At 36.2% G+C, this 134,679-nt stretch overlaps 4 protein-coding genes across 4 annotated transcripts; 2 read left to right on the forward strand and 2 right to left on the reverse strand.

Annotated features, from left to right (window-relative positions):
• The first annotated feature begins 3,056 nt into the window (after positions 1–3,056).
• Positions 3,057–19,925, forward strand: LOC142984442 (DAZ-associated protein 2-like). Its single transcript, XM_076132037.1, has 6 exons — positions 3,057–3,193; positions 9,658–9,750; positions 10,306–10,436; positions 11,022–11,165; positions 11,633–11,751; positions 12,251–19,925. The coding sequence occupies exons 1-6, from the start codon at positions 3,178–3,180 to the stop codon at positions 12,258–12,260; spliced, it is 513 nt and encodes a 170-aa protein (XP_075988152.1). The 5' UTR covers positions 3,057–3,177; the 3' UTR covers positions 12,261–19,925.
• A 500-nt stretch (positions 19,926–20,425) lies between these two features.
• mri (BTB/POZ domain-containing protein mrityu) lies at positions 20,426–33,286 on the reverse strand. The gene is made up of 4 exons (XM_076132176.1): positions 32,763–33,286; positions 25,258–25,454; positions 24,492–24,745; positions 20,426–23,764 (listed from the first exon to the last, which is right to left on the reverse strand). The coding sequence occupies exons 1-4, from the start codon at positions 33,121–33,123 to the stop codon at positions 23,431–23,433; spliced, it is 1,146 nt and encodes a 381-aa protein (XP_075988291.1). The 5' UTR covers positions 33,124–33,286; the 3' UTR covers positions 20,426–23,430.
• Positions 33,287–33,539: 253 nt separating this feature from the next.
• D12 (YEATS domain containing 2 homolog D12) lies at positions 33,540–42,175 on the forward strand. Its single transcript, XM_076132425.1, has 10 exons — positions 33,540–34,106; positions 34,913–35,054; positions 35,590–35,724; positions 36,170–36,392; positions 37,728–37,896; positions 38,458–38,606; positions 38,997–39,901; positions 40,329–40,822; positions 41,375–41,488; positions 42,033–42,175. Exons 1-10 carry the CDS (start codon positions 33,928–33,930, stop codon positions 42,151–42,153), a joined length of 2,631 nt encoding a protein of 876 aa, XP_075988540.1. The 5' UTR covers positions 33,540–33,927; the 3' UTR covers positions 42,154–42,175.
• A 1,450-nt stretch (positions 42,176–43,625) lies between these two features.
• YME1L (ATP-dependent zinc metalloprotease YME1L) lies at positions 43,626–69,029 on the reverse strand. The gene is made up of 17 exons (XM_076132426.1): positions 68,871–69,029; positions 68,591–68,772; positions 64,114–64,290; positions 62,693–62,832; positions 62,023–62,172; positions 60,539–60,671; positions 59,859–59,961; positions 59,179–59,389; positions 58,581–58,681; positions 57,852–57,980; positions 52,239–52,402; positions 50,682–50,847; positions 50,061–50,143; positions 49,454–49,554; positions 48,292–48,437; positions 47,521–47,627; positions 43,626–46,526 (listed from the first exon to the last, which is right to left on the reverse strand). The coding sequence occupies exons 1-17, from the start codon at positions 68,904–68,906 to the stop codon at positions 46,376–46,378; spliced, it is 2,280 nt and encodes a 759-aa protein (XP_075988541.1). The 5' UTR covers positions 68,907–69,029; the 3' UTR covers positions 43,626–46,375.
• Positions 69,030–134,679: the final 65,650 nt, after the last annotated feature.

Raw genomic sequence — 134,679 nt, forward strand, 5'->3', positions numbered from 1 at the left:
TTTCTGAGTTATTAATTGATCTATATAAGTATGTATTAAGAAGTATATAAGTATGTTTTTTTTCCTTTCAGATCAACAATGTCGCTACCAAATCATTTCACGAACCCAGAAGACTACTTTAATGAAAGTCTTCAATTCTTTAAAGAATACCAATATCTATTCAACACATCTAATGTAGAAATTCTTATACATAATGTTTTAAACAAAATTAACGTTGACGCTACAAACATTAGAATATTTGAGGAAAAAATCAACTTAACGGAAATAAATGATGAGTTTTTAATCAATTTCTTTGATAAATTAAAGAGGTTACAAGTTTTTAATAAAGATTTTTTAGATGATGGCTTGGATTATGATATAGATGTCCCTGTAAGTCCGAAGAAAAAACATGAAATAATGTATTTGGCGAAAGAAATAAAGGAAACTTGTGATGATGTAGGCTGCGAGGTCGTGGTGGATTTTGGGTCTGGCTTGGTAAGAGAATATTTCCACAATTCTACGTTTGTTGTAGTTAATGCTACTAGTATTATAAATGCGAAAGTTTGTGAGTATGTATGTATGTTTGTTACGCTTTCACGCAAATACTACTGAACCAATTACGATGCAATTTGGTATGTCGGCAGCTGAAGACTTTTTCGATCGGATCGGATCGGGATTTACAAGGGAAGGGATGTAAGTTTCAGAATTTTTCAGATAGGCTTGTTAGTTCCGCAGTATGCCCCTAGATGGCGTTGTCCTTTAAATAAATACACCTACTTCGTCGAAATTAAAAACTATGGGCGTATTATGTAATAACCTATTTACTTATAACTCTTACCTTTATCTAATTCCAGGGCTACTTGGACCAGCTAATATTCCAAACAACAAACTTCAAAGTACTTGGAATCGAGTGCAATGAAAGCCATTACGTTGGCGCCAAAAAACGACAAAGAAAATATCACGAAGACTCTCTAGAACACGTTAAATATATCAAGCATACAATTAAACCTAATTCTTACGAGAGTATCCAAATATTTTTACAAGAAAAGTTTCAAAATTGTAATAAATTTTGTATCACTGGACTCCATGCTTGCGCCGATTTGACCATAGACGCGATTGATATATTTTTGAAAATGGATACCGCAAAGGCAATTGCTATTATGCCTTGTTGTTATCATAAAATGGCTGAAGAAGATAGTCGGTTTAAAAATTTCCCGCTTAGTAAATGTCTGAGAGATATTTCTGTTAAATACAGAGGAGATGAGTTTATGAGGATTCCTTTCTTGCGGTTGGCAGCTCAACCACCGAATGTGGATGAAAAATTAAAGGACCTAGTATTTAATCTGTTGTCGAGAGCTGTTTTGCAATTGTACGCGCATAAACGTAAGTTATCTTAATCTATCTATACTAATATTATAAAGCTGAAGAGTTTGTTTGTTTGTTTGTTTGTTTGTTTGTTTGAACGCGCTAATCTCAGGAACTACTGGTCCGATTTGAAAAATTCTTTCGGTGTTAGATAGCCCATTTATCGAGGAAGGCTATAGGCTATATAACATCACGCTAAGGTCATTAGGAGCGGAGTAGTAACGAAAAATGTTACAAAAACGGGGAAAATTTTGACACATTCTCTTAGGTGACGCATACGAAGTTGCGCGGGTCAGCTAGTCATAGATATTTTAAGTTCGAGCTTAATGTACCCGAAGGAGTAAGCCGTTAAAAACGTCATCTACTAAATCCCGCGAAATTAGCCAAACTTCATGCTGATTGTTCAACACTCCAATAGCACTTTATCCGACCCGAGAATCAAACCCAAATCTTGTGATAGTTGCAGTCCCTCTCAGACATCAGGCAGGAGCAGTTGAAACTAATTACCTACATTTGATTTTTACAGACAACTGCAAGCTGAAAAGAAACAAACGAAAACCAGTGAAAACGAAAAACATGGACAATAATTTTGATACTTACATCCAAGATGCAGCAACTACAGGCTTTTCCTTAACCAAACTGGAACTTTTCGGCAGTATGAATACGATTGATAATACAGAATTTGATATCGGAGAACTTAAGACCTTATGGAATGAAATAGACGAAGAAAAATTCAAATTGGCGGGAATTTATATTCTGTTACAAAATAATTTACAGCCAGTCATAGAGAATTTTGTATTGTATGATAGATTACTTTATTTAAAGGAAAATGGGGTAAAACATTGTAGCTTTAAGAAAATATTGAATGAAAAGACTTCGCCGAGATGCTTAGCTTTAGTTGCGCATAAAGATTAATAAAAAATATCACACGCAAAGCCCAGTTTTATTTTCAATACCTATTAAACTTAACAAAGCATTTCACAGATCGCAGATTTTTTACTGAATATTAGGTATTGAATAAATATTCGAAATACCTTCTTCGTTGTTAACTTAGATTGAGTAACTGCAATCGTATGATACCGGGTTCAATTCTCACATCAGACAATGCTGTTAGATTTTGTTTTATCTATTTCCGTAACGATAAAGTGAGAAAAAAAGGATCGCCAAAGACAAAGAGCATGTAGGTATACACTAACTAAAATAAGGTAGGTAGGTAATATATTGCATACCTAGTAGGTATTACAGTAAAAAGTTATCGAACCCTTTAAACAAAGACATTAGCATCAACTGATCATTTGTTAAGATAATTTCCTCATTATAATTGCCGTGGGAAGTCGTCATTAGATTATAACAAGCCTACAGCTTCATTCTATTCCTAACGTATTCATTCATTGGTTAATTTTTGTTGTTTTTGTCAAATTCGCTGAATTCGCTGTATTGATTGACTAGTGTAGCACCAAGTGCAGTAAGAAAAGGCGAAAATAGTAAGTTTTGGATCACTTTATGTTGTAATGTCGGTATTACTGAAAAAAAAAATGGTTCTTCTTAGTTATTATAGTCATTTTAGTCTCTTCTTTCTAGATCAGGACTATATGCATCGTAATAACTTCGAAATAATTATGTAACAATCGACTAAAATAAATTTAGACGGATACTAAGTGAAACATTTCCTTCCAATAGTAAGTTGGTCGTCCATCACTAGTTGTCGTTGTGAGAATCGTTGCGAAGCGTTTGCTGCGACTGCGTTAAATTTTGATCGCGAATTTCCTGTTACATTCGTGACCACACAATATTTATTAACGTTTTTACTAATAAACACATAGTTTTTATTAAATGGCAGACAAGAAAGGTATTTATGCATTTCAATTATTATTTTCTTTGTTCTTTTCTTATTATGCGTTTTGACATGTGTAACGTCATGAAAGGGCCTTGAGATACAAGTTTTAGCTAGAAAAACAATTATTTAGCCCTTCAGCGCACGATTGGAGCGTTGGGGGCAGTCTATTTAGTGAAAATTGGGTTGAAATAATGGAATAAAAGTGAGGCGCGGTAGATCGATAATTACAATAATCCAAGATGGTTGACCACCCCTAACTCAAGGCGGGATATAATTCTGTTCTAATTTTAGGTCCATTCATCGCTGTAACTCATTCAGAAGTCCATATTTCAGTCCTCAATGGCATTTTTCGGCGTTAAAATCGCCCTAAATCTTACAATAAGCGAAAAAATGAACAGTGTTCTAGCTTTTGAGAAAATTCATCATGGTGGTTAAAATCTCTTAGTTTATTGACCTAAAACGTTTTGATGCGAACCCATTCATCCTCGTAACGATCTAGCGTAAATAGGTCAAGGACTTGTACCAACCTCTTTGCTCAATATGCCTCTGAAATATTCATGGCTGACAAATATCTGCATCAAATTAACTCTTAATGTATTCTTTAATTTAAATACATTCTAATTGATCTAATTTAAATTCAGATGGAAATATGGTTATGTGCTCACTGTTATGCAGTTGGGCATAGACTTACCCTCAGTTTTTTTTAAAACATCAGTCTTTTGCACATGTAACTATTTTATCAGGCTGGCTCCCTAGTTAGCAGAGCTCTAATCCGAAACTTTACCTTATTCAATCAATGGCTATAACTTCTGAACAGACAAGCCACACCCACAATGATTTCATTGCAATCTTCTAATATCAATAAAATGATTATTAGGTTCCATTATCCCCTGCTGCAATGAAAATGAAATCATTTATCAAATTAGGCCAAATATTGATGCTTCCCAATTTGTATTCTGCTAGCTCAGCTGTTTAGTCATTGAGTGGTTTGAACAAATGACAATAGATTGAGCAATAACCATGCAAAAAAATTATATGTCTAAATTCCAAATAAACTGGATGACTATCAAGAAAAAAGCACATTTGAATTTTCAATCTAGTATACTTACTTACTAATATTATAAAAGGGAGCTCCATCAGCTTTAGTAAGGAAACAATTATCATACATACACAATGTCATGCCGTAGGGTAGGTTAGCATGATTAATGTCCCACTGCTGGGCAAGTGTCTCCTCCCAGAATGAGGGAGGGGCTAAGCCTAGAGTCCACCATGCTGCCCAAATGCATGTGGGGGATAAATATAGCCTTTGAAAAAGATCTGTACTATATTTGTGAGAAACAGAGCTACAACTTTAGAGCTAATATACTATGTTAGCATATGGTGTTGATTGCTTAAACACTTCTCAACTATGAAGTAAAATATTATAATTTATTCTCATTGTATCTCAACACAGTTCTATTTCATAATCTATGGCTGACCCCATCTCATTAGTAAAGCAAATTAGAATAAACCGTTTGTTGTCTCTGGTCAGTCTTAGTATTCATAAATTAGTATACAACCTTCATGATGTTACATATGTTAAAGCAGACTCCATATTAAAAAGCTTTGTAGTAGCATTTTCTAAATGAAATACACTGGCTGTATGGAGTTTACCAGTGTTTAATAAAAAGTTTAATGCCCATAGATTTATAAGGATGGTTCCACATTGAATTGACTGTCTGAAAAGAATATAAGCCTTATAATCGGTGAACAATCAAAGTTTTTAGAAAACTCTCTTACATCTAGGTTACAACTTTATAAATATTGATTGCGAAACATATTAAAATGCTGATTTTTTAAAAGTTTCTATAGTTATGTGACCGTTTTGTAAGAGAGTTTTCTAAAGGGGTGCGTAAGACAGTTCCGATTGTTGCGCGCTACATGAGACATGATGATAATACAAGTTACCTACACCCTCCCCACTCCCAGTCGCCGCCCCCCCTCTACAGGAGCCGCGAGTGCGCCGGCGCAGTCCCCGCGCGGCAGTCGACTAATCGCTATCATGTAATGAAATCACATAGAATTTTTCTTTCTTTATTTTTCTTTTTTTTTGGAAACATAGTTAGAGATCAAGAGACAAATATGATATGTGCGTATCGGCGTGTGGACGATCGTATGTGTTATTTATTCGATTGTAACCCGTTCATTTTGGCTAGACTGCCATAATAATAAATAAATAAAATTATTCATTTGACGGAGTTGGTATGCACATTTTATAAATTAGTTTACGTTTCAAAATATCGATGTTAACACGCTTTGAAGTCCAAAATTATAGCAGTCAAGTCTTTATTATGTTTTTCTATATGAATCTAATAAGTAATTACGTACAAAAAAGTACACATTTGTTTAAATATTTTCATATAAATTTAATACGTTTTTTTACACAAATCTTTCGAGACTGGTTGACATGAAGCTAAATGGTTGGCTGTACAGTAGATGTCTTTTGCTTGATACTATTTGTATAGTTGGTACGGTCTCAGATTTGTGACTCAATGAAGTACGTAATTGCTTGTCCGATTTCTTAGTTAACCATGTCTTACTTAAAAAATAAGTTGTTCTAAGTCTTCAGGCCCTGTTTGTAGTAATATTTTGAAAATTAACATGAAATACAGACAGGGCTTGCTTTAAATATGTGTCTTAGCTAATTATTAATTATTTCTTTCAACATTTTTTATTTCAAACGAATTTAGTTCACAGCTTATTTTTTATTGTTTTAACACTTAATTTTTTAAGTTCTAATAATTACTGGTGATAAATACTTTTTGGAACAACAAGTTTAAAATTTGAATTTCTAAACCGGTAGTTATTAATATGTTGCTAGTTCATGCACCTTTACTAACTATGACGCAGTATTGCCTGTTGAGAAAAATGAATTATTAAAATATTGCCTGATAGTTGAGCTTCCCTATTGTGATTTAAATTTAATAAATAGGGTTGCCTTGTGTTTGTTTTATTTTCGTTTTCCTACTATAGAATAAGCTAACTTTTTAGTAATAATGTTATCCAAAATAAATGACAAGAAATTTACACAATTTTAATCATTTTTAGTCGAGCAGTTTTCTAAGTATTGTCGTTTATTTTTTCGTGTTGAACCTGAAACTTTTATTCAGTGATTCTGAATTGAGTTTCAGTGACGATCGCACAAAAAAGCTAGCTACTTTTTGTTACTGACTATGAGACGTGATTTTTGCAATTTTTGCATAAAAATAATATTAACCTTTTTGCAAAATTCGCGTCAATTATTACATAAGATCGTGTGTCTACTAATACTAACTTAAATAAATAGAAAATAGTGAAATATGCCTTAAATACAAAATATAATTATTTCCAGTAAATATTTATCACTATTTTGTATTTATTTCACAGTCTACAAATGTATTTTTGTAGACATTTTTATGTAAGGTGATGGTAAAATTGGCACTGACAAATACAAATACAAAAATACAATTGTTATTGCCAATTTTTCTAGTTGTATGTTTAATTTACACAAATGTTTAACAAATTAATTTTAGTTAATGTATTTTTTAAATACATTCTCTAAAATGAGACTTTGAATCCTTTACATCGGTAACTTAGAATATGGTACTTAGAATAAAGTTTAAGATGACAGGATTTTAGGTCGAAATAAGTCAATATGTTAACGGGAATGACACAATTGTTAGTGCGTGTGTGATTAGATATAAGATTGCAAATACACATCACTATTTTGAATAAAAAACCGTCACAAAAAATATTTTTTCAGAGTATGTATTGACGTGAAAAATGATGTGTCTTTGCTTCATTGTTTTCAGTACTTATTCAGTGCTGAAAACAATACTGCATGCAAATATAAGCTTAATCGAAGGACAGGAAAGTATGCCAGTTGTGACCCTCTCATAAAACTGGACATTTTACTACTAACACTTGAACACGGACATAAATATTCTGACACCATATTATTATAGGATCCGCATTGTTTTATAATACAATTTTAGTTTATATTTACATTTTCTCAACTTCCTTTTGGTCTTTTTTGGTCGGTTTCAGTCTTTTACAGGGATTCCGGATGTTGAAATTAATATTTTTTAAACTAAATTTATTCACAGCAGTCATAAATATGCGTTTTCTTGTAGTTTGTTGTTATATTTGTACGATATAGCAATAAACTCCCCTGCTTGTTGCAATCAAATAATAAAATTAAGCTTTTACAGAAAGTATTTTGTGTCTGCCGTGCTGAAAAGTTTGCTATTCTGAATAGATAATGGCAATATTTTCAGTAATGGTTATAATTTAGTATTTAATGTTTAGGTGAGGGATGTTACCAGGTTTTTTGTGGTTTGACAACATCCGTTGATATGAGAATTTTGCTGTTGTTAGCAGCTTATCCATTTAATTTTGTGACGAGCATGACTTTTGACGTTTAATTTCAACGAGCTTCTACTAGTAGTGTTATTTGTTTGATGTTCTAGTGATAGATGTTAATTAGTAATTAGGTGATTTTTATAATTATTTCGTGTTTGTTGTTGCATGATTTAGTTAAATGTTTTTATTAGATAATTTGTGTTGTTCACTCTTGCATGTTTCTGTGTCCTTCAACGCACAAATATCATAGATTTGTTTTTTTTTTGCTTTTCCTTGCATCTGAGCTTTTTTTAGTATTGAACAGCAAAATATCGTATTTAAAATGAAAAGAGACAACAAAAAATCTTGGTACACTTGTTCAATAGTTAGATATTAAATAGAATATGAATATATTTTTTTATTTCGAGGAATGTTCACATGTATACACGTTTCGCCAGTTCTTGGCTGTCGTTTTGTGACCATGAACTTGACATATGAAAGAAAAAACTTAAAAAAACATGAGTCAGTTTTTAGCCTAACAAAAAATGGCGGATTTAAAACTTTGTTGTGAGTTCACGGTCATAATTATAAATAAATATTGTATTTTTTAAAAGGTTCCTTATCGTGTGATGATTGTTTTGTTATTTAAGATTTATTAATGAAAATACATTTGGATGGTCACACTAGTGTTTTTTGCACAGAGCTTGAGTTAATATACTGATTATATGGCAACATTTATATACCTGTATTAAAAAAAGTTTACGAGAAATCAAGATTTATGGGTGATTTTCTATATATTATTGTTTTTTGTCTATGGTTCATATAGTCAGTTGAAGCTAGGGTGACCATGAAAAGGAATGCATTGTAAATAACTAATTTGGTAGGCGTCAGCACTCACAGTCGTGTTGATAATACATGAACCTACCAAATTTACTGTATTTTATAAACTCCGGACCGATGGCTTTAAATATTTTTTTACTATAATAAAAAATATTTTTTGCCCTTCGGTACGGGGTGATGTGAGACACGGAGTTTTTCAAATTAATTGTATTTAAATTAAATGTTTAGTTTTTTGAAAAACTCTTGTGGTAACGCGTTGTATGGGCATCGCTTATCGTTTAACACTGGCGTATGTGAAAAAGCGTAGATCAAACGAGAAAAAAAACAAAATTTTCTTTATAAAATTCGAAATTTGGAACAATCGTTTAATCTATGTCCAAACGTCACATTAAAAGAACTTTACTACAGATACTTGTCTCTTTCTTGCATATAAAATACGAATGTAAGAACGAGATGGCAGTATTTCTCAGTGTTTTAATCAGCTGTAGTGAAAAAACTACTACAGCATATACCCGTCTCTTTCTTGCACTAAAATACGTGTGTAAGAGCGAGATGGCAGTTTTTGTATGTTGTAATCAGCTGTAGTGAGGTGGTATGTTTAGTGTGACGTCATCACTGCGTCAAGCGTGAATGCTCGGGCTTGGGTTGCGGCGCGCAATGCGCGGAAAAACGCGCCCTGCACGATATCTCATGTGCTACATCACTTGTATGAAAAATAAAGATTATTTGGGATTTTTTTTTGCGAAAAATAATGCGGTAATATTTTTAAATGTTGAACACTTTAAGTCAGGAAATTTTGGTCTTTACCCCGAACAAACAAAAAAAAAACAAAAAGTAGTAATTTCTACACCAAAACAGCAGCAGGGGGAGCAAAGCTACCTAGTTATTATTCTAGGAGATACTTAATGCCTAGCAGTGGGACGAATTTCGGCCTTTAGCCTTTTGATGCCGAAAGATAATCTTTCACTCGGGATATAGAACAGTACCTCAAATTATGACTGTATTGGACTCAATATTCGTTTACTTGTTTGTTTGATATATAATTTTCGAAATAAAGAAATGGGTTAGCTGCATTTTAATTAAAAAACTTTTACTTCTAATTCCTATCTAAAGCCAGAAAAGTTATTTACTACTAATACTCATTTTACTAAAAAAAGTTAGTTCAACATTTAAAACCAAACCGCTTGTTAACTCAAAATCCCGCCCACTAGTGATGTGTACATGCGATAGTGTTGTGCGCGGGTCTAGAACGCGCGTGAACAGTGGAGTTGTTGCAGTGACGCCGCCGCTGGGCGCGTACCCGCAGCCGCAGCCGCCGCAGGGACCCTTCCTGCCGGCGCCCCCGCACCAGGCCGCGCCGCAGTATGGAGGTTAGTTTAATAACTATTCTGATAGATTTTTGTGATGATTTTCACCTTAGGTGATAATGTTTTAAGTTGTTTGTTAAATTGATTCGTTTTCGAGTAAATCGTATAGGAGTTTTTTACAGCTCAATAAGGCAGGAAGGAAAGAAGGGATTCTTGAAGGCATGTTAAGTCCCCAACCCGCACTTTGTTAACGTGATAGACTCAAAAGACTCCATTTTTCAAGAGATTCTAGTTCAGTTTAAGGAGTTAAAAACGTGGGTTTTAACGAATCTCATCTGGGCATAAAATTTCACCAGACGAACTTGCATCGAAGCTACTACAGTTTGCCGGAAGAGGTGGCTTAATACCAATATAGAACAAAGAATGCGTGGCTAGGGACATGTGTAGTTGATGTAACCAATCAATAGCAGAGTGTAGTTTAGCATTTTTACCTGTAAAATACACAAAAGCAAACTCTTGACGTCCTATTTCTCCCTCAAGTCTCGAACATCATCCTGGAACTTACCTACAATCATTTACCCCCTCTACAACCTTATAAATAAGTTCTTCCCCCCACAGTGGCGGGCGGATCCCCGTACGGCGTGACGTTCGGCGGAGCGGGCGCGGGCGCGGGCGGAGTGTACGCGCCGCCCCCCTACGAACAGCTGCAGCACCACCAGGCCATACCCGCGCTTAGTCAGCAGCTACCGGTATGTAGATAATAAACTATAGCAGGATCATTGATTGAGCCAATTGCAATTTAATACTTATCATCAGCCTAGCCTTTGTACCAACTACGTTGGAGCCGGCTTCCAGTCTCATCAGATGCAGCTGAATACCAGTGTTTTACATGAAACGACTGACTGTCGGACCACCACAACCCAGTTACCTGGGTTATAACAGGATACCCTTCGGTAAGACTGCTTGTCAGACTTTCAAGCTTCTGACTACTGTTAACGACTGTCAAAGATTTTCGAAAATGGCAGCCGGGAGGTCGGGACCCACAATTTAATGTGCCTTCCGAAACACAGATGAGCTCGATATGTATAAGATGGACACCCTTCCACGGAACAACCTCGGCTCTAGCTTAACCTCAGAGATCGATCCGCGCGGCTCTTGTCCACTAAGCCACGAGCTCCTCTCCTCTTCTCATGATAGGAGCATCTGCTTACATGACATTAGTATTGAATTCTTAGGATACATTTCAAGAGCATACTGTGGTACTTACTTATGGTTACATATACTGTAAAAAATATCCACAAACTTCAATATTTATCCCGGTAATTCTCTTCCAGCAAATGTACAGTCCAGCAGCGGCGATGTACGCGGCGGCGGCGGGCTACCCGGGCTACATCGGCTACCCGGTGCAGTACTACCCGTACTACCCCACCGCGGTCCAGCCCTCCATACAACCACTGCGGCCTACTATCATGATCCCTGTGAGTTGACGATGAAAATTAAAGACTTTTGTGGTGTTGGGGTGGTGAATAAAGTGATTGGAATTTTCGGCGTAGTACTGGGACATAAATGGGTTCAAAAAAAGGATAGAAATATGGGGTTTGCGGCTATTGAAACTTTAAAATCGTAGGTTGGCTCAATATTATGAAATTGTGTTTGGTTTGGCTGACAGGCAATTTGCTACAGAATAAGTCGCAGATCTTCGTACTTTAAAGACTACGTAATGCTATTGTTGTTCTAAATATATTTTGGTTTTCCAGCCGTGACCTTGCACTTCTAGCCTCTTTTTCAAGATTTTTGGCCTATAAGTTATACACATATTAAAGATTCAAAGTCTGGGAGACCTTCTTTGTCCTTCGATCTTAATACCTAATAGTATTTTGTAAAGTGACTTATTCAGTGTCCAGTGAGAGTCTGTTAATAACTGTAACTGTATGCTTGTGTACAGAACGGTTTCGAGGCGGGCGGCCGATTCGAAGGCCTGGCACAGACGCTGCTGCCGCCGGCGCCGCCCGGCGTGCCGCCCTCCCCCGCACACCTGGCCGCGCTGCAGCCGCACCAAGTGCTGTGAGTATATCATATACACATACTATATAACTCTAAAATATATAACTCAAAGGTGACTGACATAGTGACCTATTTACGCAAAACTTGAATCCAAAAATACATGCAAAAATAGCGAGTGAGTAATGAATGAGTAATTGAGTGAGTGAACAAATGAAGGATTGAGTGAGTGAGTTAACGAATGAGTGAGCGAATGAATGAATGAGTGAGTGATTGAAGAAATGAGAGTGAATGAATGATTGAGTGAATGAGCGAATGAATGATTGAGTGAATGAACAAATGAATGAGAAATTGAGTGAGTGAATGAACGAATGAATGGGAAATTGAGTGAGTGAGTGAACGTATGAATGATTAATTGAGTGAGTGAGCGAACGATTAAATAAGAAATTGAGTGAGTGGTTGAAGGGCTTAAAGTATGCCATACCTTCAAGACTTGAAAAGAGACCTAAAATTCCTTTATTTTTTTTCCTAAATTACTAATGATTTTATTTATCACCCACAGTTGGCGTTAAACTCGTGTCCGCTACACCGACGTGGTCCCCGCACCGACATCAAACCTGCACTCGATTAGCCATACAGTCCGGTGAGAGCCGAACATACCAACATACATCACATCTATGCGAGTATCTGTACCATTACCCCTAAGAACCTGGGACTTTTCACGATAACTCAGTGGTTAATTATAAATCTGGGACTTAACAACTATAGCTCAGTGGGTAAAGTGATTGCCAAGCTGTTAACATCACACTGGTGAACGTAGGTTCATTTCCCAGAGTAAATATTTATGATTTAAAAATAATAGTCCCTTTTGAAAAATACTGTAATTTTCTATCTACTGTCGTAATTGTAATAATTTATTGTCATGACAATTAATGTATTTTAAAAGACAGATACTTGCATAGATTTTTAATTTCCATATATTTATCAAATTCAGTTAAAATAATATTAGTATCAGAAATTAAGATAATCTTGAAATAATATAAGTAAGTACTTGTTATTCTAAACTGGGTGACTATAGTCAATATTATATATTTTCTAATTGTAGAAAATTTTATAATTTTGATCTGAAAATACGAAAAAATCGTAATTTCCAGAAAAAATATTTTTCAAAAGGCTAAAGTTGCTCAGTTGAAATAACTTGCTACTAATTATCAATAATTAAATAAAATCATAATTATAATATCTAGAACTTAGTAATAGTAATATATTAATATCAACATAGTGGTTAATATGGTCTTTTCATTGCGGTTTGATTCCCACCACAGAAAGAACCGAGATTTGTATGTTAGCAACATAAAAAAAAACATCTTAATGGTAGATGACCATATTTATGACCAATATTACTATTTCTAATGTCTAAAAGACCGTATTTTTAAAGCGTATAAACTCATTTCGTACGTATATATTACACACTCGCACTTACGTACGCACGTTAACCGCAGCGGTAACGCCACGCAACCGCGGCGTGGTCGTTGCGTTTACACTGAACATACAACGTTAGTGTGAAGAGCTCCTTTTTTTTACATTCTGCTAATGTGCCGAAAAATCTAATAAATAAAGGAAAAAATTCACAATTTTTTCGGTCGTACGAGTTTATACGCCTGTAAAATACGTTATTTTCCTGTAAAATATAGCCTGAAACATAACTAAAGTTAATATCGATGTGAGGTGCGGCCCGCGTTTGTGTTAACCGAATCAAATGACTGTGATGGCACGCGCTGTGTACGCTATTGTACCACTGGTTATTGACCCTAGGTTATAGGGTCTGAAATATTGGTAAATACACTGTTTTATGGTAAAAAAAACTATCTGGTATAGTAAAAAAAATTAGTTCCAAGTCTCATTTTACTGATATTTTGAGATATACATAAGAAAATGTGATTTAAGATTACTTTTGTTTAAGATTCGTATGAAAATATGAATTATTATGTATGTCTTAGAAAGGTTTTGATTAATCTACTTCATTTATCTATATAAATAATCGCCGAAAATGTATGTACGCTCAAACTTTTGAATAACTGAACTAAATTGAATCATTCTTTTTTTAGTATGTTACTATCGCGACAAGTTTTGTTTGGGATTAATGGGATCATAATTCCCACAGGGGAAATCAAAGAGATTTATTATATATCCGGACTACTGTGTGGGATTTATGGGATCAAAAATCCCACGGGAGATAACAACGGGATAAAAATTGGTATATCCGGATTAGTATTTTATGGAATCAATGGGATCAAAAATCCCCCGGGAGAAATCAACGGGATAATATTGTCCTATACCCGGATGAAATCCAAAGTCCGTTAGTTTGAAATAAATAGTTAAAATTTGATGAAAAGCCAGTGGTATATAAGTGCACGCGCATGCAAGCAGCCGCTCCCGCGGTAAAGTATTAGTGTTGGTCGCTACGTACGGTTCAATGTGGCCGGAGACACGTGTAAGACTAGTATAGACGCGGTGACACTCGTTCATTTGTTGTTATTATGATAGAGCAAAAAATGAATGAAGAACAAATTCTGATTGTATATGAAGTGAAGAAGAAATAGTTAAAAAATATAGGCCCTATGAAATTAAATTTGACCATATTTTATGGTTTAAATGAAGTTTTTTTATGATAGGGTAATAATCATGTTTGTAAATTAAGTTCCATATAGCGTTGGGCAATGTTTGTGATCGCCATTTTCGTAAAAAATACACTCAAGAATTGAAACATTAACAATCATATCAACATAAATATAATCAAAATAAATTTACTACCAATTTTGGTAAATAAGGTCCATATAAAAGATCTTTTCGACTCCAAAAATATCAAAAATAATCAAAAATTTCAATGTTTTCGCACAAAATTGATCTTTTCAAAGCGAGTGTTCACCGCGTTAGTTATATAAATAAATAAAAAATATAAACAGGTTGTGCGTGGCGTGTGAATGTAACAGCGTGCGAGAGAGATAGCAATATTGTTTTTGTGTTATGTTGGATGTAGGGGCTGTGGGAACGAAGTAGTATAAGATTAATAAAAATATGTTCTGTACCCACTGCTGGGCAAGAGTCTCCTCCCGTAATGAGGGAGGGGTTAGGCCTTGAGTCCACCACGCTGGCTAAGTAGGGGACTTTGTATACCTACAAGAACTGTTTTCTCAGGCATGCAAGGTTTCATCACGATGTTTTCCTTCACCGTTGGAACAAGTGATAATTATTTCTAAAACACATTACGAGTTGGGACTTTACAAAGTTAAAATCTAATACACCAATGACTTTTCTAAGTTATGTTCGTGGTGCAATGGTTTAGGTCGCCGAAACCATCGTGTCGGGAGGTCGTGGGTTCGATTCCCACACGGAGGAATTATTTGTGCGATCCACAAATAATTGTTTCTGGTCTGGTTGTGCTTTGTGTCAGTTGTTTGTATGTTTGTAAAAGTCCCCGCGACACAAGAGCAATTCTTAATGCGGGAGTGTCTTTTTCAGAAAAAGAAATGTGCATGAAATAATGATCACTTGTTATAACGGTGAAGGAAAACATCGTGATGAATGACATGTCTTAGAGTTGTTCAGTTTTTGAAATGCAAAGTCTAAGTTAACCCCTCTCTCATTATGGGAGGAGACCCTTGCCCAGCAGTGGGACAGTAATGTAATTAGGAACTTATGATTTTGAAATGTGTGCCTATCTCTACGGAGTATTGGCGTGATGTTATTAGTAGTTTGAAATTAAACGTCCTTTTCTAACTAGTTGCGAAGGAAAGAGACAAAAAATGAGTATTAATGATTTTGATGTCCGAAATGTGACAAAAATGGTTGATAAATATATCATACTCGTAGTTCGGAAAGTATTTTTTACTATAAAAATACGGGAAACCATTGATTTTAATATAAAAGTAAAGAAACAAAGATTAAATGTGATTTAACCCTTGCTGGCCCCTACATAACAACCCTTAAATAGTAAAAAAGGCAATTTTAACCAATCATTTTTATCCTCCCTGATTGGTTGTTTGTTGTGGCAACACTGATTCAATGTTGCCAACCTATGCGCTTAGTGTGGCCGCTTTTTATTGAACATATTTTTTAGGTATAGGAATTTTGTGGGATTCGAATTTTAGTAAAGTTAAAGATATTATATTCATAAACATGTTTTAGGGTCCAAACATCGTAACAAGGACCTCCTAGTCTAATCATTTGAGTTAAATAATAATGTATGTAAAATTCGCAGGTTCGAATTCCGATTAAAATCCCCACGGTGGGAGTAGTCTTTCAAAAAAATGCAAAAATAAATAAATAAAGTTTGAATCTCATAATATTGTAATAATGGTAATATAAGTATCAAAGAGCTATCTATCAAATATTACCTTAAAACTGGCAACACATCGACTCAGTGTTGCCACAAACAAAAAATAATAATAAGTTGTATTTTCAAGTGCATGTGATTCTAAGGAGTAAGAGTGAAAGAATCTCAGTTTAAGTTTAGGATTGTCTATGCCTAAAGTCTGTCTCTTAAATTAGTACAAATTGAATTATTTCTACTGATTTAATTACTATATTTATATTAATATATTATATAGAATCTATACTTAATATCTATAAATGAGAAAAAACATGACAACTTAAAAATCATCGTAACTTTTTTGTTATAAAATAAATTTATCCAACTTCGAAAATACAGCTGATATACAAATAGCCGATTTCAATAACCTACCTTGGATTACAGTTAGGTAAACTACAGTTGGCATAACAACATCTACGGTTTGATATAGAGCAAAGATAGTTAGACAACTAAAACTGACTTATTTATATAAATCGTTGAAAGCAATTATCAAAATAAAGTGAAAATGTCTAAGATATTATCATATTAGTACGAAATTTATCATCAAAATGTCTTCAGTAATATGTGTTTTAAGTACAGCTTCTATATAATTTATTAATGTATATAAATAACAATTTATAATAAACATACATAACCCAATAAATACTACCTATGTATCTACGTGGCAGTGTGTATCTGACACACTTATATACAGAATTATTATTACATATAAGAGACGCCTATAGCAGCGCTCACCGATCGGTAAACGATCTGTGAGTTAAGCAACACTTGGCGCGGTCATTACATAGATGGGTGACCGCATAGTGGTATTTTAACTGAGCGTCTCCGTGTTGAAAAGGCACGGTTGTTGTCTATTAAGATATCAGTCGTTAAGCCATGTCAAAGGCCTTCGGGCGGCTTGAACAACTTTGACACTAGGTTGACCACTAACCTTATAAAAAATGAATCTCGAGTTATGTATGTCTTATTATATAATTGTGAAAAACTACTCGAATATAATGAATATCATGTAAATGCGTAAGTTAACTTTGAACCAGTGTCGTTGAAATGGCTATAAGAAGACGATTTTCTTAAATGCAGCTAAAATGTATTTATTTTGAAATAACTGTCAGATTGTACGATATCTGAGAGAATATCAGTAGGAAAAGGGCTTAAGTCTAAGGTTACATAACTTCCAGATAAGTATTGGATAACTTAACTAAAGGAATTGTGACAGCTGTTCAACTGTTAACGTTAACTTGCAGATAGGTTAACTGGTACTAATTTGTAAGTTACTGATACTTAGTATAGTCTTAAACCCTTTTTCGATTGTCGTAAAAATCTCTTACAATGAAACTAACCAGTTAAAAGAATTCAGTGTATTATTTTCTCGAAAATAATGTATTGAACTTCAAAAAATATTTAAAGCATATTTTATGCTATTTTTAATATAAAAAACACAGATTTTTACTGTTGGTAACACTGCCTTGAATACTGGCAACACTCGAATTCTCTTTGGTTTGTGATCACGTATGTCTATGCTATTCTTGCCTTTGTTGTCTGTGGTTTTAGGGTTTTATGCCCTAAGCTCTCTAAAATGATATTTTAAAATGATTTATCTGTTCCTAAAAGTTTGTTACTGCAGACAACTTAATTCCGATAAGGAAGACCTTTTCTAAAAAAAATCTTGTTGAAAGACTAGACTGGATTTTACCGAATATATGGTGAATATGAGTATTTAAATCTCGCGTATTCAGTCCAACAAACTTAAGTGTGGTGAATCTCAAAAGAATATTATTCTTTGAAATATTTGCTGATTGAAAAATCAGTACTTAAGTAACCAATTTGAAAAATCGTGCTATTCTTTTGATATACGTGATCATATTCCAAAACAAACTATTGTGTAACCTTTAGTCGATAATTTAATCGTTACCCTATTATTAAACTAATCACTTCTGGATAAGTGGTAGTTAGCTTATCAGCTGGAATATTGACGAATGTCACTTTATCCACTAGGTAAGTTATCTAACAGTTGCCCAAAGGTGTGAAACTGACAGTCAGTATGAAATTTTGACTAAATTTTCGATAATTGTGATGAAATTGTTATAAGTTATTTTCTATGGGGTATAGATTGGCTATCGACTATCTATTTTATTCGGTTTATAAAAGGACGGTGAAGCGACAATTATGAATAAGAAATTCTTTATACGAACTTAAATAAAGCTGAAAACACAGCATAATTGAATAATTTACGTTAATAAGTAAATAGTGGTTTACTTATCAGATGGAATATTGACAAATATGAACAAAAAATTACTGTCATCTCTAAGTTAGGTTATCCTATTTATCAATAAGCTAAACCTACAAAATTTTTATAAAGCAGAATTGTCGACATGAAATGCTTGCTATTAACAAATAAATAAGATATTTAAATGTATCAAGACCACACAAAACATACCTTTGTACTTCTAGTAAACACAAAAATACTTGAATTATGGGATATTGCGAATTCTATCCTATGGCTAAGCAAATAAAGATGAATTTTATTTATTTTGTCGCTTCATCGTCCATTTTTTCCCGATATTTAAGGACTCAAGTCCTTCACACATTGTTTCCACATTAAGTGGTAAGAAAATCTATTTGTACTAGTTTATAAAAATAAGGCATTTTTTGATTATATTGCATTTTTTTGTTGATCAAATCATGTTGTTGAGATTTAGTTTGGAGATTGAAGTCTTTGAGGTAGCGAGCGATGTGTGTTGCGAATTATTTCATGAAGAAATGTATTGAAAAAAGCATTTTTTGATGCAGCTAAGGTAACTAGGCTGATTGAAATATGTTTGTAATGAAAATAAATGTATTTAAAGGTCTATTGTAAAGGATTTACAATAAGTTAAAATGTACTATTTCTAAATAAATATGATCTAGTTTTTTATGTGTGGCCATATTATTATTTTTAAATTACACTTAAAATTTTGTAAGAAAACTTGAGATTGTGTTAGGAAACCTTAGAATTCGAAGTAATTATAGATCTGTTCTTTTTGAATCCCAGTTTTTAGCTTTAATTTTCGAACTTAAAATGTAAGTCAACTATCTACGTTTTTACCCGATTGCGCGACGCAAAGGAAAGTAATAAAAATGAAATAATTCGCAACACACCACAAAAAATTGTACCCACGATAACTAGTTCCCAATATCAATGGGACCATTTGTATGTAAAACCCAAAATACTGCATTTTTATTTCGAAAAAGCATCTGTAAAATACAACAAAAAATATCGACGAAATTATGTTACATGAACTTTTTCACATGGCAACATTTTTTGCCGATGTTTTTTGTGTGAGCAACACTTTAATATCATTTTCATCTGTGATTTAAATATGTATTTATTTATGTAGTGACAAAAATATAGCACAATTTGACTTAAAAAATAACTGCTAATGCAGTTTTCAGGAAAAATATTTAATTGTTACTATTTTTCATCCTAAATCTATATACAGATGCTTGATTTCTAACTTTTACTAGAAAATACAACATCAAAAATTGTAAAAAGTTGGCTATGAAATAATGTACATTTTTGTTTTATTAATTTTTAATACATATTTCATAGCTAACTAAACTTCTAGTAAAAATACGAAACTTTATGGTCAATATTACATTTCTATAGGCAACTATTTAGTCGAATAATCGATATACAAAATAAATATTCGCCTTAAAGTTTCTGTTCAAAATTTACTGCGTTTGAATCGCATAAACGACTTGGTATAAGTCGGGTCATATGTAAGTGAAAGTGGGTTTTGCTCAAAGTGTGTATCTAGACTTGCGAGTCACGTGCAATATATAGCATAATTATTATTTTGTTTCCAATAAAACTATTAAAAATCGATTTTTCTTGTTTTCTTTGACATACCATATACGCAAAATTATCTCTACGATGCCTCTATTGTCTTATGCTGAGGCTAGAGGCTTTACAGAAGCAATTTGCAATGTATAACTAGCAGACTAGCAGCAACTAGAAAATCTAGCATCTACGATGGCCCAGCGACGATGGGACGCAGCGAAGACTTATAAAAAAGGAACTTCCGCACTAAGAATTGGTCTTGTGTCGCGGGTACTTTTACAAACAACGGACACAAAGAACATCCAGACCCGAAACAATGGTTCGTACAAATATTTGTTCCGTATGGAAATCGAACCCACAACCTCCTGACGCAATGATAGCTCTTTTGTCTTAAGTGTAAAGCAGAGAACTAGTATGCATATTGTAGAGAAAATACCAGTATTTTTAATTACAACACGAGTCATAAAGGTTTATGTTAATAATTTTAAAGTGAAGAAAAGTTTAAAATACAATCAGTTCACGAGTAAATAAAACATCAATTATTTAGATATGTTTAATTTAAATACAAAATCTAACATATATGTTTGGTACAAATTATGTCTAAGTAATTTATATAAAAAATCTAATTCATAGGCTTACGAATAGTTATCAATTCGTGAACAATAGCATTGTAGGCAGAATGAACGACAGTTCGATTCTGGGTTGAACACAGTACTACACGTATATGAGAATCAGTCACATGGAATAACTAGCTAGAAATGTCGAACTAAAAAAATTACAGGCAGCAGCGAATTGTAATAGCCAGTTTCAGCACTTATGAATAAGTATCGATTACTTTTTCAGGTGACTTTTTACAGCTGTTTGTTAGTTCATACATTTGCTGTCACTTTTATCTATGAGATATGCTATCAGGCGCTTATACTAAAGTCCTGAAACTTGTCATAAACTAAAAACATGTAATAAAAACTTTAAAGTATTTATTTTATAATTACATAAATTTAAAGTTAGTAATGCAAGATTTCGAATGCCAATGCCTGGTTTCTGAAGCACATTTAGCGGTAGTTTATCTATTCAAACTGTTTTTTTTTTAATGAGTTTAAACGCTAATGAATAGATAAACTACCGCTAAATGTATCTCAGAAACCGGGGGATAGTTGACTAAGGCCCGTACGAACCACCATTTTGGAAGATGTATACAGTAACTGTTTCTCATAGACGCGTTTATAAGCATATTTATACATAGTTGGAGGGGTAATAGAAATATTTGGGATGTTTCATCAATTCCTTTAACTTATTCATGCCTTTGCAGTCTGGGGAATAATATCATGTTATAAGCCAGATAACTGGGCTTTGAAGGTCCGATAGACAGTCGCTTCATATTATAATCCTTTCCAGTCTTACCGAGAGGTATCGTGTTATAAGATAACCCAGGTAAACTGTGTTGTGGAGGTCAGATAGACAGTCGCTCCATGTAAAACACTGGTATTCAGCTGCATCCTGTGAGACTGGAAGCCGACTCCAACATAGTTGGAAGAAAGGCTAAACTGATATTTTAGCTCAATATAACAGCCATAGATGGGCAAATACAAAGATAGATATTTTGATAGAATTACAAATAATTTGTCCCATACAATTATTTAGCCTGAACTATTATAAAACAAACAATTTGTAATAAAAATTGATGAAACACCCTAAACAAACATTTTCAATATTCTAGTGAACTAGAAAGCTTAATAATTCAAACCAGTCTAATGTAATTACACTGCCGAGCAAATTATCAGCCCACATCGTCTAAGGAATGTTTAGTTTCGTTTTCATTTACAATTTTAAAGCACGCGACCAATAATTTTGCTCGGCACTGTATCTCTTTGAAAAGATGTAATTTTATTTTTCAAAATCATTTATTGAAAGATTTACGTAATTTTAAAGTAATTTTATTATTTACTAAAATTACGTAAATCTTTTTTCAAAGTAAAAATCATTGAATAAAAACAATATACGAAATAAAAATTGTCTCCTAAAAAAGTTGGTAGTACGTGTAATATGAATGCTTCGAGAAAAGGATGTTACGGCCGTGCCGCTTTTTTTTTGCTCGACTTGCGGGGGCACTTCCGTGCCCCCAGATTACACTGTCGTGAAAGAAAATTGACCCAACAATTTTTTTTTACAAATTCGTGTCAAAATTGTACACGATTTTTTTTACATAATTTTTATAACATCACGCCTGTTATATATTAAAGGGGGTAAGTACAATAAGCAGAGGTGTTGTATACACACATATTTAGTTAAATTTAAATACCTCATGACAAAGTGAGATTTTGATAAAATTTTACTAGCCCAGGAGTTGAACCCGGATTCATTACATCCCTTTTCACTACACCATTCAATAAGTAGATCAACAACATTTGAGTCAGCCGAAAGTGATTCTTTCTTTTGACCAAATTGAGAATAGAACCCCATACACAGTCGTATTAACCACAAAACCATCGAGCTTTCCAAAACACTTATATACCCGACACGAGACTCAAACCCGTAACAATCTTAATATACCTTTACAAAAATACCCTCATTTTTCGAAATATTACACATTTTCTCTCACGACAATGTCCAAAATTTGTATGTATGTATGTATGTTTATAATAAGTACAAAAGTCTTTCTGGCACTCCTTAATCATTTCACACCACAGGGTTTATTTACCCCAAAAACACTCACTTCGAAAAACCGCTTTTTTATGTTAAAATTTAAGATTTTTTTACAATATGGTTAACATGGTCACCTCGCCGCAATAACCGTAGCGCCGCGTGTGGTTCCAATACCACCCGGGACTAATATTTGTGTGATGAGCACGAGTATTTGTTCTGAGCTTGTTAATTCTATATAAGTATGTATTTACAAGTATATAAGTATGTTTATCAGTTATCTGGTTACAGTACAAGCTCTGCTTAGTTTGGAATCAAATGACCGTGTGTGAGTTGTCCAAAAATATTCATAAATATTTTATACACATTTTAATGTGACACGGTTTAAACTTCAAATCGTTGCTATGGAGAATTTTTCATTGGAAAAAATACTCAATAACATTATAACTCAATTCACCAAAAAGGAATGAAACTCACTTTTACTGACTGACAACTTTTGCAAATGTCAAAAAGACGATTATTCCTCTCGTCTCATTACAAACGTGCGAACTACAGTTTGAAACCCCTAAATTGAAGAATGAAAACGCTTAGGTACAGCCAATTGCGCCCACAGGTCGGCAAACGATCTGTGGGTTAAGTTAAGCAACCTTAGCGCGGACATTAAATAGATGGGTGACCGTTCATATTTAAACTAAGCATCTCCGTGCTTTCGTGCATGTAAAATGTCCCGGTTGTTGTCAATTAAAATAACAGTCGTTAAGCCACGTTAAAGGCCTTTCGAGCTAGAACAATACAAACACTAGGCTGACCACGAACCATACGATAAACCACTTAAATTTCAACCGTCTTACAGCCAACAAAACAACGCCATTAATAACCTTCCGACCGCTCGATTCGAGCGGCGTGGATATCACTGACCCTCCTCGACCTCCGGCTCGGGAGGGACCTCCGGAACCTCTTCATCCCTCACCCTATTAGCATCCAACTCTATCACAGGATCCGCAGTCGCCTCTGCTAAATTCGTGACAGATTTTGACTTAAAACATTGGAAATCAACATGGCGGCTCTTTGCTTCTTCTTTTTCCCATGACATGTGAATAAAAGGTCGTTGTACGTAGTTGTATATGACCTCTGCGCGACCTCCAGGACGTTTGCGGACCTTTTCCTTGTATGTGGGGTATCCCTCCACCCCTAGTCTGATTTTCTTCAGGCCACGTTCTTTCATCACTTGTTTTGCTACGTCTCTGTAAAATAAAAGAATATTGGTTGGTTATTTTGGTCAGGAAAGTGGGTGAAGTGAAACGTTTTGGGCAAGTTTGTTTGTTGTGTTTAGTAGTTAAAACATGACGCTTGTTATATTTGAAGTTGTAGGCAGAGTAATGTAGATTGACTTGAATGAAATACACCAAGTCCCACGTAATAAGGGGCCTACTATTTTTTTATAATAATATTAGAAAAAGACTAAAAGCCCGGCCCACACAGACAGTTCTCTGAATCAATTTAGTCCGTGCTTCGGAGGGTACGTAAAAAGTCGGTCCCGGTTGTTGTCACGTAAGATAACAGTCGCTAATCCATGTCATAGGCCTTCGGGTGACTTGAACAACTTAGACACTAGGTTGACTACTAACCATACGATAAGAAGGCAATATACTGCTTCAGGAACAACTGGAACTAACTGCAGGCTCCCTTGTTTAAAATATACGAGTGTTGCACAAGCACTAGCTTTCGCCCGCGACTTCGTCCGCATGTTTTGTGAGTTGGGACAACATTTTCATACAAACTTTCATCCCCTATTTTATCCCTTTGGAGGTAGAATTGATCAAAATCGTTTCTTAGCGGATGCTTGCATCATAACATCTACCTGCATGCCAAATTTCAGCTCAATCCGTCCAGTGGTTTGTGCTGTGCGTTGATAGATCAATATGTCAGTCAGTCACATTTGAATTATATATATTTTGATGTAAAACTGACCTGTTCTCAATATACTTGAAGAACCTGTACAGCGGCGTGGACAGCACGGTCTGGGAGTACTCGTCCCCCATCTGTGGAGGGTACTGCTCGTCCCAGTCCACCGAGTCGTCGTCCAGCAGCACTACCACGTGGCACTCGCGGTCTCCTCGCTCCGCTGACTCCACCATGAGGGGCAGGATCAGCCGCTCCAGGAACGACTCGAACTGGCGGCGCGCTCCCTCGTTTGATAGCTCGTGGAGTAGCCCGCGGAGGTTCTGAGGAGAAAATATTGTGGTAAAAAATGAAGAAATATGGTTTTATTATTATGGTACAGCAAGGGTTTTAAAATGACAGATGTTAGGCCAAGGCACCAGGAGAGACTGTCCTATATTTAACTCATTATTGTGCCACTGCTGGGCAAAGGTCTCCTTGCAGAGTGAGAGGTTGGGGACTTTGCATTCCCTCAAGAATTGTGTTAAAGAACTCTCAGACATGCGATGTATGCATGGTTTTATAACGATGTTTTACTTCACCGTTATAACAGGAGGTCATTATTTCTAATACACACATAACTTTAAAAAGTCATTTGTGCTGTTTCAGGTATAAACCATAAAAAATTTGTGTGATGGGTATTGAATAAAAACACTCAACTACTTTGGAAAATAAGCTCATTAAGGACAAAAAATCCACACTTTACCTATATTTTCTAGACATATCAGCACTAGCAGAACTTAAACCACAAATAAACTATCAGTTTATCACTAATAAATTCTTGTAATATCCTCACCTGACACCTAACAGTATTCGCATCAAACGGCACCAGCAGATAGTCGCAAGCCTCGCGCAGCTCCTGCACGGAGACAGTGGGCGGGCACCTGATGCTGCCCAGCCGGTAGTACTCCAAGATGGCGCGGAACACCGTCGCTGATATACCTTCAGCTACCTCGTATTCACCGCGCTCGTTTGGGTGCGTGAATTCTAGACCTGGAAAGATATTTTATTTTTACAAGCTGAGTCGCGCAACTTCGCTTGCGTCACATAAGAGAGAATGCGTCAAAGTTTCCCCCGTTTTTGTAACATTTTTTACTGGTACTCTGCTCCTATTGGTCGTAGCGTGATGATATAGCCTATAACCTTCCTCGATAAATGGGCTATCTAACACTGAAATATTTTTCCAAATCGGACCAGTAGTTCCCGAGATTAGCGCGTTCAAACAAACAAACTCTTCAGCTTTATAATATTAGTATAGATTAACAGATATTGACAGGAGCATTTTTCAAACCCAAAAATCAATATATAAAACTCTTATGTTACTGCCTGACTGACTGACTGATAGACAACGCACAGCCAAAACTACTGAGCGTAGAAAGTTTAGGTATGTAGATTTCTTAAGAAGTGTAGAAGAGCACTAAGAGAGGATTTCTGGGAAATTTTCCACCGAAGGAAGTAAATTCCACGCGGGCAAAGCTGCGAGCGGAATGCTGGTATTAATATAAACCATAATCTTAAACAACGACTTCTAACTATTATCTAAGAAAGTAAAAAATAGCAGATTGTTGTTGGGTCGTAGCAATAAAATTGTTTCTTTCGAGTAAAATGCAAAGTAAGAATTTCGTAATTAATAGAATACATTAAAGAACTAAACCAATAAGAAATACACTCCTATCCACAACTACTACCTACCTACTTTATCACACATCACTCCATTAAAGAAAATCAAAAACACGCTCTCTAAATTCATTGCATTCTCTCGACAGACGTACTTTACAAAGGACATCTTACATACAGTGGGTCGAGTGTCGACCTGTCTGGCTTAAGTCAACGGCCGACTTACACCGGCTGCAATGACCTCGCACGAGTTAAATGTTTATAGAAATTATATGTGTCTAGGGAATTAATGTAGCAGGGAAAGTTTGTAAGGATCGTAGCAAGTGGTGATCTTTGGTGTCAACCTACCCCTACAGAAAAAAGGACAGATTTTATGTATGTTTGTATGCGTGTGCCTTAGAATTTAACACTGCAATTTATTTTTTATGATTCTTATAGAAATACATCTAACTACTGATCATGAGGACCGAATTTCAGGTCGGACAAAGTTCTATTACTTAGCCTTGTTTAGTTTAGTAACGTGAACGGTATAGCAATAGGCTCGCCCTCTATTACATGAGACTAACACAGTTAGTATATAGTTAATATTACTGTGTTTTTAACAGTACATAGTAAATCATCAACATAAAAATGTGATAATTATACCGAGATTAAAGAGCAAGCCGTGAGTTTCTTGCATTTTCTTCTCACGAGCAACCAGCTTTCCCGAAACGGACAAAAATACAATATATCACAGTCAAATACCTTGTACGAAGTTTACGAAATAAAGGATATTTTGATTTTGAATTCATAGCGAAACGTGGGTGAATTTCATATGTCTTGAAAGTTAATTTCAAAGCAAAATATCACAATATTAGCACCACGAAACAAAAATGCTTATATCATTAATGTAAAAGTTACGTATTTTTAAATATATTTCTAAAACAACGCGTCAAAGATGCATTAAATTGAGTTTGTTACCCTCTTCCAGGGCTACTGGGAGATTCAGTAATTGTAAAAATCATTTGATCTAAATCTATAAATGATTTTGATTTTTAAAACAAACTTTCTAATTAAACAATAATTACTTAATCGGCTCACTCCGTAGACAGTTTCGAGATATTGACATAAGTTAAAGTAACAAAAATATACAGACGAATTGAGAACCTTATTTTTCTTAAAGTAGACTTCTGAACATACTTATTTGAAACCCGGGCAAAGCCAGGGCGCTAACCTCAAAGGTTCAGACACACCCTTTAACTTACACAACTATGACGCAACACGTCTGGATGCACTAGAGGTCTTTCTAGTCTAGACTGAAACCTGGAGTTCATCCCTCAGGTCAGCACCGCGGGCAACGGCCTAGGGCGTCTGGGGCAACACCGCTAAATTAGAGGTCTGACTACAATTTTATATGACTTTGATGTTGCAGTTTTCTGAAAATTCATATTTTGTTTGCTTTTGCGAATGAAATAGTCTGCGTGGAAAGTATCTGCTGTTAAGACCATCCTACGTTATACATAGAGAAATCATAACTTTTAAACTCTCGCGTTGCATGTTTAATGTGTAATAGGATACGGGAATTAACGCGAACACGCATTTTACCTTAAAATGCCTAACGTTTCGGCGCAAGTTGCACTCGACGTGATCGCAGGCTGACAGCGTTTTATGGTAAAATACGTGTTCGCGTTTATTCCCGTATCCTATTATATATTAAACATAGTGAAATGTTCTAGAAAGACATACGCAGCTTATTTCGGTGATGATCTACAAAAAAGTGAGTGCTGCTGACTAGCTGAGCTGACTTATAACGTAATAGCTGACCAGCGCAAATTTTCCTCGTTTTAATATTTTTCGTTGCTACCCACTCCTAATGGCCGCAGCGTGATGTTATATAGCCTAAAGCCTTCCTCGATAAATGGTCTATTCAACACAAAAAGAATTGACAGCTTCAAACAAACAAACAAACTCTTCAACTTAATAATATTAGTAAGTATACATAAAACGTCGATACTCAATTTTTATTTGTTTTCCATTGTAATATATTAAACCTATTATATCACTTTACATCCTAAAAAGCCCAACAAACATTAACTTTCACTCATACCTATATACTGACCAGCTGCTATCAAATCGTCATCATCACGACACCGCCACGTCTGTCCACGTGCGAGAGTAAAGATCATCTACGTATGTGAACACTATTTATAGCATGTCTTATCTTATCAACACGTGTGATAAGACTGACCGGAACATCCCGGCTAAGGTTTAAGATGATATAAATTATTGCAGCAAAAGAACCCGAGGCAAGACATCAATGACCTTTCGAAATTATTTGTGTATTAGAGAGGTTACACTGGCTGCAATAATTTATATAAAAAAAAATAACCCATTAATGTCCCACTGCTGGGCAAGGGTCGCCTCCCGTAATGAGAAAGGGGTTAGGCCATGAGTCCACCACTATAGCCAGGATGGGTACTTTGCATACTTAAGAACTGTTCTAAAGAACTCTTAGGCATGCAAGGTTGCATCACAAATCACACTGTTTTCCTTCACCTTTGGAACAAGTGATAAAGGATTTCTAGTATACACATAACTTGGAAAAGTCATTGGTGTGTTGCCTGGAGTTCGAACCTGCGACCACTTGCGTAGGAGGTACTAACTTTTACTTTTCAGCTATTTGTTACAATTTTCAATTATTACCTAGAGTATTGCTCGTTTCAGAAACCTGTCTAACTTTACGCGAATAAGCCCTTATTAAAAAGCCGAAATATAACAGCTTTTCGGGCAAAAAGGCGAACTAAATAGCTTTAAAAGCCCGTTGAAATATGGAGAAAACAATTACAAATTGTTTATTTGTCATTGAAATAGTGTACGTGCGTAAATGCATGTGCCACACACGGCCGGTGCATGCACAATACAATATAGTATTATTTGTATGTCCCAATAACTATGAATAATCATATCTTAGTAATATTATATTGACGTTAATATTGTTCGTTTGTTTTGGTCCTTTTTTATCAAGCACAAAATATAACTACTGCAGGGGCTTGTTTAGTGTATTTTTAGATACTTATACAGGCAATGGACAAAAAAAAAACGCCCTCCTGGCCGATATTTGGCTACGGCGGCCAGTATCATAGAAACTAGACGACGCGGCGACGGCGCTAGACTACATATGTTCATAGTGTGCATAATAGAGGCGCTCACCGGTCGGTAAACGATCTGTGGGTTAAGCAACCCTTGGCGCGGTCACTCTATAGATGGGTGACCGCATAGTGGTATTTGAACTGGGCGTCTCCGTGCTTCGGAGGGCACGTAAAAAGTCGGTCCCGGCTGTTGTCTGCTAAGATAACAGTCGTTAAGGCCTTCGCGCGGCTTGAACAACTTTGACACTAGGTTGACCACTAACCATATGATAAGAAGAAGAAGTGTGCATAATACACAGGTACACTCTCTATTCTATCACTCTCATATCCCGGTGGGACAGATAACCGACACGACCGGTAAGAGGTCAGCCGCAGGACAGCTTTACATGCTTTACGAAGCATGGAAGTCCACAACCTCAACTTTCTATCTCCAAGCAATTTACTAAACATTTCTTGGCATAAAAAAAGAAGAAGTGTGCATAATACACAGGTACACTCTCTATTCTATCACTCTCATATCCCGGTGGGACAGATAACCGACACGACCGGTAAGAGGTCAGCCGCAGGACAGCTTTACATGCTTTACGAAGCATGGAAGTCTACAACCTCAACTTTCTAACTCCAAGCAATTTACTAAACATTTCTTGGCATAAAAACTATAACATTTATTTGCCGTGACCGCAGATTTACTTCATAACTAATGGTAAATTAACAAAGCATTTCGTGACATAAAAACTCAGAGATATATTTTTTGGATTGACTGGATTTTAACTGGTGGGGCAGTCGCATACACACTTAAAAAATCAGTAATATTTTTTTGCCCCCACCAAGGATTTGAACCGAAGACCTCTACACGGCAATCTGACTACCGACCGCGCCAATTAGGCAGTCAATTACCATCTTAAACAAACTATGTCAGACAGTGTAAACAAACATATTTGCAAACAACATGAATCATTAGTCATTACTCACTGATGATGGTGAAATTAAGGAGAAATTCTATGGCATAGGTGTATCACTATGGTGTGAGGGTATTTCACAGAATACTGTATTTATAGTTTACTAATGGTATTAACTTCTGTGAAAGAGAGTGGAGTCACCCTTAATAGAAGTAAATTGCATTAACTAAAAGTAAAATGGATATGATTAGTCATTTATAATCAGGGAACATATAGGATTTTAAGACTATTATTTTGTCCTTTTATAATCTTTGTCTAAGAATAAAGTTCAGTACTATTAAGTTGCTAAGCCACCACAAATGCTTTTTGTGTCTCAGGTTTGATTCTTACATGGGACAGTTATTTGTCTGAACCACAGTCCTATGGATGAGTTTTTCATGTCTATTGCAAAGAACAACATTATTAGATTAAGTTAACAATTAATCAAATTAAAATCCTCTGAGAATTTACACAAACACTTTACCTAATATCCTTTAAAAAATAGGAAATTAATTCTTTTTTATGGTTTACTTATTATTAAAATAATTTAGTTAGCAAGTACCATAATTTTATCCATTAAAAGATTTTTTCTAGCTCAGGCCAGGCATATTCCAGCCAGTGTAAGTCTTCTTTATTTTTCATATTTTAGTATCACACTCATGTCAAACATGATGGAGTATAAATAACTCCCATATAAAATAATTTAAGTGCTACTAACATTCAACACAAATAATTTGATTAGTAGTTAATTTTGTGCTAATGTTGTACTAAATATAGACATGTTGTATTTGCTTTAGTTATAATTGCTAATTATCATCTTTAATAAGACTGGCATATTTAAGTTTAGATCATCACTATCACTACATCCATAATATCATGCTTGTTATACCTGAAGATGCAGGCAAATGTATACAACTCCCGCATAAAGAGTTGCTCTTGTGTCGCAGACAATTTTACAAAAATACAAACAACGGACACAAAGTACAATCGGACCCGAAACAATTATTTGTGGATCGCACAAATAGTTGCTCCATGTGGCAATCGAAACCACAACCTCCAGAAGCAATGATAGTGGAGTGGTGACCAAAATCATAGCATCACAGAGGTAGTTATTAATGTGTTTCACATTAAATCCCATGAAATAGAGGGTGAACCTTTTGTCATATAGCAGTCATATTACCAAACTAGCTGACCCATGCAAGTTCACTTGCGTCCAATAAAAGAGAATCGGTGAAATTTTTCCCCGTTTTTATAACATTAATTACTGGTACTCTGCTCCTTTTGGTCGTAGCGTGATGATATATAGTGTTTGTCCTTTCTCGGGTATCAAAATATCTCCTTACCAAATTTCATGCTAATTGGTTCAGTAGTTTAGGCGTGATTGAGTAGCAGACAGACAGACAGACAGAGTTACTTTCGCATTTATAATATTAGTATGGATTTAGAACTACTATAGATAATAATCAATGTGGTGTTTACAGATATATTCACTGAAGGAAATTCCCAAAACATACTGAGGAGAGCAATAATATTGAGTGAATGACCTGACACAAGGTTTGCCCTTGCATCTTTCAGACACTATCCTGCTAATATTATAAATGCTAATGTTTGAGAGGGTGGATAGAAGTATGTTTGTAATTCCTTAACAAAGAAACTACTATACTAGATAGTTTATAATCTAGATTAACACATAGGATTCTTTTTACCACAGGAAATGTTTTCAATTGTACAAAGTTGCACCAATGTAGTAAGTGTTATATTTTACTTTAAAATTGATATTTTCTATAAAAAATTGCTTTTCTAAGCATTCATAAATACTATGAGATCTTTAAAATTCTTATCTATTACATATTCTAATATTATTATGCGTATTTTACCTTATTTATTAACATGGAATATATAATTTAAATTTCAATATCAATGCTCTTTGTCTAATAACTACAGCTTTTAAATATTTTTTTTAATAATATAGATAATTATACTCCTGTCTATAACATGAAATATGTGCAGCTTAAGAAATAGTGCTATAATCAAATTCATCTTTGTACTAATTATTCAGTAATTACATTCAGTGTTGCAATAATGTGCATTTTTACAACATCATTATAAAGTTAACTGCTCAACACATACATTAATAAGTTTTAAAAAGTAGTGTTTTGAGTTTTGAAAAGTTAAAAAAGTTTAAATTTTTTTTGAAGTTTAGTTAAACTTATAGGTTGATTTAGCTATAATTTAGTTTCAAAGACATTAATTTTATTTTATCTCTATAACAAAAGTCTGCAAAACTATGTCATAGTTATTATAACTGGAACTAATATAGTTAAATTTAGATAATTGTTATTCATGTGTTTCAATGGTATTAGAAATATCTAGAAAGTAATCAGGCCTTTTTAAAATGTTGACAAAGAAAGATATCATTTCATAATATTACTCAAAATTATTTATCTATAATCTACTTTAGTGAAACTGGAACACAACCTATACTGTAGACAACAAATTCTTAAAAGTTGAAAGTGAAATTACACTTAAATACTTATTACTCATAATTCATAAAGCTTGCAATAATCACAGACCTGTTTTATTAAACTTCTAGGAAATTTAAAAAAAAAAACACTCACCAGAACTGAACATTCTGCCTAGCATAGTGTTGGGATGTGCAGTAAACTGTGCTGGGTCGACCACAAAGCGCGTGTTGTCCACCACTAGCGTTATACGGTCTTCACAAAGCTGAAGCTGACCCTTCTGGCCATTCCGAGGAGCATCCTGAGCCGTGGAAGTCGAAGGCGTCGGAGTATTCCCACTTAAATTCTTCGGTGGCATGTTTGGACGTGTTCTAATATTCGGACCCGTACGTTTCGACAACCGCTTGCGACGCTCTTCGTCTCTAATGTATTCCTCTGTATCGCTGCTGCTGTCCGGGTAGCAGAACTGTCGTCTTTCTGACATGGCCTCAGGCCCATTCGTCTGAGAGTCTGACATAGGCGCGCGCTCGTCCCCGCGAGCCCTCACATCACGGTCGACGCTCTTTTGTCCCCCCGACGGCGAGCCGTTACTAGAGGCCGTTTTTAATGTTATGAAAATGTAAAGAAAGGATTTTTACAAAAATGTCAACGTAACGACGTCAACTGTGACAGCTTCTGGAATGTTGGCACATGGAAAAATTGTTGCGTTATTAGTGTTGCAATCTTTTGTTTAGATTACAATATCTATCGCGCTTGATGAATTTAAATAATTAAATGCAATTTGTTTTATTGTTTTTACAAGTACTTAATTTTTCATGTGTTTAATAATGACTCACCATATGTTGCTTATTGTGTATTATTCAAAATAAACACTCGGCACGTGTAAGAGACATGTGCCAGCTCGTGTTGAGTAATGGAATATTTTTACTTTGAAATGGTCAACGGAAACTTTCTTTATGTACATTAATAAATGAAAAATGAATTAGTAAATAATAAAAGAAGGGTAAGCAGATAGTGAATTTATTATGTTAAAAATTCGAAATTATCTCAAAATTGGTGAATGCGTTCAAAAAATGAAAAACTTGAATGAATCGGCTGTTGACCTTTCCACTGTCAAACGCGGAAATTGGTTATTACTACTAATTGTTTTTTATAGTAATTAACGTTATTGTAAACATCCCACCTATATGTGCTGTGAATTAATGTGATATACAACCAAAACCCTAAGTGCCGTGACTCATTTAATTGTAAATATCTTAGTGTATATTAAGGTAACGCTCATAGGGCGTCACTCGTATTTAACTGTAAAAATTACAAAAAAATGGATAATAAAGAGGAATATCATGATCCTGACTACCCTGAGGCTGCCGTTGTGGTTAAAGAGGAGCCCCCGAGCCTCGACGAGGAGGAGAAAGTTGATAAAATCAAAGAAATTATCCGGCGGGAATTTTTGAATGAACTTGAAATCAGAGAAAACGAAGTTATGCTAATAGATCAACGGTAAGTTGAGGTTTTTATTGTTAAATAAAGTCATTTATCCCGTTTTAAGACATTTTTAAATACTATAGAGCTTAGTAAATTTATGTTACAGTACCATGTGGTCATTTGTTGTGACTTTTACCTGTAATTTAAATAAACAAGTGACATGTGTGGTTTAACCTTGTTTTCGAAAACTATTCCATTATTATTATTGTTATTTTCTTATTATGAGTAATACTCAAGTATCTTTTATTTATAAATGTGATTTATTAGTCATTAATGTATAACCAAAGTCTTTTATGTGCCTTAGTAAGTAAAAGAATAACATGTTTTTCAAAACAGGTTTTCAGAAATAGTTAAGCTGTACTAAGCCATTCTACAGGGTACATACAAGATAATATGAAATACAACTATATAATAATATGAACATTTAAAATTGTTTCATGGCTGTTCAATTTGCAATTTCAGAAATATAACATAGTTACAAAATAGACATGTTGTTATGATGTTTTTAGCTAATATTATTATATTTCTATTTTATATAATAAGGACTGTTTATTTAGAGATAATACAAACATTAATTCAATTTAACCTTGTCTCACTGGGTATAGGTCTGTTCACATGAGTGAGAAGTTTAGAATTTTTATTTCTTGCAAGATTAGGGCCTTCACATTACTTTATGTACTGTAAAAAGAGCTTTCAGGTTTGCCTTCTCATGATATTTACCTCTATCCCTTATTAAAGCAGTTGAACTGTAGGTAAATGTTGCTACAACTTGATTAACACTGCTAAAAAGTGTAAAAGCAATGTTTTCTCTTTATTTCTAGTATGACAACATCCCGTCGGCTTCTCCATCGTCTCCGGTACGCACTGGTGAGCAGCTACTACAAGGACCAGAAGTTAAAACTGACTAATGGACAGATACAGGATGAGATTGCTGCACAGCATGAGCCAAGGGCCAGAGCTGAGGTAAGGATATTGGCGTGGCTACCCAGTGTATATCTCTCAGTGTATATACCTTACCTTATTATATTATAGGCAGGTTGCCATGTGGCAGGCCTAGTAATATATATGTATAAGTAATAAGCCCTATTAATAATAAGTATGTATAAGTAAAAGTATATTTTCAATGTTCATTTAACGAAATAAGTACTAAGTAATTAAAAATACTATATTAAAAATATCGTTTTAATGTATAGATATATTTTAAAATCTTCTTCATTCATTGATACTAAATACGGGCATTACTGAAAACACGCCGTGAGTTTCTTCTCAAGAGCAACAGCTTTTCCGAAACGATGGTAGATAAAAAATATGACGTTTTGATTTGATTGAAATAGTTGTTTAAGTTTATGAAATAAAGCATTTAGACTTTAACACATTATACCTTTAAATGGACACTTATGTAACACATGAGAGCAATACAAATTTGAATGCCTGATGACTCGGCGTAGTTGCGACAGCATTACTTTACTAGCGATTTCATATATGTTGTGTTCACCAGGTATCTACAATACTCCGCGACGGTCAGCGGCGGCTGCACCCCTCAGTGCGTAAGCTGCTCGGCAAACAGTCAGTGGACCTGGACGAGATATTCAAGATCAGGGAGCCCAGGAACAAGACCAGGAAGGATTATTCTGTAAGTGTTACTTTCTGCTCGTGTATGACATAGATGTATGGACGTGAATGAGGCAAGAGAAGTGTGTAAGGATCGTACCAAGTGGCGTGCTTTGGTCTCTTTCTAAAGTACTTACCTATATGGGAAAGATGCGTGATTTTATGTATGTATGTTATGTTTTATTAATACATTCAGCTATGTCTACACTTTGGACTTTGCATACCTTCAAGATCTGTCCTAAAGAACTTTCAAACATGCAAGATTGCATCACAATGTTTTCTTTCACCGGTAGAACACGTAATAATTATTTCTAATACACACTTAACTTCGAAAAGTCATTGATTAGTTGCCTCGGGTACGAACCTTCGACCACTTGCTTTAAAGGCGTAGCTTAAACCACTCATCTATCACTACAATATAAATAAAGTTAGCAAATCTGATTTCTAACATCCATTTCCTCCCTCAGGCAATGCTCCAAAAACGCAACTACACAATATCGGCCGACACGACAAAAACCCTCCGTCCGGACCGCAAGCCTGAGGACCTGGAGTTACCAGAGGTGTGCGAAGACCCCGGGACCAGCAGGCCCAAGAAGATACCTCGACAGATAGACCCTAAGGCCACCAATGTGGTCACATTAGATGAGGTCACTAGGAATAAGATGAAGTATAGATATAGGATTGTTATAGGTAAGTTTCTATTGCTAGTGATTTTATGGTAGTGTTATTAAATTTATATAAGTATTAGTCTGCTATAGCCAAATAGACTAACCTATACTAAAATTAGAAAATTGTAGAGGTTTTTTGAATGCGCTTATCTCAGGAACTACTGGTACGAATTGAAAAATTCTTTCAGTGTTAGATAGCCCATTTATCGAGGAAGGCTATAGGCTATATATCATCACGCTACGACCAATAGGAGCAGAGTACCAGTAAAAAATGATATAAAAACGGGGAAAATTATGACCCATTTTCTGTTATGTGACGCAAGCGAAGTAGCGCGAGTTAGCTAGCATTTTATATTTCTTGTTTAGCTCATAAAGAGCCTTTGGCCCAGCAATCTATCTATAGTATGGTTAGTGGTCAACCTAGTGTCAAAGTTGTTCAAGCCGTCCGAAAGGCCTTTGTCATGGTTTAACGACTGTTATCTTAGTAGACAACAATCGGGACCGACATTTTACGTGTCCTCCGAAGCACGGAGATGCTCAGTTCAAATACCACTACGGTATATACGGTCACCCATCTATAGATTGACCGCGCTAAGATCGCTTAACACACATATCGTTTACCGACTGGTGAGTGCAACTGGCTATGGGCGCCTCTAATTTTTCATTTTCCGTAATTGACGTTTAGTCTATATCGTTGATTGTTGGTAACTCTTCGCATGATCAATTATTGTATCAACACATTGTAAAATTTTTGGCGATTGAAAAGAGTGGCCGCGAGTTTGTTGCTAGCTCTTCTTATAAGGTACCCACTTTTCGAGCTAGTGGTAGATTCAGTAATTGTAACGACTATTATAAGTGTCAATATTTGACCTACAACTTGGGTAACATTGGACGTGGGAATTTGAAATAGTTTCGAATATTTTTTCATATGAAACCAACACAATTGATAAAGATTAAATAAATAAATAAATAAATATCATTGGACAACTCACACACGGTCATTTGATTCCAAACTAAGCAGAGCTTGTACTATGGTAACCAAATAACTGATAAACATACTTATATACTTCTAAATACATACTTATATAGATAAATTGACATCCAGGCTCAGAACAAATACTCGTGCTCATCACACAAAGATTTGTCCCGGGTGGGATTCGAACCCACCACACGCGGCGCTACGGTTGTTGCGGCGAGGTGACCGCTTAAACCACTGCGCCAAACGTGCAGTATTCATTTTTTATTTTTGCAAACCTTTATCAATTGTGTTGGTACCTTTATCAATGTTACCCAAATGATTCAAAGTTACCCAAGTTGACTGTACACGAATAAATGATTAGATTCTGCTCCCCCCCAGGCAACACGTCGAAGTACGCGCCGCCCGCGTCCCGCGCGGACCGCTCCACGCACAAGTGGCTGCTGTACGTGCGCGGGCCGCCCGGAGCCCCGGACCTGGCGCCGCTCGTCACCGCCGTCACCGTGCGCCTGCACCACTCCTACGCGCCGCACCACACCGTGCACATCGAGTGAGTGCACCTTTTAAATATATATGTTACTGTAAAAGCCCGAACTGTGGTAAATCCTAAGATTTTCCGGTAGAACCTAAGATTTACCAACTCTCAATAGTAAAAGTCCAAACAATTCTTTTATTTTGAGCTTTTACCTCTATTCACTTGATGATGACGAGATGTCGCCGGAGCCGGGGCTCCTCCTACTGGGTGGTTTAAAGAAAATTACCGGAAAATCTTAGGATTTACCATAATTCGGGCTATTACAGTAACATATATACTCACAAAAATTAACCTTTTATAGTTTTGAATGGATGCTGAAAACCCAACATGTTATAATAAAAAAAATTCTAGCCAATTTTTATTTCAGCTAATACTGCCTCCGTGGCGCAGTGGTTAAGGTCACCACGCCGCTGCATGGTTCGATTCCCACACAGAACAATTATTTGTGCGATCCACAAATAAATTGTCTCGGGTCTAATTGTGCTTTAAGTCCGTTGTATGTTTGTAAAGGTCCCCGCGACACAAAAGCAATTATTAGTGCGGAAGTTGTCTTTAAAAAAAAGACTAATATTCCAGTAAGCCTCCATACCACGTATCTCGGCGCGGCTGGGGCGAGTTCCCAGCCAAGATCGAGCTGCACTTCGCGCTGCCGCACCGCAACCGCCCCGCAACCGTCGAACACACCATCAAGCTGGACAGAAACTACACTGGCATGCAGATACTAGGTAATATAAACATCATCAACCTTTCTTCTTACTATATTGGAGTCGGCTTCCAGTCTCATCGGATGCAACTGAATACCAGTATTTTACATGGAGCGACAGTCTATCTGACCTCCACAACACAGTTGGATTATCACGATACCCTCTCGGTAAGACTGGTTGTCAGACTTTCAAGCTTCTGACTACTGGTAACGACTGTCAAAGGTCTTTGAAATTGACAGCCAAGGGACCCACAATTTGACGTGCTTTGCGTGGTGGAATCAAAGCCAAACCCCTCCCTCGTTCAGTAGGAGGCCTTGGGACTAATAAGTGTTAAAAATGTCTGAGAAGTCAATATTTGTCTACAGCGGCTATTTAGCTTAAAAAATTAAAAATATTTTTTTCATATTTCAGGCGCTGAAACTCTAGTAGACGTATGGTTATACAGTACGCAAGAAATGCTTCAATACGAATACAAAGACGATGCCGAGGTCGAACCACAACCCGAAGTACCAATCGAGACCCACATTAAAACCGAACCGGAGCCCACAGAGTTCACAGAACAGCCCGACACAGACATACATACAGAAAACTGGATGGACTTCTTTACAAAAGCCCCACAAGAACTAGACGTAGACGAAATGATCATCAAACCTATGAAAAAGACAGAAGAAATCAAACAAGAAAATGTAGAAATACAAGAAAATAACACTTTAGAGAGTCAAGAAATCAGTTACGATGGTGTTGTGAAAACTTGGGACGATAATATTGATATACCTAATGAAATTTTAACACAGCCTACGTCTCCTAAGAAACGTATAGTCAAATACATTGACCCTACTACAGGCAAGATATACTATTTAGAAATGGATCGGACGCTTGACTTGAGTAAAGTTCAAGAAATTGTCATAAATAATCAGACGGCTAAAATAAGTCCTATAAAATCGAATGGTTTGAGGAACTTTAGGAAGAAAAAAGGTGGTATGTCGTTACTGAAACCTGAAGTGAAAAATATGTTGAAAAATTCAGACTGTTTTCAAAGTGCTTGTGTTTCTCATATAGAGAATGATCATTGTTATATAGCGAACCCTAGGAAATTTGCCAGTGATGTGAAGAAAGAAAAGACTTTGTTCGATAGTGTTTGTGTTGGTGTGGTTAGAACGTGTACGGTGCGGGCCGCAGTGAACTATTTGTTGAAGAAGATACCGTTGATCAGTGATCAGGCGAGGGACCCGGATTTTGTGAAGCATTTCCCCTTTGTTGTCGAAACTGAGGAGAGATATTGGAAATTAGATTTTGCGAAGAGAAGAAACATCGAGGTAACTATCAAATACTACCCACGCGACTGGCACGCGATTAAAAAGTACTATTACCCTTAGGCAATGATTTTTTATTATACTGGCATTGCGGTTTGAGCGATGATGAATGCGGCTACTGATGATGAGGTCTCGGGTTCGATTCCCAGGTTAGTCACATTACTATTGAGTTTTTGTAAATTCCTTTTAAAAAAAATCCAAAAGTACGCCAGCTCTGATATATGGCTATTACATGGGACTAACATTTTAATGGCAAAATGTGGGTGTATTTTATACATCTTCTGCCTACATTATATTGGACGATAACATGCGAAACCCTATAAGAATATATACAAATTTTCATACATTTGTTGCCTCTGCATCCATCGCGTAGTTAAACCGACACTTAACTATAAGCCATGAAACTTATTTCTTCATTTTTATCTTTCAGTGGTCCCGAGCAAAACTAATAAACAAACTTATAACAGACCACCTTCCTACCACGGAAACAATATGGCGGACCAAACAAATACTCCTGTACTCACGCCTTCACGGCTACTACCCCATCAGGGGGGAGGCAGTGCCCCAACACATCGACAACAACGACTGGTCATCATGGAACGATCTAGAAAACATAAGAAAAATGGAAACTAGCATCAAAGAACTTTACCCAACAAGCACCGATATAAACTCACTAACTATATTTAAAAATGAATGCGAAAATTTATCGGAAACCATAGATTTGTCGGATGAGGAGGATGTAGATGTGTTGTCTATGGATAGAAGGGTTCAAGTGAAACAGGAAGTGGTTGATAGTAGTCATTTGAGTGTACTTCCGGTGGAGGGAGACGAGGATCGGTTGCGGTTTCTGTTCGTTGAGAAGAAATGCGCTGATATTGGGATTGAGTTGAGAAATGAGGATGTTGGCAATGGATACTCTTATAGGTAAGTTTGTAATGTTATTTATAATTATGTCGCTTTAATAGAGCGATCTTTGGTGTGGTGAAGTAAGTGTGATGGTTGAATAAGGGTCTCGCGTTCGATTTCCGGGTTGGATTTCTTTCCTGAGATCTTTTGTTAAGTACTTAGAGGGAATAATAAATTAAGATTGCTTTGATGTGGTGGAGTATGTGTAACTTCTCAATAAAGCTCTTGGGTTCAATAACAGAGTTGGGAAATTGTTTTCGAGATTTTCTGTCAAAAAATGCTTGGTAATAAGGAAATTTCAAGGCATGAATATATTGCATTTTTAATGTGCGAATGTATATGATAAAATGTTATTTCCTGAACCTAAGACAGTTTCAATATTAGCAAGATTGTCAAAATTAAACATATTATTAAAAGTTAAATATTTTGTTACTTTTTAAAATTATCTTAATTTTAAGTTGTTCAACCTACCATTATAAGGACAGCTAAATACGTTATCTTAATTAAATATGTAGAAGTATATAATTAACTCATATTTGATGTGTTATTAATGTTATTATTTCTCCGCAGTGCTGTGCACGCAGTGATGTTATCAGCGGTGCGCAGTTTCGCGGAGGAGCTGATCCGCGGCGCGCTCGCCGTCAAGCTCACACACGACTCCGGACCTACCACGCTCTGGGCTGGGTATGTACATTACACAATATATCTATGTTGAATAGCACAATTGACTTTGTGTCTGAATGTAGCTGTAAATTGCTGTGGAAGTAGAAATAAACCTTAGAAATTAAGAGATATGCAGATAACGGACGAATTGTTATGAAAAAAAATCTATATTTTATTTAATTAAAAGACCCTTCTCATAATCCCTGGAATGAGGGAGGTAACTTTTGTCCAGAAGTGGACTAGTAATGGATTAAAAATGCCAATTTCGCTCTAAGAATTAGTCTTATTTCATAAATATTATTCAAAAATAGTCGAATAATTTATATAATATTGTACAACTATTAGTGTAATATATAACTATTTGTCTCACATACGACACCGTGATGTCATTAATTATTCAATACCTATTGCTGCAGATAGATGCAGGATTGTGTATTTTATCATAATATAATTTCGAAATAACATCTTGAAACTCGAACCTTTGTTGAAGAGCTGCATCTTTTCAAACTGAAACGGCCTTACTTTCCACACTATAATAATGATATGTTTGTCTGTTCCCCCGCAGTTCTTCCCGCGTGGTGGTGCAGGCAGCACACGTGTACTCTGCCGCACGTGTCCGGCCGCGCCTGCGCCTGCTCACTGCAGCTGACACGGGCGCGCGGCGCGGGGACACGGCGCCGCTCTAATATACACTACATTATATATACCACTTTTATTTATTACTACCTCGCCCAAAATCCAAACAGGGAATGAACTTGTTCAAATGGCGGATTAAATGTTGACAACTACGGTACTGGCTGCTTTCGTGTACCACGAAACACAACGACATCTGTTGTCGCCAATGCAGCGCGTACGAGTGATAAGGACAGAGATAATAATCGCTATCGCAATGTAACTTAGTAACGGTCCGCTTGTTTTCGTTTAATTGGCCTTATATTAGTTATGTAAAAAGCTCCATTCGCGTATTTGTATGGGATGAATGGTACTAACTACGTAATAACAACTACTGATTTCAACTTACTTCATATATTGAACAAAATGGGTATCGGCAGACATATAGCAGTGTTACTCAGATATGAGAATCAGTCACATAACACAGACACATATATTTTTATAGAAATTAGATAACGTCTACCAGTCTATTAATATGGCGTTCCTTGATCTCTGTCTACCCCATGGGGAAAAGCAGTGATATTATGTATGTAAGTATGTATAGGCCTTTTAATTAAGGGTCTCAGCACACATATGGGATCGGAAAGGGATCGTAACCGTAACGCCTTTCGCCTCGCTGTCAACCAGGCGTCAACCTACCGTATGCACGTAACGAAAGCGTATCAGCAGCGCCTGTACGTCAACTCGGCTACGGCTAGGCGACACCGCGCTTACGCCTCGCTTATGGATATTTTCTCACTTCTTCAATAAGTTTCTCCCTTTGCATCGTTATTTTGTGTTTGAATCGAACTTAAAATTTTAAATAAAACATACGCGCAACACGAATGAAATACTCCTTGCGAATGGCGGCGTCTTTAGCAGGCAAGTCGCGGGAGGGGAAAGGGGAAAGGGTGGACGAAGAGATGTGAGCTCGGGTACGGAGAGACGTAAGCGCGGGGACGGAGAAACGTAAGCGCGGTGACGATGAGCCGTAAGCGCGGGAATTCAAGTTCGGAGCCTGTTCCGAGGCGAGGCGATTACGTTATTATTCCGATTAGTGTGCGTTGCAGTAGGGAGTTTAATACAAACCATTCTGAACGGCTCGAGGCGATACGGTGACGATCCCTTTCCGATCCCATATGTGTGCTGAGACCCTAATGAATTAGACTGATTTTCGTAAATTTTTGAACCGCTAAAATATTTGTTTCGTGTGGGAATCGAACCCATGAAACATTACCATGGCCATATAGTCGACAATAGTAATGTAGAGTAGTACTAAGCACTCAATTCTTAGATGGGTGACCGCCTAGTAGTTATAGACCCTAAAACATTTTATAAGTAAACCTCAATTCCGGTTGTTGTCTATTAAGATAACAGTCGTTAAGCCAAGTCAAAAGCCTTCGAGCGGCTTGAAATGTTCTGACACTTAGTTGACCATACTTTTAAATAACTGATTCTCATAACTATATAACGAATACATAATGTATAAGTAAATAAAAACAAAATGTACACCTTTTTAATAGACTTTTATGTTTTTTATACATTTTCATCATAAACTCTCTATTATAACATAAATACTCGAAAGTTACTCAATCGAGACTTGAACCTGTGACCCTAACACTTACAATAAGGCATCGTGGACACTAGTGGGCATATCTGTGTAGTTATCCCACTGCTGGGCAACGGTCTCCTCTAACACCCGGTTTCTGAGTACATTTAGCGGTAGTTTATCTATTCAATAGCGTTTTTAAATGAGTTTAAACGTTATTGAGTAGATAAACTACTGCTAAATGTAACTCAGAAACCGGGAAAGGTAAAGTCACCAATTGTGGACTTTGCATACCTTCAAGAACTGTGTTAAACAACTCTCAGGCATGCAAGGTTTCATCACGATGTTTTCCTTCACCGTTATAACAAGTGACTATTATTTCTAATACACACATCACTTGGAAAAGTCATTGGTGTGTTTTAGACTATAGTTTTATGTTACCTAAAAGAGCCTCTTATTTTATTAAGTGGCGAGTTAGGGATCATATAAACTAAACCGAATTTTCAGTCAAATAATTTTATTTAAAGCTTATTTGAACATTAATGACAAAAGTAATATAGGAAGAATATCAAAAACGTTATTCTTCTTTAAATAAAATTATTTAATGATGGAAAAGTAATCGTTATATGAGGAGACTATTTTTATTTATTTAAAAACAACTCTCGTTCTAAGAATTGCTCTTGTGTCGCGGGTACTTTTACAAACATACAAACAACAGACACAAAGTACAACCTGATCTGAAACAACTATTTATGGATCGCACAAATAAATTTAATTTATGGCATCAAAATTCCTATGGAAATGGAATCAACGGGATAAAATTCTACCCCGAACGAAGTTGGGCCAATCCGCTAGTATTTAAGCAACCCTTGGCGCGGTAATACATAGATGGGTGACCGCATAGTGGTATTTGACCTGAGCGTCTCTGTGCTTCGGGATCGTAAAAAGTCCCGGTTGTTATCAATTAAGATAACAGTCGTTAAGCCACGTCAAAGGCCTTCGGGCTTGAACAACTTTGACACTAGGTTGACCACTAACCATACGATAAATGAAAAATGTATATTTGTTTAAAATGGAAGAACTATTTCATACATAGATATGCCCACTAGATATATATAAATTTGTTTATTGCTTTTTATATAGGAGCAGACTGAATTGAAGGCTAACACCCTTTTTCAAATAAATAAATGAAAATAATTTCTCGTATCCTACCTGTATGGGAAGAAGGCGATATAAAAATTATTTTCATTTATTATTATTTTAAAAAGGGCTTTTTAAATATGAATTCTATTATCCTAAGTAGGAAAATTACTAATTTATCTACATATAATCTTTCATGTCAATTATTTTTTTGTTTATATTAGTTGGTTATATTAAATAATATAATTTTAAGCCCAATTTTACACTAATGAACAAGAAATTAGGTTATCAAATAGATTATTAACCGTAACTTAACTCATAACCGTCACTTTATCCATCGAATACGTTATTAGGCACTTACCCGTAAGATGTAAAATGGGCCTTTTGTATTATTATTTGATACAAAGAGCGAATTTTTGTATGAACGTCATCATAAGTTTAGCCTTTCTTCCAACTATGTTAGAGTCGACTTACAGAATCACCGGATGCAGCTGAATACCAGTATTTTACATGGAGCGACTGTCTATCTGACCTCCACAACACAGTTACCTAGGTTATAACACGATACTCTTTGGTAAGACTGGTTATCAGACTTTCAAGCTTTCTGTTAACGACTATCAAAGATCTTTGGGAAACAATTTGTAAACAACTTAACTTGGGATTCGAATCCTACAATATTTTTAAATGTTCTTTATATTTGTATAAAACTTATTTTTTATATTTAAGACATATTTTCACTCCTATATTTTAGGATAACTTCTATTTTTTTAGAAGTATTATTGAAAATTGCCAATTATTTTGTACTAAATTTATTTATGCACATATTGACAATGTTACCTTATTCAATAAGATTTGAAGTACATATTACAACTGCTCGACTTATTTCGATGAATTTTAGCCAGATGATAGATCTCATGAAACAACAAAGAAATAGAAAAAAACATTTTTTTACAGGCAAAGCCATAGGAATCTGGTTAATTTATTAATTAAATATAACCAACTAATATATAATTAAAACGACTAGCATTACCATTTGCTAGGGTCTACAGAATAACTATACTAACGTTTCAATAACCTAACTATAGTAACGGATAGATCTGTCATTTTTCTATTTACTGACAAACTAATTCGAAATTATCTATTAGTATTTATACAATTTGATGTTTATTCAAGTCTATACCAATGATTTTAATGTATGTATGTATGTTAGTCTTTATTTCATGTCAAAACGGCTTAACCGTATTGGGTAAAGTTAGGCAGGGTAACAAGACCATTCTCGGGCTTAAACGAAAAGCATTTTTTTTGAGAATATAGACATTTAACTAATATGAAAAACGCGGGCGAAGCAGCAAACATGAATAAGTATTTGACACTAAATTTTCCTATAGTCACTGTAGACCCCAAGCTAACTAACAACACAATCAAACAAACCTACCAAAGTTTATAAATTTTACTTATTTTTTATTTTCAAAAACTTTTTTACACTAGGTGCCTGCAAAATTTTCAAATGATTTCTCATCAATGTGAGAGTGGGGGGGTCTTTAGGGGGTGTTTGGGGGTCATCGATGCTATGCGGGGGCGGGGGTGCCGAGCAGGCCGGTGGCGGGGGCGGCGGGGGCGGTGGAGATGGGCTCCTTCGCTGGCTTCGTGTGACGTTCTACTTTGACTTTCTCGCCGTTCATAATGGCTTTAATGTCGTCTGCGTCTAGAGTCTCGTATCTGAAAAATATAGATTATTATTGTAAAAAGTTAACGCTTAATGATTGTTTATATAATTCTATATATAATAATAGGTAAAGTCGGCTCCAAAAGTCTATTATTCCATGGACAAAACATTGGACTATGATTAAAGATTCAAACTTATAATCAGCCTAGCCTTTCTTCCAACTATGTTGGAGTCTTCCAGTCTCACCGAATGCAGCTGAATACCAGTATTTTACATGGAGCGACTGTCTATCTGACCTCCACAACACAGTTACCTAGGTTATAACACGATACTAAGTAAGACTGGTTGTATGACTTTCAAGCTTCTGACTGCTAGTAACATCAAAGATATTAATTAATTTTTCCAAAATACGGAGGAACTCTGTCTGTATAATTTGGTCACCCATCCACTGGCCAACCTCGGTAAGCGTAGCTTAACCTGAGAGATAGATCCACGCAGCTGTTGTTACAGAGTCACGAACTCTCAATTATCCTACTAATATTATAAATGCGAAAGTTTGTGAGAATGTACATATGTCTGTATGGATGTTTTTTACTCTTTCACGCAAATACTACTGAACCGATTACGATGAAATTTGGTATGTAGGTAGCTGAAGACCCAGAATAACACATAGGCTTTTTATCCCGGAGTTCCCGAGGGATCGGGATTTAAACGGAAAGGGTTTCCACGCAGACGGCCTCTAGTTATTGATATTTATTATATAATGTACCTCTGTGGCGCGGTCGGTAGTATATGCGACTGCGGTGCGAGAGGTCTCGGGTTCGAATCCTGGGTCGGGCCAAAAAGTATTTTCTGAGATTTGGTCTGGACTGGTCGTGTCGGTTATCCGTCCCACCAAATTATGAGAGTGATGGAATAAAGAGTGTACCTGTGTATTGTGCACACACTTGGGCACTATAAACAAAGTCCTGCACAGATGGCCAGTTTCAATGAAACTGACCGCCGTAGCCGTATATCGGCTAGGAGGACATTATATATTGTACATACTTGAGCAGCGCCTCTGCCAGCGCCTTATGTTCGCGCGCGTGAGCTCGCAGTATCGCCTTGGCTCGCTCGTAACTGTCTGACAGGATCTTTTTGATTTCACCGTCCACCTGATACATACACATTATAATATTACTATTTAGTATTTTAGAACAAATCAAATTTGTGTAGACATTCGGGAAAAATGCCGCGCTTGAATTTTTAACCTGAATTGTGACGAATGGACCGGAAGGAATACTCGATTGGTTCAAGCCGAACAAGTGGAGTTAGTTTAGTTGTGGGCTAAGAAACGATTTTAGTCAATTTTGCCCCCAAGGGGATAAAATAGGCGACGAAAGCTTGTATGAAAATTCTGTAATAAGTCACAAACCACGCGGTCGTATTCACCGGTAAAAGCTAGTCTTTATTTTCATACTTAATATTATAAATGCGAAAGTAACTCTGTCTGTTTGTCTGTTACTCAATCATGCCTAAACTACTGAACCAATTTGCATGAAATTTGGTATGGAGATATTTTGATACCCGATAAATTCAAATTCTAATTATATTTATTTGCAGAAAATTTGGTACAAAATAAATTAGTTGGTATCACATATTTTGTCATGAAGATGACTTGCAAATATTAAGCACGTATTAAGCGTATCTACATATTTCTAAAACTTATATTAATTCATACTGGAAAGGACATAGGTTACTTTTTACCCTGGGAAAATGACGCATTCTCATGGGAAAATTCAGGTGGCGGAGGGTAAAAGCTAGTATAACACAACTCACCAGCTCGTTGGTGTAGGGTCCCAGCTGCTCGGCCTGCGCCAGCGAGCGCTGCTCCATGGTGCGCAGCCCCACCTTCTCGCTCATGCCCCACTCGCGCACCATGTGGCACGCGATCGACGTCGCCTGCTTCAGGTCCGACGACGCGCCTGCAACCACCAACATATTATATATACACAAAAGAACTCGTAGGTTAGTTAATAACAGTCGATCAGATCTATCTAAGAGGTTCAGCTATGCTTGTCCAGGTTGTTTTGTGGATAGGTGAACTAATACAAATTGAGTTCGTCCGTGTTTCGGATGGCAATTTAAATTGTGGGCTCTGCTGTCATTTTCAAAATTCTCTGCAGCCGTTAACAGTAGTCATAAGCTTGAAAGTCTGACAACCAGTCTTACAGACGGGTATCGTGTTATAACCCATATAACTGGCCTTTCTACCAACTATATTGGAGTCGGATTTAAGGTCGAAGGCCATCATGGTCACCCATCCACAGAACAACCTCGGTAAACGTAACTTAACCACAGATAGTGCGAATGTTGTAACTTAGCCTCGAGCTCCTCAAATCACACGACGAATAACACTTAGAAAGAGTTCCGTTCAACTCTAGCACGGTCGGTCAAATGCCCGCTCCAACCGCGCACGCACTTTTATATATTCGTTATAAGTGAAAGGTGTCAGTGGAGGGGAGTGGAGGGGCGCACCGGTAGAGAATTGCCAGACGAAAGAAATAAATTATTGTTTTTCTCATTTTGAAAATACGCCGTCATTTTTTGATATAATTACGGCTTTTTCCTTAGAATTAGACAGAGAACGCCATTTAGTAAATAATTAATTATGGATAATATTGAATTGAACTGAACTGACTACCTCCGAGGCGCAGTGGTTTAAGTCACCACGCTGTTACTTACGTCGGGAGGTCGTGGGTTCGATTCCCACACGGAACAATTATTTGTGCGATCCACAAATAATTGTTTCGGGTCTAGTTGTACTTTCTGTCCATTGTTTGTATATTTGTAAAAGTCTGACGGAAGCTGTCTTTTTAAAACGAAATATTAAATCATAAATAACAAAATTAAATATTTTTTCATTTAATATTGTCCGACTGGTGAATACCACTTGTCCAGTGGAATTGTTTTATTATCTACTACATAAAGTTATATTTACCGGAGGTGATCTTCTCAGGTCCGAAGATGAGCTCCTCGGCGGCGCGGCCACCCATCATGGTGTCCATCATCGCTAACAGCTGCTGCTTCGTCACGTGGTATCTACATACATACAAACATACATACATATTATCATTTAATTTAACATCGCTGGGTTAGAAGCGTCCGTAGGGTTGCAAATTCGATTCCCATAGTGAGGGACTCTATGAATTTACTTATTATAATATTCATTTAAGACAGACTTAAAATTAAATTACTTTTGCACTGTTTTAAGACAGGGTTACGTTCATGTAATGGACGCTTTTTCTCGGGTCTTAAAAATATTATAACAAAAAAATTAATAATCCTGATTTTACAGACCCTACGATAAATAATGATAGACCCCGAAATGGAACCCGAGACTTTACTACCGCACTGCTTAGACAACAAACTTTTGTGTAACTAAACGATGAACATAAAACCTCTTTCTTTTTAAAGTCGGTTAAAATAAGGTAGAGAAAAAGTTAAGATGTACTCAGTATCCGTTGTTTGTAAAAGTCCCTGCGTCAGTAGTCTTTGTACATAAAAGCTATGTACATATACTATATGTACGTATGTATGTATGTTACCTTTCTTTGGCAGGTATATAGGCGGTGTGTCCGAGCGAGGGGCCGCGCGGGATGATCGTCACCTTGTGCAGCGGGTGCGAGTCCTGACAACAACAAAAAAATAATTAATACATAATATACATATCTATGCTTACAGACCGTAGGGTCCATCAAGGTTAAATTTATGGGCCCACACGATATTATAGATACTCTTACTATCATATCGTATCATACTTTAGTATAGTGTACTTAGTGTGTAAAAAGCTTGGGCCCGAGGGCCCAGATTACCCAAGAGCCCACAGGTCCACATAACTCAAGGGCCCGCGGATCCACATAACTCAAGTGCCCACGGGTCTACATAACTAAAGAGCCCGTGGGCCCAAATTACTCAGGGGCCCAGGGGCCCAAAATGCTAAAGGGTCCACCGGTCTACATAACTAAAAGGCCCATGGGCCCAAATTACACAAGTGCCCACAGGTCCACATAACTCAAGGGCCTATAGGCCCAAAATACTCTAGGGTCCACGTCTCCACATAACTCGAGAGCCCGTGGGTCCAAATAACTCAAGTGCCCATAAGCCCCAAATTGTTTAAGGGCCCACATTCCTCAAGGCCTTCGGGCCTTTATTTAAGTTATCTTTACCTTGGTATAGTAGGCGACGATGGCGTGCCCCCCCTCGTGGTAGGCGGTGATGGCGTTGGCCTCCTCGTCGGGCAGGCGCGAGCGGCGCTCGGGGCCCATCAGCACCTTGTCGCGCGCGTCCTCCAGGTACTTCATCGTCACCGTCTTGGCGCCGTCTATGGCGGCCCTAGGAGAAACAAAATGAGTTTTAAAATCTAATATATAAAATTCTCGCGTCGCAGTTTTCGTTGCCATACTCCTCCGAAACGGCTTGACCGATTCTCATGAAACTTTGTGAGCATATTGAGTAGGTCTGAGAATCGGCCAACATTTATTTTTCATGCCCCTAAATTAACTTTTTTAAAAAAAAATTATGGTATAACAACGTTTGCCGTGTCATCTAGTGTATTTATAACATCGTCTGTTATACCTGAAGGTGAAGACAAAGGTGAAAGGTATTTACAATGTTAGTCTCATGTAATAGGGAGCGAGCTTCTTACCATATACAGGGCACGTTGCTAAACTACAATTGAGAAATATCCTATTGTAAGTCAGAGTCGTCAGCAGCTCGCCAGGTACAGCTCCAGGTACATATACAGTTACAGTCGCAGGTACTAACTTGAGCGCGGCCTGGTTGACCATGTTCTCCAGGTCGGCGCCGGTGAAGCCCGTGGTGCCGCGCGCCAGCACGTCGCAGTCCCGCCAGGTACAGCTCCAGGTACATATACAGGTACAGTTACAGTCGCAGGTACTAACTTGAGCGCGGCCTGGTTGACCATGTTCTCCAGGTCGGCGCCGGTGAAGCCCGTGGTGCCGCGCGCCAGCACGTCGCAGTCCCGCCAGGTACAGCTCCAGGTACATATACAGGTACAGTTACAGTCGCAGGTACTAACTTGAGCGCGGCCTGGTTGACCATGTTCTCCAGGTCGGCGCCGGTGAAGCCCGTGGTGCCGCTCGCCAGCACGTCGCAGTCCCGCCAGGTACAGCTCCAGGTACATATACAGGTACAGTTACAGTCGCAGGTACTAACTTGAGCGCGGCCTGGTTGACCATGTTCTCCAGGTCGGCGCCGGTGAAGCCCGTGGTGCCGCGCGCCAGCACGTCGCAGTCCCGCCAGGTACAGCTCCAGGTACATATACAGGTACAGTTACAGTCGCAGGTACTAACTTGAGCGCGGCCTGGTTGACCATGTTCTCCAGGTCGGCGCCGGTGAAGCCCGTGGTGCCGCGCGCCAGCACGTCGCAGTCCCGCCAGGTACAGCTCCAGGTACATATACAGGTACAGTTACAGTCGCAGGTACTAACTTGAGCGCGGCCTGGTTGACCATGTTCTCCAGGTCGGCGCCGGTGAAGCCCGTGGTGCCGCGCGCCAGCACGTCGCAGTCCCGCCAGGTACAGCTCCAGGTACATATACAGGTACAGTTACAGTCGCAGGTACTAACTTGAGCGCGGCCTGGTTGACCATGTTCTCCAGGTCGGCGCCGGTGAAGCCCGTGGTGCCGCTCGCCAGCACGTCGCAGTCCCGCCAGGTACAGCTCCAGGTACATATACAGGTACAGTTACAGTCGCAGGTACTAACTTGAGCGCGGCCTGGTTGACCATGTTCTCCAGGTCGGCGCCGGTGAAGCCCGTGGTGCCGCGCGCCAGCACGTCGCAGTCCACGTCGCTGTGGGCGCGCACCCGGGCCAGGTACAGCTCCAGGATCTCGCGCCGACCGCCGTAGTCCGGGGTCGGGACATTCACCTGAAATACACAAATACATATATTTCAATATATACATGGAGAGGAGGTCGTGGCTTAATAAACAACCACCGCGCGGATAGATTACTGAAGTCGAGCTACGCTTGCCGAGGTGGTTTTGTGAATGGGCGACCATATTATACACTCAGCGGCAGAAAAAGTGGCCCAAAGCAAAACTACGATAAAACTTTTTAGAATATCAATATAATATGGTTACTATTTTGGCTATAACTATTAGTTAAACAGTTTATACACAAGTTTAGTTACAATTTACACTAAATAATTGAATTTTTAATCAAAAATGGGAAAAATTAAAAAATACAGCTTTTGTCGAAATCGCTTACTGAAAGTTTTTGCAAAAACCTAATTCTGCACCAAAGAAAAAATCTAGTTTATACCGCGTGTTAACTCCTCTAGCATTTATGGTGACCTGCATGCATTCTGGCATGCTTTGGAGGATGTTTTAATTACTTCTTGAAGAACTTTATCCCACACTCTGACTAGAGCGGTTCTTCGCTCGCCAAGTGATTCTTTGGGCAGTGCGCATACACTGTTTTTTAGCATGTGCCAGACATGTTCTATGGGGTTGATGTCTGGACTGTGAGCAGGCTAAGCCAGTTTTTGAATCCCGATATCAGCAAGGTGCGATTCCACAACGCGGGCGCTATGAGCGCGCGCATTAAACTGCATTAGAGTTAATCCTCCCGACCAATGAAATCCATAAGTGGTACAACATGGTCTTGGAAGATTTCTTCAATGTACCCGGCTGCTGTTAGGCGCTGATCTACGATGACAAGCTCCGTACGTGCCTCCGAACATACACCTCTCCATACCATAACAGACCTACCTTTGTAACTGACCGTCTGACGTGTTGTGTTGGGAAAAAACCGTCCTTAATGGCGTCTTTACACTCTCTCACGACCATTTGGTGCTCTTAATGCTACTCAGCACTCATCGGTTAACAAGAACTTGCTCCATTGGTCGATAGCCAATTCACATGTTTACGAGCAAATCGTAATCGCGCAACTCGATGGTGTCTCTCGAGTTCTGGTACTTGGGTTGGTCTTCCTGCCTGTAAATTACGTTCTTTTATCCTTCGCCTCATGTTCCGTTCACTAAGAATGACTCCGCGTGCCGCTTGAAGCCTCTAGTGAATCTCAAACGCTGTCAGAAAGCGGTTTCTCAGCACCTCGAGGTTAACAAATCGGTCATCTCTTGCGGATGTACATCGTGTTCGTCCAATTCCTGGTCGCCGCGTGTAGAGACCAGTCTCACGATACCTCCTAATCGCAGACCTTAAAGTGGTACGCGATACATTGAAAAATGCAGCCACCTCTCAATGGTAATGGCCCTGATCGGACAACAATACCACCTAAGCCACTTGCTCAGCAGTCAGTGGCATCTTCAAATCTTTTCTAAAATCTAAATAGACCAATAATCAATAAAAATCATAAAGAAAATCGTTTCCGTGCAGCAATATTTCAAAATACAGAATTCAACTGACCTCTCGAATCAACACTGAATTCGGTTCTAACACACATTGTTAGAAAAAGTCATCCGTCACTTAAATTAATCTGAAATTCAACACTTCATAACACTAAACAGATCACTTCGCAACTACTAACAACAATATATCTTTCATATATTACTTAATTTGTTTACAAATTCACGATAAGCGCTTGGGCCACTTTTTCTGCCGCTGAGTGTATAAACCTGTTTCAGAAAGGCATAGTAAATTGTGGTTCCGGGCTGTCATTTTTAAAGTTTGTTGTTTGTGTTCGTTACCATTAGGGGAATTTCAAAAAAATGGCACACTACTTGAATTTCTTATTCAAAATTTTGATGCTGCTCTAGGATATTATTTTGGATGAAATTAAAATAATCATAGTATCTAGTTTGTAAAAAAAATAGTTTTTTTTCATGTTCATTAAGATTAAAGGAGAAAAATGCTTAAAATTGGGGGTAGGCAAGTAGAAAGTGTCCGTTTTGATACTAAACTTAAAATTGAATATAAATGAAACAACACCGAATTCCAGCAATTTAATTTTTTTTTCTGGATAGCAAAAATATCTTTTAATTACTGGCGAATTATCAAGGCGAAAATAATGATATTAAAATTAAATGCAATCAATTTTATCTCGATTTTGTTACCATGGGTTCCAAATCGACAATTATTTTTTATGCTATTACCATGAAATGCTCCAGATCCCATCAGAAACTTTAAAAAAAACGTTAAATATCAATAACTTTGGATCCAGAGCCCATATTTTTTCATAGGTTGAAGAGTTTTTCGTAAAATCGATAAAAACCTTAGAAATATTTGAGGGACAGTAGCAAAACCGAAAGTAACAAAATCGTAAGGTTTAGTTTACATGGACCTATGGCATAATATTAAAGCGCAACTAATTGTATTTTTCTACAAATTAAACATACAGGCATTATTTACTTCTTAATACTTACAAATTATTCAACATAATGTATTTTTATTGTTTTTATACTACAATTATTTATTTTATATATATTTTTTATCACAGATTGCTCCAGAAGTTGCAGAATAGTTTAGCTGTAAATAAAAAAAGCATTTATTAATTATAAATATACACATATCTCAAATAAATAATGATTAATCAATTATAAACATACAAATAATTCTAATCTCTAATGTAATTTTAACGTATTTTGTAGTTAACAAGTAAAATATCAATATCGAAACAACAGCATGTAAGACTAGCTTTTTGACGTCGGTTTTGTTACTTTTGCGGTCCGACTATATGTTACCTTACGTATAGTAACAAAACCGAAGTAACATAATCAGCCCATCGCACTTTCAAAAAAATAAATTAGTAATTCTATTTATCTTATGGTTAAATTATCAGCACCAAATTGTTTATTAAAACTAGTTCTTTCACATGAATGCAACCATATAAAACATGTATGGTACAGTTACAAATGAATTAGTCACAAACCTGACAGTAAATTTTGGTTCACTGCGGCTGCGCACACAACTCACTTCCACTGGCGACAAATAACACCGAAAATCTAATTTTAAAAATTGCCGATCCTTTGCACATGAGTCGAAATATTAGAAAAATAAAACAAAGTACGTTTTAATAAGGAATTTCCGCAAGAAATCGTGGTAACAAACCCGACATGTCCGGAAAGATCGAATTTCGGGGACAACAATAAATATTTTTTTATTCAATAAATATAACATTTTATTACAATTGTACTTCATTGGAATGGAAAAAAAGTTAATTTTAACCGAATTCACCAAAATATTTTGAGGTATTCGAGGAAATTTTACTTCAAAATTTAATTTTTAAGTTGCAGATTGCACTGGGGACAGGTCGAAATTGAGGGGTCTGGTGTGATAAAACCTAGTGTAAAAAAAACAGTTTTTACTTTATTCAAATAATTGAAACATAGAAAAGAAGTATAAGAAATGCATTTTCCGTTAAAAATAAAATAAAAATTAATCATATTATACAACTTCGAGAAAAAAATTTGCAAATCGAGGGACATGCCTAAATTATCGATGTGCCATTTTTTTGAAATTCCCCATTAGTCAAAAGCTTAAAAGACTGACAACCAGTTTTACCGAGTAGTATCGTGTTATAACCTATGTAAGTGTGTTGTGGAGGTCAGATAGACAGTCGCTCCATGTAAAACACTGGTATTCAGCTGCAACCGGTGAGACTGGGAGCCGAGTCCAACATAGTTGGAAGAAGGGCTGGACTGATTCAGTCAATTAGAGATATCTCTATGTATGAATCTGTCCCACATTCAAGCATGCGACCCCAACCTACAGGAGTCACTGCAGCCTTCATAAACTCCTTCCCCACAACTGCAGTGTCCCACAGTCCCGCCCCCACCTTTATTTCAGACTAGCTGACCCGCGCAACTTCGCTTGCGTCACATAAGAGAGAATCTATACTAATATTATAAAGCTGAAGAGTTTGTTTGTTTGTTTGTTTGAACGCGCTAATCTCAGGAACTACTGGTTCGATTTGAAAAATGATTTCAGTGTTAGATAGCCCATTTATCGAGGAAGGTTATAGGCTATATATCATCACGCTACTATCAATAGGAGCAGAGTACCAGTAAAAAATGTTTCGGAAACGAGGAAAAATGTCACCCATTCTCTCTAATGTTACGCAAGCGAAGTTGCGCGGGTCAGCTAGTGGTTCATAATTTCCCCCGTTTTTGTAACATTTCTCGTTGCTACTCTGCTCCTATTGGTCGTAGCGTGATGATATATAGCATATAACCTTCCTCACTAAATAGGCTATCTAACACTGAAATATTTTTTCAAATCGGATCAGTAGTTCCTGAGATTAGCGCGTTCAAACAAACTCTTCAGCTTTATAACTTTAGTATAGATTCCTATACCATTAGCCCGCTTCGCCACCACTGCCCACCCCTCCTAATTTCCACAAGAATTTAACATTTCTAAGGGCGCGTTCCCACTTTGTCGTGACGACAGATAATCGTGTAGTTTTAAGTGTCGTGGCTCATGTGTTTAAATGGAGGTGTTCACATATAGAACGACACGACTTACTGTCGTTTACGACATTTTTTGCAGTGACGACAGATTATCGTGACAGTGGGGACGGTTAGATACGACAGTCACTAGATGATATTTTTTTGACGACAATCGTTATAATGGGAACAGCTAGAGACGACAGTCATCCAACGATAAATTAATCGTTACGGCATAGTAGGAATGCGCTAACTACATCCAAATTTCTTTACAGTATGCTTTGATAAAGAAAACATGTAGTACCGACCCTACTCAACGTGGGATAGGACAGTTAGTTTTATAGGAAAAAGGATTTGTATATAACATGGGTGATGCACATAACACAGCGCGTGTGACATGCGACCTTATGTGATAAGTTACTGTCGGCCGCGGTATGACTCACGAGCGACGTATAGCACTGCAAGTGAGCTTCGATCGGGCCAGTATAGCTAAGAAATAATTGAGTAGGATTCATCAAAATCCTTTCTTAGCGGACGCTACGTCATAACATCTACCTGCATGCCAAATTTTAGGCCGATCCGTCCAGTGGTTTGGGCTGTGCAATGATACATCACTATCGCCCGATTTTTGAGTACTTTTAGCGGTAGTTTATCTATTCAATAGCGTTTAAACTCATAGAAAAAAATTAAAAATGTACTTCAGAAACCGGGGGTCAAAATTGTCTATAGTCTTTATGTATATTTTGATTGCCTCCGTGGCGCAGTGGTTTAGGTCGCCCACCACGCCGATAACACTGCGTCGGGGAGGTCGTGGGATCGATTCCCACACGGAGCAATTATTTGTGCGATCCACAAATAATTGTTTCGGGTCTGGTTGTGCTGTGTCCGTTGTTTATATGTTTGTAAAAGTCCCCGCGACACAAGAGCAATTCTTAGTAGGGGAGTTGTATTATAAAAAATAAAAAATCCTCACCTCGACATCGAACCTGCCAGGTCTCAGCAGCGCCTGGTCGAGGTCGTCCCTCCTGTTGGTGGCTCCCAGCACGATCACACCCTCGTTCTGATGGAAGCCGTCCATCTCTGACAGGAGCTGGTTGATAGTCTAAACACAAAATATACATTTTATATGTCTACATACAAACAATACATACATATTTCACACATACATAAAATCACCGTTTTCTCCCCATGGGGGTAAACAGAAACTAAAGAATATACGTTTATTAAGTATTTACATAGATAACACCTCACTTGCAGGTGTAGACAGAACTGTAGAAAATACACTCACGTTTCGACATTTTTCAATGCTAGTTCTATATAATAATAGGGTTCTATATTATTGCCATATAACGGGCACATATCATAACTCCGGGCTACTACTGAGCATTAAAAAACTGTATTGGATAATTTGACACTACAGTTAGAATTTAACGGACCAGGAAATCAAACCTGAGACAACGTTATCAACGATCGCTTACCATTACCACACACTGGCCACAGAATCAAAACATTTTTCCCAAAAAATGATCTATCACTGTACAAAATTTTATCCAAAACGGTACAGCATTTCTCCCATAGCTAGAAGAGAATCAACCATCCTTTTCATTCTCCGCAACACAAATCTATCACTTCACAAAAATCTATCCAAAACGGTTCAGCTATTTCCCCACTATAGTAGGACATACAAGCACACGTAACTCACTTGATTGGCATAAGGATGTAACACACTGTTGGTCCGCTTGGCGCCCACTGAGTCGATCTCGTCGATGAAGATCACGCATGGCGCACGCTCCTTGGCTGCCTCTGTGCAATACATAATATAATAGGTTAATAGGTGTATCAATAAGAGTTAGGCTATGGCACAGTGGTTGAGGTCACCACGCCGCTACCGGGAGGTCGTAGGTTCGATTACCACAAGGAACAATTATTTGTGCGATCCACAAATAATTGTTTCGGGTCTGGTTGTACTTTGTGTCTGTTGTTTGTATGTTTGTAAAAGTCTCCGTCTTTTCAAATAAGAAAAAAAAATCATTCAGGTGGACTTAATAGGTACGGGTCCTATGCACCTTTTATGTATAGTAGACCTATAGGGATCAAGTAGACCCCTGCGGGTCTGGTAGATCCTTTGTGTCTAGTGACCCCATAGAGGTCTTGGTGGACTCCGTACTGGTTAAGTGTCTACCAGACCATAGGGGTCTAATAGAACCTTACTAGTCTAGTAGACCAGAGGTCTTGGTGGACTCCGTACTGGTTTGATAGACCGATATGGGTCTGGTGGACCTTCAATGTCTAGTACTCACTGAACAAGTCCCGCACCCTCCTCGCGCCCTGCCCCACCAGGATCTCGTCGAACTCGGGCCCGGCGGCGTGGAAGAACGGCACCCTGGCCTCGCCCGCCACGGCCCGCGCCAGTAATGTCTTGCCGGTGCCCGGGGGACCCACGAGCAGCACCCCCTTGGGCAGCTTGCCGCCCAGCGTCGAGAACTTCTCCGGGGATTTGAGGAATTCCACCTGGGGAAAGAGAAAATACGTATATCTATACTAATATTGTAAAACTGAAGAGTTTGTTTGTTTGAAAATTTTGAACCATTCTTGCTTATGGGACGCTAGCGAAGTTGCGCGAGTCAACTAGTACGTACATTAAATTACCACTTATTCTCGAGGAGAAAATCTAAAGAAATCTGGTTTTGAAAGATCTATTATTAAGATTTTTGAGTAAAAAGATACTGTGATTTTAGCTATTAATACACCAAGATTGTTTTTTAGGACAGGTAACGAATTCCTCTTGCGAATGGCACTTCGTTAATTTATAAAAGTAATGGAATTCAGTGTACAGTTCACACAAAGTCTCTCAAAGCAAGTCTTAAAAAATATATTAAAGGCAAAACACAACTTCAAACTGGTCCCATTTTTGAAATATCGACAAAAAAATCTCGAGCACTTAGTGTAGGTAGAAAGGAATGTGTTATGTGCTACTCACAACATCTTTGAGTTCCTGCTTGGCTTCGTCAGCGCCCTTGACATCGTCGAACGTCACCGATATATCTTCAGGGTCCACCTCCACCTGGTTACCCAGCTGAATCCTACAGCAAAGATAAATATAATATTAATAATGCAAGCGAAATTGTTTAACATTGTACGGAAATTCAAAATTTAAAAGATCGTTTTCTCCCAAAACTATTTAATTTACTATATAATGTACTTCGGACTCAAAAGTTTATCATATTCGGGGAGACGACTATTGCCCACTCTTTCTAATCTCGAGAAAATACACTTGCCCAACAGTGGGACAGTAATTGTCTAATCATCGACCAACACTTGCCCAGCGTGGTAGACATAAAGCTAATTTCACTCCGAGAGTAAACTCTTGGCCACTCTCTGTTATATCAAGAGACGTTTGCCCAGTAGTGGGACAGTAATTTTCAAAGCCACACTTGCCCAGCGTGGTAGAGTCAAATCTCATCTCATTTTTACAATGAACTGTTGCCCACTCTATTTTTGCCCACGTTTGCCCAGAAGTGGGACAGTAATTGTCAGATCCTCAAGCGACTCTTGCCCACCCTTTCTCATTCAGTTGGTCTCATTCATTTGAACAAAGTGCTGGCTCAGACCATTTCGAGAGGAGGCCCTTGCCCAGCAGTGGGACAGTGGGACAGTTACCTGAACACAGTGCCGCTGACGGAGGCCATGAGGCTGACGAAGATGGCGAGGAACAGCACGATGGTGAGCAGCTGCTGCACCAGCTTCAAGTATTTAGACGCCTTTGTGCCGCGCACGTTGTCCGGGTGTGAACCTGCAACAATACGATAGGGCTTAGAAAATTATTCAGGTCATCATTAGCCTAGCCTTTCTTTCAACTATGTTGGAGACGGCTCCTAGTCTCAGCGGATGCAGCTGAATACCAGTATTTTACATGGAGCGACTGTCTATCTGACCTCCACAACACAGTTACCTTTTGACTACTGGTAACAGCTGGGACCTACAACTTAACGTGCTTTCCGAAACACGGAGGAACTCTATATGTAGGTATAATATGGTCACCCATCCACAGAAAAACCTCGGCAAGCGTAGCTTAACCTCACAGATCAATCTGAACGGCTGTTTTTACTAAGTCAACGAGTTCTATTAACACATCTATCTACATTTTATAAATCCCCCCTCTCTCCCCCTCTCCACGTACCTATCTGATAGCCAACAGCGAACGCAACATGATTGTTTCGTTGTTGCGTGTCGCTCTCTCGCTGTTCTCTCATGTCTGGCGTGTCTCGCATTCTTGCTCGGACAGAGGGCGCAGGCGGGGGGCGGGAGCGCCCTAGTTGTTTAGGGGGAGGTTACTAGGGCTTACCTTAGAGGAGCTATGATGGAAGGGTCGTGGGTTCGAATCCGTAATCGACTAACTTTTGAACATAACTTCGTCCGCGTGGTTTGTGACTTAGGACAGAATCTTTATAGAAATTTTCAGCCGCAATTTTATCCCCTTAGGGGTAGACAGTTGATGAAAATTCTTAACGGATGCCTACATCATAACATCGACCTGCAGACCAAATTTCAGTCCGATCCGTCGATTGTTTGGGCTGTGCGTTGATAGGTCACTATGTCAGTCAGTCACCTTTGAGTTATATACAGGGTGGCCCAAAAGTCAACGTCCAACCGAAAACCTGAGCTAGGCCAAGTTATGTTGGCTCACAAAAAATAATAAAATAAAATCTATCTCATGTAGTTTCTTAATTGCAGTCATTTTTTGTATATATTATAATTGCCACCCTGCGATGAGTTCACGACAACTGTGGCTACAAATGACCTCTTTTCTAGTTCTTTTTTTGTGTGGAGTATTCTTACGTAACGCTCCTACAAATTTCAATTCATTATTTGCACACAACTTTATTGGAATTTCAGAAAATACCCCTTGTATGGCGAACCATGCCTTGAAAATGATTTTATCACTCAACTTTAACTCAGTCTGTCCTGAAAAAGAAACGTACTACGCTTTTCGGCAACTGCCCTTAAAAGCTGGCGCATTTAATAGGCTTTCTAAAATGGTATAACACTTACTAAATCATTTCATAAAAGAGAAAAAAAATCTGTCAGATTTTCGTTTGGACGCTAACTTTTGGGACACTGGTATATTTAGATAGACCCCATACCTGCTAAGTATCCCTCAGCGAAGGCTATCTTGATCTTGTCTTTCTGCTGGTGCGTGAGGTGTGACTCCTCGTTGAGCAGCTTCTCCAGGCGCGGCGCCACGTCGGGGCCGAGGTTCTGCTGCTTCTCTGGGGGCTCGGAGGCACTTAGTCCTGGGGAAAAAGGGGTAACAAAATCAAAAATCAAATAATTTATTCATTTAGTTAGGTCAAATATTGACACAAATGATAGTTATTACAATTACTGAATCTACCACTATATACATATATATAACATGTGTTAAATAAATATAATGTAGGCTGCTTTCTCGTCTTCACAACATTTTTTTATAGTGACTCTACTCTTTTAAGCCATAGCATAGCATGGTGTTTTTCGAAGCAGTAGTTCCTAAAAATTAACATTTTCTTAAAGACAACTCCCGCATTAAGAAATGCTCGTATTACGGGGACTTTTACAAACATACAAACACCGGACACAAAGTACAACCAGATACGAAACAATGGTTTGTTGATAGCACAAATTTTGATAATTGTTCTATGTGGGAATCTAACCTTCCAGGCACAATGGTAGCGGAGCGGCGACCTAAACCACTGCGCTACGGAGGCTGTTTATGTTTGTTCTACAGACTTGTAGCTATATTCAGGCACATAAAGTTATTATAGTAATACTTACGCAGTCTATTAATCAAGTTAGGGTTCCTCTTGAGATCGGCGTGTATGCCTCGCTCGGTCTTGAACCCGCGCACCTGCACCGCATACTGAAACGTACTGTCCCGCACCAGCAGGCCCGCGAACCTGTGCGTTAAACTGAACCTGAAACAATATATTGCATGATTAACAACCAGGCTCAGAACAGATACTCGTGCTCACCACACAAATATTTTGTCTTAGGTGGGATTCGAACAGCGCAGCTACGGTTATCACAACATTACATTAACCACTAAATAGTTAATAAATAAGTCTGATAATCTCGTTGCGTTATTCAATACAGTTTCAAAGATGTATTATGAAGGACGAAAAATTTCGCTTTAGTTTGAGCAACGTTTACTTAGTCTGTCAGTCTGTCGATCACTATACTGCCGTCGTAAATGTAAACACAGTAACTTAAGTTACTGTGTTTATAGTTTGTTTAGTTCTTTGGAATCAGGAGACCGCGGGCTATTTGAGAAAGTTTTCGGTTTGTTTGTACGATGGATAGTTACCGAAATACATTAAATAAAAACACAGTATTTTTACAAAAAAAACATTTTTTTTAATAAAAAATACAGTATCTGTGTTATTTTAAATTAAATAACAGTATCTCCACTACTAACTGTGTTTTTTTAACGTGAATAGATTTACTTTTTTTTATTTTGCTTGATTATAACACGGCTTCTTCAGTTACTGTGATTGCGTATAAAATATTGTTCAAAGATAAACAACAAATACTTGAATAAATCACAGTATCTCATTTACTGTATTACTGATTTTATACGTATTTCTAAGAAACATAGTTATAACACAGTATGTACATACTTACTGTGTCGTAATTCCCCTAATGTTAATATCTTTACAAAGTTACAACACAGTAATAGGTAAAACTTGGTTACAACACAGTAACCGTTGAGTTACCGTGTTGTAACTTAAAAAAGAAAAAAATATTATATTATTACCCTAGCTTAATACACATTATCTAATTTTATTATTTATACAATAATAATATACTAGATATATATATACAGAATCAAAGATTTAACTATATACTAACATTAAAAGTTGCATGAAAATATATACAATAATTAGTATCTTCATGAGAGCAAAAATTAACCATTAAACTTCAACCGCGTTTTTCTCAAAACGCATATTTTGAAGTTACTGTGTTTAGATTTACGACGGCAGTATAGGTCATTGTGGGTTAGACTATATACTATAGGGCAGTCTATCGGTCACTATGTTAGATTCAGTAATTGTAACGACTATCATAAGTGTCAATATTTGACCTAAATGAATAAATGATTTGATTTTGGTTTTTGACTATAAGTCAGTATGTCGGTCACTGTAAGTCAATATGTCGGTCAGTGTGGATCATAGTTGCCACTACAGATAATACATTACCTGTTGTGTGTGTGTATGTCGAGCGTGAGCGTGTGCAGGTCGGCCCAGCCGCGCTTGTTGTCGTCGAAGCTGCGCGCGGACACGTGCGACACCTTGCGCGCCGACGCCACGTCGCGCAGCCGCGCCGCGCGCCGCCCCGGCAGACACAGCGCTCGCACCTCGATGTTTCTCATCTCGCTGTACCAACAAACTTTTATATTCATTGCTGTTGCAAAGAAAAATATCAAGTATTTCTTACAATAGTTGTATTTTAATCATAAGTTTTATACTCTAGCGTTGCATGTTTAATGTGTAAATAGGATACGGGAATTAACGCGAACACGCATTTTACCTACCATTTTTTCGGCGCAGGTTCATTCAGGCGCACTCACCGTGTCAGTCAGCCTGCGACGCGGCGAGTGCAACCTGCGCCGAAACGTTTAGGCATTTTAAGGTAAAATACGTGTTCGCGTTAATTGCCGTATCCTATTATACATTGTATTTTAAGTTCTTCTTTCGTGCTCCTGTGTAGTCTCAAATACGTAGTTGTAAATATTATGAAATACCCGCACGGGCAATGTACACCTAAGTTGACTAATAATTTTTCTATATATCAGTAAAACCATTTTTTTTTTAAACAACTCACGCACTAATAATGCTCTAATGATGAGTTCTTTTGCCCCTGTCCGTGCGTCTGTGTCCACTATAATTTGTATTTTTTATATGCCGCATGGAAATCGAACCTGAGACACTATATGACACTCCAATAATAGTTAACGATACACACGTCGTCAATACACATGAAAATAAACATACAAATAAGATAGTATACTGTATGTGCGCACAAACAAACATTATATATTATCAGACAAATAGTATGTTTATCTGACAGAAATAGCATAGAAACATAGTCACGTTTTGATAAAAAGAAAAGTGCGTACAACGGAAAATTGATTCCATCTGATCATGTAAAGTGATAGGCTTAGTTGTAAATATATTTCGATAATATATATGATCTTACTAAATAAATCTACTACTATAATAAATGCGAAAGTTGTAAGGGTATGTTTGTTATTCTTTCACGCAAAAACTACTGCATTAATTTTAATTAAATTTGGTACACTGATAGCTTACTACGAGGCGCCCATAGCCAGTTGCGCTCACCGGTCTGACAACGATCTGTGGGTGAAGCAACCGTTGGCGCGGTGATTCTATAGATGGGTGACCGCATAGTGGTATTTGAGCTGGGCGTCTCCGTGCTCCGGAGGGCACGTAAAAAGTCGGTCCCGGTTGTTGTCTATTATGATAACAGTCGTTAAGTCAAAGGCCTTTCGGGCGGCTTGAACAACTTTGACACTAGGTTGACCACTAACCATTCGATAAGAAGAAGAAGAAGAAGACTGATAGCTTATATCTCGGATAAACACATAGCATACGTTTTACCCCGGGTATGCTTTTCACGCGGTAGTCGCGAGTAGAACCTAGTATCATAATGCGAAAGTATGGATGTTTGTTACTCTCTCACTCAAATACCACTAAACAGATTTTAATTAAATTTAGTACACAGGTAGTCTATAACCTGGATTTTCAGGTGTCAAAACTACATTATATTATATCTAAGTTTTTCAGTAGTAAAAAGCATATTATAACTTTTAAACTTTCGTGTTGCATGTTTAATATATAATATTATTAAATTAAAAAAGCATATTATTTTTACATAGAACACTTTTGTACCTCGCGAAATCTATTCACATCGCGGGTACATACTAGTGAGTACATATATGCAACAAACAACTTTCTTCAATACAAGTTTATTTAAATCCAGCATATAGACTTGTTATCAAAATTAGTTAATTATGTTACAGGTCAGGAGATAACGAAGTAGTGTGACGAGAGAATAACGATTATGTTTATAATATTGGAGTAGTATAAATATATGGGATTTACAATATGAGAAGGAAAATCCATGCTTATGTATAAAATATCACGCCTGTTATAGCCAAAACTGTAAGCAATAAGCCCACTGTGATTCTTGACAATGATTTTTTTGTAAAATGTTGAAGATGCGCTTCCACTGCATCGCATTCGGAGTGCATGTGCAGCAACGAGTAGGCATTATCGGAAAAGCAGACTTTATATCAAGAACATTACTCTCTTGCTGTTCTCTCAACTCTCAACTCTCTTGTTCAACCAACATTTTTAAAACCATTCATTTGTGATAGCAAACAAATGAAGTCCTACAGGGGTGTAAACCCATGTTTCGCTATTTACAATGTTAGTTCCATGTAATAGGGGCGAGCCTATTGGCACATTACCAATCTACCATGGCTTGTATCAGGAACTGAACCTGAGTACTTGTGATCAGACACCAGAAGCAGTAGTGGTCATAGTGAGTGATGTGTAACTAAATAAGTCCTAAGGGCATTTTAAGGTAAAATACGTGTACGCGTTAATTCCCGCATTCTATTATACATTAAATAAGGGCTACTTGTTTTTAAATATGAATCACAAGGCTCTAGTTTTGAAAAACCAGTAAGATTACTGAAATTGTAGACAAAATCTTGTACAGGAGCAGAGAGCAAAATGTGTTGTACATTGGTTAATCCTGCTATTCAAGATTTGAAATGAATTAAAATGCCATTCCAAGCAAAAATGACACGAGTAAAACAAAATTAGACATAAATATTTGTAAACAGTAAAACAGTGTTTGTTGCCAAGATTAAAATTAGACTTTTGACATTACTATACACTTTTAACAATATGGAGAGATGATTTCATTAAAATAACAATTTAAAACTATATACATGAAACTAAGAAGCTTGTTTGTCTTTCTTTGCACCATAGCCACAGAAGAATCTTGTCTGTCTGTTTGTGTGAACCTATCTTGTAAACGGCTCGGCCAAAAAGGATGGAAATTTGGCATAGCTATCTTTAGTACTACTCCATAAGCTCACACCTTTTTCCCATAGGGACTGAGACCAAAGAACTTTGCTTGATATGATCCTTACAAACTTCCCTTGCTTCATTGACATCCATATGTCTTGTCATACAGGACCACCAGTTACTAATGTAGCGTTGCCAGGTTGCCAAACCTAATAGCCGGACAGACCAGCCAGTTTGGCCGGACGTTTGGTTAAAAAAGCCGGACACTATATTATTTAGGATTTTGTCTCAGTATTAATAGGTACGACAATTTTTTGATTCCGCTCGGCGGCAGTGCTCGCTTGTTTGCGAAACGTAAAAAGCCTAACAAAAGCCGGACAAGACGGACACCGTTTATTTTAGCCGGACTTGCAATCAAAAAGCATAACTATGTCCGGCTTTATCCGGACGCCTGGCAACTCTATAAGCACTAGACTTTTTCCAAGATATTACCAATATGATCTGTGTACATACTGTGGTGTAAGGCGTCCCTTCTTAGAGCATCTAGTTATGTTCGCGCAATGAATTTAAAACTGTTTCATACATTTAGTAAAATGGTGTATCCTTATAGAAGATGAAGAAATAAGATCTAATTTAAATTTATCCTCAACTATTTCATAATATCACATGTTTTGTGTTAACAATAGATGTTTGTATAACATGTTATTATAACTAAGTCATGACAGGTACATTATACGTAATATTGAGCTTGTTATTCATAGGATATAGGCACAAAACACCATGATTTTATGAAAGCATAATCAATATATTATGGCCTTCATAGTAGAATGACAAAAAAGACAAAATACTGATAAGTGAAGCAGTAGAAAGACATGCATGTCCTTTAAAAAGGTCATGCGAGTGTTGTAACTGACAAGATGTATGGATGTGAATAAAGCAAGGGTAGTTATAAGGATTGTAACAAGTGGTCTGTGTTCTTTGGTCTCTGTCTTCCATTATGGGAATAAGGCAAGATTTCTTTGCCACTGCCTTAGCATTCGTTTTTGGATATGCTTACTACCAATAAATAACATCTTAATATGAGCTGGTAATTCTTTGCATCAGTTTCTATGTTTGTATGTCTGTAAAAGTCATTGTAACATGAGACTTTTCAGTGTGATAGATAGACTTTAGTTTTGGATTAGTTGCAATCAATTAAAAGACAAAACAGACAGAGAGACCCTGAATAAAAATACACAGATTACACAAATATGATATTGTTTTCATAATATGAGAATTTGTCTCATTATTGCTTTAAAATAGCATTGTTTACTAGTTAAATACTAATAGGATTCTATGTAAATAACCCTGTTAACGAAATTAGATGGGAGATATCCGCTTAAAAGCTTTAGATTTTTAGATATATGTTTGTTCATGCATCACACAATAACTATTGGATGTTATTGACTAGAACTTTTACCGATTACGAGCTATATTCTCCAATTACTAACTACGATACGCTATATCAAAATCGGGCGAGTAAAATCCGAGATATACACATATAAAGTTAGTACAGACAGAAGCCGCGCGTTATAAGTCAAGCAATCGGAATACAATAGTGTTATTCAGTACGTACCTAAGAACATTCTTATCGAAGTTCCTCAATGTTTGTTCCAAACTCTCCGGGCAAATCGTTGCGTCATAACATGTACTTGAACCCTCCTTACCCTTCACATTTTTATTTTTCACACTGTTATGCTTCCTCTGTCTAAAAACACTCGAATATCTTGATGATAACTGGCTAAAACTAACTAAAATCTGCAATGACGAAAGGTTATATTTGGTGACAAAACAATTTTACATTACAATACAACAATATATTTCGACTTTTTATGCGCCTTAGATCACATATTTACCTGGTTTTGAGTGTTTAAGGAATTCAATGAGAACATGTTACATGTAGATGGTTATTATGTGTTTTTTTCTATAATGAAGTACACTCGAAAATTTTGTAGGCTCTCACGTCAAACTTAATTTTCGCAGCGAAAAATATGGCCATAGTGTTGCCTTATTGACAGCTGATTGTTGCGCTTAGGTCGGATACTCAGTCGTTGAAATGTTGGGTTACTATACCTATTTTGAACTCATAGTTTAAACTACTTTTTTTATAGAGAATTTTGAGTAACTATTCTATAATAAATAGTACTTTTAATGTACCGCTATTTAATTCATCCTGAACTAATACTACTGTAAACATATAACCGTATTTACAAAGTGTGGTGTGAGCGCAGTATATTCAAAAATTATGTTTCATGCTAATAGAATACAAGGTTTGAGGCATCAATTAATTAGCCTCTTATCAATAAATCATTTACCTACATGAAGTCCGCAGTCTGCAGCGCAATACACATTTAAATACTTATACCTACATTTGTTATGCTTATATTTAGTGCGCCGACGTATTTGTACGTAATCAGTAAAAAAACATAAATGGTACAGCTTACGCAGCTAACTTAATTTGATGAAACTTAATATTTCAACTATTTTTGCTACAGAAAGCGAAGAAGAATGTTTGTGTCCGTGCTCCCTGCACCTTGTGGCTTCTGTGAAGTTCCGTGTTTATTATAACTCTTGAGGTTATGGTTTACGAACAGTCAGACATTTAATTAATAGTCTATATTGTCTATGCTTTATTTGGACAGTATAATCCAAAATGGCGACGAGCGATGACGAGCCTATGCATTTATATGAAGTTTTTCAAAACTGTTTCAATAAAATAGCAAATAAACAACAAGGTGAGTGAGAAAATGCATACCGTGGCTCGTCTCGCGTTCCTCGAACGAACTATCGCGATAAAGTGAAGTGTTTCATTGTGAATATCACTCATAGTGTTTGCGTGTTATGCCATTACTGTGTTGAAAAGCAACAGCATTTTTTCAAAATACGTCCAAAAAATCCAACCTACGCGTATCAAATGCAGTTGTTAACCTTCTCTAATCATTAACGTATGCATTTCAATGATGTGGGTTTCATTACAATCACGTTTTGAGCATACAAAGGCTATGTTTTGATCGTATACTACGACATCAATGTGCCTGTACCATTGTGCTACAGCGATTTCAGTGCGAATCTGAATTATTTCACGGGATTTATTTGCATTGACGTCTTCACTCACGCTCTAATAAGGTAAACCTATCGACTAAGATGAGAAAAAATGTTAATTACAAACGATTTATCTCAAGAAAGATGTGTCTTAGCGTATGCAAGTGTCTTGATGCATTTTTTTTTTCACGTTCGCGAGTATCAATGGACACAACGTTGTCAGCCTGTTGTGTAGAGGTGTACATGGGTATTTAGTTCGCGAATCGTCGTTTTTATGTTCTCTTTGTGCCAGTGTTTACAGCGTAATTTTTTTGTTTATTTACACACGTAAGGCGCGGACTTCGAGCGTCTATGGAATCGACTGTTTATAGGCATGCACTATTTAAAAAAAATGTTAACTACTTTGTGGATGTATGTTAGGAATTTTATAAAATGGATGATGAATAATGTTTTATATTACCTAGAATGACTAGGTATCATAGTTTTTTATGACCCTTGATTAATTTGATATTGATCTAAATGTATAAATGATTCAGAATAACTACACCCATGTTTGATAACTGATTCACTGCATCTCATGACTGTATTATTATGAAAATGGTAATAGATGTTTGTGTATGATATAAATATGTCTCCATTCATGTTTTAGAGATGAAGACATTGAAAACAGGTCATAAAGTTGTGTAAAGAGACAAACAAAGGTTTTATGGCACATAATCTAGAGGATTAGTTGTTCAAGAAGGAAGCTAGCTTCTATTGAAATGCTGCCAAGTAAACTGTAAAGGAATTAAATAACAAATTATAATAAAATTGTACCTTTTTATTCATACTTTAGTTGGTGTAGTATCTTTTTATGCCCTTATTTTATGAATACCTATGGGCTAGGTTTGTTGGACTAAATACCTATAATGAATATAGAAATTATATTTTTTGCCAACTAATACCTAAGCATTAGGTCTATTGACACCTATATGCATCCATAACCTTATCACAGTATGTATCCATTAACCATATACCAATTATTGTGGTCTTTTAGTTATATTAATTGTTACATTTTAACTGTAAAGAATCTGTAATGTTTACTGTTTATAAAAACAATTAACAAGCAATAAATTCATATTTTATCAGGTTCTATATTCAGTACTATATGCATACCCTGCACAATAATGTAAAAACAATTATGGGACAGCACTAAATAGTAGTATTGTTAGAGTATTTTTTAATTTTGTTACCTACTATTGATGACTATATCACCTCTAGAACCTCTAGTATGTTTACAGCTTCCATAAAAAATATTTTGATCATTATTATTTTTTACAATGCTCCCTGAATGTTCCTTTTGTAATTTCAGAACTGTCAAAATTAGCAATATTTAAATCTACATGTCCAATACTAATATGTAGATTCAAATTCCTACTAATTACAAAAAACACTTGTTGCATTCACTGATTCAAAGAGCTAGGATAGTTCCTCCTTTCTGTAAGTTTTTGATATTTGTGTATTGGTGAACCTAGTGTTTAACTTGGTGCCTACCTTTGGGATAATTACATTCTATAATATGCTACCTACCTACTTCTAAAGTAATGATTATCCATCACATATTTTTCTATCAATAAGGCTTTTCATGAGCCCTTTCTGAGCCTCACAAAAAAAGCTATTCAGTTTGCCTATGGTCACCATAGACAACACTCACTTTTTCCTATCAATATGGGCCAAACAACTTTACATATACAGCCATGTCTAAATCATTGTAGATTTAGTATTACTTATTAGCTCCAAACACCTGTATAAATAAAATATACTTACAATATAAATAAATGATTTTACAGTTTATTTTCAACCTTATTGGGATGGCTGTAAGGTTCAAAACTGTTTTAAAAATATTTTTCTAGTCATAGTATCTATTCAGTTTTGGAAAAAACATTGAATCATGATTATAAGTTAGTATGGAGGGTTTTTGATGACGAAAATATTCTTGGTTATCAAAAATAAGGTATTTTGGGCAGACCGGAGTGTGGTAACAGCTTACCTAGTTGCTAATTGTTTCGTTTTCAATTTAAACAATCATTAATGGTTATTAATTCAACCATGTATTTTTAATGGTTCTTCATCATTAACTGGCAAATAATGTAAATTACCCCTTGACCAAGTTTTTTTTAAAAGTTTGGGTATGCAACTGTAAGGCTTCTATGGTATACAAAATATACTTTTAGAAATTGTTATCAATTTCTCTTTATTTCGTCATTAAATTGAGACTTTCATAGATATTTGAGCTATTGGCTCAACATAAAGACTTTAAAAAAAAACTTTTTTTTTCATGCAAACATTCAGCAAAAGATTAAGATTTTACATACATAAAGTCATGCTTTTTTCTGTATGGATAGTCAAGGACCAAAGAACTTCACTTGCTATGGTCCCTACAAACTTCTTCTGCTTCATTCACATCCAAATATCTTATCATTCAGGACCACTGGTTACAATCAGGCTTTATATACTGTAAATTAAGAAAATAACTACTTTATGTCTAAGTTCTTTGCTAGTTTGAACAATTTTGACTCTAGTTTGACGGCTAACTATCTGAACCTTTTTAACATTGGCAGACTCTACAAAAGTAGGAAGGAAAATCTAATACAATTTAAGAAGCTGTTACAATAACAAATAGATTTAGTTTTCGCTATCAGACTTTGATGGTCACCTCCGCAGATAGGAACACCTGCTCCAAATGTTATGAATAAGCGTAATTTACTATAATCTCAAATATTCTTAGATTAAAATATGACTGCAGGTGTCATTTAACAGATTATTATCATAAGTCTCTTAACTGCAGCCAAAATATGTTGTTAATAATGTGCCCCACAGGGGTATGTAACCAAAGTGTCTTCAAATCGGAATCCTAATACTGCTGTTAGTTGCCATATTGTTATAATGATTCAATAGCATTGCCTTTAAAAAAGGTTCTAGAGTATTTGCCATACAAACCTGCAAGCCTCTTAAAATCAGAGGTATATGAAATACACCCAGGTTTCGCCATTTACGGTCTGTCACACATGTAAGAGGAGGCGAGTCTATTGCCAGGCATGTTACCAAACTGCAAAATACTATTGGGATGTAATTTAAAAGTTTAAGAGCACTTCGTCCGACCCGGGAATCGAACCCTAGTCCATCGCCGAATAAACTAAACTAAAACTAAACTACTGGCCTCACAGAGGGAGTCAAAAAAACTATTTTTAACTATTAAAATATTCCCGATATCCCCCAATTCGTTCATTTATATCCACAATCGCATAAACCAGTGATAGACAGCAATAAAACAAGTCTGATGGTCCCATGCGACCTAGAAAATACGATTAACTATATTTTTAGTCACCGTTGAGTCATTATGGACGACAATTAATACATTTTACGCATTTATTCGGGATCTTGTATACGAGTGTTTGAGATTTTGAGGTTTATTTAAATGATATTACTAACTCGCAATCGTACTTTGATACATACATAATATATTACATTATACCGTTTCGCTATTAAGAATGTTAGTTCCATGTAATAGGGGGTGAGCCTATTGCCATATATCGGGGAGTTACCAAAAACGAAATAGGTACTATTGATAATAATGTAATGAAAGTTGAAAAAGACCAATAGCATTTTTCCGATCTGTAAATCACACACCTGAACCACAACAGCCCCACAGAGGGAGTTAAAGTACTTAAAGTACTCGTCTATTATTTATACATGTTAATTATAATTTATTTACTTCGCTTCTTTATTAATTTCATCTATATCAGTACCGCACTTCAACCCTGAAATCCAAACAAACAGAGTTCCTTTCGTATTTATATAGATCTTCAAACGCATTTTTTTTAAATAAACGTGTTTTTAAATAATATATATAATTGTGCTATATTTAATCAAAATGACTGCAGCCGTATTCCATAAATTTATTATGGATGGGTCTGAATCACTGTCAACTATATTAAAGAGAGTATCAAATATACCAGACAATGCAATTTATTAAAATAAGTAAACATGATTTAAAATTCCTAACCGTGTTAGTCGATTTCCAACAAATCGCTAGAGACGTTATTTTAAATTTGAAATCACTTTCCGGTTAAAAATTGTAAACAGATGTTTTTGTTTATGGTTTCTTGTTTTTAATATTTACCCGATTGTTGCTGAAGGGTGATAAATTGTTTCGTAACGTGGTGATTATAATTTTTGGCGATATGCCTTCGTATCTACTTATTTTATTTCCATTAAAAGTTTTTGTCCTTCCCTGAATATAATGTATCATTTTGACGATATTTGTTTAGATCAGTTGAGCAGTTTATTAGTAAAAGCGCAACAGGCTGACGGACAGTTATCTTCGTATTAGAATATTTTACAGATTTCTATTTTAAACAAGGAAAGTTATTTTAAATCTTAATTGTTGTTTAATCTATCTATCTTTTTAAAAATTGCCACGTGTTATGATAATGAACAAACACCTATAATAATACGGAAAATTAAAAAGAAATTAATAGCTTACTGATCGTAGATTATATTATTATATCTAAAAGATAATTAATTGTGTATGTTAATACATTACTGTACTACCGGGCTCCGTTCGTCCCGCCGTAATGGTAGAGCAGTAAGGCTTGTGACCACCACGCTGGCCAAGCGCGGGGACTTTGTATACCTTTAAGAACTATGTTAAACAACTCTCAGGCTGCATGCCTGAGAGTTGTTTAACATGGTTTAACAGGTTTCATCACAATGTTTACTTTTATTGTTAAAAGAAGTGATTATTATTGCTAATACACATATACAACTTAAAAAAGTCATAGGATTTAGGCTAGGTTTTAGAACCCTCGGCGGCTTGCATGGGAAACGAATGTTTAAAGTTTAAAACCATTGGGTTGTCGACATAAATACTTAAAGTTTACGAAATCTCAATTTTTATGAAAATAAATGTTCATAATTCATAATTAAAAAAGCACCATTTCATAACGAACAACGCAAACCATAAACCACTCAACTCTACCATCAAATTCGCCTTAAAAATGTTATAAAAACATAAACAAGGCGGCCATCTTACTAACTTATAGCTTGGAAATAACAAAATAACTGATACGCGGCGGTGCGAATACGTATATTATGTAGTGAGCCCCAAATAGATGCTGTCTGGCGATTATAAATCAATTTTACGGGAATATGTCGACGTTAAAAAACTACGGTAAAAATATATCGAGAGGAATCGACTAAATCGTTCTGCTATCGATACGGGCAACCCTAGTGTGTACTTTTTTTGTGGAGCGAAATTTATTGAGTTTGTAAAACTACAAGGTTTTAAAAAGCATTGCTATAATTTCCCAAATACTTTTTAACTATTCGTGAACGTAGATACATTCTTTGTATGCGTAGCTGTATATCCACTATTTTTGAAAAAAAAAAAGATTTATTTGATTTCAGAGATATTTTCTTCGTTTATTATAATAACTAGCTGACCCGCGCAACTTCGCTTGCGTCACCTAAAAGAATGAGTCAAAATTTTCCCCGTTTTTGTAACATTTTTCATTGCTACCGCGCTCCTAATGACCGTAGCGTGATGATATATAGCCTATAACCTTCCTCGATAAATGGGCTATCTAACACTGAAAGAATTTTTCAAATCGGACCAGTAGTTCCTGAGATTAGCGCGTTCAAACAAACAAACAAACAAACAAACAAACTCTTCAGCTTTATAATATTAGTATAGATAATAGATATAATGTTTCATCAAGCCTAGGTAGAAAATCTAATCATTGTCACCCATCTAAGAAGTTTTCGCGCCAAATTTTCCGAATAGTTAAGGCCACTGTCTATGAGATCCTCAATAAATATAACCACAAATAAAATACTAAGTTGACATGTTTACTAACTAAAATCGTGGGAAAATAATCTCTTAGAATTTTTTCTTGATTCCAAGTACATAATATAAAAAGTGCACAGTATATATGTTTACAATGTGTGATCAATCACGCAGTTCGTCATTGAACTATCTCGCCGTATTGGGACGAGATATGATTGTGCCCGATACGATAGATGCTGGCCAAGATGTTAGAGGCAGCGGGGAGCGGGAAACGCAGAATATAATAGTTAAGAATAACTTTAGTAGTTTTTAGGTTGTTTGTGGTTTAGGAAGCTTAATTGTAATGGCTTTTTTATAGTTATATGTGCATTATTAATATTAAGTTATTCGTTGCTTTAACGGTAAAACGTTGTGATAAAACCTTGCATGACTGATTAAATTGTTCTTGAAGGACTTCAAAGTTTCTAAAGCGTACTTGGCAAGTAATGTGGATCGCGTAGATCTAGTTTGCCCGTGGTTAATTTCTACAGGAAGATACGTTGGTGAAACGTATATATATCTCTGGCTAAACCTATGTAACAGGCGTGATATTATGTACATAAATACGAAAGAACAGCTATTTTCCGGGAATTCTGACAGCCTGTAATTTTTTTTTTTAATCAAACCATAATTTCTTGAAAAGCTTTTACCACTTTTCTTTGGAGGACATGTATAGTTAGTTGTCAATTACCGTAGACTTCTCTTAAGCAAAAATGACGCTTTACCATTAAAAACATTTTTTTGTACTAAAATAAATTAACAATCAGCAAAAACATCGCGATATCGCTCGTTATTTTTTCTAACGCCTTTCGTAATTCATTCGCTTGTCCCTTGCTCCGTGTTCACAATTCATACAGTACCTGTATGAATTAATGTCGCATTACTATGTTACATTGAGTTAGTTGTGTACCGCTGACATGTATACAGGGTGTTTGTAACGAGGAAAATTACTGATCAGTGCCATATTGGCACGTAAGTGATACTTTTTGTGAGGTATCAATCGTTATTATGAGTGATTCAAGGATTCCCGTTATTTTAAAAATAGTGTCCAACAGAGGGATACTTTTGCGATATATCTTTTTTTAGTTGTAAAACATTAACCTATTCAAAACTACTGTTAGAAACTTACCCTCTTATTCATAAACGCACTATAAACACTAAAATATGTTTTCTCTTTTTCATTTCGCTAAGGAGTGAAAGAAACAAAACTCTTAATAAGCCAATGAATAAGGTTTGTAGGGTTTCGGGCGATTGAAAACCTATAATATTATAATGTAACGGGTCTTAATCGCGATTGAAAATTAAAGGTTAGAATACCTTATATGTTCACCCGACGTTACACTCAGTGAAAACCAAGTGAGGGTAGGCATCGAAACTCGGGCCGCAAGGAGACGACGCTTAGCAGCCACATCAGTCAGCTCGTGACCACGGTCGTTGTAATGCGATCGAAACGTCGGGTGAACATATAAGGTATTCTAACCTTTAATTTTCAATCGCGATTAAGACCCGTTACATTATAATATTATGTGTACAAGTCGCGACAGTTTAAAATCGTTGATTGAAAACCTGACCACTCACCACAATTAAATACTTAGATAATACTTAGAAATTAGAAAGATGAAAGAAAGATTAGACTAATTTTCTTTGTTAATCACTAAACACTGAAACTATGAATTCCTTTCCTAAGAACTAACCAGGCCTTTTTATATTCTCATTCCCACGGGAAGAACCAACCAACTTCTTCATCGTCAATTCTAACCTAACAAAATCAGATCGGCCTGTACTTATAACCCTACCAAATATGGTATGTCACGTATTCTTTGTGCAGTGTTAAACGTGTGCTATACATCATATTTGGACGGGTGTCACGGTTCGGCTTGGCGTGTCACAATGTTGGGGAAAATAGGAGCCTAAAATACTGAAAGGCTGTGGCTAATTTATCGTATGGTTAGTGGTCAACCTAGTGTCAAAGTTGTTCAAGCCACCCGAAGGCCTTCGACGTGGCTTAACGACTGTTATCTTAATTGACAACAACCGGGAGCGATTTTTTACGTGCCCTCCAAAGCCCGGAGACGCTCAGTTCAAATAACACTATGCGGTCAGTCGTCTTTTTCATGTCCGCGATGAGTTTGCGTAACTCTTAGAATTTTTTTCCACATGGGCGGAATTGCGGTCTAGACCTAGTATTACCTAGTTACGAAAGTGTCACATTTTCGTGGCTAAACCATGGACCCAATTTTCATTTTCCTTATCTTTTCATGAATTTTACCTATGATTTAAACAAAGATTAGAACTATTAACGCATGGAGAGTCGCGTCGAAGTATTATATTTTATTAAGTAGTATTTATAATATTTTTACGTCCCACTGATAAAGAAACATTAATTAAACAAACACGCAGTTAATTGTATTAAATGTTGTATAATTGAATTGTTATCAGCCGGGCTTCGAACCTGCTATCTCTTGTTGTGACACGCGCCAGACTTTGTACTCTATTGTTATTACTTTGTAAGAATTTCTTTTTCGTCTAGAATAAAATAGATAGATCTTTTTCGACAGGTTAGTGAACAACCTAGTCGAATTATTTCAAGTTACACACTTTTAGATATTCAAAACATCTGCTGTATTTATAACAAACAAGCTAAAAAAATCAAGGCTTGTTTTGTTTCAAAGCATTTACACTTTTGAAAATCGGCTATCTATCTTTGAACTCTAGTTATACCTTAATAGCAGATGCACCGAATTAAAATCATGTTAAAAGTTAAGAATATTAACTTACTCAAATTTAACCAGTTCTCCCGAATTAATACGTTTTAAGATATAACATTTGCAGCACTACCAGCTAACCAAATCTATTATAAAAGGACACATAAATAACATTAAAAGGTTTTTCCACCCCTATGAGCCCTTTGGGCATAATTAACAAAAAAATATTGTATTTGGCCCTGGGTGTTCAACTATACAGGGTGTCCCAAAACTCAACGATAATCCGAGACAGGATGAAAGGCCAAGTCATACCGGTTTTCCTCTGGCACGAATACAGGCTCTGCAACGCCTTACAAAAGACCTTTGCACCAGTCAAGCAAAATTCCTTGCATTTATTACCTCTGACGCTGTGTCAATTTTCTGGCGAAGTTTTGATAGATTTTGTACTGATTTCGAATAGACTTTTTCTTTTACGCATTCCCAGTAAAAAATATCTACTGGATTAAGATCGCGGGAACGAGGACGCCATACAATTGTACCACTGCGTTCGATCCATTTTCGAGGATACTCGTCGTTCAAATAAAAATAACATTTTTAATGGCAAGAAAAGTGACAAGTGTTGCACCGTTTTGAAATCTTGATTAAATGCGCCAACTTTTGAAATAACTTGCCAAGGGTAGTGTAGTACATTTTTTTTTCAATATGAAGCGACAAAGTTAACTAACGATATTTTTGTGAACCATGACTCACTAAAACTTAACTTTTTTTATTAAATTAACAATGTTTTGTGCATTAATTTGTTTTACGATTAATAGCATATTTAATGAACATCACGAAATTCAAAAAAACACAGCGAAATTGTGACATTGGTGATCACAGGACTTGAAAATGCGACCAAGGGTGTGGAATTTCAACTTTTTTGAAAAGTGTCTATTATTGCTGAACTAAGTGATATGGAATTTTTTTTTTATTTTGTCTAGAACCGGTATGACTTGTCCTTTCATCCTGTCACGGATTATCGTTGAGTTTTGGGACACCCTGTATATCGATTATATCCGTAGCAAATTTCATCAAATTTGAATCTGCAGTTTAGTTTTAAAACCGTAACAGACAAATTAACAAACATATCAATATAGAAATATTAATTCGGATTTTTTTCCGTATCGTTTTAATAATAAAAATTACCTTTCCTTACTTACTTTTCCTTCTTTCTTCTTCGCCAAAAATATCACACTACCCTCAAAACCACGCCTCAAACCGTTATCAACTGACATCTGACCTCAAGTTGTACGCAGCAACCTTTAAGACATAGGTTATCATTCGTAACACATAACTGATTAGCATTATGTTATGTTATTGCTCATTCTCGATAATTAAATGTGTTCGTGATAGCCTACTGCCACCGTTTAAGAAGATATTTTGGTAATTAAACCTTATATTATAACTTATATAGCGCAGTGGTTAACGTGGTCACCTCGCCGTATTGACTGCCTCGGGTGATGTGTTCGGATCCTGCCTGGGATGTTTTTTTTATAAGCCGAGTGGTATAAGTTGGCACCTCCTACGCAAGTGGTTGCAGGTTCGAACCCAAGGCAACATACTAATGACTTTTCGAAGTTATGTGTGTATTAGAACTTCCTCTAACGGTGAAGGAAAACATCGTGATGGAACCTTGCATACTTAAAATTTGTTTAATACATTTATTAAGGGGATTGCAAGGTCCCAGCTCGCACTTGGCCAGCGTGATAGACTCAAAGCTTAACCCCTCCCTCGTTTGGGAGGTGACCTGGCCCAGCAGTGGGACACTGTGGGACAGTAATGGGTTAAAAAAACCCTTATAAATGCACGTTTGGCACAGTGGTCAACGTTCATCTCGCCTACTACTTCCTTATAGTAGTCCGGAGTTTGGTTACGTGCCTGGTATATAGCAATAGGCTCGCCCCCTATTACATGGGACTAACATTGTAAATGGCGAAACGTGGTTTCTCTAGTATTCATACGAAGCCTGCATCTTCAGCTGTGACGAGTAATATACCTACATTTTATTACTTAGCTATCACACTGTGTATTCCTTTTTCCTAACCTCGTAGGTAATTGCGTGTAAATTTAATTGCGTAGTTATAATTAATAGTCACGGGTCATTTACAGGTCGGATTATGGCCACACTTTATCTCAGTCTTGCTAGACCGACGGGCGACATGCTTAAGATAAGAGGATGGTTAGGAAAGATTCAGCAGTTTTTGTGCTATGATTGAGAGTTTGTTTTAGCTAGCAGCCAACCCCAGTTTCGCTTAGGTTACATTGAGCTGATATATATATTATGCACTGAAACCGTTCTCGATAATCATTATTGATACGCAATAAAGGCGTTCATTTTATTTGCGTTAACACTAAAAAACTGTTCAGGCAATTGTTTATAAAATCAGTTCTTCAAGAAAGACGTCTTGGGAGGGAACTGATCCTTGTATTAGCAATAAATAAGTGTTTGGAAGCATACTTACCTAAACTTAAGACACTATAATTGTCTTCAAATTATAAAACATAATATAAAGTAATATTAATTAATTGAAACAAAAAAGCTTGAAAACTTCCTACACCTTTTCTGTCAACAGGAAAAACTCCTTCAAAATGTATATTTTGATACATAGAACCGCCATAGTTATGCCAAGAAAACAAATATGAAAATTAATTAAATAAAAATTTCGACACTCTGTCATTGGTCGGTTCGCTTCAGCCAATAGCAGGCCTGCGCGGTCGCAGCTGATCAAATATACGTATATATTGTGAATTAGGTTCTCGCTACTTGTGAAACGGGAATATTGTTATTTTGGTTTAAACTTTTTTATATATTATGAAATACGGGACTCGAAAATGTACGATTAAAGAGCAATGACCTCTTGACTGGAAACCCTCTGGGTCTTTCCATCCGCTGTGAATCATAAGGATTTAATGTTTTTTAGGGAAATATTATATCATCATGACTTTTGTATTTAATTTACGGGGCGTAAATGTCTTTTTATATATGAAAAATTTAAACGATTTATGTGCAGCTGACTCCCGTAAATTTACTTACTTGCTAACTTTCATCTCCTTTTTAATCTTAGTTGTTGATTATATTCTCAACTATCTCGGGAAGCAATTTGCTGCTTTATAACTTATTGATCACCATAATTTTATTATCACATGCTCTAACGGTGAAGGAAAACATCGTGAGGAAACCTTGCTTGCCTAAAATTTGTTTAATACATTTATTGAGGGCATGCAAAGTCCTGAACCCGCACTTGGCCTGCGTGGTGGACTCAAAGCCTAACCTCTCTCTCATTACGGGAGGAGACCTTTGCCCAGCAGTGGGACATTAATGGGTTAAATTTATTCATTCTGTAGATAATCTCTTTGGGAAAAAGGCGTGATTTTATGTACATACTAGCGGACCCGACAGACGTTGTCCTGTCTACACGTCTTTAATTTGAAAATTTTAAACTTTTTTTAATAGTCTAAACCATTCTCAGATCCCCTTGAACACACACAAAAAATTTCATCAAAATCGGTCCAGTCGTTTAAGAGAAGTTCAGTGACAAACACACGTACAGAAGAATTATATATATAAAGATAAATATTTGTATACTTAGGTATTTTCTCTCCCCCAGGTGAAATTCCTTAAGTTCCTAATGTTCCCAGAATCTCTTGCCAAATACTCCTCCGGTGGTCGTTCAACCTTGCTGTACTTCTATAATATCAAATAAATACTGATTCATCACAACTTATCGTTTTAAAAACAGATCAATGACAACCGGTAACCCGACACGAACGATTGGGCGTCCCCTACACTGATAATTGTGTTTGTATATCTAAATATTGTGGAATTTATACGAGTATTGAGGACATTTTGTTGCTAGAGAATTTTTGGAAACTTACACCTGGTATTAACAGTTGTAAATTTGTATGTTTTGGACGAGTGATCAGCTGAAAATGAAATGATTTTGTTACAGCATTAATCGACTATTCTTTTAAGAACTATTATGGTATAAAAGAAGGAATTTGACAGCTGGTTTTTGATATTTTTGTTGATTACCTTTTTGTAATAGGGAAGTATAGGTTCTGAAGTAAAAGAATTGTTTAACATTAATTTATTTATCCCTAACGCTTAATGTGCAGCCTGCCTGATTTTGTTTCACCTCATAACAAAAAGATTTAATTTATCCAAAAGTAGTTAATTATTTATGGGAATGGGATAGTATTGTTATTAACGTAGGCGTATTTAATATTAATACATTTCTGCCTGCACCTTCGGGTAAAATAAGCATGATATTATGTATATTGAAAAAATCAAGTAAGTTAATTATGCAAGAAATAAGGAAGCAATGCGAACCGAAAGTTTAAAAAGACCTGTATTTTCTCCAAATAATTCTTGGAGCATTCCATTTTAACATAAGACCCTCTCTCTTATCGTATGGTTAGTGGTCAACCTAGTGTCAGAGTTGTTCAAACCGCCAGAAAGCCTAAGACCTAATGCCGTACAGGTATACTGAAATTGTCATCTATCCCACGATGTTTCCCTTCACCGTTATAAACCTTATTTATATACACTAATATATAAGCGAGACGTCAACGTTTTTACGTTATAATTGACTCTCTATCTATATAAGGGCTACCAAGAGCTGTGTTTTCACACATACGATTAATTACTAAATCTAAGGTCTTTGAGTTTCGTTCACTTTGGACCTGAGAGAGTGTGGAGTGAGGATATTTCGTCATACATACATGTGTTATACCCGAAGGTATAGACGTACATGAAAAACATCCATGTTTCGCCATTTACAATGTTAGTCCCATGTAGTAGGGGGAACGTGTCATATATTGGGCACGTTACCAAACTGTGAGCTACTATCGATATATATTCTCATATAAATGAGAAAATACCAATAGCGCTTTGCTTGACCCGGGAATTGAACCCCAGACCTCATGATTACCAGTCGGATACAATCGTTCCGCAAGGTCAGAGAATCGTATTTTTATAGTTATTTTACTTCAAGCTTATCCAAAATTTCAGATCAGATCGCCTTGTTATCTAAAAGGCTCGAACTTGACATAATTCATCTATTTTCTATAAACCTGTAATACAGCGCGGATTAGTTCCCGTGCAAACATTATTTCGTCACTTTGTCACACTCAATTATCTCCATACAAAATGTTCATGAAAACTGCGAGTGTGGCTGACAGACAGACTTCTGAATCGCACTAACGTGTACTCTCACCGGGAATAGAACTTACGACATCTTGTGCAATAATAATGACGTCATCACAGCATTTTAGCACAAAAAGACTTACTTCATATGTTGACGTAGGCACTTTACTGCCTACCCCCCCGGGAAAATACAGTCGTGGTGTTTTCTAAGAACATATAAGAATAAACCACACCATTTTTATATGTTCAAATTATTTTTATACAATTCTTTACCTTATGTAAACTGCATAAGGTTTAAATCGCATTAATACTGGGTATATAATTAGTTTCTAAGCAAGATGCGCAAGAGACGATTTTTTATACAATTTACATAACTATATGGTTTGCTACAAGTAAATACTTTATTTATTTAATTCTTTTATATAATTAAGTGTAAATAAACCTGTGAAATAGATATTGAGTATGAATACTGCATTGACATGCTATCTTACAGTTGCTGTTACGATGTCTTATATTTGACTCCCGGGTCAAAAATAAAAAAAAAACAAATATTTTTGCCCGTAATTTGTCCCACTGCGGGGAAAAAGGCTCTTTCCTTCTAAACCATACATGTTTAGTCTTTGCCAAACGCGCAATAGATTTTTTCTTATTTATGTTTAAACAAATGTATTTGGACCGAATTTTAGTAATCTGGCAATAAACTCACTTCCTCGTCATAAAATAATTGCGGTATAAGAGAATTTATTATAGAGTATAAAATAAGCGGTATTTTTTAACCCCCGTCGCAAAAGAGGGGTATTATAAGTTAGATTACTAAAAAAAGATTTCAAACATTTCGTTGTACAGTTTGTTTCATATATTTTTCTAAATCCTCGTCAATCACCGTTGGGTTACCAGTACACCGGCCGTGGCCACTTCTCTGTCTACCCTCAATCAATTGAACCGTAATACAATCATTGTAATAGTTCAAACAATATAAACTAAATAAAAAGCTCTCACTGTGTTTACTTTATACCCTCCCGTTGTATTGTTTACTTTAAGTCAATAGATAGAATGAAGTTTTAAAGGGTAATTATTAAAAGTGGGGGTACATAGACCTAACGACTTACTGTCAAAGTGGTTCAAGCCGCGTAAACCACTTTGACATGGCCTTACATTATTTTAAACCGATCTTATTGTTGACAAAAGTCTCTCCCAAACTCCTTCAGCGAAGTCTTACAGGTTCCTGTTTTACCCTTTGGTAAACCTAAAAGAGTCAAACAAAAATCAAAATCTATATTGAATCCCTATTTCCCTTGGTAAGGCGCTCATAGCCAGTTGCGCTCACCGGTCGGTAAACGATTTGTGGGTTAAGCAAACCGTGGTGCGGTCATTCGATAGATAGGTGACCAGCTAGGTGGTATTTAAATGGGCGTCTCCGTGCTTCGGCGGGCACGTAAAAAGTTGGTCCCGGTTGTTATCAACTGCGTTATCAGTCGTTAAGCCACGTAAAAGGATTTCGGGCAGCTTGAACAACTTTGACACTAGGGTGACGACTAACCATACGAATAATAATAATTTCCCTTGGTTACGCCATCACGCGTGAACGGCTGGACCGATTTCACAAACTCTTTTCTTATAATATTCCTTAAAATACGGGGATGGTTCTTACGTAGAAAAAAAAGGATTTAATTATTTACTAAAAATGGGCTGTTACTCGATACAAAATTTAGCTAGTTGGAGTCAGCTAGTTTGCAATAAACACAGAAATCGCAAAAGACTTGCAAACATACAAATTACAGACCTGAAACACCCAAATCTTTCAGCAAAACCTTGACACTAAACTGACCACTAAGTTAAATAGAGCTGTTAAAACAACAAACAGTTTAATCAAATAAAAGCTCGTAGCGTGTGTACTGAACCCTCCCGTGTTTACTGTTTACCCTAGTTAAATAGATAGGATGAAGATCTCTTGGAAGGGTGAGAGTTAATGATTTTTAGAACGTAGGTCTGTAAGAGGGTAGGTTAGTAAGTTCGATAAATTTTATTTTAACTTTTAAACATTACAATTCTACGCCACTTAATATTTTAAATTCAAATGGTTGTTGTCTGTCTGTTACGCTTTTATGTCTAAACTGCAGAACCAGTTGTCATTAGATTCGGTATAGAAAAAAAGTATACTCGGCAAGATCCAATACTAACTACCCTTTTTGTTAAATAAGTCTACATTACGCAAGAAGCTGCGCGAAAATGATTATAATAACTTTAACTTCATTGATTGGACGTTCCGGCCGAGAATAGAGTAGAGTAAACTGAGTTTTTATTGTAATGAAAAGTAAAAAAAAAAATCCAATTTTCGATAAAATTTATATACTTCTTATATCTATTGCAGTAAAAAAATATGCAAAAAATCTTATTCGAAAAATAAAATCATTGGAATCATATCCTTGACTATCAATGCAACTAACTGACAATCTACTCACTGCGCTATACATTTTATTGCCCTCTAAATCCTCTATTTCTATAGACAGCCATATTTGTTTGTGTACAGTCGAGCATAAAAATGTATAGCGTTAAATTGTACTGACTAATCGTGTTAGGGACGGAGATGTGAACTTAGTAGTGTATTCATAGTAGGGTAAGAGTGTTCGTGTATTATTTTGTGCGTTTTTTAAATTATGGTGGATGATATATATTTTAATTGTTAAATTAAGAAAATTAGAACGTGTTTTTAGCTATGTTGGTATAGATTCTTAATATTCTTTTTATTTTGACCGCGTTATATTGCAATGTCAGCAGTAGGTACATTTCAAAATATGATAATTTATTATGAACAATGTAGGTAAGGATTCCTTTAAAAATGTATAGAATTCGATACGTAGGTAGTTTTATTACTTAAATTTAAAAAGTAATTTGTTTTGTTTATATTGCCTTTCTGCTGTGTCCCAATGTTTTGCAGTCATCATAACAGAAAATATTAAATCTTTGTAAAAAAAATATAAAATGTATATATTTTTCATGATTTTTTTTACGAAATCTTAGAAAATATACAAAACAGCAACCAGTTTTATTCTACACCACTTTTATAACCCAATATAAGTAAATAAACTCTAATATAATAAAAGTTCTACATTATAAATACTACACCACTCTCCCCTCGCTACTCGTACTCAGTCAGTGAATAATATTGCCAACATTAAAGACAGATACATGCGTGCGACTGTACCGTCTCATACAGGAATATGACAGTAGTACTAGTGTACATTATGTGGTACTTCTGTCCTATATTTGTACAATCTCTTGGTAACTTACTATGATGTTGACATTTTGTTCTTTACAAGAAATAATACTTAATTATGTTGGTTATAAAACAATATAAATTCTTATAGAAATACCATATTTAATTTAACGTGCTCTTGCACGGAGACGCTCAGTTCAAATACTACTATACGGTCACCCATCTATAGTATGACCGGGCTGGACGCTTAACCCACAGATTGTTTTTCTGACCGGTGAGCGCAAGTCGCTATGGGCGTTCCTTTTTTTCGAAAATCTAGTATCTTGAGCAGCATTTAAAGAAATGAACTAAGTTTGATGACATTTTTACTGATATTATTGAAAGAAAATCTGTTATAATAAACACTCGTATAAATAACTCTGTCAATATTTTACGTTTTAGAGTCTAAACGCTTGATCTAATCGATGATAAAAAACGTGTGATTAATTTATAAAATCCCGTAGTAGGTATATGCAAAGAATAATATATTATTATAATTTAAAATCACAAAACCTGTGCATATTTTTTTAAACTCTTGAATTTTTGGTTACCATATCACATATGTCCAGGGTTACCACTTCAAAAAATCACAAGTACAATTAAAATAAATAACCACTCAATAAAACCTCCCCTAGCGCGACTCACCCTTGACAGATATGAATCTGTGTCACATAAATCATCCCTATAGTTTCACGGTGGATTAGCAAGGAGAATGGTGGACTTAGGGGTAGTTTTTTCAATAGTAAGGGGTAGTTTGAATTAACGTTAAGAATGACTATTAATTTTTGTGATATTTTCTGTAACTGCTTCTCTGGCGTTGTTGGTACACTACGACTGGTGATCGATCATGAGGTCTCGGGTTTGAATCCCGAATCAAATGAAAAAGAGGCCATTAGTCTTACCTATTATTCTTACCATTAGTCTTACCTAGTATGTATGAACTTGTAATAAAATCTTTTCTCTACACAAAAAAGCTCGATATTTGGGTACCTCACGAGCTCACTGAAAGAAACCTAATGAACCGTGTACTCATTTGTGATTTTTGAAGCCAAAGAGATTTTATTACAAGTTCATACATACTATAATGCGAAAAGACTTTCCCCTATTGTTTCGAGTCTGGTTGTACTTTGTGTCCGTTGTTTATATGTTTGTAAAAGTCCCCGCGACACAAGAGCAATTCTTAGTGCGGGAGTTGTCTTTTTTTAGAAGATTCTACCAAATATATGTTAATAAACTAATCTTAAAGTCAAAAAGGCATTTCTAATAATAGAATGTTATCTAATAATAATTGAAGCTCGACTAATTAGTAAAGTCAAAGCGATTTCAATTAATTGTGTACGTTTGAACTATAGTCGATTGTGTTTATATTGTAAGTTATAATTAACTATTATAGTTTGTCTTAAGATATTGTTTGATTAAAGGTCGAAAGTTCGGGTGGACTTTTAAGAAACGTGTGCTTAAGTTTACGTGTATCTTATAAGTATTTATTTAATATTATAGCCAATTGCGCTCACCGGTTGGTCAACGATCTGTGGGTTAATCAAACCTTGGCGCGGTCATTCCATAGATGGGTGACCGCTTAGTGCTATTTGAACTGAGCGTCTTCGTGTTTCGGAGGGCACGTAAATAGTCGATACCCGTTGTTGTCTATTAAGATTACAGTCGTTTAGCCATAGCAAAGGCCTTTCGGGCGGCTTGAACAACTTTGACACTAGGTTGACCACTAACCAATCGACAAAAAAAACTTATACCACTCGTCTATCACCGCTCTATGTAAATAGTAAAAATGTTTTTTCAGTGCATATGTTTTAGCAAATTATCGCACATATTAAAATCTCTTTGGCTTTAAGAATTACAAATGAGTACACGGTTCATTAGGTTTCTTTCAGTGAGCTCGTGAGGTACCCAAATATCGAGCCTTTGTGTGTAGAGAAAAGATTTTATTACAAGTTCATACATACTATAATGCGAAAATACTTTTTCCCCGACCTAATATTTTAAGTACCCGTTATAATCCCAATCTACCCTATAATAAAAACAAATTAATGTGACATAAGTACAAGTAGCGTCGACGGATCGCGCACGTGTCGGCCGCGTGCCGTGTCGAGAGCGTGTAGTGTTAAATGTTTGTAATTGAGGGTACTTGGATATTTTGCGGTTCACGCTCCGGTTAGTTCTCATGATAAAAGTAAATATTGCAAGTATGGTGGCTTTTTGAAATCTGGTCGGCCATTGAAGTGGAGTTTTTTTTTTATTTTACAAAAATGTTTGCTCTCGATTTTTACTGATAGCAATATTTTTTTTGAAATTGAGAGTATTTGAGTGAGAATTTGTGTATTTTAAATAAGTGATAACTAATTTCAGCTTACTAGATAGGTATTTTTTTTTTGTTAACCTGTACTGTCCCATTGTTGGGCAAAGGTCTCCCCCAAAATCTTCCATCGCTACTTATACTTTCCATTAGGTACTTATATGTATTTTTTTAATAATTATTTTATTTGCATAGGTGTTTGGTTTTAATCTGAATATAAATCTTATGAGATGCAATTAATTAAATAAATAAATATTGAAACTGCACAACTACATACATACTACAATGACTGCCTCCGTGGCGCAGTGGTTTAGGTCGCCACGCTGATACCACTGCGTCGGGAGGTCGTGGGTTCGATTCCCACTCGAAGCAATTATTTGTGCGATCCACAAATAATTGTTTCGGGTCTGGTTGTGCTTTGTGTCCGTTGTTTGTATGTTTGTAAAAGTCCCCGCGACACAAGAGCAATTCTTAGTGCGGGAGTTGTCTATAAAAAAAAAAGACTACAAACTACATACCTACATTTTTACTAAAAACTATTTCATAAAAATTGAAATTGAAAAAGCTTGCACTATAATCAAATGTCTTCATTACTTTTTCAATCGGAAACTTGTAATTTTAAATAAACGCGGGTAGTCTCAACATTTGCGAAGTACCCACACTTTACCTTTGTTCTTAATAGACTAGTTTACATGTACTAAGGTCTTAGGCCTGTAATCCAGACTGTTTTCTTTAACTACCGTCTTACATTGTTACGTAATTTGTAGGTAGGCTTTCTTTAGAAAGGGTGGTGTAAGTGGGAAAAGGAAGCGAGTGAAAAAGTTCTAGACTGAGGTGCTTAAGATGTTTTGAGTCTAATTGTATTATTGCTAGCTTTTGCCTGCGACTTCATCCGCGTGGTTTCTTTTCATACAAACATTCATGCCCTATTTTATTCGCTTGGGGGTAGAATTGATCAAAATCCTTTCTTAGCGGATGCCTACGTCATAACTCTAATCTGCTGGCCAAATTTCAGTCCGAACCGCATTTTTCAATAATTTTGTGACAGCTTAATACTCAACATGCGTTTGAAATGGCATTGCTAGTTTTGTGCCTGGTCGTACTTTGTTTCCGTTATTCGAATGTTGCTTGTGAACATGCGTAAAAGTGTTTTTTTTTATATTGCCAGTCACAAACTTTACATGCAAGGCTCTCTGCTAACTTTTTATACTATAAGTACTAGCTGCTCCGGCGAACTTCGTACCGCCTAAAATATGCAAAATTAAATGTCTATTTTTCAATATTTCTGAGAGATTTTCTTAATATTTTTTCCGTAAGAACCTTTTCCTAATAATAACAAATACAACACAAAAAGAAATGAGTAAAATCGGTCGGTAAAACGGGTTTAATTTTTATATAATATATAAATTTATTGTTTAAGGCAGTAAACAAGCGTCTCTTCTAACTGGGACCACACCCAATGTCTTTGTTCCACTCAGCATATAATTTAGCTATTACGAAGTTGGCCAATTTCCTTGCACTCGTTATATTATGCAGTATCGAGTGAGCATCCAATCGTGAATTATTAACTTATACACTCGATATAAATTAATATGAACCTGTTTCAATGGGGTGAGTTGGGTTTATTAAACTCTTTATAAAGGAATAAAGTCTGTTTAAATTGTTTATAATAGTGTAGAATAGTTTTATTTGAATGCAGGTCTACAAACTTTAAGTGTTAACTAAAGCATTAGCCGTAGTAGTTTTTTTAACCCGTTGCTGTCCCACTGCTGGGCAAGGGTCTTCTGACAATAGAGGAGAGATTAGGTCTTGAGTCCACCTCGTACGGGTTGGGGACTTTAGGTTTATGAGGGAAGATTTGGGGGTCTATTTAACACTTGACAACTATTATCACATTATACTTTGTGTCCGTTATTTGTATGTTTATAAAAGTCCCCACGACATCAAAGCAATTCTTAGTGCGGGAGTTGTCTTTTTAAAAAAAGAAAAAAAAAGTTTCATTCAAGAATTATTATATTTTAGCTATTTTAGTGCGAACTTTAGGTTCAGCGGTTTACTGTAACAGATTGTCAGGTATACTTATAAAATGGATATAGTTTTCACATTTTTTTTCTAAGCTAAGCTATTTTAACAAAAAAATATTTACGTATGTATTTGTCGTCATGAAAGCCAGTACTCGATAATTTTAGCATCAATTGTCAAACTACCCTCCGGTCATCCCCGGCTAGTAACAATTAGCGTGTCGTACACCGTGTCACCCCTCGTGTACGGTACCGTGTAATTTGTACACGACGGTACACTGTACGGGGGTGGGCAGTTAGGTAGTCAATTGTGATGAAAGTAAGAATTGATCTTGGATGTATTTTGAACCGACTGAAAAAGGTGGTCTTCAATTTGTAGGGTTTTTTGTGTGTGTTCCGATTGCTTGAAGAAGCCTGTACGCTATCGACTATTCTTAGATTAATGAATGAACCCTGGATATTTATTTTGTTATCTAAAAGGCGAATCCGATTTTTTAATATAATGTGGAATAAGTCAGTTAGAAGTTTTTTGTGTTAAGCGGCATACATCCTAGTTTACGGAAAATAGAAAATACTTGTAAAAAGTAACGAAATCAAGAATTTATATTTTCAACTCCTTTTGAAATTTGAGAACCATTTTGAGTTTTGGAAAAACACAAGACTAAAACTATATATTGACTTTTTAAGATGCTAAAAATATAATATCTAATACCAAATAATTTATGTACAAACAAAATATTTATTAAAGGAACACATCTTCTTTAATAACTTACTAACAAAAGCACCCCTACCCCCTACTTATATAATTGTAATACCAAGCCGAAGGGTGGCTTTGTACACAATATTACATCGATGCACTTTTGACGGGGGACGACAGTCAAAATAATAGTCCCTGGGGGTGAAATTGACATTAAAAATGATTTTTGGGGATTTTTGGATTGGGTGCTAAGATTTTCGCAATGTAAATAAACAATTAAATATTATTGGACAGCTCACACACGGTCATTAGATTCCAAACTAAGCAGAGCTTGTACTATGGTAACCAAATAACTGATAAACATACTTATATACTTCTAAATATATACTCATATAGATAGATGTAGTGTTAATTTGTCTTTTTCGAAATTTATTAGTCTGTTTTGAGATGGTAGCTCACTGGTCGGTAAACGATCTGGTGTGTTAAGTAACGCGGACATATAGATGTAAGTGCAGTGTTTGAGCTGAGCGTCTCCGTGATACAAGTTACGGTTGTTGTCTTTTAACTTTTCAGTCGGCTTAAAGGCTTTCGGGTGACTTAAACAACTTAGACTTCAAGTAATCATATGAAAAAGAATGCGTACGTTTTTAATGTAAAGAAAGATAGTAATAGAGTCTATTGAACCGGTCTCTTCCTAAACAGTACTAACTTGCAATAAAATTCGAAAAATATTGTTCATGGATAATATTGAATTAGTCAATTATATATAGAGTTATATTAACTAACTGTTAAGTTAAAAATACTCAATTTTATTTACATTTTCGTCTCAACATTTCACATCACAAAAGACATTGTACCCGCCGCAGAAGACTTGCCGCGAATTATTCAAATTAATTCTATAATTGTGCCCGTAAAGGGTTGATATTTATTAAACAAGGACATTAACTCCAGTTATTGCTCAAGCCTTTGTTTACTCGCTCTAATGAGTGGGGATGGAGGCCAATTTTCGAGATGAAGAGTGTAGGTACCGTGGTGGAAATGTCAGCCTTGGAAAGGAAAGGTTTGGGTTCAAATCTAAGACGGGAGCTTCGTTTTTTCTTTTCGAATAGTTCGTGGTGAGTTTCAAAGTTGGTAAAGTCGTCTGAAAGTTTTTGACATGGTTTTACGACTTTTATCTTAATAGTCGACAATCGGACTTATAAGTTCGGAAGTCGAAAAATCTGTGCTGTTTTCTATACTAATATTATAAAGCTGAAGAGTTTGTTTGTTTGTTTGAACGCGGTAATCTCAGGAACTACTGGTCCGATTTGAAAAAATATTCCAGTGTTGGATTGTCCATTTATCGAGGAAGGCTTTAGGCTATATATCATCACGCTTCGACCAATATGAGCCGAGTACCAGTGCAAAATGTTACAAAAACGGGGAAAATTTTGACCCATTCTCTCTTATGTGACGCAAGCGAAGTTGCGCGGGTCAGCTAGTAATTAAATAACACATCTTAGGATTGTCTGCACTAAAGGTTACTTATCTCACGAAAGATTAAAAAAAAAAACTGTCTATAGCACACATATCTACTTTTAAATTGAACAATTTTTTTCACAAAAACGAGCTTGTATTGTGAGCAACAACGGTCAGAATTGAAACCCTCATCAAAATGATATTTGGAGCAAAATTTAATATATTTTTAAACTAACCAGATAACTGCCAAATAAAATAAACCCTTCACCAGTTTATCAATAATCCGACTTCGTACAACCCTTTTTTGAACCGACTCTAAATAAAAGGGTTATTCAAAAAACCTTTGCTATAATCCCCAAGTCTTTGTTATATATTTTATTGTCATACGGTTGATATAATACGATTATATTGTTACATTTTAAATTGCTTTTCGCACTATTAAATTAAAATAAAATGCGGGTTTTTGTGGTACCATGTTGGGCGCCAAATTTTGTAAAGATTTTTTTGTTGGTTTGTTTTTCAAAAGGTATTTTTTGGGTGATATGTAAACAATTAGTTGGACACTATTTTGATATTTATAAGTAGTGATGGTCAAAGTCAGATGATTCAGCTGATTATTTCACAGATAGTAAATCCAGAATTTGCCCGAATTTTATCCAATCGAACTTAGCAACATTGTCTCAAATAGAAGCTTTCAATTTGACTTAATGTATACTATTATGTGCAAACTATTTTCTTTGTTATTATATCTTATTTCTACCAAAAAATTAAATGTATTAAAACGTATATCTTTGAATCGGGTTAAGAATGCTAATGCACTAAACTTAGGCACAAACTATACGAAAAAAGACACAATTTAAACATTAAAGTACATGAAACCAAAATAAACAATAAAAAATAGACAAAATGGCATAACACGTAAACGAAACACTTCGATATAGTTCGAGGAACGCGAGGCGAACCAAAACGGCAATTATTATTAATTAATAATATATTATTATAATATAATAATTATTATCTTGCAGTCACAGAAAAGGCGGGCTACCAGTCGCCTTATGGGGGAATGGATAATGGCATGGTGAGTGATTAATTAAATTAATTAACTCGCTTTTTATTATGTTAAATGTATTTTATGTTGATTTTTTTGTATTTGTGTTATTTTTTTATGTACTTTTTGTGTATTTTAGCTTTATTTTCTGTGTACGTATTTTGTGTCTAGACTTTTTACTGTATTGTTGCCCCTAGACTTACCTGAATATTGCGTTATTGCACAATTTTGAACTACATTTATTATCGAAATAATTAATTATACTGTACGATATGAGCCTTAAACCTTAGGGGCTTATGTGTTGAGAGAATCTGTTAATGCGGACTTCTTAAGCTTTATAATAAAAAAATAAATAAAAATAATAATAAAAATGTTTATTAGGAAAAAAACTAAACAAAACAAGGTGTTGTCAATATATTGATCTATAATATCTTTTATCAAATAATATTGTATCATTTTAATAATCGTTTATGTAATGTCAGTTTATTGTTTAATCAATTTTTCTTTGCCTTTTTAGTAACATAATTTTAAAATGTCGCTCTGTTTATAGTGTTCTTTAAAATCAATTACGTTACAAAAATAGACGAGATTGAGTTACAAACACAACGCAATATTTTAATCTCACTCAAAATTGACAATCTTCCAGTATTTAGTAGTTACATGATTACTTTAAATAGTAGTCCCTTCAAGCGGCACTAGATTTTAGATATTTAAATATCACTGTCCCTCTAAATTGTCAAATTTTAGTTTTCAGTCGTAAACCTACTGTTACTTTCCCCACTGATCAACACACGTTGAAACAGGCACAAAACTGAAAACATAAGTATATAAGCCTTGCCTTTCTTCCAATTATATTGGAGTTTTTTACATGGAGCGACTGTCTATCGGACCTCCACAACACAGTCACCTGAGATATAACACGATACCCTTCGGTAAGACTGGTTGTCAGACTTTCAAGCTTCTGACTACTGGTAACGACTGTCAAAAATCTTTGAAAATGAAAGACCCACAATCTAACGTGCCTTCCAAAACACTAAAAACTTAAATTTTACTCAAAATCAAGAACATCCATTGCACCACTATTTTCTATACTTCAAACAGTAAAAGAAAATACTACACTTATTTATATTATTCAGCAAAAAACCAGATACATATGTAAATCGGAATGTGAGGAGGTTTTTGCTGATCGCACCACTAAAAAGGTTTCAGGACTCGTATAAATCATAAAGATATTTTTGTTTGGAACAAGGGGTTGGGGTTTTTAGGGTACTTCTTTTGTGTTTGGTTTATGGTGTCTTTTGTTGTGCAGGTTTGATTCCAAGGGCTTTTCATATTAAATTACGAAGTTCTGTGTTGCTATGTAATTAATTAAATAACTATTGCTATTTTATACTATTTTTGTTTCTAAGAAGTGTTAATAGGTACTTTAATTACGTAATTTATGTACATATATATGCTGTAGGTACATTAGTCAATTGATAGTTTAACCGATTTTGAAACCCCCAGCCTCTCCCCTATTAATACGTATTGAAATTTTAATAAACCGTTCCTAACTCTATCTAAAATTACAAGCATTTTATAATTGCCAAAATATATTATCTGATATCTCTCATAAGTCACACAACTTTGCAAAAAAAATAATCAATAACAATAGACCTAACTATCAAAATTATTTCCCTCCTTTCTATTTCCATAAACAATAGTCCGCCATTACGCACATCACATGACATTTGTGTATCAGTTCGGAAACCGGTCGGTCAATCGTCCAGCAATCATTCCGACAGGTGTTTCAAACTTGCATGACTAGTAGCTAAGTTAAACACGTAGTTAATAAATGTATTGTTTTAAACTATCTATGGAGAGGAAAAGGGCGACTTTATTTTGGAAAAAATAAAAATTTTTAGGGCCAGTTTTGCACAGTTTAATGGCAGATAACCGTTTTGGGACGGAAAGTTATGAAAACAATTGTCAAAATTTCTCCTGATAAGCTATTTGGAAGATATCTAGAAGTTGTGAAACTGGGCCTTAAAATTGTATATCATGTCTTCATAAACGTTTAAAATGATTATACTTAGAAAAAACAATCACAGGTTTGGTATTTGATATCAAAAATAAACTAGTTAGTTATATCATATTTTGTTAGTTTTATAAGTATAAATCATATATGTAACTGATTTGACTAATTAATCTAATTATCAAATGTCATATTGGCTTTTTAAGAAAGTACGCCGATTACCGCCAAAGAACCTTGGGTGGCGCGAAACAACCAAATTATACGTAGTAGTTGTTAAATATTCTAATAGATGGCGTTGTTATAAACTTTTTATTGTTAGATTTGGTTAGTCTTATTAGATTATTGAAAAAGTATGATTAGCTTGTCATATAATCATCTTAGTAATATTATAAATGCGAAAGTTTCTGATGATGTTTAATACTCTTTCACGACAAAAATACTGATCAGATTTTAATGAAATTTTGTTTACTGATAGCTTATAACCTGGATTAACACATTGAATATTTTATAAGCTTGGGAACTCTTTTTACGCGATCGAAGTCGCAACCAAATCTAGTTTTCTAATCAAACAAATCTAGCAAGTTTTAAAGTGTTACCGCACTAAAAAAAGTCAATTAAGACGATGACATCAGCGGGTCACCTTGGACCTCTCTGCCACCCCCCGTGGTCACATAGCGTGAAGTATACCTCGTTATCATATAACAAATATGTCACCTCACTTAAACGGTATAATTAAAGTAAAAAAACAACAACTCCAATATGGCCGCCGCGTCTTAATAAAGAACAATTTATCGCTTGTATTTTTCGTTAATTATTTTGACGCTGTAACTTAATTAATAAATGGTCTTTTGATTAAAAGTCTTTTTTATTGTAGTTATGTATTAATAGGCACAACGGTTTTATATTTATAGATATAATATAGTAAATGAGGTAAGCGAAGTTTGTAAGGATCGTACCAAGTGGCGTTCTTTAGTCTATATCTATTTCAAAAATTCATCAAATTTAGTTCAGCTGTTTCCAACTCGCACTTGACCAACGTGGTGGACTCAAGGCCTAACGCTTCCCTTATTACGGGAGGAGACCCTTGCCCAGCAGTGGGACATTAATGGATAAAATTTATTTATTAGTTCAGCGGTCCCAATTGTTTAATTATACTTATGCTAAGTTTCATCGAAATTGATTTAGCAGATTTAGCTATAAAAATATAAAAGACATACAGACTAAATGTATTAATTTTCTTATTACAATAAAACTAAAATAAATACAAAACTATTCCTAAAATAAAGTCAAATAAATATCCCTAAATCTAAAAAAATACTTACACGGGAATCAAACTCCCACTTTCTAACAACACACATAAAACCATCTCGACCCCTAAAAGTATTCGTCCATGTATCTCTTAGTCGGTGAGAGGCAATAAAACGGGGGTGTAACTGCCGGTAGGGGGCGGGTAGGGGGTGAGGTAGGGGGCGTTAGGGGGCGGCAGGGGGTAGTAAGTTGCTTTTAATTCGCGGCGTTGTCTTTGTTGCCTCTTAGTTTTGTAAGATGTACAGACGAGTTCAGAGGTCAATGAGACCTTTTTTATTTAAAGGAAATTCAGATATAAAAAGGATTTTTGTTGTATTTCTGTGCAGTAAGTAATTCTTCTTTCTTCAGAATTAAAATCTATCGAATTTTCTTTGCACTCCGATTTTCATATGAAAAGAAATATATGTTGTTGTAGTTGATAATTTTAGTAGTTGTCTTTGTCAGCAATTTGTATGTTTTTAAATATTATTCTTACTAGTACACACAGTTGGCAAAAAAACGCCACTTGGTACGATCCTTACAAACTTCCCTCGTTTCATTCACATCCATACATGTTGTCATACAGGACTGCCTGTTATAAGTGCTACGCAACTAACCAGAGCAAATTGGCAATTTGTTATCACAAAGAACAGTACTTTATTATACACAATTTAACTTCAAAGTCCAAACTAAAAAAACAAATTCATTTTCTTTTTGTAACACTTCTCTTCCCGGGTGTACCTGTAGACAATCGGACGGCTATAAAAGAGAGACAACTCGGCCGGCTACATACACTTACTACATACATACAAACATACATACATATGTACTTGAGTACATACAGTTATATGTATACAGGTATACAGATGTTTGGGCTAGATAAAGACTGTATAGAGAGATCGTTTGTCTCGAAAAATCATCAAAATTATTATGAATAACTAGTATTCTTTTAGTTTAGATAATTATCTATGTTCATCATATACATATGTACTTGTATTTGAGCTTTATATAGCCTTCTTATCGTATGGTTAGTGGTCAACCTAGTGTCAAAGTTGTTCAAGCCGCCCGAAAGGCCTTTGACATGGCTTAACGACTGTTATCTTAGTAGACAACAACCGGGACCGACATTTTATGAGTCCTCCGAAGAACGGAGACGCTCTGCTTAAATACCACTATACGGTCAGCCATCTATAGAATGACCGCGCCAACGTTGCTTAACCCACAGGTCGTTTACCGACCGGTGAGTGCAATTGGCTATGGGGTTTTATAGTAATAAATAAAATAAATAAATTTAACCCATTACTGTCCCACTGCTGGGCAAGGGTCTCCTCCCGTAATGAGGGAGGGGTTAGGCCTTGAGTCCACCACGCTGGCCAAGTGCGGGTTGGGGACTTTGCATGCCCTCAATAAATGTATTAAACAAATTTTTAGGCATGCAAGGTTTCCTCACGATGTTTTCCTTCACCGTTGGAGCATGTGACAATTATTTCTAATACACACATAACTTCGAAAAGTCATTGGTGTGTTGCCTTGGGTTCGAACCTGCGACCACTTGCGTGGGAGGTGTCAACTTATACCACTCGGCTATCACTGCTTTTATAGTAAAAATATTTATTGAAAATACTGTCGTCTTCGAAGATTGCCTCCCACACTTATAAAGTTATTCAATTCACCCCTTAAAACCTCAAAAAATAATAAAAAATATTATTTTTGGGGGGTTTCAAATTTAAAAGCAGGATTCGTAGTGTTGGAATGTCCTTGAATACCTACCTACATAAATATCAGTAGGGTACTATATTGGCATTGGCCGTAACCGAAGCTAGGCCGAGTTGCGGCCTGATACTGTAGTTCACGTTACATCGTAGAGCCACGGCCGGCCAGACATACTGGAGACGAACACCTCAAATACAATACTTATTCGCTATCCTTGTAAAACACACTATAATTCAATAATCACTCCCTCATTACGGGAGGAGATCCTTGCCCAGCAGTGGGACATTAATAGGTTATATTAATTTATGTTATGATCAAAGTGTTTTCGGTGGTGTTGGTAGCAGCTTCTTACATAATCAATGATTTATACCAGACATAATTATATTGTTAAAACCATTTGGCGATTAAAAAGAGTGGCCAGGAGTTTCTTGCCAGCTCTTTTCATTGGCCCTACCTTCCGAACTGGCGGTAAATTCACTCTCTGTATCATTGACTATCATAAGTGTCAGCATTTGACCTATATGAGTAAATGACTTGATTTTGATTTTAACAATTGCCATGTTCACATGTGATTTATACGCCTGCGAAAGCACTGTGTATCTTCTATAATATAAAAATGATTCACTAAATGTTGCTAAGCGCAAATCTCGAGAACAGTTGAACCGATTTCGCAAATTCTTTTTATATAATGTTCTTATGGAGAGAAACAATTTGAAAAATCAATAATTAACTTTTAGGCTGTACGAAGTTCGCTGGGTTAACTAGTTAGAAATAATTATTATTTGTTCCAACAGCTAAGGAAAATATTTCTAAATAGACCTTTAACATATTTCTTGGGCGCATGCAAAGTACCCAAGCTTCACTAGGCCAGCGTGGTGAACTCAAGGCTTAACCTCTCTCTCATTTCGGGAGGAAAACCCGGCCCAGCAGTGGGACAAAATTGGGCAAATATATTTTTATATGTATGGGAGATTTACTGCTTGTTAGCTGTTAACGTGTACTTAAAGGTCTATGATATCCTTCTATTCTTTACCCATCAACAACATTACCTTACCCATCTTTCTGATTGCAAGTAAATGAATGGCTCGTAGGATAGTTTCAATACAATTACATAGTTTACCGTTCTATATGAGATTAAATGATGGGATCATGGGATCAAACCTTTTTCCTTAATACGTGTACGGTTTTATTTCCCGGGTTCAATAGGGTTCCTTGGCAAACGCCTTGGAAACGAACGTCTTTGATAACAAACAAGAAGAAAAAAGACGACGTTTTGACGAAAAAGGAAAATCTTGAACTATGAAATGTTTGTTTTAAAACTATCTGCACATTAAAACTTAACTAAGAGGGTCTTAACACGAGATGTTTTTTCTTTATTAATGAAGAAAACCACATTTTTTCGCAACCCCAGAATCGGAACACACCTTATTAAAGCTAGCTTTTACAGGTGTCCCAAATTCTATATCAGTAGATTTTATAACATAACATGCACACTAACCCGCGCAACTTCGCTTGCGTCACATAAGAGAGAATGGGTCATAGTTATCCCCGTTTTTGTAACATTTTTTACTTGTACTCTGCTCTTATTGGCCGTAGCGTAATGTTATATAGCCTATAGCTTTCCTGAATAAATAGGCTATACAACAGTAAGATATTTTTCAAGTCGCACCAGTAGTTCCTGAGATTAGCGCGTTCAAACAAAAGAACTCTTCAGCTTTATAATATTAGTATAGATAAGCATACATTTTTGGTTTAACTTAAGCCAGCACTATCATAAACAGTAAGTTTAAAATAGCACTATACGTTTCGGCACCTAACAAATCATAATCTCTAGCTAATAAAATTAGATATTTATGCAACTCATAAGTAGCAACTAGCACTATCACGTTCCTCAAAGTCCCCACACCGAAGTATATGTTTGCCTCCCAGTACGGCGTGGCGGCGACGTCGTGCGCGGCGTCCAACGGCCACCACCAGCCGGACCGGCGACACCACCACCACCATCAACACCAACACGCCGACGTACCACCACAATGGGTGAGGCGGCTGTTGTTAGCTTGTTTGTTGTTGGAGAGTTTGTTGTTGCACTGTTTTTTTTAACTTGATGTTTCACTGTCTTCTAAATAGAGCTTTTTGTGTTACTTTTTTTTGTGTATATTTTTGGGATTTATAGATATTTTAGTGCTGTTTTCTATATGTGTAAGCCATATTCATAAGTTAATTTAATAAGCCGTAAAGGAGCTAAAAGCGTGGTCCACCACCACCATCAACACCAACACGCCGACGTACCACCACAATGGGTGAGGCGTGTGTTGTTAGCTTGTTTGTTGTTGAAGCAAGCGTTATTTTGTTTTATTGTTGTTGCACTGTGAGCTTTTTGTGTTGTTGCAATTTGTGTTTTTTTACCACCACTTTTTGATGTAGTGTTTAAATATAACTAGTGTTTTATTGTGTTGTCGATATTTTATAGTATTTTTCCTATTCTCTGCTCTAGATTTGTGAAAATGTAGAAGGAGATGTTTTTATTTCTATTTTCACAAACTTTATTAGCTACCTTGTCTAGTTCTTGAATAAAGAATATAAAATTGGTTTAGTAGCGTTCTTCATCATCATCAACACCAACACGCCGGCGTACCACCACAATGGGCGGGGCTTCTCATGATCAGCTCATTTACCCCCAGTTTCTGAGGTACATTTAGCGGTAGTTTATCTATTCAATAGCGTTTAAACTCATATACAAAAACGCTATTGAATCTTATATTATGTACTTAAAAACTGGGGGTTAGTGATGTTGTTGGCGAGTTTGTTGTTACGCTAAGCGTTGTTTTGTTTTATGGTTGTTGCACTGTGTTAAAGCTTTTACTTGTTCGTATTTTTTATTGTTTTTGTAATTAGTGCGTTTTGTACAAATTGTCGTTGATAACTTTTCAACTTTCTCTGTTGTTGTCGTTGTCTTAGTGTGTTTGTTTTTGGTTCTATGTAACTATTATTAGTGGAATTGTCAGTTGATAAGCCATTCTTGCACGTGTTCAGTGTAAATGACGAATAGAAAATTATTTTATACTATAGATTCTTTATTAGACTAATTAGTATTAGTTTTAGATTAATTCCTATTGGTTACTCGTCTTTATAGTATTCCGCACTTAACTACTGAATTTTATTAAATTTTTCGACTAAGTAAGATATACTTTTTTAATAATATAGCGGAACTGTATGACGTGCCCCCATCCACGTCCGCACAATGTATCACTTAATAACAACTTATAAATGTAGATAACACACGTATATTACCACACTCATTGTTATGTACTTTGTACGATTGTGACTAATTCGGGTACAGCCGTTTTGGAGGTAGATTGCAACATATACACGAACAGCTATATCGTAATTACCTCAAAAAAAACAGTCTTTATTTACAAACACGTATCGATTGTGAAAAGTATTGGGAGATCCTTGTCCAGTAGTGAGAATAATGGCTAAGACACCTTCCTCTTCCCGAAAGAGGAAAGGTTTCAGCCTTGAGTTCACCACCCTGTCCTAGTGTGGGTTGTGGACCTTTCAGAAATCATTTTATAAAATCTTTGACTTCCTTCTAGAAAGAATCACAACCTTCTATGTGTGTAATTTTTAATAAAATTAAAATCAAAGAGCTGAATTTCATAAAATGCCTTTATTTATTCGGGTGTTTAAATATTTTCATGTAAAATATTATCAAAATTAGTTCAACGGGTGTCTCGTGAAAGCATAGCAGATATACATATTGACATACAGTATTGATATAACAACCTAACAATAGAAAATATCTGTATAGAACCACATAGAACTACACTCGAACTTTTGTTTTGTGGCATTAGGAAAGATTACATTCAAGCTGATCCGCGCAACTTCGCTTGCGTCACATAAGAGAGAATGGGCCATAAATTTCTCCGTTTTTCTAATTTTTTTTACTGTTACTGTGCTCTTTTTGGTCGTAGCGTGATGATATAGAGCCTATAGCCTTCCTCAATAAATGGGCTATCTAACACTGAAATATTTTTTCAAATCGGACCAGTAGGTCCTGAGATTAGCGCGTTCAAACAATCAAACAAATATAGTACAGATTTTCTGGATTACTGGGAATAAGACCCTTTCATTCATACCCCAAGGTCTTCAAAGCTGAAGACCAGGTCACGTGTCTGTACACATGAGCACCACGCGAATGAACACACGTGACAAGTATATATTATGAAATGTTAATGAAATTGATTGCGTACTTACACTGATCTCACGTTTAATTGTAAGTTTTGCGTGTTGTAATTATGATAGTTTGAATGTAATTGTATGGATGGATAAAGAATAATGTCATTTCTATTATTCATTCAAGATTAGAAATAATTATCACTTGCTCTAACGGTAAAGGAAAACATCGTGAGGAAACCTTGCATGCCAAAAATTTGTTTATTGCATTTATTGAGGGCATGCAAAGTCAACACGCACTTGGCCAGCGTGGTGGACTCAAGGCCTAACCCCTCCCTCATTACGGGATGACAAAGACCCTTGCCCAGCAGTGGGACATAACTGAGTTAAATTTATTTATTTATGAATTATGCAACGTGAATCTTTAAAAGCTACCTAAAAATCGATAGTTTCATTTATTCGTTTGCCCCCCTTTGCCCTAGTTGTGTAAAAGCGCGACAAGTTGGCATAAAACTCTAAGTTTTCAATAGATTACGATCTGGAGCCAACTATTTTGTCATCTATACCTGTGGATATGCGCACGTACCATTTTTTTGTGACCTAGTGATGGGGTAGAGGCGATGGGGTTTGTATCGATAGTTTGTTGGGTAGTTAAAGTTAGGCTAAAAAGGGCTGCGTTTAAATTTAGAAAAAAAAAATGATAAAAAAATACGAGAGTGGTTTGTTAAAATTTTGGAAAAAAATACTAATGTATATTTTAAGTAAATAGTATTATTATTATAATTTAAATAAACATTGTTTTGAATGAAAAAGTAATGGTAAATAAAGTAATAGCATTCAAGGTATTTTCAGTAATTTTTGTTAGTTCATTTTATTTAACATTTACACAATCAGGACTTAGTGGTTGTTCTATAAAACACCTGATTATTACTAGAAACAGTTTTCAGTAGTAATTGTCAATTATCAAATAAGCTTCTTCTGAAGCGTTATCATTGATAATGTAACTTTTTTAAAGCTTTTCTGGTTCTGAAACTTCAGAGGATAGATTCATACTATCAAATAATGCTAAATTCTAAATCACTTTCAACACCAACCAGAGCGTCACTTAAATCGGAACTAAAATTTAGTCTACGCCAATAGGTTAAATGATATAATTACATAACTTTTCCTCTACACAACCCATGAATTACTTACCATTTTATTCCAAAAACATATCTACAACTTAAAAAATTTAAACGCCATTTCTCATCCTATAAAACTATCGATATCACACAAAAAATAATACACGAACTACCCCATCCCTAAACATAAAAATCCCATTTCTCGTGGCGGGGGTGTGCGGAGGGTATCGGCTGTACACCTGGCGTTGCTCGCCAATGGCAAGCGCGCGCGCACCCCCTCGCTTTGTGTGATATGTGTGTGTGTGTGAGTTTGAATAATGTGGTACTGTGGTGACTTGCATACTTAGAATATTGTTGTATAGTAGGTTAGTCTTGGTATGCATATATGTCTAGATTATCCTATCCTACTAATATTATAAATGCGAAAGTTTGTGAGAATGTATGTATGGATGTTTGTTACTTTTTCACGCAAATACTACTGAACCGATTACGATGAAATTCGTATATGTAGGTAGCTGAAGACTCAGAATAACACATAGGCTACTTTTTATCGGATTTCCCTAAGGGATCGTGATTTACACGGGAAGGTTATCCACGCGGACGAAGTCGCGGATGGCCTCTAGTAACTAATAATTCTAAATCAATGATAGTCGAGTGGTATAAAGTTGGTACCTCCCACGTAAGTGGTCGTAGGTTCGAACCCGAGGCACGCACCGATGACTTTTCGAAGTTATGTGTGTATATTGAAATAATTATCACTTGTTCCAACGGTGAAAGAAAACATCGTGAACGAAATCGCAACCTTGCATGTCTGAGAGTTGTTTAGAACAGTTATTGAAGGTATGCAAAGCCCCCAACGCGCAGTTAGACGGCGTGGTGGACTCATGGCCTGACCCCTCACTTATTGCGGGAAGAGACCCTTGCCCAGCAGTGAGACATAAATGGGTTATTTTTTTTAAGTATTTGTTGTTATAGCGACAACGAAAGTATATAATTTGTGAAAATTTCAGCTTCCTAGCTGTAACGATTTATGAGATACAGACTGGTGACAGACGGACAGACAGCGGAGGCTTAGTAAGGTTCAGTTTTTACCCTTGGGTACGTACGGTACCCTAAAAAATACTTCGTCTAGAATCGAACTCACTACCTAATTAAATATCTATCTAGTTAAGTCAACTTTTTACAAACAAACTAACATACAAATCCACACGACATCCTGTCTGAACTAGTTTGCAAAAAGTGCCGTATCTCGCCGCCAGGTGGCGCTTATCTTCATTATAGACTTGACTAATTATTAACAAATAACACAAAAAAAGATAATTGTATCTGTTTATACAAACTAGCTGACCCGCGCAACTTCGCTTGCGTCACATAAGAGAATCATAAATTTCCCCGTTTTTGAAAAAAATCTCGTTGCTACTCCGCTCCTATCGGTCGTAGCGTGATGATATATATCCTTCCTCGATTAATAGGCTATCTAACACTGAAAGAATTTTTCATATCGGATCAGTAGTTTCTGAGATAAGCGCGTTCAAACAAACAAACAAACAAACTAACTCTTCAGCTTTATAATATTAGTATAGTATAGATGTTCTTAGAATGCCCATAGCCAGTTGCGCTCACCAATCGGTAAAGGATCTGTGGGTTAAGCATACCTTGGCGCGGTCAACCGATAGATGGGTGACCGCAAACTGGTAATGTGGACCCACACGGAACAATTTTGTGCGATCCACAAATAATTGTTTCGTGTCTGGTTGTACTTTATGTGCGTTGTTTGTATGTTTGTAAAAGTCACCGCGACACAAGAGCAATTCTTAGGAGTTGTATTTATAAAATTAAAATAATGATCAGATCAACTCTTAACAAACTAATTGTAATATGTACAAAAAACCTGAACAATGTTATCGAATTAATTTCTAATAGATATATTTATCGTGTAGTGATAAAAAGTGTCGTTTTCTTGCCGACAGGTGTCGCTACTAACTTGTAATTACTGCTCATACCTTACCGTATCTAGTTTGATGTTAAGCACTAATTATAGGACGTTTTTATCGTATGGTTAGTGGTCAACTTAGTGTCAAAGTTGTTCAAGCCGCTCGAAAGACAGATATGGCTGCATTATCATTTACTAGATAGTTTCACAAAAATTTATGGACTAAGAATAAATTAAACTCACTGCTGGGCATGGGTCTCCGCCCGTAATGAGGGAGGGGTTAAACCTTGAGATCACCACGCTGGCTAAGTGCGGGTTGGGGACTTTGCATACCTTCAAGAACTGTTCTAAAGAACTTTCAGGCATGCAAGGTTGCATCACGATGTTTTCCTTCACCGTTGGAACTAGGGTAGAATTGATCAAAATCTTTTCTTAGAGTATGTCTACGTCATAACATCTACCTGCATGCCAAATTTCAGGCCGATACTAGAGGCCGCCCGCGACTTCGTCCGCGGGGAAACTCTTCCCGTGTAAATCTTGATCCCTCGGGAACTCCGGGATAATAAGTAGTTATTCTGGGTCTTTAGCTACCTATACAGGGTGTAAATGACAGCTAACCGAAAACTTTACTGGTAAGTTTGTGACACTGTATGCGCGAAATTTACTCCAACGATATTTCTCGGAAATGATTGGTTCCCGAGTAAGTCATTTTTGAGCGTTCAATGTATAGTGAACAACGCGATGTATCTCCGCGCATGCCTACGAGATTTCTGGCGGCGGCGGCGGCGCGCTGAGCGACGACATGTCGCGACGCGTCGTAGGTACGTACGAGTACCACCACGTCTATGCGCTCACTAGTATGCAACGCTATCATTATACAACAATCTTATGTATCGTTTATGGTATCGTAAGTAGCTAGTATCATAGTAAAATTGTAAGTAGGTAGGTACCTACTTGGCTTACGTGAAATCAAACAATAATAGCAAAATGTAACCAATAATAAGAAAGTGCTAAAACAAATTGTTATCAATGTCTATCAACACGCAATTACTTGGTGTATGGCGAGAGTTTGAGTACCTTTGGATCCGGACATACAGGTGCAGATCACGCCGTGCACTTCCACGTGGTTCACCATACATAACACATCAACATTTCTTCCTATTTACGAACACAACTGCACTTCGAAAACAATAACAACAAAAATAATAACAATAAAAACACTAACAACTCAAAACCGGGACAATAACAAGTAATAATAAACAACAGTTCACACACGACACGACGAATAGGACATAACGAACGACACCGGTGAAGAGCTTCCGTCTTCCGCGAGCGAATTGCTCGAACTATTAATCAAAGAGAGCCGCCGGCGCGTCTCCGCTCACTCGCGCCGCCCCTCGCCCGCGCCACCCGCTCCCTCCGCGCCGTCCGCGCGCGCGCCGCCGATTTGGTGACGAGCGACGAGTTAGGATCCCAGCGAGAGATTAGATTCAATAAAATATTGATGTGGCATTACTATCTTTACTTGTCACAGTTGTTACTCGTTGCATTGTAGTTTTATTCAAATACCAAATAACATTACATACATTACTGATGTAGGTTTAAAATACTTTGATATTTATAACATAAAATCAGATTAAAGTAAATAAAATAAACACGAAACGTTTATTTAATTAAACCATCAAAATGTAGGTACATAACAATGATAACAATCAATATCCATTAATATTCTTATCAGAGAAACTAACTTATCATAATTCATAATCCCCGGAGAATTGCTTAGCATCCATTTTGCCGTATCCCATCTATGTAACATCCACGCGCGGTCGCGGCGTCACGCGTCAGTACGGCCATCTACTTTTCGAGTCGCACCGCGCTTGTATGAAGTATGAATGAGCGTGTAAATATCGAATAGAAATTTGCAAGAACAAATGGAACAAAGCGACAATACATGTTAAATTGTTTATTAGAGATTTTTATAGCGCTAAAGAATATCAATAGGATTTTTTGTCGTTCTGTATGTATTTGTACGTGTAATAATAAGATATCACACATTTTAAATCTTATGAATGTATTTTTTATCGGAGAGCGGGATAATTATGTCATTTTCATTTTTAACATAGAACAAATACTCAGTAACGCTGCATACTAGTGAGTGTGAGGCTGACGGCTGTGTGTGTAATCGTGTCTGTGTGACGCGCGTAGGTACGCGGCGTGACGTCGACCGTCGCGGCCGCCGCCGGCGCGGTGTCGTTGGCCGCGACAGCTGATAGCGAATTTATACGTTGTTTGAATCCATTGCTGTTTTTTGTGAAAAACAGTAATATGGCGGTTTTTTTTTCATATTCATTTTGCATTGTGTAGTATTAACGAAATAATACTAAAAAAATTAAAAAAAAACGCATGAAAAATCGGAAAAATCAAGAAAAAAGCGATGAAAATTTTCAGCGCCATAAGCACCAGAATCGTGTCTAGAATCATTTTTTTTTCGTTTTCGGTAGGCTGTCTTTTACACCCTGTATACCAATTTCATCATAATCGGTTCAGTAGTATTCGCGTGAAAAAGTAACAAACATCCATACATACATTGTCACAAACTTTCGCATTTATAATATTAGTAGGATTTAGATGACTCCGATAGATCTCAGTTGCAACCCTTACAAAAAATATGATGACCGCTGTAACCCTTGCACCATTGAAATAGCCATACAGATAGAATCTTCTAGAACACCATAAAACAACTCACACTCAATTCCCCATAAACACCATAGATATACCTCTCTAAGTGCATTACCCTGCGAGAGGGTCGCGCGCGCACCCTGCACATCGGACCTCTCGCTCGCACTCACACGATCATATACCTGTCTCATTCTAATGTTGTGTTTTGTGATATACCGTTGTGCTTATTTGAAGGGGGAAGTTAGGTATATAAGTAGTATTTGAGAAATTTAGGATTCAAATGTATGTTTTTTCACTATAGGACTTACGTTTATGAGTACATTTAGCGGTAGTTTATGTATTCAATAGCGTTTTTTTTGTATAAGTTTAAACGCTATTGTATAGATAAACTACCGGTAAATGTACCTCAGAAACCGGCTAGTAGCTCATAAGCTTGCATGTGAATGGAGCAAGGGAAGTTTTGTAGAGATTGTAGCAAGAAGCGTTCTTTGGTCTCCGACTACCCCTATGGGATAAAGACGTGATTTTATGTATGTATGTAGGTTATCAGACTTATTATTTACTATTAAGTGGTTAACGTGTTTGTAACCGTAGCCGCGTGGTTCGAATCCCACCCGGGACAAATATTTGTGTGATGAGCACGAGTATCTGTTCTGAGCCTGGATGTTAATGTATCTATATAAGTATGTATTTAGAAGTATATAAGTATGTTTATCAGTTATCTGGTGACAGTACAAGCTTTGCTTAGTTTAGAATCAAATGACCGTGTGTGATTTGTCAAAATATTTACCTGAAATACTATCCCATAGATACTTTATAGATATATATTTCTATATAAGTAAAGTCACCAGAAAAAGCTAGTCTCAAACCATAATTTCTAAAACCTCATAACCTTACGTGACATCGCAAAACTCAGGTTGTATACCTGCTTCTACGTTAGAGTGAGAGGCATATACACTAATGTGCTATGCGAGAAAGAGACAAAACACCTCGGCCCGACTGACAGATGTTCATGAAGTTATTCGCTTTGTATGCGGGCGCGTTTTTTTTGTGCGTGGGCGCAGTGCTAGCGGGCAGCGGAGGCGAGACGCTTGTGAAATTTAGGAGCGATTAGTTACGCTTATAGGATAGATATTGATAATGTGGATTATATTTGTTTGAAGGTTAATTCTTTTTGTAATTAATTTCCAAAACGAGTTTGTAATTTTCATCTTAATGTCTGAATGCATATTTTATTTGTTAGTCAGTCTGTCAGTCAGTAATAATTGTCCTTTTGAATTATGGCCGTATTGACTTTTGTTTTTAATAATTATAAAATAATCTTAAAATTAACTGATACATTTTTCCCCTTGTTTCATTGATATTTCTTTTAAATATTACCATTTATTTATCTATTTCCTTATACATATTCGACACTTTGCATTTGCAAATATTTGCTCACCACCCCTAGGCATAAACGTCCAAAAACTTAAACCCTTAAACATGCATAGCCAATGGCTCTTTCGAAGAAAGTTTAGAAAGTCCCTCCACCCGCTGTGAATGACGCCACATTACAAACTGACAGTATCCTCACTTCCTGACTCCGTGGGAACTAGCTGAACACTGTCACGCTTGATATATGCTTCCTACTCATATTATCGTTATTAGACAGAGATGGTGTCAGGAGACGAATAGACTGACCCGGGGAAAAGCTCACTTACTAGCTTGTACCTAGTATTATGCCGGGTAAAAGATATGCCGGGGTAAACAGTCCTATGTGTTAGTCCAGGTTGTAAACTATGTGTGTACCAAATTTCATCAAAATCTGTTCAGTAGTTTTAGCTTGAAAGAGTGCTAAACATACATCTATTCTCACAAACTTTCGCATTTATAATACTAGCTTTCGCTCGCTACTTTATCCACGTGAAATGGATTCCCGTGGTAAAAAGTAACCTATGTGTTGAACGAGGCTGTAAACTATCTGTGTACTAAATTACATTCAAATCCGATCAGTACTTTTAGCGGAAAAAAGAGTAACAAACATACAAACTTTCACTACAATATTGGCAAGATATTTGAACGTGCAAGTCAATATTTATTTTAATTTAAAAATACCTTTGCGTCTAATAATTTGGTTTGAATCACAGTATTAGTGTCCTACTACTGGGCAAGGGTCGCCTCCCATTGAATAAAAGATAAGGCGTAGAGTTCACCACGGCGACCAAGTGTAGATTGTGGACTTTGCATTCCTTCAAGAACTGTGTTAAACAACTCTCAGGCATGTAAGGTTTCATCACGATGTTTGTCTTTACCGTTATAACAAGTGATCATATAATTTCCTTCTATACTATGATAGTATAGAAGGAAAAAATTTACTATCATGAATGAGATTATGAAGTAGATAGTATTACTATCTACTTCATAATCTCATTCATGATAGTAAATTTTTGGTTTTTGTGGTTACCACAAACCATGTGTCAAAAAATATTAACCACTGACCACATTTTGCATTAAAAAGGACCTAATTGACACCTTCCTAATCAAACAAGTAATTCGTGGGAACTATTTACAAATGACCATAAACAATAATTGTAAAGTTTAGCGTCTGACAATTACGCCAGATGTTGTTGTTTTTATGTCATAGACTATTGTTATATTTTCTTTTATCTTTATCTTAAGGTATAATGCTAAAGTTGTAGATAAATCCTTAGTGTTGTTTTATTGTTTTGAAAAGATCAAGCAAGTTGCACTTAACGGGCAGCTTTTGACGAGACTTAACGACTGTTATCTTAATTGACAACAACCAACTTTATACGTGCCCTCAGAAGCACGAAGACGCCCAGTTCAAATATCACTATGCGGTCACCCATTTATAGATTCGACCGCGCCAAAGTGAGCTTTACCCACAGATCGTTTACCTAAACGATCCGTGTAACTTTTGACGCGAATTGTATAGATGATCTTACCGCCTACCTTCTGAACTGGCGGTAAATTCTTTAACTGTTATTTCATTATTAAAAGTGTCGGAATTTGGCCTAAAGTTTGTTGTTGAAAATAGGTCCAGATTTTTGTAATTTTAGTTAATTGTCATTCAACTTTCGGGCTTATACAACTTTGAAAATACTCAATACAATCATTTTATCCCACATACAATTTATCTTTAGCTTATATCTCTTAGAAGGTAAAATTTATTAATTTTGATGGCCATCTTAAATCTTTTCGAGTCAGTTTAACCAAAGACTAGATTAATCTATAATTACAAGAGAGAAAATACGCTTTGAAACGGGAATATGAGTTTCAACTCTCTGACAAAAAGCTTAGTTTGAATACTCTCTCATCAATATATTTTTTGTTCAAAAATCAATTCTCAAAATTCCCGCTTTATGTATATTTGCGTGATCATCCTTATTATTAAACAATTACTTAACTTTCGTACAAATAAGTTAATCTTAAGACATTGCAAAATTAAACAATAAGAAATACTAAGAAATCTTTACAAACATACAAACAAAAAAGCATAAATTCGAAATTTCAATTCGGAAACGGAACGAAATCGGCGCGGGCGCCGGTTTTGATTTTTTTTGCTCGACCAATCCTAGGGCGCTTTGTTATTCTGTCTCGCTTACACTTGCGATGAAATATACCTGTCTCGCTCACGGGGGTGTATAGAGGGTGTATAAACGCCAGATGTTTTGTAAAGAGTGCGTTTTTTTCGCTTTTTCTTTTGCTTTACAACAATGGATGCGCGCATAAGATTTTGAGCATATGGTGCCCGAACAGGTATCAATTGATAGGTTCAAATCTTCTATTTGGGAAAGAATTTTGGATGGGTGAATTTTGTAGGTGAATTTTGACCACGTGGCTGTGATTTTGGGGTTAGTTTTAGAAAAGGGTGGCTTGTTTGTGTCCGTAGTACTGTTGTGGTCAGCTGTAGTAAATTAAATCGTGTTTGCGCTTTGATAAATTATTTTGTTTTTGATTGTACTTTATGATCATGTATAATGTACCTAATTACTGGTGTTTAGAACTATGTGCTAACTAGCAAAATTATTAATTTTCCCTCCTCTTTTAAGTTTTTTGTCTAGCAGTTTTAGAACAATTTATATCACTACTGCTATACTATAATTTAATATAATTCAGGTGCCTTGCTTTCTTTATACAATGTAGAATTTAAACGCCTATTTCTTATACATTCAGCTCAGATTCTTCGTTACAACATAATTTCGCTATTTACTATAGTTTTATGTTATTTATATTATGTAAAGTAAGGTTATTGTTTTTCATTTCCCCACTGCTGTACACGTTTCCTCTCCCAGTATGAGAGATATGAGTCCACTGCGCTGGCTGAATTCCTTCAAGAACTGTGTTAAACAATCAGGCATGCAAGGTCTTATCACGATGTTTTCCTTCACCGTTATAACAAGTAATTATTATTTCTAATACACTTATCACTTGAAAGTCTGTAGTGTGACGCTTTACGGAATTCGAAGATCGAAGTAGTCGACTATTAGCTATTTAATGTAAGGCTTAAACACATTCTGTTCGGCATTAATCGGCACATCGGCTACAACGAAGATGTGTAGATGGACCTGATCGACACAAGCCGAACAAGTGAGTCGAGTCGGTTTTGTTGTTCGATAAATATTGCCGAATCTAATATGTGCGTAGCAAGCCCAAGTGGCTTTGTTTTTACTCCTTCTTATCGTATGGGTAGTGTTCAACCTAGTGTCAAAGTTATTTAAGTCGCAAGGCCTTTGACGTGGCTTAACGACTGTTATCTTATTTGATAACAACCGGAACTTTTTACGTGCCCTCCGAAGCACAAATACCACTACCTGGTCATCCATCTATGGAATGACCACGGCAAAGTTTGCTTAAACCACAGATCGTTTACCGACTGGTGAGCACAACTGGCTATGGACGCCTTTTACTAATCAACGATATAAAGTCATCTGCATGTGATGGCAGGTGACTTAGATTTCCTCTAAACCCTCGATCACTTGCGTGGTCTCAAAGCTGACACCACTTTGTAACTATTTCTATATTAATATTGTGTTTATTTCCTTTCGCAGGTAAGTCGCTGCTCACCCTATTTAGAAGTAAGGTATAGTGATATTAAGTGAAGATGCTGAGCCGTTTGTGATACAGTTAGCACATCCGGTCGTTTAGTGTAAGTTGTAAGCGGTAGCGGGAGCGATTTGACTACACGCTTTACTTTAAAGTCTTAAAAAAATTTATTACATTTTTAACAAAAAAATGACGTACTTTTTAAGATCGGAAATGAGTGAATGTTTTTAACGCTATTAGTGTTTTAATCAATTTTGCGATACTTTAAGTAAGTAAGAATCCTATTCCCGTTTATACCAATTTTAACCAACTTATACAGAAACAAAGGCAGGCTTTAAACACGACAGAACTTATCTTATTCGGTAATTTTGACGGTACGAAACTTGATATAGCTTTTCAAAATTATTTAACATCAAAAATCAAAAGTCTTTGCACAATTTCGACACTAAATACAACCCACACGACACATATTGAGACACGTGTCGGATTGTCATGCGTAGCGAATAAGTAAGAGAGTTGATCAGTAATATTGGCTATAATAATATAATGTTTATCGTCCGTGTGTCCAGATGTCCGCGAGATAAATGCTGACTACACTTTACGTATCCGGTTGTATGTGCAAGTTAGGAGATGTAGCGAGAGCGATTTTAAAACTGAGTCAGTTTGAGGAATAGGTGAACGTGGTTATTTGGAAAATTGTTTATGTAGGTCTAATTTATTCTATAAGGGAAATAATCACAATCATTTAAAAAAATAACAATAAACGATAGAAAATAATCACAATCATTGACAATTAACAATAAACATATTATTAGTCGTAGTCGTAACATTTTCCTTTTAGCGTCTTTAGACAAGATTTTTTTCTTGTGGATTTGTCGCCCCACAGATTTTTTAATATTAGCGTTATTTATAGTATTAATAATACAAAATAAATAACGTAGTTTATTTAACCCAATGGGTTACTTATAATACCCTGGTACATTTAGTTCGCCTATGTAGGTACCAGGTACTGTACATGAAGTTTAAATAAATAAGAAATAAATTATCCTTAAATAACATACTTTTCGCTGTCAGCTTTATACTTAAACCTCGCCGATACAGTTCGGCCTGGGGCGATAAAACGTCGTTTCGATTCCCGTGCCGGAAATAGCCCCGGTCAAGAACCTGCGCGAAAAATTCGCGTTGAACGCGTACATGCGCGTGCGCACGAGCGTGTGTGCGCGGCGAGATCTTTGTGGACCTTGTGGGGGCAATTTGTGGTTGGTTTAAGCTTATAAAGCGCGGGTTTGAGGCTTGAGTTGAGTCTTTTGTTTGTTAACTATAAGTTATGATTATATAAAAAATATAAAACTTGTTACAGTCTACTACTAGGTAGGGGAAAAAGTCTTTTCGCATTATAGTATGTATGAACTTGTAATAAAATCTTTTCTCTACACAAAAAAGCCCGATATTTGGGTACCTCACGAGCTCACTGAAAGAAACCTAATGAACCGTGTACTTCGAAATTGTTCTCTCAAATTAAAAAAAGCCGTTTAGTCCATCATGCTAGTTAAATTGGGGCTTGACGCGATTAAAAATTTAAGGTTATGATACCTTATTTGTTCACCCGACGTTTCGATCGAATTACATCGACCGTGGTCACGAGCTGACTGATGTGGCTGCCAATTTGCTTTGCTAATCCCCGGTTTCTGGGGAACATTGAACGGTAGTCTATCTATATCTTTTTTATATGAGTTTAAACGCTATTGAATAGATAAACTACCGCTAAATGTACCTCAGAAACCGGGGGTTTGTCTTCAAACTCTCAATCATTCAAGGTTACATCACATTTTCCTTCATCGTTATAACAAGTGATCATTATTACTAAAACTTCGATATAAAACGTAACTTATAAAACCCAAGCGTGCTGTATTGTATGTGTGTGTATGTGTGTCATACACACACACAATACCTGCGCACGCGTCGATTCAAGTGAATGGCGATCTCTTTGTTTCGTGATGGTTTTCAAAAGAGGGTAGGTAGGGTAGTTTATACTTTGTCTACATAGATTTTGAAATTGGCGATTTTAATAACTACCAAGACTATACTTTACAAGTCCAATCATGTAAAAGTTTGTTTTCTTTTTTGTTGGCCCATATAACTGTCCCACTTCTGGGCAAAAGACTCCCCATTTCTTTGTAACATGTACTTACCAAATAACTTACTTATTTATTTACATGCAAAATATTTTTTGATTGTTGTTCTGACAAAATTGATATAAACCGGTTCAGCAAATCAGCTGGGATAACATTACAGATGCACGAGAAGAGTTGCTTATTTATTATTTCGACGCTATAACTATCTCTGTCCAAAATTTTATCCAAAAAGATACAGACAGCTGTTTAGTTGTGAAGGCGTAACACATAGACAGACTTTCTTGTTTATAATATTACGATTTATTCAATAAGTTTTTTAGACATTTTCCCTACTTATAATAATTAATAAAGAATAATTGAGATTTTGTACAAAAACTACTGAAAATATATTCAAAAGTTCGGTAGAAACAAAGTAAGTATAAATTAATTACAAGTAGTATTTAATCTAGATGCGCATTCTTGGAGTACAAGTAAAACCGGGCACATAACTAGTACATTGTTACACGTCTCAATTAACTGGTCTTTTACATCTGCTGTCTTGAGTGGTTAAGCTCCTTTGTGGGTAGGCAGAGAATAGATGCTACATAGTTACAAGATGATTCATTGAAAAATGTAAGGCTTTGTTTCTTACGTATTGTCCTAGACTTAGATATAATTTAATTTAATCAGGACTGTGTTTTAACGTGCCCTCCAAAGCACGCAGACGCTTAGTTTAAGTGTCATATAACGGTTACCTAACAGCTATTTTTTATTAAATATTTTGTAGGACTTGTACTTTCGATCTATGGAGAGACATTCGAAGTTATTTTCTTTTATTATCAAACGTTGTTTGGGTAGGCAGTATCGAATGACTATATTTTATATTTCTGTAGATAATAAAAAAACAAATCAAATCGTCCTAAGAAGTATAGAGACTTAACTGGTTTTCCGCCTGCGGCTTTGCGCACATTGATGTTCCTCCCTTCCGGGGTGGAGTTTCCAAAAATCCTCTCTTGGTGCACATTTCAAGTTTCTACGTTCAGTAGTTTCGGCTGCGTGTTGTCCATCTGTCAGTCACTCAGTAACGAAAGAGTTTTATGTATATTGATTTGTATATAGTATAGATATAAGTTTTTAATAAACCAGAGAAGATAAAAGTACGCTAGTTTATCCCTTAATCCTGATTCTATATAAGCAACATTTCGTTGAAGCTATAAGCACATATGTAGCTATTTTGTCAAACAAGATGATTTACACAATACCAATATATAATAGTTTATTATTATGATGTCCGCGGCGGCTCGGTAAACTGATACGTCGGCCATATTGATTAGAAATCACCTCATTATAATATTATACGATTGACCAAATTACTTGACAATCAATAGAAGACACTACTATGAGTATGTTTCTCGTTTCGTGAGAAATTTTTGGCGGAAATCGAGTTATTTTCGGGAGTTGATGTGAGTTTAAACTATAAATAATAAAATTAACTAATTACTGTCCCACTGCTGGGCAAGGGTCTCCTCCCGTAACGAGGGAGGGATTAGGCCTTGAGTTTACCACGCTGGCCAAATGCGGGTTGGGGACTTTGCATACCTTCAAGAACTGTTCTAAAGAACTCTCAGGCATGTAAGGTTGCATCACGATGTTTTCCTTCATCGTTGGAACTAGGGATACTGAGCAGTGATAGCCGAGTGGTATAAATTGGTACCTCCTACGCAAGTGGTTGCAGGTTCGAACCCGAGACAACACACCAATGACTTTTTCAAGTTATGTGTATATTTGAAAAATATCAGAGTTCAGAATCAGTATAAAGGTATAATTAATAACCTACTTTTTGTACTAATTTAGGCCGGTAAAAGACCACAAGAACAGGAAAATTAACGACCTAAATTTACCTATATGCTTTACCAATGAGTCATTTCATTAACAAATACTATCACTGCTGATACCTCTTATCGTAACGTTATCAATTATCTATTTGAAATAAATTAGATTATTGTATCATTCATGCAAGAATCGTTTGGAAAAACCCATGAAAACAATCGTTTTATCCATACTTATTTTTATAAATTTGAATGTAGCTCTGTCTGTCTGTTACTCAATCACGCCTAAACTATTGAACCAGTTTGCTTGAAATTTGGTATGGAGATATTTTGATACCAGAGAAAGGACATAGGCTACTTTTTACCCCGGGAAAATGACGCATTCCCATGGGAAATTTCAAGTGGCGGACGAAGTCGCGGGTATAAGTTAGTACAATATATATTAGGTCGGGGAAAAAGTCGCATTATAGTATGTATGTACTTGTAATAAAATTTCTTTGGCTTCAAGAATCACAAATGAGTACCTACACGGTTCATTAGGTTTCTTTCAGTGAGCTCGTGAGGTACCCAAATATCGAGCTTTTTTGTGTAGAGAAAAGATTTTATTATAAGTTCATACATACTATAATGCGAAAAGACTTTTTCCCCGACCTAATATATAAAAATCTATAAAAAAATCCTAAGCCGGCAGCTCACTCGATCGGCTTCTCGACCGCCCATCACTTGAAATCTCCTCGAAACAAATAGTAATAGCTTCAAAGTTTGTGATCAACGGTATCGGAGCAATATGCTAATGTTCGGCCAGGTGTTCGGAGCTGACTGGTCCGCGTCAGAAGCCGGTCGGATGCCGGTCACGTGGCCACTCGGCCCCGCGTGCTTAGCGCGTGCGCATCACACAGGAGAATCTGCCGAATGACTTTTACACCGTTGAAACTTTGCAGAAGTAATAGTTGACTGGCAATCATAACTTTTAAACTCTCGCGTTGCATGTTTAATGTATTATAGAATACGGGAATTAAGGCGAACACGCATTTTACCTTAAAATGCCTTGTTTGCTGCCTTAAAAGTTGACTGGGTTAACGAAAAATTATTGTAAACTTGAATTAGTAAAAGGTTCTTAAAATGCTCAGGCTATGTAATTTTGCTGGTAAATAGTGTTGCAATTGTTATTACTAGATTACTATAGAATGAAACATTTTATTAGCCACTCATTTGATACCAACTTCTTCTTATCGTATGGTTAGTGGTCAACCTAGTGTCAAAGTTTTTCAAGCCCGAAGGCCTTCGACGTGGCTTAACGACTGTTATCTTAATTGACAACTTCCGGAACCGACATTTTACGTGCCCTCCGAAGCACAGAGACGCTCCTTCAAATACAACTGTGCGGTCACCTATCTATGGAATGACCGCGCCAAGGTTTGCTTAACCCACAGATCGTTTACCGACCGGTGAGCACAACTGGCTATGGGCGCCTCTCACCTATTATATCCTTATCCCATGTTAATTGATTTTTTTAAAAGACAACTACCACACTATACGTTTGTCGCAGTGGTTAACGTGGTCACCTCGCCGCTATAACCGTAGCGCCGCGGGACGAATATTTATGTGATGAGCATGAGTATCTCCTCTAAGCCTGGTAGTTAATGTATCTATATAAGTATGTATTTAGAAGTATACTTATAAATATGTTTATCAGTTATTTGGTTACCATACAAGCTCTGCTAAGTTTGGAATCAAATGACCGTGTGTGAGTTGTCCAATGATATTTACCCATATCTCCCTATAACTTACACCGCGACGGCTTAGTATAAAAAACTTATTGATAACATACATAAATACTTCCTTTGAGAGGGCACGTGTCGTGATAGTGTATCAAAATATACGCTTATCAATACTGTGACGATGATAGTAACAGTATGATTCATAAATCCAAATTGTTCTTTATATATTACCAACATCATAACATACCTTGCTTCCATCCTTTTTTACTAAATCCTCTACATTTGGCGGTAGTTTATCTATTTAATAGCGTTTAAACTCATGTAAAAAACCGGCCAAGTGTGAGTCGAGTCGAGCTCGATGGTTACCGTACAAAAAAATCTAAAAAAATCACGTTAACTGTATGGGTAACCTCCATACTATATTTTTTACTACGTGTTGTTATAGCGCCAAAGGAAATACATAATTTGTGAAAATTTCAGCTATCATGGTTTATGCAGCCTGGACACAGACAGACGGCGGAGGCTTAGTAATAAAAGATTTCATAGATACTTTATACCCCGAGTCCAGTCAAGTCAAATATTCTTTATTTCATAAACTAGCTGACCCGCGCAACTTCGCTCGCGTGACATAAGAGAGAATGTGTCAAATTATTCCCTGTTTTTGTAACATTTTTTACTGGTACTCTGCTCCAACTGGTTGTAGCGTGATGATATATAGCCTATAACCTTCCTCGATAAATGGGCTATATAACACTGAAAGAATTTTCCACATCGAACCAGTAATTACTGAGATTAGCGCGTTCAAACAAATAAATAAACAAACTCTTCAGCTTTATAATATTAGTATAGATGTGACGCAAGCGAAGTTGTGCGGGTCAGCTAGTAAACAATAAACGATCAAGCCTTACTCTTTATACTATCAAAGGAAGAAGAATTTAAGACATAGTTAAACACCACGCGATCACCCCCTCTTATAACATGTGTGTGTGTGTGTGTGTGTGTGTTCGTGTGTGGGGGTGTGTGTATGTGTGTGCAGTGGCAGGTGTGTTAACGGAATCCTGTTTGATGCGCGGGAGTTGAACCTCGGACTGTGACGTATGTACGGATTAGAGTACGCGTTTTACATGTTGGAGTGAAATTTTTTAAGGAATTTTTATGAAGAATATTTGATTATGGCAGTCAAAATCAGTAGTGTTAGCACATTTAAATTGAAATGATTGTAGTAACAAAAATTAGGTAAAAAAGGTGGTTAACAAAATAATATAGTATCACATATTTTAATTAAGCTCACATGCAAATATTAAGCATAAATAAATCTTAAACTAAAATTATATTCTAATCATTATTAAAATGATTTTTATCACAGAAGACCTACATAACTAAAGGGTAGCGTGGATAAGTAACAAACATACAAACTTTACCATTTATAATCTTATATATACAATTTCCATGTCACAATGTTAGTTACCGTACTCCTCTGAAACGGCTTGACCGATTCTCATGAAATTTTGTGAACATATTGAGTAGGTCTGAGAATCGGCCAACATCTATTTTTCATACCCCATAGTAACACTATTTTTTCTAAATTTATATTGCAAAACAACGGGTCAGCTAGTTGTAGTATAGATTATACCATAATGTTTTCAAAATCATTCAAATTAAACATCTCCTCACAAGTTATGCGTGCCTAGTACCTCGCTCCTGCGACACTCATCGCTATAGAAATATTCGCCATTGAAACCGACCCCTCTATGGTCTTTTTATGTCACGGTCGTTCAACTTGGCCTTTTCATGGGATTTTTAATATGGGGTTAGGGGCCCGTTTAATTTTAGGCAGATTATTTTGTAGGTAAAGTAGTGTTTCTAACTAAACTCCTGTATGAAAAGATGTATGCGTGATAATCAATAAATAAATAAATATTTTGGGATAACTCACACACGGTCATCTGATTCCAAACTAAGCAGAGCTTGTACTACGGTTATCAGTTATCTGATAAACATACTTATATACTTGTAAATACATACTTATATAGATACATTTACAACCAGGCTCAGAACAAATACTCGTGCTCATCACACAAATATTGGTGGGATTTGAACCTGCCACATTGCGGCGAGGTGACAACGTTAATCACTGCGCCAAAGTTCAGTTTTATAATTATCTTAGGGCGTTATGATTTCTTAAGGAACTTGCATGCCTGAAAGTTGTGTAAACAGTTCTTGGAGCGGTGAAAAGTTTTTGCACTTGGACTCAAAGCCTAACTCTTTCTTATGGAGACTCGTGCCCAGAAGTGGGAAAAAAAAACTTTATATTTTTTGTTTAAAAGTTTATCATTATTACAAAATAAGTGCCTTTTCGTGGTCACCAACCACAAATTAATTTGACATACAGAACCTCTGACAATATAAAATTTTATAAGAGGGGTCGCAAACCACTAAATTAAAAAGTTAAGTCACGCTAATATGACCCTTATAACTCTAAGATTAAGGACTAGTTTATTATATTTTATTGTTATTAAGTTTTAATTTGAATACGGTGAATTAACATATCCAATTGGGTTATGTATATATTCAAAATTAAATGAGTTAGGCAGAGATGTTACTTCTAAGTTTTACTAATATGCGTCAGGATGTCGTGGTTTTGATTCCCACACGGAGCAATTTTACAAGATCACCAAGAAACAAGACGCCCATAGCCAGTTACGTTCACCAATCGGTAAACGATCTGTGGGTTATGCAAACTTTGGCGCGGTCATACCATAGATCGGTGACCGCCATAGTATTTGAACTCGGCGTCTCCGTGCTTCGGAGGGCACGTAAAAAGTCGGTCCCGGCGAAGATAACAGTCGTTAACTCACGACAAAGGCGTTCGAGCGGCTTGAACAACTTTGACACTAGGTTGACCACTAACCATACGATAAGAACACCAAAAAATATCACTTTATACCTTAGCAACAGGATAAAGACCCTAAAAAGCTACTTAAAAAAATATTATTATCGATACTACACGAGTTCATCGGCACAAACAAACAAAAATTCCGATATACACTATATTACCCCCCCTCCCCCCTCCTATACACCCTCAACACCACCTGTTCAAATCCTCAGATATACAGGTTATAGGCGCACGCGTCGCTACCGACAGATGTTCGAGCTCGGCTAACATCGGAATACTTCGGCCGTTTCCGTGACTATAAAGGGTGCGTTTGGAAACTTTCGAAATGAGTAGGGCAATACTTTTGTGGAATGTATTTGGATTATTTTTTTAATTAGTTTTAAAGAAATTTGGAGGTTTTTGTAAGGCTAAAAGAATCGAAAAATTCGTTTATGATGTTATTTTTTTTTAATATAAGGCAGACAATGTTATATAATTAGGTATGTACTAAGTATTTTTTTAGAATTTAAATGATCACGTTTGTTATACTTAAAAGTGTAGACAGAGGTATATAAAATATACTTAAGTTTCTCTATTAACAATGTTAGTCCCAAGTAATAGAGGGCGAATCTTTTACCATATACCGGGCACGTTATCAAACTCCACGCTGCTATTGAAAATATTCTTTTAAAAACTTAGAAAAGACCAATTAATATAATTTTGTTTCGACATCACTCGAGACCTTTCGATCAGCAATTGTATACACTGCCACAGAGGCAGTCACTAATACGTAAAATATAGTATTAAATATGTATAAAATATAAGACAATGTGTCATTTCAATAAAATTGTTTTCAAGTTCTAAATGTGTGAAAGAAATGCGCTTTGTAGCATGTGCACGATCTAATATGATTATATGTGCGGGAAAGCCTTTTACAATAGCGTTTAAAAGATTCTGCTTCAATCAAATGAAGGAAAACCTTTTCCAAGTGATGTGTGTATTAGAAATAATGATCACTTGTTATATAACGGTGAAGGAAAATATCGTGATGAAACCTTGCATGCCTGTAAAATTTCAGTAGTTTTAAAATAATTCTTAGGCTCATTTTTTGCTTGAGGCATATATATAACTAGCTGACCCGCGCAACTTCGCTTGCGTCACAAAAGAGAGAATGGGTCAAAATTTTCCCCGTTTTTATAACATTTTTTAATGGTACTCTGCTCCTATTGGTCATAGCGTGATGATATGTAGCCTATAGCCTTCCTCGATAAATGGGCTACCTAGCACTGAAAGAATTTTTCAAATCGGACCAGTAGTTCCTGAGATTAGTTCGTTCAAACAAACAAACAAACTCTTCAGCTTTATAATATTAGTATAGATAGATCGGGGAAAAAGTCTTTTCACATTGTAGTATGCATGAACTTGTAATAAAATCTTTTCTCTACACAAAAAAGCTCGATATTTGGGTACCTCACGAGCTCACTGAAAGAAACCTAATGATCCGTGTACTCATTTGTGATTCTTGAAGCCAAAGAGATTTAATTACAAGTTCACACATACTATAATGCGAAAATACTTATTCCCCGACCTAATTTTTAAAATTGACATCCCGGGCGCAAAGGTTGAGGTACTCACCACGGTAAAACTGCGGGCGGATGCCGTGGGTTCTATTCCAATGATTTGTCACACTGCACAAGTTTGTTCGAACTTTGTACTTTTGTTTGTATGTTTGTCAAAATATCTTTGACATAAGACTACAGTCTGACAACTTTGGCATTCACAATTTATCTTAATAACAACTAGCTGATCCGCGCAACTTCGCTTGCGTCCAATAAGAGAGAATGCGTGAAATTTTTCCCCGTTTTTGTAACATTTTTTACTGGTTCTCTGCTTCTTTTGGTCGTAGCGTGATGATATATAGCCTATATCCTTTGTCGGATATCAAAATATCTCCATACCAAATTTCATGCAAATTGGTTCAGTAGTTTAGGCGTGATTGAGTAGCAGACAGACAGAGTTACTTTCGCATTTATAATATTAGTATGGATTAGTATAGATAAATTATTGATTCTTAGTATTTTCAAAATAAAGTAGCTGTATCTAACGGGCTATAGTGAGCTGTACAAGCCTACGAGTCACTGATATTCAGAATTTTGTATTTAGTTACCTACGACAACCGTTAACTTTGCATACAAGACTCTCAACTAAGTTGTCCTATAGTCTTCTATCAAAGATATTGACTAACATAATAAACAACAGGTACAAAGTACAATCAGACTTAAACAAGCATGACATATCATCGCTTCTTACCATAGTAATGCAAAAGTTGTCTTTAAAAATAAGAAAAGATAATCTCTTTGTTTGTTTGTTTGTCGTATGGTTAGTGGTCAACCTAGTGTCAAAGTTGTTCAAGCAGCCCGAAGGCCTTTGACACGGCTTCACGACTGTTATTTTAGTAGATAACAGCCGGGGTCGACTTTTTATGTGCCCTCCGAAGCACGAAGACGCCCAGCTCAAATACCACTATGCGGTCACCCATCTATGGAATGACTGCGGCAACGGTTGCTTAACCCACAGATCGTTGACCGACCGGTGAGCGCAACTGGCTATGGGCGCCGCCTAGATAATCTCGAAAATATATTTGCAATTTTTCTCACCCAAATAATATAATTACTGCAGAATTATACACTCCATACATCCGCACCCCCGTCATTATATTATCTAAATCGCTTCGTACATCACCGTGCTATGGGGTTGCTCCCCCCACTCTCGCCCCCGCCCCCCACCGCCCCCTACACGTCGGCTACAGAGCAGTGTCTCTGTGAATTTATTGACGCGTGAGTTGATTCAGTTTCAACCGAGGGGTGGGATTGGGGATGATTTTGATATTGATTAAGATTACTACGTGATTACTATTGACTGTGAATGACTTATTGAATATTATGTTAACCTTTTTTTACTAGTTTTTGTTGATATATTTTTGACAAACTGGTGGATTTTGTACTTGTCTAAGATATAATAACACTGTCAAATTTCTTATTTTTTGGAAAAACGTACAGCTAATTTATATCTCTAGAATATAGTTATTTAATCTGTGAGTCTATTTATATATCCATTTAGCCGTAAATTAGTATTAATTATTATACAAAGTCACCGCTCTGACAATTTTAGTATGTCGCAGAGGACCCATTCAAGACTAGCGAGACTTTTCAAAAGTCAAATCGTATGCTGTGTCCTTTTCGGAAATAATAACGGCTTTTCAAAATTCATTTTAATTGCTTTACTAGTTTATTCGTGAAACTGTAACAGAGTGAACTAATTTCACCAATTTCGTTACAGTATTTTATAAATAAAAATATAGGTTACTATATTTTTTCTAGCAATTATAAAAGCTATATGTAATATGTATGTTTCCAAATTGGAGGTTATATTTGAAACAAAACCTTCGTACAAATATAGTTTTCGTTAAAGAAGTTACTAATGGAATTCTGATCGCGTTGAAAGTAATCAAACTAACTAAATATCACGATGCATTCGTAATGGTAGGGTGTAGACAGACGGGGAGAGTTACTGGCTTTTGTACTTGCTTGTCTACTGGCATACGAGTGTTTTAGCAATTGGTTCTTTTGCTCTTCTGCTGAAAAAATAGCGGGTCTTTAAGGTAATCAATTAGTTAAGCCAAAGGTTTCCGGACGGTTGACTAATAAGGTTTGAAAAGTGATGGTATAGATTATACCTGTGAATTGTGCATACTACATAACCTGTTAAATATCGAACAAAAGGATTTAATTATTATTTATCGTACTTAATCACCTAAATAGAAAGCCGATGAGCTTAAAAACGAATCAAGGATTACTTGCAAAAATCGTCTTAAAAGTACTATGGACTTTCTTTTAATTCTAAATTAACTTTCTTCTGTGTGTTTACTGGTCAACTTAACCACAAAAGTCTTTAAATACGAAGGTCTTTGACCTTTTTAAACAGTTGTCTAAATAAACCACTGCATATAAATCTATGTAATGTCCGCGTTACTTAACACACTGATCGTTTACCGACCGGTGAGTGCTACTATACTCGAGCCATTTCAAACGTGCGAACTAAGTCATGTAATTATATCGGAGTCTCTCGCTCGCACTTACACATTACAGTGATTCTTTTGAACCGTCTGTACCGGCCTGAGTATAGTCGAGTCTCTCTCTCCACTATCCCAGCCTGGACCCGCCCTTACGTATCGTGGAATCACTAATACAGTTACAGTTAGTAATTGTTATCTGAATGTTTTATACAGCCCCGAGTTAGGGGTTGATTCTTAGGGGGTGAAACTAGATCGTTGGCATTTATCACTGATAGTTAGAAACTGTTAGTGTTTAACTTCAAAGATTGCCTCCGTGGCGCAGTGGTTTAGGTCGCTACGCTGTTACCAGTGTGATGGAAGGTCGTGGGCTCGATTCCCACAGGGAACAATTATTTGAACGATCCACAAATAATTGTTTCGGGTCTTGTTGTACTTTGTGTCTGTTGTTTGTATGTTTGTAAAAATCCCCGCGACACAAGAGCAATTCTAAGTGTGGGATGAAAAATAAAAGCTCTTTTATATGGAAGCTGTACGTAGAGTTACAACTCTACATACAGCTTCCATAAAAAAGACCGGTCGGTAAACGATTTATGGGTTAAGCAAATCTTAACGCGGTCATTCCATAGATGGGTGGCCGGATTTGAGCTGAGCGTCTCCGTGCTTCGGAGCCACGTAAAACGTGAAAAAAAAATTAAAATTCCGAGTAGTAATAGCCACGTAAAATTCCGAGTGTTATCAATAAGAAAACAGTCTTTAAGCCATGTCGAAGGCTCTTCATGCTGAAACAACTTTGACACTAGGTTGACCACTAACCATACGATGAATAATAAATAAAATAAAGCTAAAGGCATGCAAAGGCATGCAAAGTCCCCAACCCGCTCTTAGCCAGCGTGGTGGACTCAAGGCCTAACCTTTCCCCGTTCGAGAGGAGACCCTAGCCCAGCAGTGAGACAGCAATGGCTTTAAAAACAGCTAAAAGAAAAAATACTAGTCGAGTAGAGAACCTCCTCCGTTCCTTGTCGGTTAAAGAGTTAGAAACTCAATGAAACTTTGTGACTTAGTTACAAAGTGTTAATGTAAGTTGCTTTCTTTGTACGATCGATGGTAATGATGTATGAAGGTCAAGTTTGTAGAAGACAATTTAATAAAGAAATGTTCTGTATGACAAGATGTATGGATGTGAATTAAGCAAAATAAGGCCCTACCTTCCGAACTGACAGTAAATTCACTCTCTGTATCATTGACTATCATAAGTGTCAGCACTTGACCTATATGAATAAATGATTTGATTTTGATTTTGAAGTTCAAAGCATTGTAAGGATCGTACCAAGTGACGTTCTTTGGTCTCTGCTAGCCGCTGTGGGAACAAGGCGTTTCGATTTCTAACATACGTCTGCCTATATCCTCGGGTAAATATAGTATGAATGTAAATATATTTTTATGACATCCATGCTTCCATAACATTACGCCTGTTATTTCAGAATTCGTAGGCAGAGGTCAATGAAATACACCCACTTTTAGCCATTAACAATGTTAGTTCCATGTAATAGGGAGCGAGCCTATTGCCATATAGCACCTTACCAAACTCCGGGCTACTATTGAAAATATTTTAATATAATAAGTAAATACCAAAAGTAGCCGACCGACGAAAGACCAATACTAAGCCCAACCTTAGAATCGAACCAGAGACCTCATATTAATCAGCTGTCGTATACTACCGACCGCACTAGAGGCAGTAATTTTCATATCAAAGATAATTTTTACCGTAGGACATCTTTTACGCGAGCAAAGTCATAAGTACAAGCTACTATAGCACACATTATCGTTTACTAAGTTAGGGAACTTGTAAGACAAAGTTTGTTCCTCGTATATTGCATACAGGGCGACTCTTGCACTTTATATAACTACCCTTAAGTGATGGTGGGTAGGTTTTATTGCTCCCTTGAGGGTGACTATAGCCTTATTATCGAGCTGTACCTCTATGGAGCATCGATAGTGTATGCTTCAGCTATGCAGAGGTATCAGGTTCGACTCCTGGTTCAGACAAAAAGTTGGAACTAAAATTCTGTCAAACTACTTTTAGTTAATTGCTCGGAGACTGTCATGCAGATGTCTTGGGTTTGAATCCTGGATCAAACAAAAAGTTGGAACTAAAATTCTGTCAAAATATTTTTAGTGAATTGCTTGGAGTTAGTCCTGTGCCTGATATCTTACTAGATGTATCTACTGTTCTAACTATGCATATCTTTACCATGAAGCTATGCCTCTTTTGAGTATAATATGATAGTTCTCGGTTCAAATTCCGGATCAACCCAGAAAATTCTTAAGTTTTTTCTGACAAGAAATTCTTCGTGAAATGTTGGGAGTTAAAAAGATGTGGATGGAGAACTCCTTGCTTTGGAGAGTATGACAAGCCGTTGTTTCTACGCTTACAGGAGTGGAGTAATCACTAAATGTAAGCGAAACTGTAGGGACGTAATTTGACAGAATTTCTTTGTGTTAAGGATTTTGTTAATATACTTACAAATTATTGACACAAATGGTAGTCACACATTAGTTTATCCCAAAAGACTTTATTATTTACTTTCGTAAATCAAAAATATATGTATAAAATCGCACCTTTTTCGCATAGGCATAGACCAAAGAACGTCTTTTAGTACGATCCTTACAAACTTTTTTGCTTCATTCAAATTCATACATCTTGTCATACAGTACTAATATCTAACTTCAAAAAAAAACTAACTATTACCAAAAACTTTACGGTCCAACTTTTACAACTTTACAAACGATATTCGCTCCCCTATATACCCTCTCGCTCGCACGATTACCTCTCGCTCTAACGAGGGGAGAAGTCTGGCAACGTGGCATAATGACTCAAGGAAACACCCGACCGAATTGAAAAGTCAAACGTTTGGTACGACCGTTAGATGTTGAACTACATTTTAAATTGGTAAGGTTATAGCGAGACAATGAACGAGTAATATTATTTTTTTCTTTAGTAAACATTACGGGATTTCGTTTTGATATAGTGATAAGATTGTGTTATCGTTAGATTTTAAAGATTATTATATTAATTAGATTATCGGCGGCTAGGTGGCAACTTCTTAAGTGATTCATATTGATATTAGTTATGTGTATGAGGCAAGGGAAGTTTGTAAGACGTTCTCTGCCTACCCCTATGGTAAAAAGGCGTGTTTGTTTGTATATACATACGTACTACAAGTAATTTGTTTGGTGATTAAGAAAGACGTGATTTTCTTTGCAATACTTTTTATTAACTTATAAAGATGTCGAGGTCTCAGATTCGATACCTAAGTCGAAATCGACTTGACCACGAAACGCAGGAGTTTTTACACTAGGATTTATTTCGTGGCAAATGTAATACTTACGTCACATACGTACATCACGCCCTTTTCTCAAAGGGACAGGCAGAGCCCAAACAAGATCACTTGGTACGATTCTTGCAAACTTCCCTTGCCTCATTCACATCCATACATCTTGTCATACAGGACCGGTAAATGTCAATTAATTAAAAATAGTTAATCAAAATATTTGGTGTTATCATGATGACGTCATGCGTGTAATCGTACGATGATAACAGCTTTGTTTAAATGTTAATTAATTATTATATTAATTGTTGCGTAGCGGACTGATAACAAAGATATGTGGCGAAATTTTATACGTAAGTGTATAGACGATATTTGTTGTTTTCAGTTTTAAGTTTGTATAGTACTAGCTTTCAGCCCGCCGATTTTCAGGAGGGTTGGTTCAGTAGTTTAGGCGTGATTGAGTAGCTGACAGACAGACAGAGTTACTTTCGAATTTTTAATATTAGTATGGATTAGCTTTTAGCCCGCAGATTTTCAGGGAGGATTCCTGAAAATCCTCTCTTAGTGCTCCTCTACACTTGCTAAGGAATCTTCATACCAAATTTCAAGTTTCTAAGCCCAGTAGTTTCGGCTCTGCGTTGTCCATCAGTTAGTCAGTTACGGAAGAGTTTTATATTAATAGATTAGTTAACATGCGTATAGATTATTCCTCCTTTTTAGTCTGATAGGGTTTGGTGTTGCAAAGAATGTACTACAAGATCGGTTCAGGTGTTTGTTGAGCTCTATAAGTCTTAGACAGACAGATTAGCCTTTATAATATTGGTATGGATGGATGCTGAAAGGTTAACCCTTCTTTACAGGGATAATGATCCTCAAGAACGTACCTTAGACTCAGCCTTAGCTTTTGGATGGGTGATCATATCAATAAGAGGTTGCTGTAATTTGTCCGGATAGCAGGCCTACTTTGTTTCTTCGATCCGAAGTTTCGATGACAATTTCAATATTTTAATATCAATTGTCAAAAAATTTATTAGACAAAATAATATGTTTAGCAGATTTTAATGTCAAACAAATACACTAAATTAATGGTATTATAGTAATAAAAGTTGTTTGACTTCTACCTACGCATATGGAAAAAAAAACATGAAATGAAGTATGTATGTAGTAAGAAACATACAAAATTTCGTTCATAGTTTTCTGGCCTCCTAGACTATCCATACTTCATCTCTCGAACAGTCGAACAGTCGTATCATAAATAAATAGCTGTACAGTACATAATATGACACGTCACACGGACACGACCTCCGTCAGGATGCCTCTGTTGTTGACAGTTGTTGCGTAATACCTGTTGTTGGGACTATTCGTAATATATAACAACATGTATGTATGTGAATGGAATAACTTTAAACTTTTATGTTGCATGTTTAGCTATCTATAATATGAAAATGAATAACTAATGCCTGGTTTCTGAGACACATTTTAGTTTCAGTTTATCTTTTTAAAAGTGTTTTTTATATGAGTTTAAATGTTGTTGTTGTTTCGACAAACGACAGTGAGGTTAAATAGCTATTGAATAGATAAACTACCGCTAAATGTATTCAGAGACCGAGGGTAAATGTGATGCTAAGTGAAACTCTAGAACGGCTCTAGCAATTCGACTTATTGTTTTTGTTTAAAGACATGGGAAAGTTCTTCATGGAATGAAAAAAGAAAAATGCTAAGAAAATACGTGAGCGGAGCTGCGCGGGTCAATTTATTATTTGTGCGTTGTTTGTATGTATGTACAAGCCCACGACACAAGAGCAAATTATAGAGGAGGAGTTGTCTGAAAATGTAAAAAAAAACTGCGCTTAAAAATCATTTTAAAAAAAAATTTCATAGCTTAGACCAGTTTGCAATTTTCATGTAAAACTATGAAAAATTACTGAATTTGTACTTAACCAAATTTAGACTACATTTAATCTCGTCTTCTGGACTATGAAACTCAGATCACAAGCTCTTCATAGCTGCGTGATCTTCACATGTAAGAATTATAAAACAATGTACATTATCACCAAATTATCGCTATCTTATACACTGATTATTATTTGATTAGTTACGCTATATACCGCTATGTCATCCTGATACTCATTTGATTGACTTGCTAGTTTCTCTCTCTGTCTGACTTGAGGGGGTAGAAAGAGAGGGAGCGATGTATTTGGGGTTTTTGAATGATGTAATTTGATTGTGTTTTAGAAGAGGTAGAATGATCTATATTCATATTGAAATAGTTATTTCTGTTTCAAAGGTTTTATGGAAGAAAATTATGAGTATATTTAATTTATAAGGAAAATATTGGGATTTGACTGTATTCTTTGGTATTGAGTCGAACTGTGCAAAGAATTCCATTTTGTTAATCTCCGAAACTACTAAATTTAGTGTAACATTTTTCGTTATATAAAAAATAATATATCTTTCATTAATATATAGCACTGACTGTAAATAGTCGTAGGACCAACTCTTCGGGAAACTTTTCAGTGCAGCGAAAGTCGTGGACAGAGATTAGTTTATAATATATTAGTGAATTAACTAATCGTGTCTAATCTTTTTGATATATAAAGGCAAAGTATTTTCAATGACTTTCAATGATATAGGGATTAAAACGATGATGCATTGTATGCCTTTTGACCAGGGGGGCGATTCTACCACAAACGATAACTATCGAAAATGAAAGACTTACTTTTCTTCCTTCCTGAATAATATAGATTAATTATAATTACATAATAATATGAAATATGTTCAGCATTCCTGTCGTATGCTGTGAGATTTAATTTTTCGATTTTTTTTTGGAAATAGCCGTCTGTTTTGTACCCTCTGGGGAACACAATATTACTAAAATTAATGAAAGTCGGTTTTACTTTCATGAAATTTCACCTGAAAACAATTGTAGACTGTGGTCATAAATAGACAAGATTTTTAACGTATTTTAAAAAAGTAGATTCTTGATCCTTCGCAACTTTTTTTTACTGAAACACAAAGAGTTACTATAAAATATAAGTTATTCTTTATTGAAATTAAACACCAGCGGAGTTTATCCGATAGGTTTTGATGTTTTAAAGTGTTTCAAATGAAATAGAGTTTGTCAGGGCCGTGTTTGTTTATCGTCTAGATGCCATTCAGTCTAAAAGAGTGTTTCATTACAATTTTATTGTCTTACATCGTTGTAAACAAACTATTTTATTTCACGACGATACAAGATTTCTTTACGAATACTTCAGATTTCTTTTATAGTCACAGAATAAACCGCGTATCCATCCTACTAATATTATAAATGCGAAAGTTTGTGAGAATGTATGTATGGATGTTTGTTACTCTTTCACGAATAAAGTTCTGGTTGGATTTTAACGAAATTTGGTACACAGATAGTTTATGACTTAGATTAACACTAAGGATACTTTTTACCCAGATAAATTTGTCCACGCGGATGAAGTCGCGGGCTGAAACTAGTATTATCATAATTTTATTCCTCTGCCTCTGTAACACTGTCGGTAGTGTCCGACTGCTTATCATGAGGTCTTGGGTTTGATACCCAGGTCGGGAAAAGTGCTATAGGTTTTTTGTAACATATAATAAAATATTACATGAGAATCGGTCAAGCTGTTTCGGAGGAGTGCGGGAACTAACATTGTGACATGAACATTTTATATATAAGATTACATTTTGACAACTGTTTTGAGTTAATTTGGCAGAAAGACTTTATGATACTTAAACTGGCCCTTAGAGTGACAGAAAAAAAGCTTTGTCCTACAAAAAGCTTTTTGAATCAAAAATATAGTTTAAAACTTCGTTCAAATGTTACATAGAACATTTATTTCGTTATAAAACATTAAATAGAACAGTTTTTCAAAGTTTTTGGAACTTGAAAAGTACAGCAAAGTTGTATTCAGAAACTTTAACCTCATTCGCTGTGTGTGCTCCGCGCCTCGTGCGAATTGGCAACGTCGCTTTTTGTATCGTGTTGCCAGACTGAACAGAGCTTTTGATGGAGATTTCTGGGGTAAATTTTGAGGAGTTTTGCCTCGAAGATTATTTAAGTATGTCTTTTTTGATAGTGTTTTGTTGTAGTAATACATTTTTGGAGGTGTTTTGGTGTAGATATATAGAAATTGGTAGTTCTTTTTGTTG

This window comes from Anticarsia gemmatalis, chromosome 27, assembly GCF_050436995.1.
Source record: "Anticarsia gemmatalis isolate Benzon Research Colony breed Stoneville strain chromosome 27, ilAntGemm2 primary, whole genome shotgun sequence".
NCBI lineage: Eukaryota > Metazoa > Arthropoda > Insecta > Lepidoptera > Erebidae > Anticarsia > Anticarsia gemmatalis.

Coding starts and splice junctions, on each gene's coding strand:
- LOC142984442 (XM_076132037.1), top strand. Junction 9,751..10,305: donor GGCCGCGCCGCAGTATGGAG/GTTAGTTTAATA, acceptor TTCCCCCCACAG/TGGCGGGCGGATCCCCGTAC. Junction 10,437..11,021: donor CGCTTAGTCAGCAGCTACCG/GTATGTAGATAA, acceptor ATTCTCTTCCAG/CAAATGTACAGTCCAGCAGC.
- mri (XM_076132176.1), bottom strand. CDS start 33,123: ATGTCAGACTCTCAGACGAATGGGCCTGAGGCCATGTCAGAAAGACGA. Junction 25,455..32,762: donor AGGCAGAATGTTCAGTTCTG/GTGAGTGTTTTT, acceptor ATATCTTTCCAG/GTCTAGAATTCACGCACCCA. Junction 23,765..24,491: donor TTCAAGTATATTGAGAACAG/GTCAGTTTTACA, acceptor TTTATTTTACAG/AGACGTAGCAAAACAAGTGA.
- D12 (XM_076132425.1), top strand. CDS start 33,928: ATGGATAATAAAGAGGAATATCATGATCCTGACTACCCTGAGGCTGCC. Junction 37,897..38,457: donor CACCACACCGTGCACATCGA/GTGAGTGCACCT, acceptor CTAATATTCCAG/TAAGCCTCCATACCACGTAT. Junction 40,823..41,374: donor GGCAATGGATACTCTTATAG/GTAAGTTTGTAA, acceptor ATTTCTCCGCAG/TGCTGTGCACGCAGTGATGT.
- YME1L (XM_076132426.1), bottom strand. CDS start 68,906: ATGTTCTCATTGAATTCCTTAAACACTCAAAACCAG. Junction 62,173..62,692: donor TAACTTGATTAATAGACTGC/GTAAGTATTACT, acceptor CTTTTTCCCCAG/GACTAAGTGCCTCCGAGCCC. Junction 47,628..48,291: donor GACCCTACACCAACGAGCTG/GTGAGTTGTGTT, acceptor TGTATGTATCAG/GTGGACGGTGAAATCAAAAA.